The following is a 137,373-nucleotide window of genomic DNA, read 5'->3' on the forward strand; positions in this document are numbered from 1 at the left end:
ATTACAATGTTTGCAAATTACAGCAATAGCAAACCGTTCATTTTACATGGCTGACCTAAGATTCACAACACACTTATTTAACATTGTGTTTCACTCAAAGTAGGCATGAGTTTGTGTCTTGTGTGCCCGGTATATTTGCTTCCTTCTGTTCTTAACTATGTCCATATATTTTGTCGCCTTTTGTCGTTTTAAAAGCGTTATATAATCTTACCACCTTGAAGTAAATCATACTCTTAGCATCGCATAATCTTCAACGGCAACAAAACAACACGGTGGCAACACGGTGGCTTGGTTTATAGCACGTTTGCCTCTCAGCACTGGGGTCTTGGGTTCAAGTCCCTATCTGAGTGGAGTTTCCATGTTCTCCCCGTGTTTGTGTGGGTTTCCTCCGGGGTCTCCGGTTTCCTCCCACAGTCCAAAAACATGGAGGTTAGGTAAATCGGCAGTCCCTGACAAATTCTCCCTGAGTGTGTGTCTGTGTCTCTATGTTCAATAAAAAGGTGTGTGTGTGTGTGTGTGTGTGTGTGTGTTTGTATGTATGCCCAGTGGTGGATGGTGCTGTCACTAAGGTCTGTTCTCTCTCCCCTTCCTGCACCCCATTCAGTCCCCCAGGGGGCTGTGGATCCCGGTAGAGAGTACGCTGTGCGCAATTGGCTGCCGCTTCTCGCCGGTGTGTGTGTGTGTGTGTGTGTGTGTGTGTGTGATTGGTTGTCTGTGACTTGTTCCTGTGTTAAACTGTAAAGCGCCTTGGGAATTCGGAAAGGCGCTATATAAATCGAACATTCATTCATTCATTCAAAACAAGCTCATCAACGCTCTCTTCTGGTGTGCTTGTCACACTACAATTTTTTTTTGACGGCCACCTTGCAAGTCACGCTCAACTGCGTGTGGCCTCGCGAGAGACCGCGAGACTCACCGCGAGGGCCTGACCAACTCCACCGTTGGCGCCACGGTCGGCACGCGCGTCTCCAGACAAGATGAACGCGCCACCAGCATTCGAGTCGTTTCTGTTGTTCGAGGGAGAGAAGAAGTATGTACTCCGTACACCATAAGCTGAGCTAGGCTGACCTCTGGTCCGCTCCCTGTACGAACGTGTGTGCTTTGCCGTTTCATAGCCTCGCGAAGGGGCTCTGAGGCGGAGCGGTTAGCTAGCGTGCTAACCTGATCTACTAGGACGTGTTTGGTGAGGAGTTGGCTAATGTTAGCAGGATGTGGCTAACGCGACTTCGCCTTTAACCAGAACATCTGGTCGGTCGCCGAATTTGATGGTCGTGCAGAATTTGATGCTTATCTTAAATTACTTTATTACTTGACCTCACTAATTGACGTTAATAACATGTTAAACTAAATATCTAACTTGATTTAGCTTGGTTAGCTATCTTGGCTAGCTATTTACTATTATATCTTAATAATATGATTTTACGTAAACAATCTTGGCTGTTCGTGTAAATTAACTGTTTTATTTTTCATTCATGTTTATTTTGATCCTTCTTTATTAAAGGTTTCCCCAATGTTTTATTTTAATTAATGATATTTTAATCATTTGTCGTTGTCCTACCTTTTCCTGTTTTCATATTTCATTCTAATTAATTTTGTGTAATTTGTGATATTTGTTTTTAAACACGTGTTAACGGAATCATTTTATTTTTGACTGATCTCTCCATGTAGTATACCTTATTATGTCTATGTATTTTGAATAGCCGCTGTGTATAAGTGCTACACCAATGTATTTGCTGGCCTTGTTTGACCAGCTAGTTACATCTATCAGTAACGTTAACTCTGATTACTTCAGTCATGAAGTTGAAAGCTATAGCAAGTCTATAGGTTGCATCAGGACATTCATCAGTACTATAACTTTCTTTGCAGAATTACAATAACAAAGGATACCAAGGTACCAAATGCCTGTTTGTTTACGTTGAACAAGGAAGACCACACGCTGGGAAACATCATTAGATCGTAAGACTACTACAATCCTACTGTTGTCTGCTTGTGCTGATCATATTTGAGACCCTTGGCTTGTATTTTAATCCTTGTCTCATGTTCCTCCCAAACAGTCAGCTGTTGAAAGATCCGCAGGTGTTGTTCGCTGGGTACAAGGTACCCCATCCACTGGAACACAAGATTGTGATTCGTGTGCAGACCACACCAGACTACAGTCCGCAGGAAGCCTTTACAAACGCAATTACTGATCTTATTAGTGAGCTATCACTGCTGGAAGAGAGGTTCAGAGTAAGTAAAATCATATTATTAAGATATAACAATTAGTGATTGAGACATTATTGCAGTAATGTCATGTCAAATGTGACTTCCGTTATGAGCATATGATTATGCATGTGGTGAATAGTGGCAAAATCATAAGCTACCATTTCATAATGTTCTGGAATACAGACCCAAAAAACAGCAGTGTGTTATTGTGCACATCTAGAATAATTTTACTTTGTTTACAGTCATGTGTGTCCGATTGACGGCATTTTCATTTAATTTTAGGTTGCGATCAAAGACAAGCAGGAGGGCATTGAGTGAAGGATAAAGCTGTATCAAAACGTGGCAGTTGTCTGATTATCACACAAATCTCAGAATGAAGTTTTGTGTGAAGTTCCTCTGTTCAGCTGGACAATGGCGATGAGCTCAATAGCGCCTCCTGCAGATGACTGCTTTGGCTGCAACTCCTGAACAACTCTTAATTTGGGAACATTTTGATTGGAATCCTTTCTGTACAGTAGTGTTGTTTCTCGTTGCATCTGCAATGAAGTGCCCTAATCTATGTGTTCTGTAGTTTTGTTTTTGCTATGAATTTATTAAAGTATTTGTTTAATAATTTTCATATTCAGGTTGTTCAGTCAGTGTTATTGGACTGCTTGTATTACATTGACTGAATTTGTGTAATGTTAACAGTTATATAAAATTTTCAAACACAAAGTCATAGTTTAAAGGTGCGACTCTCACTAGTCTGTGCAACTTCTTTGGGGGTGGTTGTGATGGATGCTTTGTTTGTGTTGCTAAATACTGACAAGGGTGTTTGCATCCATGTTATATATCAGATATTTTGTCAGATGAAAATATAAATATCAGGCTAGACAAAATAATTCAGGTCTGACAAAAAATATTAATTATGTGTAAATGGAACAAAAGTGGGTACATTTAAACAGTTGTGTCTCCGAAAGATCAGTTTCTCTTACACAGTTCCCAGCAGACTTCTTAACAGGAGTTCATTGTTCTTGATTATTTGATTCAGGTGGGTTCAGTGCTAGGACATAGAAAATAATGTTTGAGGGGTGTTTATGCGGGTTAAAAAATTGTCATCTGGTTTATCATTTAAGATAAGGATAAGCAGGAGAAGTTTTATTTTAGATATGCAATATGGTATGTAAAATTTATGCAGCACTTGTCCTGTTATATATTGGATTAGTTAACATTGCTGCCACAAAGCGTTGGAAGATGATTGATGTGAAGGAACCGAGACTACAGAAGAACATGAGTGAGATGGCAGATGGGTGTACTTACTGTACATGATGGCCTCCTTTGTAGAACATGACACACAACACTTATTAACTGTACCACCCACTCACAAAAGATTTCCTACCACCGTTGTATGCTGGGCAGCAGTACACGACTTCTGGTCTTTATGATATGTGACTATTTGATTTGCAGATGGCATACTGATTTAAATACCCTTCGATCTCCAAACCAGCCACTCCTGGCCGTTCCATGCTCGAGGATGAAGACTAAGGGTGATCGGGCCTTTTCTGTAGCGAGACTCTGGAACTGTCTTCCAACCCACATAAAGGAATCCCCTACTGTAGATTATTTTAAGTCAAACCTTAAAACATATTTATTCTCTCAGGCATTTGAAGTTTTGTAAATTGCTTGTAGAATTATATATGCTTGATTTTATATTGTTGCTCAACCTCGTCTTACTTTATTTTCCTGTACAGCACTTTGGCAGACACTGGCTGTCTTTTTAAATGTGCTATATAAATAAAGTTGATTTGATTTGATTTGGGTTGGACTTCCAGGTACAAACAATGAATAAATCATTAGTTGTATTTAATATATGAGACATTTATATATTTAATATATGAGACAAGTGCATTAAACTTTAGTTTAATGAAGAGCAAGTTAGCTTAGTTTTATCTCAGGGGAGAAACACATTTAATGGTAAGAAAAACAAATTGTAGATGCTCTATGATCTGAGCCCTGACTTGGCATCATATATATATTTTTTCGACATGTGATGGTAATCTGAGATGGTTTTTCTAATAAGTCAGAGTAGATCCAATCCAGTTTTAAACCTTCAACATTCGTTAGCCAGAATAACAGAAGTAACGGGCAGGTTCGGCAGTGTCTATATTGTTAGCTAGCTTGTAGGACGGGAAGTGAACCGCTTGGCTCTTTAGGACGGAACTATTTTATGCATGCTTGTTTCTAGAGGGAAATCATTTAAGACGTACACGAAGTTCCTTGATGGCTGACAAACAGAAAATATTAAATTGTGGCTGTAAAGGAATTAGAACATGCTTGATATGTGAGACAAGCAACGAGAAAAGACATTTACTGAATGACAAACACTTGGTAAGTCTGGCAGTCACTGAATACGACTGTCTAATTATGATTAGAGTGAACACTAAAATGTAATACTGAGTAATGCCATTTCTAACCATTCAAATAATCTAGATGGCTCATGTAACTAGTTAATCACTGGTGACCACTTGATGATGGATATTTCCTTCTTACCAGGTACATTATGACTTTAGATATGATCCTGAGTCCAATCTAGCAGTACCATGTGAAGGTAATGTCCAATGCTCGTTCCCCTTCCCTGGTGTATTTCTCTGGGAGAACTTTGTCTCGGAGAGTGAGGAGAAGGAGCTGGTTACAAAAATGGACCAAGATGTCTGGAGAGCGTCCCAGTCTGGTCGAAATAAACAGGTTTGACGATTGGATTCATTGAATTTGCTCTTTTTAAAGTTTGATATTGTGTAATATATGGTATAAAAATCAGAGGTGTATAATCCAGGTTCAGAAAGTAAAAGTCCTCACCAGGATTTTGCCCAGGCTTCCTGGATTGTGTTGATTCCACTAATTTTACATGGATTGAACTAATTAGAAAGTCTAGCAAGCTTGAGCAATATCCTGGTGAGAACTTTTACTTTCTGAACCTGGAACTCTGATAAAAAATATTGTCGACGTAAATGTTGAGTTAATCGTGTGTAATTGTCACCTATTCTTTTTAGGACTATGGACCCAAGGTGAATTTCAAAAAACGGCGCATGCGCCTCGGGGGCTACAGTGGTCTCCCTGCGGTCAGCTGTAAACTGGTGGACAGGATGAGCACGGAACCCGTGTTGGCTGGGTTCACACCGGTGGAGCAGTGCAACCTGGACTACAGTCCAGAGCGCGGTTCTGCCATCGACCCTCACTTTGACGACAGCTGGCTGTGGGGGGAGCGCCTGGTCACGGTCAACCTGCTGTCCGACACCGTGGTGACCATGAGCCTGGACCGGGGCTGGGGCGACATGGGCCGGGGGGAGGTGAGGGTCGCGGTGGGTCTGCCGCGGAGGGCTTTGATCGTGCTGTACGGGGAGGCGCGACACCGCTGGAAACACGCTGTCTACCGCAACGACATCCACAGCAGGAGGGTGTGTTGCACTTTCAGAGAGCTGTCTGCCGAGTTCCTGGAGGGTGGAGCGCAAGAGAAGATGGGCTCGGAGGTCCTGAACATAGCGTCGAGCTTCAGGGGAGTTCCTTTGTAAAGTGACATTTCTAGAGGCCCACTGTAATCCCGATAAACATCTGTAAACTATAAGCCCACTCTTAGTTGTTGCTCATTTAAAATCATTTTAATTCTTTTGTATTTTCATCATAGACGTTGTCTTTTTTCCTTTGGGTCCTAGGTGGAAATACTACGCAAAATTATTTATTTGTTCGTTTCTAAAATGATTGATGTGATTGTAAAATCAGTTTAAAATAAAAATGTCATATTTTATATACGTGAGGTGTTACATTTGGTTTTTTTGTCTCATGTTGACGCTAGTGAACATCACGTAAAGTGAGTCTACAGGACACATCCTGTTCAGATTTTGCAGGCTAATTTAAACGGGTATAAACCCTATTACCTAAATTAATTTGTTAGTGTATAGGTAAGTCAAGAACTGCATAGTTTTTCCTATTTATAACTTTGCGTGCCACACTCAAAATGGCGGAAATGCCGCTCCACGACCGTACGAGGTCAAAGTTCAAGATTACTTTCCCGGGAAAGTTGGAAGTGATCAGTAAGAGTAAGTTAGCCCATTTAAAATATGTTCGACCTTTATTTAATTTAGTTTCGTCTCGATCATTCGAAAAAATACTTACGGAAGTTTATTTGGTTTTGGTGACTGCGTTTAAGTTAAATCTGAGCAGTTACGCTAGCTAGCTAACCATATGTTTCTAAAAGCGTGGACGTCCCTTAAACGCGTCTTTGCTTGTATTCTTACTGCGCTGATGCTGCTGATCAAACTCGTGTAAAACTTTATTCTTTAACCTATCCTGGGTGTGAGCAGTTGGACATCCGGCATATTGCCAGGTTATTGTTCCCTAGTATCGGCCATCGCCGGTAAAGTGACCACTTGTCACCTGCATTGTAATTGTAATGCGGTTTTTAAAAACTCCAGCATCCAATAGCGAGAACCTTTAACCTGAGACCACAGCTTTGTCCTAGGTCCAGTTAATCAGGATACAAACCGCCGGTCCGGTCTACATTAGCTGCGCCACCATGGAGAAGATCACGGAAAGAATACTGCTGGACAAAGCATCGCCGAAAACAACCAAGTTGAACCAAATTAAGTGTCTAAAGTAAGTGTGATGTTTTTTAATGTCAGAGTGTGCAATATGTCCTATGTATTTAACATTGCTTCAAAAGAAAACCAGTAAATCTGCCGTAAACCAAAAGATCAAAGCAGAGAATTGCTTTCTGAATTTCAAGTCAATACTTTGCTTCTTGTGCTATAGTGTAGCTGAGCCATGATTCACTGTTCCGTCCTCGTCTCTCTAGTCTCTCTCGTATGGGGTTAAAGAAGCAGGATCTGCCCGTGCCCCTGCTGTGTAAGCTCCGCAGCCTGGAGCAGTTGGACCTCTCGGGTAACATGCTCCAGGAGTTGCCCTCAGGGCTGTCCCTGCCCTGCCTGAAGGTCCTCGACTGCTCCAACAACGACATGGAGGACGTCGTGTCGCTGGAGGCTCTTGGCAGTCTGGAGGAGCTGCGTCTGGAGGACAACCTCTACCTCACCGTAAGAGGCTTGGCGCCTGGCCCGGGACACAGAGGGTTCTATGGGGCAGCAGTTTGATGCAGACACTTAATCGCCTGCTGTGTTTTGTAGGTGAACGACGAGCACAAGGTGATGTTCCTCTTGCCCAAGCTGAGGAGGTTCAATGGGAAAGACATCAGCACCACGGCTAACCACATCCGATACGTCAGTAGTGAGATTCTTAAGAAACGGGTACGACTGCCCAAAACAAAACACACTCTCGCCTACTTCTTTTGGTCCCATAGTGAAGTTGTACTAGTATACAATAGTAGTATTACTTTTAGAGTACCAATTACAAGCCTCCTGCATATTCCACATGGTGTGAAATGAGTAACGGTCTCCACATCTCTCACAGGTGATTGCGGTGTGGGAGAAGAGCTTCAGTGTTCCTGATCCACTCACCACACAGAACCTCTCTGCAGTAGAGAAGAAATTTGTTAATGCCGCCTGCTTTCAAGTGAAATATGGGCCCAGCTCTTTAAACGAGTATACCAAATGGAGGGTGAGGACCTAAATATGAGACATGTCCGTTATTGTCACCTTGATCCATGATTAGCAGATAGAGAGAGAGAGAGATGGATAGATTGTAGGGCTGTATTAAACTAAGGATTTTCATAGTTGAATCTGATTCGTCAGATTTTTCCCTTTAGTCGACTAATAGTCGAATCAGGTTTTTTTTTCTAGAGCATATTAAACGGGATCCCGTTCTCATTCAGGACTTTTTTTCCACTTCAAAGTAAAAACCTACAACACTCAGATAAATGAATAAACATGGTAGATTGGCTTTATTCAGCTTTTATTTACTTATTTATTTTTTAACGAAACATTAAAAAGCATTAACTGTCAGTGCGCACATCGAACCATCAGACAGGCACTGTGTAAAATGTCAAAAATATTTTTAATAAAATATGCCTGCCTGAAAATATTTTTAAAATTGCCACACAACAGCAAAAAAAATATAAGGAAAGGTTCAAGTAACGGGGTTTAAAAAGCAAACAACAACAAAAATGTTTATAGGCCAACTTGCCGAGATGCACCGCGACGAGACGACGTGACCGAAACGACACGACCGAAACGTCAAACGGCTTTTTTTTCGCCTTACGCGTTTTCAATGTTATGCCATGTTGGTTGTTGTCATGCGCAATGAAAGACGTTGATGACATAACTTGCACTTTACTTTGTTTGATTCATCTTTATCTTTTTAAAAATACTTTGAAGTGTTTTTAGTAGCCATTATAATCTCGGCAGATGCTGCTGCGTATCATGTAGCGTGTTCAGCTCCGCTCATTTGGATTGTGCAACTGCAGGGTGTGATTTATTAATGTGTAGTAAGGAAGATGCCTATTGTTAATGCGCACACATCATTTTAAAATATTTATTAACAGAAATTAGGATGATTTTATTTGACAAAAGGCTATATATAACGAAAACTTATATAAGGCTATATATAACGAATGTTTCATGTAACAACTAATTCTTAGCAGCATCCTTGGGCACCCCCATGCAGTTAGAATGGTACATTCGACTATGACGTTCATAGTCGACTAGGGGGTATAGTCGACTATAGTCGAATCAGCGACTATTGCAGGTCACCCCTAATAGATTGATTTAGAAATGATCAGAATTGCAGTGAAGTCCTATTTCTTTGAAGAGCTTGTGTACTTTCACTGCAATTTTGACATCTTTTCTTTTACTACAGTACACTGCGAGTACTCACCTGGAATCTTCTAGAAACACAACAACACACAACACACACACACACACACACACACACAGTCTAAAAGATGTCGGCACTATAGCTGTAGTCATTCAAGCATAATAAATATTCCAGATCAATTGGCCCCAGTTGCAGACATAAGAAGAAAGAGGGAGTTAAACTGGGTTATTCTCTGCTTCAGGTGGAGATGATCGCAAAAGAATACCTCAAATCCTTGACTGACCCAGTGAAGGATGGTGGAAGCAATTCAGCAGGGACTCCTGTAGCAGAAGAGGAGGTTGTGGTAAGAACATTCTGAAGTGTTCATTCAGAAACATGAGTAGTAACATCCTGCGAGCAAACTCAAAGTTCAGCTTTTTTTTTGAGGGTTTATTTTTAATTAAAAAAAATAATGTATTTTCAGGTTTCCCAAACACCTTCCAAGAAAAAGCGCTGTGACCCAATCACAAGTGACGAGGCGGAGAGCCCTCGGAAGAGGAGAGCATTAGCTGGAGGGCCCGGTGTGGAGGGCAGGACAGGCATGGAGGGCAGCCCACGAAAGTCGAGTCGCCTGGCAGCCGTTGAGGGTGCTCCAACAAAGTCCCCTCAGCAATCCGGTCTGAGGAGGTCTGAAAGGACGAGCAGTGGGGCTACTTCTGAGGAGGGTCCGCCAGCAACGCCCCAAAAATCTGCAAGGGCAGCTGGGAGCCCCAGAAAGGCCCCAAAGGCCCCTGGGACTCCCTCTGTGTGCGGGCGTACAAATGAGACGCCCAAGAAACACCTGAAAGAGAACCCCACAGCACAACAGGGCAAATGTTCGCACACCCCCACCAAGACGAAAAATAGTACACCCATGAAGACAACCATTTTCCAGGTTCCTCAGGTATGATTTCATATATACATGTTGGAGATACACACACACACATTGGTATAAATGTTTAATATATTTTACTATTAAACGTAATGTTTAGACCCGCTGTCTGGCGAGTGAGGAAACTTCCTGCCTCCCGGGTTTTTTGTGTATTGTTGAAAATGGCTCACCGCGGAGTCGTTGATCGTCCCTCTCTCCCCCGTCCCGCTGGGTCAGGAGCCAGTCTGTCTGCAGCCGATCCATGTCCTGCAGTGCCACAGCAGACAGGACAGTCCCGAGGACTTCAGCACCCAGCTGTGGGCCTGCGCGTTTGAGCCCCTGCAACACAATGGCGGTGAGGTGCTCCCCAGTTCACCCACACAGCTAATCTTGCCTTTAGGTGCATGTATTTTACATTGTGTGTGTTCTGCGGTAGACTCGAGTGGCTGGGCACAGACAGTGGCTACATGTGGAGGGGAGTCCATTTGTGTGATCGACTGTGAGTCTGGGCGTGTGTTGAAGAAGTACAAGGTTCCAGGCGAGGTACGGCGCTGCTTTTCACTTTGTAGTAACCATTTGTCGCCACCAGGGAGCACTGTTTCTTAGCCCGGTGGTAAAACTCTTCACTCGTGCATTTGTAATTTCACTAACCAGCTGCTAATGGATTTTCTAGGTTTTACTCTGAAACTAATGATTTTAAAAGGAATCACGCAAAAAGCAAGCAGTGCTAGTGATGAATATTGAGGGGCGCTGAGTGCGGTATTGACGATAATGACCAATATTTTGATCCATATTTTTGTTCGTCTTCTCCATTTGTTCCTCTCACGTCAGTAAACCCAATACTGTCTGTCTGTCGTTCTCACAGATGTTCTTCACGCTGGCCTGGACCACGGTGCTGATGTCACGGGAGGGTGAGAGCGCCCGACTCTGTAGCGTGCTGGCGGCGGGCGGCACCCGGGGCATGGTGAAGCTCCTCCACCCCAGAGCCAACCTGGCGTACGGAGAGTTCCGCGTGGGCCGACGCCCCATCTCCATCCTGCGCTTCTGCCCACGTCGTGGAAACTTCCTCTTCAGTGAGTGCGTGAGGGTTTCAACCCCCGAACCTCCAGTCCAGGCCTGAATTCTTATAGAGGCCATTAAGTATTCAAACAACTACCAGCAGTTACAAAATCCAGTATTCAAGTTGTGCAGTTAATTGACCTCTGATCCAGAGTTAGATCAGCTATTAGAAGCTCTGCTATTAGAAGAGGTCATATGTGTCAGAGGTCATAAGGGGTTGATGGTCAGTTGGGTAAGACACTCGTGTTTTAATATTGTTTGCAGCCGGGACGTACGACAAGAAGATTGTAATGTGGGACATCGGTGGACTAGACCGTGAATACAATTTCAAAACCAGGTTCGGTTTCCCTATTTGGCTGTTGTCATGTAGAAAATAGCCAGGACGTCTTCCCACCAAAACAGCATGTACTAATATATGAATATGAAAAATTGTGTGTGTCTGTTCTGGCAGCCAGCTGCTGGTTCTGGAGACCGGCTCCACCCCGCTACACCTCTGCCCGTCTCCCTCCGCCCCTGACATGCACCTCCTGGCTGGGTGTGACAAAGGCCTGTTCAGCTTCGACATCCAGCTCAGTAAAAACACGCAGAAGAGGTGTGTGTCCCCCACAGCACCACCACAGATAACCCAGGAGTGGGAGCTTTAGTTAAAGCATCTTTTCTTGTCTTAAAGCTGCAGTTGGTAAGCTGGTAAAGAGAGTGGACACAGTTGCACATACAAAATAACTGACTGGCAGGGAGAACCGCTTCCTTGTAGACATGTTTCCTGATTGGTTAATATAGCTGCTGCCTGTTCAAATTTGAGTGACTGATTACATATCCCACAGCATTTTTGTCTTGTTGACAACTATTTTAGTCATATCAGGATGGAAAACTGAAGTTTTCATAAAATTGAACTGCTTACTGCATCTTAAATGCATAATGGTTTTTTCTTCTCCACTGGTTCTCAGGATTAGATGTCTTTCTTATACGCCGTTTCTCTGGGTTAGATAACTCCCTTTGTCACTAGTTAGCTCCCTTTGAATCCACTGGGGTGTGTAGACCAGAGGATTGACCCTTTGAGATTCTGATCCACCAGTGAACAAATACCTACCTAGAAGTCTTTACGCCCTATCCTTTCAAAAACATTATTGTGTTTCTTTTGTTTTTCTTTTATTTTCTTAGGACGGCTGAGATGGAGATTGTGTTTACTTCAAACAGGAAGAAGGGCAAGATAAATGACTCTCGCACCATTGATGGCCTCAGCTTCCTTACAGATGATGTAGTAGGTGGGCGGACCGTATCTTGGTGACGAGGACAGGGATGCTCTGATGGAGTCCTTCACAGAAGCTCATGGAGACTGATGTATGGTGGTGATGTGTTTACCGATCAGTCTCTGTCCACGTTTGCTTTAAAATGCTGCCCCTCTATCTACCTCAGCGTCCAAGAGCCCCATGCAGGGTTCCATCTACCTGTGGAGCTGGAGTGGCACGAGGGCGTCTCGGCGGGGGCAGAGGAAGGAGGTGCCTGCCGTGATCCTGGCTGAGCTGCAGTGGTGCAGCACAGAGATCCCATACCTGTCTCTGAACACCTGCCCAGGTGAGCACGGCCTGGTCCTCAAAGATTTAACTGCCACTTTCTTGTTTGTTTGTGTAAAGTTGAACAAGGTAATGTTCTGCTCTGAGAATAGCGCGTTCTCTGATCGCCCGTTTAGCATTTAATTACACAAACGTTGGTGTTAGCAGTGTGTCAGATGAATGTGTGTGGCTGAGGTGTACACCCCCCCCCCCCCCCCCCCCCCCCCCCACAGGCTTCGGCTACGTGGTGTGTGGAGACGACACGGGCAGGCTGTGGACGTACCACATCTCCGACTCCGTAAGAGCTGCGTTTAAGTGTGGAAACATCGTTCCTGCAACCGAGGTAGGAGTGACATCTGCTCCACCCACCCACCTGCTGCTCAAACCCACCTGCTGCTCCACCCACCCACCCACCTGCTGCTCCACCCACCCACCCACCCACCTGCTGCTCCTGTTACCGATTGGGTAGTCTTACCTTCACATTTACACAGAACAAGGCTAGTTCAGAATACCAGATCTTCTGCATTCAGTGGAGAGCAGTCTAGAGTTTAGAAGCAGAGAGGGGGCGGAGTTAGCGAGTGTTTCGTGCCATTGTGGGAGGGGCCTGTTCCCTGAACCTGTCATGTCACATCGTGGTTCAATGTTGACTTGTTTTTCCCCAACTGGCTTGGGCGATCAAGCGACCAGAAAACTCACAGTTCTTCAAAATTCTACTTTCCAGAACAAATCTTTGTATTTTAAAGTGTTATTCACATGTAAATAAGCATACATGAGCTAATTTATTTAGGGAGATTTATTAGTGTACATTATCACAATATACTTTTGTCATTTTCTTTTTTGTTGTAAATAAGCAACGTTTTCATAACCAACATCTTTCTCTTCAAACACTGATGGGCTATTGTCACTAATTTGGTCAACACTTGATCCTAGAAGCAGATCAACAAAATGTAAGATACTGCTTTTTGCATTCTAGCAGCAGTGGTTGCTAAAAAGGGCTTATGTAGCCTAGCATGCTAATTTGACTGCATTAGTTATGGTCCTTGTTAGCCATGTTAGTTGTGCTACTTGTAACCTGTCAGCCTTCATTTTAGTCCCTAGACCCTGTTCAGTCTTTAGATCACATGAAGTCTAGCTTGTCATAACAAGCACTTAGCATGCTGCTAACACACTTTAACGCTATTTCAGGTGCTGGAGTGGCCCTGTCCGGTCCGAACTGGAGTGGGCCCCGTCAAGGGGCCTTCAATCAACAGTGTCGCCATGGACCCTGATCTTCATTATTTGGTTGCCCTCAGTGACAAGAACATGGTGCTGGTTTGGAAGAGAGTCGTGAGCTGATAAACGATTCCAGATTCGTCTTCCTGATTTTCATTAGACGTGGAGGATGGTAGAAGAGCTCTGGTGGTTCCTACACAAACATGGACTCGACTGGTCCGTTTTTATACTTGATGTGAGTTTTTGCTTCATTCAGGCAGAACCAGATGGCTGTTTTTGAGAAGAACTGGACATTTGTAGTATATACGGTTGGCATCACTGTTTCTATACAAGTCGGCCACATACAAGTGAGGAAGGTAGTTTCATCTTGACTTTATAGGCCTGTGTATTTGACATTGCAGACTCTTTAATCAGACATTTTGATTTTTTAAGTATTTTTTATTTTCTTTTATGGAAACAATGTGGTATTCTTAAATAACATGTAAATGTACAGATGAATGACAAATAACTTGTTATGGAATTAAGAAATAGTCATAGATGCACATTTGTACCTGTGTGTGATGGCAATAAAACTTTGCACACATCCATATTCTCAAAACTGAAGATGTTCTACTTTCAATTCGATTCAACTTTATTGTCATTATGCTGAAACAGGGTTGTACAGCACAACGAAACACTTTTAGGCTAGGACATGGTGCAGTTACAGACAACGTAGTGCAAGACAGGACATGGTGCAAGCCAGGACATTAAATAAAGCAACAGACATTAAATAAGTAAGGTAAAAAATATAAAATGGATAACTGTATTTATATTTTATATTTTGTACTTTTATACTGTATGTACAGTGTGTGTGATTGGGTGTGAGGTAGTGTGTATATAGCAGAGGTGAGGCACAGTGGCTGAGGTAGGAACATAATGGGTAAATGGGGGAGTGTGGACAGGGATAAAGTGCATGGTGCAAATGGACTGGTGGACTGGTCTCTGGACTGGTGGCAAATCTGAGATATAGTCAGGGGGAGGTAAGTCTATATATGTCCAGTTTGGGGGAAAGTGGCTGGTGATACCAGTTTAACAGCGCGGGGGGAAAAACTTCCTGAGTCTTGTGGTTCTGGCTTTAATGTTCCTGTACCCGATGGCAGAGGCTGGAACTGCAGGTGGCTGGGGTGTGTGGGGTCGGAGGAGATGCAGAGGGCCTTCCTCAAACATCTCTTGCTGTAAAGATCCTGCATGTGTGGGAGGGCAGGCGAGGTGATGCGCTGGGCAGTGTTCACCACTCTCTGCAGGGCCTTGTGTTCGGCAGCAGTAGCACTGCCGTACCAGACCGTGATACAACTGCTCAGAATGCTCTCCACTGTGGACCTTTTAGAAGATGCAGAGAAGCTGTTGTGGCAGGTTGACTCTCTTCAGCCGTCGGAGGACGTGGAGCCTTTGCTGTGCTTTCCTGATGATGTGGGATGTGTTCAGTGACCAGGTGAGATCCTCAGAAATGTGTTCCCCGAGGAATGGCATATTTTGAATGGCATATGTAATATTCTAGAAGTAGGTAAGAAAACCACAAGAATCTGCTGTACTGCTAGGAATGCATTTTGCAGGTCAGTGTAGACTGGTGTACCAGTCGCCCTATCTTGTATGTTTATATTGCTAGTGACCTGAATCGTTCTAACCATTATACCATTTAATAATCATTGAGAGGACTTGGGACCATAGGCTCTATATACCGCCTATTCTCGGGTCACCTGCTCCATGCGTTTATTTGAACGTCTCCCCACAAGTTCCGACTGGACTGACTATAAACACTACATTTCAGTTACTGCAAACTGTTTAGTTAATAGTAATTGGAGTTAAATTAGAAGTGTATTACTCCTGGTCGAAACATCTCTGGGCGTGATCGTTGCTTTTTTTGGTCCCGCCCTCCTGCGCTGTGAGTGGACCGTGCGGACGTGGGCGGTCCGTGTGTGTGTGTATAAAGGCTCCCCACGTCTGCGGCGGCCAGCTATGTGACAATAGTGACAATGTGCCTTTGTGCACCAACCACGGCCATTTCGATGGCGTTGGACGCCTAAATTTAATGTACACTTCAAGGGGGACACCGGACGAGGGTTGTTCGTGTTTACGCTGCTCCACATAAATAATAAAAAACCAAAATGCGACGACGAATTACGGCCAAAGCGGTGGAGGTGCTGGGCGGCCGGGTGACGAGGCTCTTAATCCCCGCGTTGCCGCCGAAAGCCGCCGGTCTCCGGTCGGGTGTGGACGGCGTTCCCGCGAGGTTCAGCTCCACGTCCTCCGTGTCCAGCTACTCCGAGCTGGCCCGGGAGAGGTCCAAGACCGTTACCTCGTTTTACAACCAGTCGGCGATAGACGCGTCCGCCGAGAAGGTACGTTAGTTCACCGTATACGCGTCCCGAGTGTCCGGTTCGGGCTCGGGTTCGGCACCTCGGAGGCTCGGCCAGCCGACGTGAACGCGGCTGTAATGGCAGCTCTGCGTGAAATGTGATATTTTGTCCGAGTCGGGTGCCTGGTCGGCGGGGTTATGTCAACACACGTCTTGAGAAACGTCTCCCCAGCACGGCGGGTCAACCCAAGGTCGACGGACGGGTTCGTGTTGGATCTCCCGTGACTTTGAACTTGGGCTGCCTTCACTTTGTGCACGGTGGTGTGGCCGGACTCCACACTGGGCCACTTGTACACTACAGGACGTGCTGTGTGTGTGTACTCTGTTCTTATATAACCGTGTCAGGGCTCGGTCCGACGGTAATGATTTCGTGTAGTTCTGGGTCCACTGGACGAGGGTTCAGAGGTTGACTCCGTTTTTTTAAGCCTGCTCCAAACACGCTGTGGTGTGTGCGGGTCGTACGAGACCTCATAACCGTGTTCACATCGTGTTTTGACGGTATATTTCCAAACGAACCGGTTGAGTCGGTCTCGTAAACGATACAGAACCGATACGGCCTAGGTATCTCCCACACGCTGACATGTCTGTGCCTCTCCGCAGCCTTCTGTTAGACTCACACCGAGCACCTTACTGTATGCTGGCAAGTCCCCGGATGGAAACCATGTCCTGGTAATTATAGCGTGTGCCTCATGATTTTGCAACCTGGCTGCATGGCGGTAGCTTTTAGTCTCTTTAGCATTACTGTATTATGTTAGTACAGTGCATTAATTGGCATAGGTCCATTTTCCATTGACCTTCTGTGTCCTTTGATGGTGGTTTGCTGGAATTTATACACGGATGCCAACCTTGGTCCTGTGTGTGTGTGTGTGTGTGTGTGTGTGTGGTATTTACAGAGCAGTGCCAAGTACTTGCACAAAGAGCTACCCGTGCGCATTGCCCACCGGATCAAAGGCTTCCGTAGCCTGCCCTTCATCATTGGCTGCAACCCCACCATACTGCAAGTGGTGAGCCCCTCCTCTTCCTCCTCATCACCCTGTCTCATCACCACCATGTGATTGGTTCCTTGATGCCCTCTGTTAACATGGGAACATTAAAATGGGTCTTTCATGGGGGAAAAAAAGCTCTGTTTTGGAGCCAGAGGAAGATAATGTGGGTCATGTCATGTTCAGTCCTGAGTTTCCTGTTCCTCCCGATCCATTCTACATGGTCAGGTCCAGGTCCAGGTACACGAAAGGGACAGTGTTCAGGACCCCAGTCAGGAAACACTGGAACAGTTGGGCATAGCTGGACTAGACATGGCTTAGAGTTTCCTCAAAGAGCATAGCCTCTCGTATATAGCTGAATATATGAGACTTATAGGAAATAAGTGCTTGATGAGAACCTAACTTGAATGTGAGATCAGTCAGTTGTGACCTGAATGTCTGTGCAGGGTAAGGCTGAGCGTGTTTCAAACTGCTCTGGTGCTTCTGACCACAGTTGGCACTATTCTGCAACCCCCCCAGGGCCATGGCCGTGCCCTTCATAGAGTTTTTTTTTTTTTTTTTTCAACCAAAGGACGAAACAATCATTACTGCAGTTATAGACTGCTGTCTGTATGAACATGGAGCACCAGTGAACAAGTGCAGCAGATAACCTTCCATTTATTTATTTATCAACCACGAGTGTTTTGCATGCTTCCCTGAGGCCCCTCCCATGTTGAGGCCCCTCCCATGTTGAGGCCCCTCCCCTGCCTTTCAGTCTGTTTACAACAGCAGTCTCCTCCCTGATGATCTTTCACCCACATCCTTCTGCACTGAACCTGACACTCTTTGAAAAGAGGTTTTCTTGTATGTTTTTCTTTAGGGGGCACAGAAGGATAATCTGTTCATTCCCCGTCATGTGCAGCATTGCTCAGTTCTGTTGACCCCACAGGCACACATGCTAGAAACTTCCTTTACAAACTCTCTCCTTTGTCTCCTTGCACTGACACACTGGGCTCCTTCCTGCCGTGTCTCTGCTGGGCTACAGGTACCTTCGTTTGAGTAGCCTGAAGGCCTGTCGTGTTTTCTGCTGATACAGGAGGGACAAGTCGTTAATCACGAAGGTTCACCAGTTCGCCTCTTGCCCCTTCATTCCCCGTATTGATGTTCTCGAAACCCCTTAAGAATGTATAACGCGTGTGTCAGAAGGGAAAGAGGTGTATGGAGATTCCTGGAAAGCAGAGGCTGGGTGGTCTGCTGGGGCCTCTTGGGTCTTCTGACCTGAGGCCGCACCTTCATAATTCTCTGCTTCTTCTCTTTCAGCATGAGCTTTACATCCGAGCCTACCACGTGTTGAGCGACTTCCCGGCGGTGAGTACATCCTCCGACCCGTGTCCAGTCAGGAACGCTAGTGCTGAAAGGTTGAGTAAAGTCCAGAGGACCTTTATTATTTTTTTTTGAAGCTGCTATAATTAAAAGCACGTTCCAGGCCCTCTGTAACCAGAGAGCACAGCACACCCCTACTCCCACACCGGCTCACAAACGCTGAGTCATGGGCAAGGCAGCGTGCGAGCGCTTTGTGCAAGCTGACGAGGTCTGGCCAGAAGGGGCTGGTTGGTGCTGATGGTGCTATTTCTGGGTTTTAAAGCTAGAGGAACTAGGCTATTATCTCCTGATGGAGTAACTGGAGTAGTTATGCTTTTTCCCCCCCAGGACCACATTTTCAGTGGTCGAGTTTTCCGGGATTCGGACACGTGCGCATGACTGATCGTTCTGGCCTGCCTCTTCTCACGTGCCTGACTTGGCGAGTCGGCTCTTTGCTTGAGCAAACCGGTGCCGGGGACAGAAATGAAGTCGTTTCTGCCCTTTTACAGATTAAAGACCAGGAAATGGAGGCCCGATACAGTAAGCTGGTTCAGCAGCTGCTCGACGACCACAAAGATGTGGTTACCATGCTGGCGGAGGGCTTCAGGGAGTGTCGTAAGCACATCCATGTAAGGAAACGCATCCAATCCACCTGGACACCTGACCCGCCTTTCCCATTTTGCCCTGGAGTCAAGTGCAATGGGATATCTTTGCGAATGGACCATTAATATTGATGAGTTGCTTCTGTATATTAATTAGCTCATTTGCATGTCTTGTCAGGACGAGATGCTGATTCGCAGCTTCCTGGACACGACGCTGACGTCACGTCTGGGCATCCGCATGCTGGCCACGCACCACCTCGCCCTGCATGAGGAAAACGTGAGTTTCTCACGTGACCCTTATCTACTGTTGCGCTATTTGTAGAGCGTGAACCTGATGCACCCCCAGCAGTAGAGATCAGCTGTCAAAATGAAGAAGCTTTCTTCACCAAGTTCTGAGAGTTTCTCTAGTGATCACACTTCGTCCTTGATGCGGATCTATGCATTAGTAATCGGAGGCTGGACATTTTTATTGCTTTGCCTCGTGGCTCGACTGCAGCACGTTGGAATTTAAATGAGATCATGATTATGATCTAAAGGTATGAAGAACGTGCATGTCTGCTAGGTGAACCACATAAAAATAACTTCCATTGCTTATGCAGTCTCCAACTTCTGCATTATGATCCCTTACTCTGTGTGTGAGTATCCTTCTGCATTATGATCCCTTACTCTGTGTGTGAGTATCCTTCTGCATTATGGTCCCTTACTCTGTGTGTGAGTATCCTTCTGCATTATGATCCCTTACTCTGTGTGTGAGTATCCTTCTGCATTATGATCCCTTACTCTGTGTGTGAGTATCCTTCTGCATTATGATCCCTTACTCTGTGTGTGAGTATCCTTCTGCATTATGGTCCCTTACTCTGTGTGTGAGTATCCTTCTGCATTATGGTCCCTTACTCTGTGTGTGAGTATCCTTGTTTTTCTTTCAGCCTGACTTTGTGGGCATCATCTGTAGGCGTTTGTCTCCAAAGAAGATAATTGAGAAGTGGGTGGATTTTGCACGGTAAGCACAGCCGGTTTGTCTACTGTCTCCTCTATCTCCGTCTCTGCACCCCCCCCCCCCCCCCCTCCAGTCGACGTTACGCTGTGATCTTGTTTGAGATCTTTTTGTGGATCTGCTTATGGCCGCAGCTTGATCTTTCTCTTTAGGTTCTTAACGTTCCTTGACGGCGCTGTTTTCATTTAAACGTGTCCAGGAAGAGGAGAGAAATTTCTCAAGCCTTTCACATGTGACCTATAAATGCAGCTGTTTGATCTTCTCACCGTGTTTCTCTCTCAAGTGAAGAGACCTATAATGACGTGTAATCAGTTTTTGCTCTAATAAGGATAATGAGGTTTTGCAGCTGTCTCGTCTTTGCAGCTCTAGTTTTTCGGCGTGCAGTTGTAGTGTTTGACTGCATGTTTTGTCCGAGGCCTTTTACGCATACGGAGCAGGGAGTCCAATTTCATATATGGATACTTTGAGCAGAGCCTGTGTCCTCTCGTAAACACATCCGCCCTCACACCTCCACCCTCAACATTTTAGGATCCTGTGCAGACAGAAACTGTCATATAAACAAGAAGACAAAGTTCCCTAAGGAAAAGAGCACAAATGTGTGTTTTAAGCAATATGTTTTTCACTTCCTCCCTCTCTCTCTCTCTCTCTCTCTCTCTCTCTCTCTCTTCCCCCCCCCCCCTTGTTCATTGGTCTGTTAGACTTCATAGCAACCATTCTGTCCTGTAATTGGTTAACCCCACCCCCACCCTGCTTCATAGCTTCTCTAAAGTGATGTGCTAACTGAAACCAGGCAAGTGTAATATTTGGAAATGTGTATTGTTGAACTCGGTCAAAATGTCCATTGCTGTGGCTGAATTGGACCAATATGTTGTTCTCTGGTGAGAGTGGCAGAACTTCCAGAAAGCAAAATTAAACTTCTATTCTTAAAAACACAGAGCACGTCCATCCTCCATGAAGTACCTGTAGAGTCCATATCTGCAAGTCTCTGTCTTAAGTGGAAGTTTTAGAAAGAAATATTGTACGCTACTAAATTAATGTTTAATCAAATACAAGTAGCTGATTAATAGGTTACCGAAATGCGTCTCCATGGCCTGAAAACCATCTCGCACACCATCTGTGGGTGCTGGTAAAGCTCAGTGTTGGTCACATCACAGTGGGGGTCCTGAGCCAATCTGGGACAACTCTGCCTCTCTGTGGGCCTCAGGAATCAGAGCTCAGGTTAGCTGGAGGCCACCATCTTCAGCTGAACAATGGCATTAATGTCCACGCTCAACAGTCCTGGGGCTCATCAGGGGGTAGAATCAGTGAGAACAACCCCCCCCCCCCCCCCCCCTTGTGCTCCTCTTCAGTGGTATCGTCAAAGCCTGGCTCTGGTCTGGGTCACATGGATCTAAATGTGTTGGCTAAGCCTGGTCTTGTTAGCAGCCTGTCTGGGGCTGTTGTGTGTGTCTCTGCTTCTTTACCAGTCTGTGGTACCTGAGATGTGTCGTTTTGTGACAAAGTGCCACAAACGAGAGCAGTGTGATTAAAGGGAGTAGTCTGGATCTCGTGTGGTTTTAGTTATGAACGTTTGCCCGGAGGCCGTCTGGCGAAAACATCACCCCTCCCTTGGGTAACGCGTTCCTTTCCACAAAAACCCTGAGGTAATCGGGGTTGTCTGTCTGCTTCAGTGTGACGTGGAGCTTGCTGGGTGCGCGTGGGTGGTGTCGGGGGCGGGTGGTGGTGTTGGTGGTGGTGGGGGTGGGTGGTGGTGGTGCTTGTCTCTCAGCCGTCTCCCCGTCTGCCCCTCGTAGGCGGCTGTGCGAGCACCAGTACGGTAACTCCCCGCGGGTCCGCATCAACGGCCACGTGGCGGCTCGCTTCCCGTTCATCCCCCTCCCCCTGGACTACATCCTGCCCGAGCTGTTGAAGAACGCCATGAGGTAAGACGCCTGTCGCCAGCGCCAGAACCGCGTCCAACATGACGGCTTGACACGCGTCCTGCTGCCGACTTTGGCCTCCACACCCTCCGAGTCCTCCGAGCAAAAGACTTTCTCCTTCCGTTTAGAAAACGTGTACGTCATAGGCTGCACAAGAATTTGGACGGACCGAATCGGCATTCCTGTTTTGATTTATTTGACATGTATTTATGATGCTTAATTGGTTGTTTGAACGTCCAGTTTGGATTAGGACATATGAGTTCGAGTTTGTGTCACAACATTCGCTGCAATGTAAGCGAGAAAAGGATTTTGTGCTATAAATTCAGCGTTCTGCACTTTGCCGTTCAGAAGCATGGTTGGATTGGAGTTGTGGGCCGTTTCACCTGCTCCAGGTTCATCATGGTGATGTTGCGTGATGGCACGACATTGCGTTGGCATTCTCCTTCACTGTGGTATGCCACACGCCTGTTACTGTGCTGACCTGGAGGAGGGTGTTTGTGCGGGGGTCCGTGACGAACCCTTCATGTCTGCAGGGCTGTTACACGGAGGCCTTAGCCAGCTGCTGTGAGCATGCGGCCCGGCCGTGACCGTTAGCTGGGAATAATAGAGTCTGTAGGAATGGCCGTTTAAACCTGATATAGCACTCGGTGTGTTCAGAGGGTGATATTTAACGGCTGTGGTGTAATGGTCTTCCTTTTTAAAAAAAATCATTATTTCTTTGTCTTTTGGTTTTATGGTTTTAGAGATGCTTGTTGCAGTTTGGTCTGGTGCTTTTGAGTTTGTTCTGAGCTGAAAGTAATGTAAAATGCTATATCAGCAGTATTTCACAGCTGTGTGTGTCTGTGTGGGTGGGCACATACCTGTGCCTCTTGACCTTATCAACAAGGGACTTTCCGACAATTCTGGTCACGGTGACCGGACATGACTTTTGCTACGGCAGGTCACCGCCTCCTTGAATCACTCCTTGTAGTGTTGCTGAGATTGTGGAATGGCTGAAGCTATAGAAGGGTCTTGCCGTAGCAAAAGTCACGACAGCTGTGAAGATTTTTCTTTTTAGATGATTAGTTCATGATGGTGGTGTAACAACCCTCCAGGCTCAGACATGGCCCTCGTGATCACCCATCATCGGTGGTGGTGAGCCTGCTGGCTAGGGTGTCTCTCTGTCTGTGAGTGAGTGAGTGAATGGGAGAAGTGTGGCAGCCTGGGAGCAGGCCCGTGTCATAAAGGAACGGCGTGTCCTTGGCACTGTGCCATAACACGCGGCACACTTTGCTTTAGCTTCTCACGAGTAGTCTTGAGAGTAAAAACTGGTCTGGGATCAGAGGACAGCTCTTGCAGTTAATGAGTTATAGGTCTTTGGGAAGGCTGGAACTGACTGTAAATCCGTTCCACTACACTCACTTGATTTGGTGCCCCTATGCTTAGTCTGTGAAACTTGTATAATCAGCTCCACTGTTTGGGCTCGGGGCCTACGTTCACAGGCCATCTCGCCTGCTGATCTTGCATCATGTGTTTCCCTGCATGCACTGGACATTAATTCATTTTGACTGCTGCACTGTACTGATCTGGGACCAGCAGAATAGCCATAATAGTACTGCCCATGCTTCTGAGAACTGCAGGAAAAAGTAGGCTATGTCCAGGGACAGATGTAGGATAAGTAAATGTAAAGATTTGTGAATATACTTGCAAAATACTGGCCAGTAACCTTTTTTTTTTATTTTTTATTATTATTTTTTTTTATGTTCTAGTGCTAATATTTAGATTCTTGGTGTATTTTCACAATGATTTCCCAATTATATTTAATAGTGCAATAATTTAATAGTGCATTTAAGAATCTTTGAAGGTTGTGCTAAGGTGTCGGGGTGAAATTCAAACACTGTTGTCCTCTGCTTCTCGGATGTTTGCTCCTATACGTTTGAAACATGGCTGTCTGTGCCGTAATTATCGCTCGAGGCATTGTTCATTCCACCTTTTATTTTCATATTTGTAAAAAAAAATTGTTTACTGTCATTTCATAGGGCCACTATGGAGAGTCACTTGGACACCCCTTACAACGTACCAGACGTGGTGGTGACCATTGCCAACAACGAGACGGACTTTGTGATCCGGTGAGTGTCTGCATGCACTCAATAGCCCCTTGCCCTAGCTACAAGCCACGCCCTCTGTCCTGCTAATGTCTTTCACTGCCTGGATTCTGTGGATGTGCGTGTGCGCTGCACAATCGGTGAGCCGGAACAAACGCTTCTCCCAGGAAACCCAGAGCCTCCTTTTGAGAAACGGAACGTTTCAGCGAGGCTGTTATCAAATCTCCTGATGTTTGTTCAAGAGAGCAGAGCACAGTTGTTGGGGACACCCGAGACCATGAACCTGGGCCGCACAGTTGGGCTGAATAACAAACATGTGGCCACACCCTCCCACCAAACAATATTCGACCAGTAGATCGCGATCGACGTAATGGGCACCCCTGCTGTAGATGTTGTTGTAGATGTAGAACTTGTAGGTTTCCAGTTCAGAGGCCTTCATCATGGTTCTACACAGAGTGGGTTCTGGGCATTTTCCTCTTCCTCACCTTATAGAGGCTGCAGGCCAAAGTCACCAGTCACTTGTACAGTTCAGTTACCAACAATTAGAAAACCCAGGACTGCATTTTTATCCTGTGCATTTATTGGACGTTTATCGGTCTAATCGTTTATAAAGCCCCAAGTAAGATCTATGGGCATATCTGAAAGCTTGTAAATATTCCAATATGGTGTGCAACAACCAATTTATTTATTTTTTGTCATTTGTTTGTCAGTCATTTTCTAAATACATATTGAATAACAGCATTACATTTGCACACCAGGGTGCTAGTCCCACCCTACTGTGATCAGTACGCTGTTCTTTTCCCTGCTGTGATGCAACTTAAAGCATCAACTAAATATGAATGCGACATGAAATCATTGGTGTGCACCACCACAGAAGGAAACGGATAACTACCGTTCAGGAAGGCCCCCGGATACAGGGTTAGGAAACGCTGCTCTTTGAAGGAAACGGATAACTACCGTTCAGGAAGGCCCCCGGATACAGGGTTAGGAAACGCTGCTCTTTGAAGGAAACGGATAACTACCGTTGAGGAAGGCCCCCGGATACAGGATTAGGAAACGCTGCTCTTTGAAGGAAACGGATAACTACCGTTGAGGAAGGCCCCGGATACAGGGTTAGGAAACGCTGCTCTTTGAAGGAAACGGATAACTACCGTTGAGGAAGGCCCCGGATACAGGGTTAGGAAACGCTGCTCTTTGAAGGAAACGGATAACTACCGTTGAGGAAGGCCCCGGATACAGGGTTAGGAAACGCTGCTCTTTGAAGGAAACGGATAACTACCGTTGAGGAAGGCCCCGGATACAGGGTTAGGAAACGCTGCTCTTTGAACGCGCTGGATGGGAGAAGCATGAAGTCTGCTGGACCTATAATGTTTCATCAGGGAACCTTGCTAGGTTGTCTTTCTGTGTGACCTTGAAGATGAGACGCACCGCCCATACCCCTGACCCCCTCCTTTTATAGTTTCCACATTTGCTGATGACCACTAGTTCCAAGTTTCTCAGCAAAGGAAAACATTTGAGTGCCCCGCTTCCGCCATTCAAACTTAAAAAAAAAACAAAATTCTGGAGGTCCGTTCATCCCAACCCTCCTGACCTGCAGGATCTCGGACCGAGGCGGTGGAATTCCTCACAGCATCACGGACAAGGTGATGGACTACCACTTCAGTACCGCGGAGGAGAGCACGCAGGACCCACGCCTGGGCAACCTCTTCAACACCATGACCAACAGCGGGCCACAGTCCGGGCCCATGCACGGGTAAGCCCACTCGGGACGCTCCGTCACGGCCGTTTGTAACGAGTCATATCTAATGAATGAAGGTAATTTAACCTCCTACCGTGTACCTACATAAACGGGCCCGTTTCGATTAGGCGCTGCTACGTTTATTGGAGTATTCCAGAGGTGGTGCACCTACGTAGCCTGTCGGTCACCCAAAAATATTTATTTTTTAGATATTTATTTTTTCTTAGCGGTTAGGAACCGACTATTGTTTAAGAATCTTAACGCGTGTTGTGCGTGGCCACAGGTGTTGGAAATAACTGTATGCTTAAGACGTACCTGTGAGGTATGTACAGCTAATAAAGTTCTTACTGTTTATTATGACTTGCGCTATTTTAAAACTGGACAGCTGCAGGACAGTTGTATCCTACTTATTTTAATAGCTCAGAGGTTGGAGTGACCTGGTCAACCTAAGCCAGATCAGACTGGTTGGTTTGCAGGAGGGTTGGATGTGATTTCATAATTCTTCCCCCCCTTTCATGCATGTACTCTCTTTTTGACACTCCAAAAAAGGCTGTTGTATGACATTCTGCTTGTGTTTGTTGTTGTTTGTTTTTTGTGTGTGGTTTTGGGCTGCCTTGACTCCGCCCCTGTGACCCGCACAGGTTTGGCTTCGGCCTGCCCACCTCCCGGGCCTACGCCGAGTACCTGGGTGGCTCCCTGGCGCTGCAGTCCATGCAGGGCATCGGCACCGACGTGTACCTGCGTCTGCGCCACATCGATGGAAAGGGAGAGAGCTTCAGGCTGTGAGGCCCCCGCACCCCTGCACACCCCTTCAAAGGAGCAGCGGTTCCCCCGCAGGCTTGGAGGCCGTTAACCGCCGTTAACCACTTCACTGACCCCTCGATTCCTCCTCCTCCTCCTCACGCACTTCCTGTAGAAGATGTAGTCAGCTGGCCAGGATTCGGTTTCCACCCCCTTGGTCTGCCATTGGATAATGACTGAGCTCACCCCGCCCCCTCCTCCTCCTTCATCTTCTTTTTTTCTGGACTCTGAGTGAAGGATCAGCAAATAAAGAACTGGTTGGTGGGGTACTTCCTGGTTGCCCTCTCACACACACATGTGAGACCGGGCCTACTGCCTTATACAAAACCCTGAGAGTCCAAACAGGGAATCTAAATGTGCTCTTTGTGCTCGTTTGTCCTGTGTTCAGTCATAATTGTCTTTTTGGCATAATTGCATATTTAGCTACCACACTTCATATATAGATTTCATGTATATTACATGCTTGAAAAGGCTGTTTGGTTACCAACAACACAAGAATTTCTTTTGTTGTCATTTTCTGCAAGCATTAAAGTGATCATATTTTAAACGGATGCATATTCTTCAGCTCTGTAGATATGGTTTAGGCTGGGTTGACTCACATTCCAGTAGGGGTCACAGAAATTGTGGGACACATACACACACTAGTCATCTGGACAACATCCACCAAGATGTTAGTAGTTCTGTTTGATTAGCAGGGTCATATAATTACGACAATAGAATGGCTTGTTGCTGTGTTAATACAACCAGCAAGCCCATAATCCATTCATCACCATAGTGTGTAATGGGTTTAAAGTCGAGGTTTTTGCCCTTTTCTACATTATTTTCTGACCGATGCCACGTGTTAGTCATGCATGTGTTGAAGGACTGGAGGTTTGTTGCTCAAGATTGCCCTCTAGTGGCCTGGCTAAGCCTCAGCGTTCACTTCCAGTATAAATGGTGTATGCGAAGTTATGAAACTAGAGAAAAGGATAAACGCAAACATATTAACCCAAGTTCTTTTGTAAATATATGTGGCCAAAATATGGCGTGAGGTGTCTGGTATCATGTCGAGGATGGGATCATTTCATTATTTTGTTGTCGTTTTTGCGCTTTTGTTTAGTTTTTCATAGATGCCAAATCTGTTTTGGGGCATTAAAAATTCGGAATGATAATCGATCTGTTTTGCCTCTAGTTTTTATGCACGACACTGCAGATAGACAAAACACAGAAGCTAACTCGGACGCGACTTCTAGTTCTATATTTGGAAGCATGTGCCACATCTGGGTAATGAATCAACACATTTTAGAAGTGGAGATTAGGTTATGAGCAAAGCTCTCCACGTGGGAATCGGGCCTATTTTAAGTGAATGTCCTTGCCGCTTTCGAATCGACCTTATATTTACCCTGCAAAATATTGCAGTAATTTTTCCTCTGAAATTTGTAATGTACTAAACGTTTGAACAATGTTTGGTATTTCTTTGACTTGCATTCTAACTATTTCAAATAAAAGTTTCATTTTCCAGGATAATGAATAAGACCAGGCTTGGACTAGACAGTAAATCACCATTAGACATTCTTTATAGTCTATCATCATCTTTCGGCAATTCCCATTTAGGGGTCGCCACAGCGGATCAAACTCCTCCATCTGGCCCTGTCCTGAGTGTCCTCCTCTGACACACCAGCCACTCTGATATCCTCTACCACTGCATCCATAAACCTTCTCTTAGGTCTACCTCTCCTCCTCTTGCCTGGAAGTTCCATCCTCAAGACCCTCCTACCAATATACCTCTCCTCCCTCCTCTGTACATGTCCAAACCATCTCAATCTCACTTCTCTAACTTTATCTCCAAAACATGCTACATGTGCTGATCCTCTAATAAACTCATTTCTGATCCTATCCTTCCTCCTCACTCCAAATGAGAATCTCAACATCTTCATCTCAGACACCTCCATCTCCCTCACCTGTCTCTTTGTCAGTGCCACTGTCTCCAGTCCATACAACATAGCAGGTCTCACTACTGTCCTATAGATCTTTCCTTTCATTCTAGCCAACACCCTTCTATCATAGATCACCCCAGACACTTTATGCCATCCACACCACCCTGCCTGCACTCTCTTCCTTACCTCTCTTTCACTTCCTCCATTACTCTGTACCCTCGACCCTAAGTAAAGTTAGAGATTGATGGGGTGATGATGAATGTCATCAGTGCTTATGCTCCTCAGGTAGGTTGTGATGTGGAGGAGAAAGAAGAATTCTGGAGAGAGTTAGATGAAGTTGTTTTGCAGGTTCCTAAAGAAGAGAGAGTGGTTATTGGAGCAGATTTAAATGGACATGTTGGTGGAGGGAACAGTGGTGATGAGGTGCTGTTGGGTAGATACCTGAAACCTGAAAAGAGGTTAGTGATTGCAAGGTGTTACCAGGGGAGCAGGTGGAGGTGAGCTTGGAAAGATGGAGATTGGAGAGCAGGGGAATGAAAGTGAGCAGGAGTAAAACAGAGTACATGTGTGTGAATGAGAGGGCAGACGGTGGACAGGTCCAGTTACAAGGAGTTGATTTGGTGAAGGTTGACGAGTTTACCTACACAGATCACCCTGTCACTTACTCTCTTTACCTCCACTACACTCTTACTAAACTCATCCTTCAGGATTACCCCTACTCCATTTCTCTTCCTGTCTACACCATGATAGAAGAGTTTGAAGCTACCACCAATGCTCCTGGCTTTGCTCCCCTTCCACTTGGTCTCCTGTACACACAGTATATCTATCTTCCTCCTCTCCATCGCATCAACTAGCTCTCTCCCTTTACCTGTCATAGAGCCCACATTCAACATATTAACTCTAACCTCCACCCTCCTGCTCTGCCTACTCTCCTTCATCTTCAGAACCCTCTTCCCCCCTCTCCTCCTCCTCCTCATCCCAACAGTAGTCCAATTTCCACTAATGCCCTGTTGGACAACAGCACCAGTGGCGGTCGTTGTTAACCCGGGCCTCAACCGACCCGGTATGGAATTTCTGTTTTTGATCCGCATCATTTGATTTGGCGCAGTTTTTACACCGGATGCCCTTCCTGACGCAACCCTCCCTATTTATCCGGGCTTGGGACCGGCACTAAAATACACTGGTGTGTGCACCCTAGTGGTTAGGTTATTCTTTATAGTCTATGTTGAGACTTATTCTAGATCTGGTAAACCACTCCAATTGTAGTGTGATTACATTTTTTGCACAGAATTTACTGTTGTACTATATTTGTACTACATAACCGAAGACAAAATAAGAGTTTGCTTGATCTCTTTAAGATAACTCGTTTCCTGTTTGATGGCGGGACACGTGGGGACATACAGTCACGTGACACATCGACGGCAAAAGAGGAGGGACAAGAAACAAAAATATTGCAGCCCGTCTGTCTCGCCAGATTCGAGTCTGCAACAGTCTAGGCAGACGGATCTCTGGATTTATAATATATTAATTTGGGGGCGTTTAACGCTTATCTGTGAATGCATATCCGTCGGTAAATATATGACACAAAGGTGAGTGAGCATGAAACCGGACACGACGAGAAGCATTTTAAATGAAACGAGAAACATTTAAATCTAACATTTTAAATGCTGTATTAAACGCGTGTTTAATCCGCCAACTGTGTTGCGTGTCGGTGGAGAAAGGCGGAGCAGGGAGGCTGGATTAGGCTGGATTAGGGCGCACGCAGCTTTAATCCCGTCATGTTGGTGCCCACTTCAATCTGACGTGGCGTATACTGGCCGCCACTGCAGCCTCCTTTAGCGAACCCGTGGTGATTTATTATGCCTATTAAAACATACGTGTACAGTTGTCAAACATCAGCGTGTAGTTGTTATTTTCAGCGCTTGAGCAGCTATCTGGCGTTGGCTAAAACTGGGTTTGACGGCGTGCGAGTCACTTTCCCAGCCGGGCAGCAGAATTCAGTGTTTTCAGTGGGTTTTCATAATCCACGGTGTAATCCACTACCCGAGAGGGGCAGAAGTGCTCGTTTTATAATCCCTAGATAATCCGCGTATGTGTCTTTTCTTTTTAAACAGACCAGAGATGTGTGAGGAATATCGGTCCTAAAAGCGGGGAACCCAACCAGGTAAGATGGAATAACAGCAAGTCTAGAATTCGGATGAATGCTGAAGTGAATTAAATAAAAACAAACACACAAATGATTGATTTCTCGCGAATATTGTTGCTCCCAGTTGGCATGAGCAGCGACCTGAACGTGCCCGTGGGCTCGTCGGCCGCCGGCGTGTCCGACAGGCTGCAGGATGGAGGAGGGATGGACTACCGGGACTGGGTGCGCCGGAGCTACCTGGAGCTCGTCACCTCCAACCACCACTCCGCGCAGGCGCTGTCGTGGAGGAAGCTCTACCTGAGCAGGGCCAAGCTCAAAGCGTCCAGCCGCACCTCAGCCTTGCTCTCTGGTTTCGCCATGGTGAGTGAAATAGCCGGATTGATCGGTTTGAATGCGAGTGTCGAGTGTCGTTGAGGAGGGCTACTCTTTGCTGTTCCTCCAGGTGGCCATGGTGGAGGTCCAGTTGGAAATGCAGTACAGCTACCCACGTCTGCTTCTCATCGCCTTCAGCGTGTGCACGACCGTGCTGGTGGCCGTGCACCTGTTTGCTCTGCTCATCAGCACCTGCATCCTGCCCAACGTGGAGGCCGTCAGCAACATCCACAACCTCAACTCGGTGTCCGAGTCTCCCCACGAGCGCATGCACCACTACATCGAGCTGGCGTGGGGCTTCTCCACCGCCCTGGGTATCCTGCTCTTCCTGGCCGAGGTGGTGCTCCTCTGCTGGATCAAGTTCCTGCCCGTGGACTCCGGGACCGTCCCCAGGGCCCCGAACTGCACGGGCCCCCAGCCGCAGCCGTCGTGTCCTCAGCCGGCGGGCCACAGCGGCTGGCAGGCCGCACTGGCGTCCACCATCATCATGGTGCCCGTGGGGCTGATCTTCGTGGTGTTCACCATCCACTTCTACCGCTCGCTGGTGCGCCACAAGACAGAGCGCCACCACCAGGAGATCGAGGAACTGCACAAGATCAAGGTTCAGCTGGACGGCCACGAGAGAGGACTGCAGGCCGTGTGAGGGCCGTAGAGTTCTGGCCCGCCTGTTTGATCTCGGTGGGTTTTGTGGCGTCGTTTTTGTCATGCCTTTAAGCGCCTTGGTTCACAGCCTTTGACGTCTGCTCCTCACGGGAAGCCGATTCCCCTGCGTGCATTTTGTATGCGGTATATGCCTCATGTTTGACAGCATTTATGTAATACAGTGGCTTTGACTCTGGTTTATTAGGCTTTCTTAGAAAGATGCGAGAGATGGGACATAACAGGTGAAAATGGCATGTTTACAGAATTTCATATGAAGGGCTATTACACTTCCCTTTATTTTTGACTTTATACTGTCTTCAACCACCACAGTAGAGAGGAGCTCACCTGTATTTAGTCTTCTTTCTTCTCTTTGGAGTTGGTTAGTTGTTGAGTGAGGCGTATCAGTGTGCCAAAATTCATAATTGACAAATGATGGCAAGAACGCGGTAGTCTTGGTTACCTTAAATAACTACTTGGGCTCACTGCCATAGTAACTGAGTCAGATATTCAATGCTTCTACATCACAGGTGTATGGCCCACGAGCTTCCACTTGATGGTGAAATTAAATAGTTAAATTCTTTACATAATTACCTAAGCTTTTTGGCCATTTCTTCCATTGAGGAGTCAAGACGCATCTGACACATGGATTGTATACAACCTTATGAATGATCTCTGTTACAGTCTGTGTTTGTTCTTTGTATGACTTTTAAAGCACCATTTAATATGATGGCAGAAAATGTCTTAATGCTTTTTCCTGAAATGGTCAATTACTGATTCAGTTGTATTGAAGTGCACTCTTGATATTTATAGGTCATGTTAAGCCTTGGGGAGCCAAAGTTAACATACTAATGTTTTCAAGCACAAAGCAGAAGACGAATCAAGTTTTCTTTCCGTCGTATTTCAAGAGGACACAAGAGGTTCTTCCTTCTTTTACAGTGCATGCGTTCAGGATATGTTGGGCCAAACTTTACTCGGTCTGTCAGTGTATGGAAATCCCAAAACTTTAAATGGGCTGAATTACACCTACTGCAGAGGTGCAGGGATTAATTGCATGTTGATTTAAACTGAATCTAATGGATCTGCTTAGTGAACCGTAGAACAGGGTGATTTGAGTAGGCAGAGTTCTCCACAGCTCCTCATGGTTCCCCTAAACCTTTTGAAGAAACACATCATTTGTAACGTTTCTGGAAAAAGGAAGATGTGAGGACGGCACACCAAAAAATAAAAATAAATAATAAAAAAATGGACCAAGAACTGTGCCTGCGTTATTGTAAAGACACACACAAGCGCATTTGTGGTACCGAGCAAAGAACTAATTTCATTTCAAATGTATAAATGATGGTTTGGGGGTTTAGTGTGCTATTTCATGAAGTATAATTGTCACATTATGAATTATTGACATATTTCCAATTCCAACCATTAGGTGTTTTTGAAAAGCGGGGGTTGGACAGTTGTAGTCATGGTGACCAATTATATCATGCTTCGTGAAATACTTATTAGGTTCATAAAACTTAATCAGATGCTGATCTGGGGTAAGTTTTCACATTTCCCGGCCCAGTGGTTATTAGGACACCGGAGACTTGTTTGAAGATGGGCACTGCTCACTGTAGTATGTAGTGCTGAATGCATTTCTGTGGCGTTGTTGTTGTTGCCTGACAGTGTTCATACTCAAAGCCACTTAGTGTAGCAGCCAAAGAGGAAACTTTGACCAAAAATAACTACAAATTAATAAGTCTTATCCACACTATTTGTCTCAAAATGCCTTTGAGGAGACTGTGCGTTTTTGTAACAATACTCTCTTTCAGTGTGCCACATTACATTGTGACAACACAAGGAAACAAGGGGTGTCTTGTGAGAGCAGCCATATTGTATTCTACGGCACAATATGTAACCAACTATTATGGGAACGTCTGTCCTGTGGAGTGGCATGTCTGTTTCATATACCTTCTGTGTACTTATGTTAATTTATGTCAAATAAACACAAGATTTTGTTCATTTTCAAGCCTTCAATCTTAATTTTTTTAATATGCTAAATTTCTGTATTGTATAGACTTGTATTGTAGCCTGATTTTTATGTGGACAAGACTGTGTGCGCATATCTTGTTTTACTCAAACAGTTAAAAGTATTTCCATTGTCAGTGTGGCTGATCTTGAGTGGAGGGGTTTCCCAGGAGGTCTGGGCCCGGAGGACGTGGTACGGAAGCAGGCTGATCCTGGCCGGGTTTTGCAGCGAATGAGGCATGTCCTGTACAAAAGGGCAGCTGGTGCTGCTGGAAGACTGGCGCTTGCTATGCACAAAAAAACCCCGTCTCCTTGGAGACCGTACCACCCGCCTGGCTTTGTGGCTACATCTGTGACTCAGTTTCTGGATTTGTGATGGATTGACGTTCTCCCAAAAGCCCGGGAACATCTGCACCGGTGCTGGAGTGACGAGACTCCTTACACCAGCGAGGCAGGCGCCCTAGCATGATTTGTTCTTCGGTGGCCAACACTCACGTCCTGCATTTGTTTATGTGGGCTTCTTGTTTGGGCCAAGCAATCTGCTTTGCAATGCAAAGGGAAGAAAATGAGGATGAACCTGGTGGTTGTCCAGAGTTGCAGCTTTGATTAACTGCAGCAGTGAGCCATATCACTTTGTTCATATCTTGTTTTTAAAATGTTATCGGCATTAACCCACTGGAATGCACTAACATTTCTTCTTCATTCCTGGCAGTGGGAGTGTTGTACAAACATGGGTTGTACTGGACAGGCTCTTCAGGGACCTAGCAACAAACCTCAGGATGTGGCCCGTCATGGATATGGGAATTGAGTTTTGATACTATATTTAGGCTAGAACTGATACTGGTTATGCATATCCCATAATTGGACTTCTTGTGACATTTCTGTATTGTGCGCATTCTTTCCCATCTCCGAGTAGACGTTCTGCTTGTGTTTTCAGTAGGAGTGCCTAAAGGGAGTTTCTTTTCCAGTTTTCTCTTGAATGCCTCCTAACAGCAGAAGCACGTGTCTTTGTAAATTTCCCATGAGTGATTAGTTCAGTTTGTGTTTTGGTGGGGCCCAAATCTTAACAAATGAGAGGGAGAACAACGGATATAAGATTCTATCTCTAAATGCTCAACTGTGTGTATTGATAGAACAGTAAGTTATCTACAACTACAAAACAAGACAAGGCCCATTTTCCCATTTTGAACTGCCTCATCTTGTCTTACCTCTTGTACTGTGATGCTTTAGGGATAGAGATGCATTTACAGATTTCAGTAGCACCTGAAAATAGAGCTGGAACTATAACTGCAGGCTGGGGAGGCGGGGTTTGCAAGGTCATGGGTCACACCCATATTTTTTCCATTGTGCTTCCAACGCTTGCTCAGACAGAGGGCTGAACACTGGGCCTCCATTGGAGAGGCATTGTTACCCACTACATTATACCAACCAATCAACTAACACCTTATAACAGTGTTCCAGAACAATCTTCTATAATACATTAATAAAACTTTACCCAACACATGGCAACACACATTCACTAGAAACTGACTGCTTCCTCTTCCGAATTTATTTCCAACCCCAATCTTGTACTTGCAAGACGCGAAGGGTAGCACAGTTCCAAAAAGGCAAAGCTACTGACCCTTCTTTGAACACTAGTACAAACCAGAGGCATTTAAAATATCCCGTGTTCTTGAGCAAATGTTACGGGCATGTAATGGCACAGTGTACCTGAACACCTTAAAACGAATACAAGTGACCCTGCTGTTTGTCAACAGAAGCCATAAACACCTTAAATCAAAGAACATCACACCATCCTCTGCAGATAATTCTCTCATAAGTACATAAAACGTCCACTCCACTTCTGAAATGCCCCAAGGCCTGTGTGATCTACCCCTCTGGGGAGTATATCTTAATAAGGTGCTGTAACTCAGAGGGGTAACCTGTTAAGGGACACCTGTGGTTGGCCTTGACGTACGTGTAAATGCACCGGTAACAGAACACGTAGCCCGAGGTGGCAAGGGCCGTGTCGTTGGCACGCACTCTCCTGCACACTGGGCAGACTTTGCCGCACAAGAGCGAGTCGTCCCGGTCCACCAAGTGAACGGGCGGAGGGGGCGTGGGGAGGGAGGTGAGGGACTTGATGGTGCTCTGGTTGTCTGCGGAGTACCACCACTCAAGAAACTGCAGGAAGAACACTCCCAGAGAAAGGCCAGTGGAGAGGGAAACTGCCACCCCACCGACCACGGTGGACAACGCCTGCCGCACCTTCTCCCCAACGCTGAGGAAGGAAGAACAGCATTTATGGATTTTCAGTCATGAACGTGAAGTGGTATAACTGCATTTACAAGTTAGGGCGTTGAAATGATCCAAAGTCTGTTTCTCACCTCTGGCTGGGGCTCAGAGCAGGTCCTGATGGCTTGAGGTCCAAGCTGCGAATGTCATGGGCTGTGAGATAGGACAATTTAACGCCTGCCAGCCACAGCAGGGGAGAATGCGTGCGCGTCTTGCCAAAAATGTACAGAAGCTGATGGCAAAAAGTCCAGCCCTCCCATGCCATGCACGCATAAGGATAGGCTGCTAGAAACGCCCTGTACATCTTCTGCGCAAGGGACTGGGGCAGCCGTATGGAGAAATCGTCCTCGTCCCTCTGGCGAGCGAAGACTTTCTCCAGTTTGGCGCGCAGGTACGGGAGAAGCGCTAGGAGAAGCAACGAGCGCAAATGCTGCTTGCGGGGAAGGCCACGGTGGGCCGGTCGTGCGCTATCCGGCCCCACGCGCTTCAGGCCGTAGAAGTTTTCGGAAAAAGAGGCGCTGGTGCGCGAGAGGAAATGATGTTGTAGCAGCAGGTCTAGGACGACGTAGATCTCATCAAAGTTCCTCCAGAGGATCCCATAACGAGCAGGATTCGATTCAGCTAGGGTCTGTGGATACAGAACGGCAATGAACCAATGCCTTAAATTACACTAAAGAAATTAGGTTCCGCAACTTATACGGGATATTATTTCATTGTATTAGAACTTGTTGTATTGTAACCATAACCTTATTAGTTCCTTGTTACATCCCTTATTATAATAATGTATCATAGTTAACTAACCTATATGCATTAATACTGTGTTTTAATACTGTGATTAGAAGGGCCTGCAGACTTACTTTAATGGCGTGCTGCAGTGCAGGTTTGACCGCACTCATCAACGAATCCTGAGCTAAAACCTCAAAAATTGAAGGCCTGTCTTCAGCAGCTGCTGTGGTCAGATGTGCACCTCGTTCAGCCATTGCGGTGTATTCACCCAAATCAGTGCTCAACTTAGTTATACAGCTTTAACTATGTAACTAGCTATAGCATGTAGCTAACAAGCACATTCTGTTAAAATAAAAAATATTAGCTATGAACTAATATTTTTTTTACCATCCTGCACATTAAGCCTGTATATATAACGTACCATAATTGCAAAAGCAAAATAAAGTGATATATTTCTAAACTCTCACGGCCTCTTCCATCCCGCCCCAGTCCGGTGCAACACCGTAACCGGTCCGTGCTTCAACTTCCCAACTTTCCGTTCCGCTCTAGATTTGACGTTCCGCTCCGTCTTTTCCCACCGGCCACAGCTGCGGCAGTGAAAACAGGGAACAGCATCAGTCAAGGGGGAAGCGCCTCGTTTACCACAACATCTTTAATTTCCTCTCTGTTTCTTTATCCAAGGTAAAGCTCTTATTTGTCTTTTTTTGGTCTATGTAGCTGTGGGAAGTTAACCGTTTATTTTTTTTCGTCGTTAATTATTCCAACCGAGAGCCGCTAGCTTCCTGTTAGCCTCGCTGGAGAGACGCTGGTCACACCCGGGCAATAACCACCCACCTCGGAGGAAGACCTCGATTATTGTGCCCTGTGACCACTATAGTTTGTTATATGCGTGTTTGTCTGTGTTAAATGTGATAATTTGGCTGGTAATCAGTTTAAATGTCAAACTGTGGGGGTTTGCTCGGTCTCTAAGGTTACCCGCTCCGCTGTGTGTTTGGGATGTGCGGGCTAACGTTAGCCGGTTAGCTTAGCTAGCGTTAGCTGTGTGGAGAGAAACACTCACACCTTAATACCACAAAACGTCCTTACTTCGTGTCAAGAGCAGCTTTTTATCGGTTCTGTTGTTTTATTATAGTGACCCAGGTTGGTTAACTAGCGAGATAAGTCGGTATATTGTACACAAGCACCATGGTTGAAGCGCTTGGTCAACGCATCTCTCCGACAGCTTTGATTCTCTCGTATGAAGTACGAGGCCAAACGCATCGCTGCAGTAACGTTAGACCTCTTACAGTTTGAGGTGTCAAACACAAACGTGACAATGAGGAAAATAATATCGTTTTTTTAATTTACATTTATTTACAAGTGTTTACATTTGCTGTTTTTGCAGTGGACCTGAAGACCATCCAGAATGACCGACTCAAAGTATTTCACCACCAACAAAAAAGGTAACGCATGAACTTATCCGTTAAAGATATACATCTGATAAAGATATAGTCCGGCAACACAGCTCATTATGGCATTGCTTAGCATGATGTGCAGTCTACACACTTTTGGTTTGGGTCTGTGACATGTCTGGCTGAACGCCCATGCACCTGTCGTTTATTCCAGGGGAAATATTTGAACTGAAAGCTGAGCTGAACAACGAGAAAAAGGAGAAGAGGAAGGAAGCAGTGAAAAAAGTGATAGCTGCCATGACTGTAGGGAAGGATGTCAGGTATGATTCATTTATGCACGTATGTCGTTATTGTAACGCAGGGGTCAAGTTCGATGTCACGAAGTTGAGTTCTGTAAAACATTTGCAATGTTAGAAAGTTTATGGCCCAGGTGATTCTTCATGGTCAGGGGGACATAACACAGAGATAAAATGGCCTCATTTTGCATTGTAAAATCCTTTTCATTCTTCTGCCTGCATTGACCTAGTGATCTAAGGGCACATTTCTGCTGTGGATGGTAGACTTCAGGATGGTGGTGGTGTCGGTGATGACGGCCTGATTCTCATCTCCCTCTAGCTCCCTGTTCCCAGATGTGGTGAACTGCATGCAGACCGATAACCTCGAGCTGAAGAAGCTCGTCTATCTGTATCTGATGAACTATGCCAAGAGTCAGCCTGATATGGCCATCATGGCTGTCAACAGTTTTGTCAAGGCAAGTGATGCTACTGCTATCTGAGGGGTTCTTTCTTTCATTATTTATGTTTTAAGTTGCTCTGAATAAGGTGTAAATCTACTGCAATGTGAGTAAATACTAAAATATATTTATTATGAATTCAAAAGATGTAAGGCTTTGTCTCTCAGACACCATGCACAACAGGATTAATAGCCTTAATTAGTATATTCTGGAACTTATTATACTCTGTGTTTTGCCTTTTTTGTGAGACTTTCCAAGACCCCAAGGCCCACAAACACCATATTTGACATACAGTTCAGTGCACAGCGCAGAAGTGATAGCGCATGCTCCTTCGGGAAGCGTGCCGCCATTTCCTGCCCCACTTACCCAAGCCCTGTCTTTCTGCCCTGTCCCACAGGACTGCGAGGACCCGAACCCGCTCATCCGGGCCCTGGCCGTTCGCACCATGGGCTGCATCCGCGTGGACAAGATCACAGAGTACCTGTGCGAGCCCCTGCGGAAGTGCCTGAAGGACGAGGACCCCTACGTGAGGAAGACTGCCGCTGTGTGCGTGGCCAAGCTGCACGACATCAACGCCCAGATGGTGGAGGACCAGGGCTTCCTGGACTCCCTCCGGGACCTCATCGCCGACTCCAACCCCATGGTGCTGTTCCTGTTTGAGGAGGGTGGGATTGGGGCTTTAGGAGGAGTTTGGTGTCTTGCCACCAAGATGACACGGTGTCAGTCTGTTAAAGCTGCTCAGAGAGATCACATGACTGCTTATGTTTTTGGCTAAGAATCTTTTCATTCATTTACAGATGCCTAATGTCTCTCTCGCCCCCCTGTCTGTCTGTCTGTCTGTCTGTCTGCGTCTTCAGGTTGTGGCAAACGCTGTGGCAGCCCTCTCCGAAATCAGCGAGTCTCACCCCAACAGCAACCTGCTGGATCTGAACCCCCAGAACATTAACAAGTTGCTGACGGCATTGAACGAATGTACGGAGTGGGGCCAGATTTTCATCCTGGACTGCTTGTCCAACTACAACCCCAAAGACGAGCGCGAAGCCCAGAGGTGAGGCACCAAAGCACAACTCTGGACCTGCTCATGACGTTCTGTTCAGGAGCCTTTCTGAAGCTCCTACCACACTACTCCAGTGGAGTAGTTCTGAGCAGCCTCACAGTATGGTGTGGTTAAACCCGTACTGGGCTCTCTGTGTCCCGCTGTCACGCAGCATCTGCGAGCGCGTGACTCCACGCCTCTCGCACGCCAACTCTGCCGTGGTCCTCTCAGCCGTCAAGGTCCTGATGAAGTTCCTGGAGCTGCTCCCTAAAGAGGCGGACTACTACGGGACCCTGCTGAAGAAGCTGTCCCCGCCACTGGTCACCTTGCTCTCCGGGGAGCCCGAGGTCCAGTACGTGGCCCTGAGGAACATCAATCTCATCGTGCAGAAGAGGTGAGGACCTCATCCGCACGGTATTCGACAGTGGTGTGGCTGTGCGGTGATTGTTTAACCGGTGCTGTCCACAAGGTGGCAGCATCGCTCTACAGTTCCTCTTTGTTGTTTTTGTGCAGTATCATCTCTTGCCCTGACCACCTTTTAAAACAAATGCTTGTAAAAAAAAATCTAGTAAAATGACTTGACGTTCAGTATCTTCTCTGGCCTTACAATGGATTCAGACAGAAAAATAACAGCTTATGTCACTCATCTTGTATTCCACACACACACACACAATGTGTTGTTTGCCAGACCGGAGATCCTGAAGCAGGAGATCAAGGTGTTCTTTGTGAAGTACAACGATCCCATCTACGTCAAGCTGGAGAAACTGGACATTATGATCCGTCTGGCCTCGCAGGCCAACATAGCGCAGGTACCGTCTGCTTCCGTCACCCCCGGTTACGACGCTCCATACCCGCATCCTTCACCAAGCTCGTGTTTTGGAACTCGATCAGAGACGAGCCGATCGGTGCACGCTTCAGTCGCTACATTTTTTAAACGAGTCAGTCAAATACAGCTGGGATTATTGCATCAGCCACCTTCAGCTGGGTGCAACCAATCACGAAATACATGTCAGAATATCTTAAAAACCGCACCAATCACATTGTTGTAATGAAATGACACTCAGCGTAGCGTAGCGTCCCTCCGGTCCCTTGACTTGCCCACTATATATTCCATCGCTACAATGGGTGAATGATAGGTTGTGTTTGTGGCTTTCATGCTATTTGGCACAGCGTGCTGGAGTCTCCCTAAGCGTTGCTGTCTGTTTCGGTGTGTTATCTCTCTCTCTCTCTCTCTTTCTCTCTCACTCACTCACACACACTACAGTCTGCTCACTGTCTCTTAACAAGTCCCTGTATTTGCACAGGCGTGCTTCGACAAGAGAGAGAGAGGGAGAGGAAATCTCTCTGCTAGCATGTCTGAGGAGCAGTAAACAGTCTAGCTGTTCTGGTACAGCCCTGTGGCCTCTCTCTGCTGAACCCAAACACCACCACTCCCTCCTCACATCCCACACACACGCACGCATGCATGAACATGGAGGGCTACTAGTCTCTCACTTGTCCTGTGTGATAAACACTGCACTTTACACTATGAAAATGCAATTATTGCATTAGGAGAGTGTAGGGCAGGTTCACACACTTGTTTTTAATTAATTAAAACATGTTAATACATTTTTTAAATTTAATATTAAAAAGCTTTTGTCAGTACAAGGCTGTTAGCATTGTTAGAACCAAAAGCCTGCCGACACAAAAGTGTGTGTGTGTGTGTGGTTGACAGGTGCTGGCTGAACTGAAGGAGTATGCCACGGAGGTGGATGTGGATTTTGTGCGCAAGGCTGTCCGAGCCATCGGCCGCTGTGCCATCAAAGTGGAGGTAGAGAGCAGCAGCAACACGAACCGGCCGTCAACACACAAGTGCAGAAAACCCCAGTGTTGATACAGCCCTGAGCAGACAACCCCAGTGTTGATACAGACAACCCCAGTGTTGATACAGCCCTGAGCAGACAACCCCAGTGTTGATACAGCCCTGAGCAGACAACCCCAGTGTTGATACAGCCCTGAGCAGACAACCCCAGTGTTGATACAGCCCTGAGCAGACAACCCCAGTGTTGATACAGCCCTGAGCAGACAACCCCAGTGTTGATACAGCCCTGAGCAGACAACCCCAGTGTTGATACAGACAACCCCGGTGTTGATACAGACAACCCCGGTGTTGATACAGACAACCCCGGTGTTGATACAGACAACCCCAGTGTTGATACAGACAACCCCGGTGTTGATACAGACAACCCCGGTGTTGATACAGACAACCCCGGTGTTGATACAGACAACCCCAGTGTTGATACAGCCCTGAGCAGACAACCCCAGTGTTGATACAGCCCTGAGCAGACAACCCCAGTGTTGATACAGCCCTGAGCAGACAACCCCAGTGTTGATACAGCCCTGAGCAGACAACCCCAGTGTTGATACAGCCCTGAGCAGACAACCCCAGTGTTGATACAGACAACCCCGGTGTTGATACAGACAACCCCGGTGTTGATACAGACAACCCCGGTGTTGATACAGACAACCCCGGTGTTGATACAGACAACCCCGGTGTTGATACAGACAACCCCGGTGTTGATACAGACAACCCCGGTGTTGATACAGACAACCCCAGTGTTGATACAGCCCTGAGCAGACAACCCCAGTGTTGATACAGTACATGAGCACCTGAAGTTCACAGTCCAAATGTAGCCATTCATCAGAGCAGTTTTGGTTGTGACGTACCCCAAGAAGCCTTTATCATCTCTGCATCCCTCCCCCCTCTCTCTCTCTCTCTCTCTCTCTCTCTCTCTCTCTCTCTCTCTCTCTCCTCTCTCCCTCTCTATAGCAATCAGCAGAGCGCTGTGTCAGCACACTTCTGGACCTCATTCAGACGAAGGTGAACTATGTTGTACAGGAGGCCATCGTGGTCATCAGAGACATTTTCCGCAAGTACCCTAACAAGTCAGTGTCCAGCTGTGAGCTCCCACCGCTCTACAAACCCGTGTTCAGTAATCTCACCCCGACACCCGAGGTGTGCTCCAGGCACACGTTTGCCACCCTGGCCCCAGCGCCCTTTTGAAAGCCCTCTCTCCTGCCCTCTCTCCTGCCCTCTCTCCTGCCCTGCGTAGGTATGAGAGCATCATCGCCACCCTGTGCGAGAACCTGGACTCCCTGGACGAGCCGGACGCTCGCGCCGCCATGATCTGGATCGTGGGCGAGTACGCGGAGAGGATCGACAACGCCGACGAGCTCCTGGAGAGCTTCCTGGAAGGCTTCCATGACGAGAGCACTCAGGTCCGCCTGGTCCGCCTGACCGAGGAACTCCACACAAGAGTTCACGTTCGGGGCTCCGTTCTCCGCGACGTGAGATAGCTGGTACCCTGCACGGGTACTGTCTCATAGGGTCGTGTGTCACGTTGAGTCTCGTGAATACAAGCACGTGGCCTCCCGTTGTATATTGAACCAGTCTGCACTGAGAGGTCAAACATCAGCGTTGGGGCATCAGTGAGCCCAGGCAGACGGCTGTAGGGCGTTTGGTCGGGCGGTTCGTGTGTGGCGTCTGACTCGTGATGCGTTCGGCCCGCAGGTGCAGCTCACCCTGCTGACGGCCATCGTGAAGCTGTTCTTGAAGAAGCCCTCAGAGACACAGGAGCTGGTGCAGCAGGTGCTCAGCCTGGCCACTCAGGTGAGACCACTCTCTCTCTCTCTCACTCTCTCTCTCTCTCACACTCTCTCTCTCCCTCTCTCCCTCCCTCTCTCTCTCTCTCTCACTCTCTCTCTCTCACTCACTCACTCACTCTCACTCTCTCTCTCTCTTTCACACACACACACTTTTTTCATAATGGCCCTCTCCTGCCCTTCACGTCTCTAATTGGCATCGCCATGAGCAACAGGAGCCTAATTCCCAGTCAGACCCTCAGTCCCAGTCAGACCCTCGGTCCGATTCTCATCAATAACGCAGTAGTAGCAACACTAAGACCAGTTGAGCCATGTCTGAAGCACTTCACCAACGCCCCCTCCATCTCCGTCTCCTCGGCGCAGGACTCCGACAACCCCGACCTGCGAGACCGAGGATACATCTACTGGCGTCTGCTCTCCACCGACCCGGTCACGGCCAAGGAGGTGGTGCTGTCCGAGAAGCCCCTGATCTCGGAGGAGACGGACCTGATCGAGCCCACGCTGCTGGACGAACTCATCTGCCACATCGGCTCGCTGGCGTCCGTCTACCACAAGCCGCCCAACGCCTTTGTGGAGGGGAGTCACGGCATCCACCGCAAACACCTGCCCATCCAGCACGGCAGGTACGGAGAGATGGGGGAGCGAGGCATTGTGGGAAATGGGAGGGTGTACGCGGGGGAGAAGCAGCCGTTTCAGTTTCAGAGTTTCACCTGAATATATTTCGTTTTCCCTTTGGGTTCTTTTTGGCAACACTTTGATGTTTTAGATGGGAGACCTGCTTTCTGACTGTAGAAGGATTTTATTTCGAATACCGTAACAATTCTGTCGCCCGCCTGTTGAGGAAGTAAACAAGTGGCTCAACTCTGTTGCCATCAGCTAACAAAGGAAGCTTTGACGTGCGACCACGGCGTCGTCATACCCAGTTTAGAAACAGCGGCTCTTTATCCGCGCGGTTGTTTATTCTACGTGTGATCCCTCCTTCCTCGACCCCCAGCATCGACACCGGGGAGAGCCCAGTCAGCGCCGGGCCTGCTGCCACTCTGGACCAGCCCCAGGTGATCCCGTCCCAGGGTGACCTGCTGGGTGACCTGCTCAATCTGGACCTCGGCCCTCCGGTCAACGTGCCTCAGGTCTCTTCCATGCAGATGGGCGCTGTGGATCTTCTTGGAGGAGGCCTGGACAGTCTGGTGAGCACCTCGTCTCAATAGAGATGGAGATGGTGAAATGGAGAATAAAAATGGAGATTTTTAGAGATCCTTCAACCTTCAAATGAAGGCTGTAAGTCCATTTGCTTTTTCTTTGCTTTAACAAAATAATAATTTCTGTAAATTTGTAAAGCTATAAACGAACGCTGTGTATTATGCAACCATTCGACTCGTTGCAAGGCTCTTAAAAATGCATGTATGTCAGCTTCAGGCAGGTGTTGGTCTTGTGGCTTTAAGGCCCAGTTGGCCCAGCCCCGAGGACGCCTGCGTTTCTCACATGCAGGAGGTGCTGTTTAGTACCACACTCGCATGTCCCCAGAGGCGTTCGTGTAGTGACAGCGCAGCGAGATGTTGTCCATAGCAAAGAGACGAGTGTCCCGCACCTCGGGGCTTTGGAGGCCGACCCACCAGAGATCAAATTAAACGCTCCTCGTTTTCAGCTCCTCAAGTCGTTGATGAGGACTGCTTTAGGCTGGGACACGTTAGTGCTGCATAGTGGTTTCTGAACTTTGAGTTGGTTTGAACTTGGAGTTGGGATGCAGACGCAGTGATTTGAGAAACGTAAGCATGTTGACTCTTTGTTCGTCACTTAAGCACAGGATCTGATTTACTAGCTGCCCTAGTAGAACACGTGGTGTTAATCGAGCAACATGTTGACACTGAGATGGTTGCTGATACTGATCTGTCAGAGTAGCACGTGGAATACACCTGCAGCGTTTGCCCGATTTACGCAAACTCCGTTTGGACATCAGTACCACCGTCGTTGACGGAGCTGTAATGGATAATGGATATTGAGGACAAACACTTGGCGTCCTCATGGGTCTAGCTGACCAAGTCCGTGATGGACCGCAACGTCTGCTGGTATCTGGCCTGTCCAGACCGCAGCCTCCCAGAAATCCTGGATTACTTTATTCCAGCCAGCAGAGTTTGGGAGTGCTTGAGAAATACGTCTGTTCAGACGGAACCCGAGATGAAACGCGCCAGTACCGGTGGCAACTCCGCGCTCCGCGTTGAGAACGGCGGTTACCCGAAGTCTCTTCGAGGTTGACGTTGTTCCGAAGCCCTGAACCCGGACGTCGATCCACCAACAGCTACTTCATTCATCCCCCTAACGCTGCTTAATATGCACATCTGAATCCGCGGATCTGAAGCACGACACTCGGCCATGACGAGCGCCAGCTCCAAGATTCATTACACTCCGTCTGTTATTTGGCTCAGGCTCTCTCCCAGGCTGCTGGTGCTCATCTTGGCCTGAAAGCTTCTCGTCTCGTTTAAAGTTAGAGGAGCAAAAAGGCCGTCACTCACCAGCACCCATTAGGATGATTGATATGATCAGCAAAATGTTAATGAAAGCTGTTGGTCTGAAGGAGGAGACAGATGTTCTCAGGCTGCGGTTCTCTGGCATGGGTGGGCCACAGATGACATCTCATTTTTTGTGTTTTTTTTTCCCCCCATTTTTCGTTCTTTATTTGGGAAATTGGAGTGCAGATCTCCGTGGAGCAGGCAGTCATTTTCAGTTGTCAGTGGCACAGTGAGGGCCCGTGAGTCAAACGCGTAAGAAGCTGCATGGACGTGTTTGGAAAGATCAAATCTCCCGTTTTACGTCACGCTCCGCTTGATCAGAGACGCCGTGCGTCCTCTTCGTAGAGGGCTTGCGCGAACCAATCAGGACGAGGAGTCCAGTTTCCGCCACTCTGGTATGTCAGCCGCCTGGTGACCAAGGTCGACAGCCGAGGGCCACGCGTGTGCACGTTTTCGCGGAGGATGGCGGCGTGTGTGTGATGGGGTCGCACCGCACGGTCATTGCCCTCCATCAAGCCACCGTCGCCATGTTGGCCTCTGGTGCGCCCAGGGGCCCCCCGCCAACACGCCACTTGGTCTGCAGCGGCTCCATCCTGGACACTGGACACCAGAGTCTCGGGGAGTGAACCTGGAGGAGTGCTTTGCTACCGTGATTGTGGGAGCAAAACTGATCACAATTGAGCGGAGAGAGAAGGTTTGTTTGGGGATGCTTTAGCAATTGAAGTCATGTGGTCAGTAGCGTTGGGGGGGGGGGGCGCACTGTCCCTGAAACGCCTCTGCATGCACGTTTCCTTGCAGCTTCCTGTTGTGCCATCGTCTTCCTTCATCCCACTTCACTGCACAGATTCCTTGAGCTCTTGTGATTATACAGCCAGGTGAACAATGACCCAGCACCTCTGACTGACCGTTAACACGATAATTACTGGCACACTAACCGACCTCACACGCTTTGACTAATTCTCAGCCCCGTTAGGAAGTTTGGACCCGGAAGTCCAGTTGTTCTTTGACTGTCGTCTGTGTCGAGTAATGCAGTCAGCAGGACCGAGCGTTGTGCCCAAGGTCACAGGCGCAGGCAGGTGGAGCCAGAGACCGAGGTTTGGACACAGTGTCCCCAGCACACCCGGTGAGCTGTAACTGCTCTAGTGGTACCAGGACAGGAGTTCTGTAGGGACGTGAAACGAGAGGCCTTTTCACGTGACGTCTTATGAAAGGCAAGTCAGAGATTAGTGGTTGAAAAAAAATCTGACATACATGAGAACATTTCACTTGCGCTGAGCTATATGTTGGTTATTATCCAGTCCAGATAACTGGTCTGCAGTATTTTGTCTCTGCACACCACGCACAAAAAAAAAAACATATATATTTTTGCACTTGTGTCAAATTCACGCCTGCTCGTCGGCGTCTGCTGTGAACTCTCTAGTTCCCGTTCCTCCCCAGCGAGGGCCGGAGTGACTCACCGCTTCCCCACGGAGCCTCGGCCGCCCGTCACCCCAACTAAACGTTACCGTGGCTGGCAGCCATAGCGCACCGTGATGGGGAGTTACGGGGAGTTGCTATCGCTCCATCCTTCCCCCGCTGGGAGTCTGTCGGGCTTGGCGCAGACGACATCACTTCCTCGTGGGCTGACTTGGTCTGTGAGGCGTGGGGAGAATCGGCCCCATGGATTCGTGGAAGTCTGGCTGAGACATACTTCAAATGTAAAATTAGCCTCCATTTAAGAGGACGGATAACAGCACTCCTCAGGAGCGATTATGGCCTCTTTTTTTCCATAATTATCTCTTTAATGAGGAGCACGTATGCCAGGGCGCAATATACAGACAGAAAAGAAACAGTCACATCAGTTACACTGGAATGTGTAAAGCACCGTTTAACTGGGCTAGGATGCTAACTGTTTTGAACCTTTCTCTCTTCCTCCCTTTTATTATTTACGGGATATGGGGGTTCTTTTGTTTTTGTAGCTCGGGGGAGACCTTGGAGGAGGTGTTGGGGGCAGTCCCGCAGTAAGTGAACTAGTCCTTCCCCTCGTCCGTCTCCTTGTCTGTCCACGTGTTTGTCCATCGTGTCCATGGCTTGTCTGCATGTTCATCTGTCTGCACTCTGAATGCTGTTTAACACTCAGTGTTTAATTCACAGGCACTGGCTCGAGCTGCATAGGTTAGACACTGGTTTGGTTTGCTTGTTTTCCCCTCTGTTTTGCATGCACAAATATCCATTGGTTTTGGATCCATTTGTTTTTGGAGTTTTTATTCTATGTAAGTCTCTGCCATGATTTTTTTATTTATCTATTTATTTATTTATTTTGCCTGTGCCACGTGTGTGGTATTTTTTGCAGTGCTGACGTTCTGTGAGGAGTGAACTGTGTGGGGTTGAGATGCCGTTGGGTTCGGCACTATATCCGTTTATAGACCCACTGTTTGTCCATCCACCTTCTGTGTAAATGAAATGTCATGGAATATCAAACATTCATTCATGCAACAAAGAATAAACAGCATTTCAACCTTTTATGGTGACATGTCCATAAACCAGTGGCTTTTAGGATGTTTTAGAGTTATATTCACATCTCGTGTGTGTGTGTGTGTGTGTGTGTGTGTGTGTGTGTGTGTGTGTGTGTGTGTGTTGCAGGTTGGCCAGAACTTCATTCCGTCTTCAGTGCCCAGCACATTTGCTCCGTCTCCCACCCCGGCCACTCTGAGCAGCGGCCTGAACGACCTGTTTGAGCTGTCCACAAGCATGGCCATCACCACTGGGGGACACGTGGCCGCTAAAGCAGTGAGTGGCCCCTCCCCTCCCTCCGCCCCCATCCCTCTGGACACGCCTCCTACCTCCCTGCAGCACTTTCCCGTTCCATTGCGGGTGGAGGGGGCTCGGGGGAGAGTAAACACCACCACTATGAAATGCTGCACAGGACTTATAAAACCACCAGCCTATGAATGTGCTGATCACGTTACACGTTCTGCACAGACCCAACAAGAGGCCTGTTGTGCCGTGGGAGTTTCCTCTGTTCATTTCACCACCGCTACTCTTAAGCCAGAACCGCACAGCACCGATCATGCAGGCCCGTGTGTTTGACCTTTCACCCCAGAGCCCAACACAGAAGAGGACCAGGATGATGAAGAGTAATGTGGACTTGTTTGTTTCAGGTCTGGTTGCCGGCGGTCAAGGCCAAAGGCCTGGAGATTTCTGGAACGTTTTCCCGTCGTCAGGGTCATATGTACATGGACATGACCTTCACCAACAAAGCCCTTCAGCACATGACCGACTTTGCCATTCAGTTCAACAAGAACAGGTGTGTGTGTGTGTGTGTGTGTGTGTGTGTGTGTGTGTGTGTGTGTGTGCGCGCTCTCACTTGCATGTGTAATTGCAAGTCTCACTGTGATTAAGCTACACTGCAGTGCTCTCACAGTTGTTGAGCATCGCTGTGTGTGTGTGTGTGTGTGTGTGTGTGTGTGTGTGTGTGTGTGTCTCCTCTCTCCTCCAGTTTCGGAGTCATTCCCACCACACCTCTCCCAATCCACACGCCTCTAATGCCCAATCAGAACATGGACATCTCCCTGCCTCTCAACACCATCGGGCCTGTGATGAAGATGGATCCTCTCAACAACCTGCAGGTGGAGCACAGGAAACGCATCGGCGCTTACCACACACACACACACACACACACACACACACACTTCCTGTCTGAGTCACTATTGGTTTAAAAGCCTCATCACCACTCAGTAATTATCTGTCCCCTTAAGCATTGGGCTCCAAATTAATGACACGCGTTTTTTCTGATTACAGCTCATCACTTAATTATCTCACTCTCCCAACAAGGAGGCTCGTTTATTTTGTCAGGAGATTCCATCATTAAAATGAATGTAGTTTAAAAACTGCCGATAACAAATTTTCATCCATGCCACTGGCCCTTGGTTGCTAATCGGTGAGGTCAGAACACTGACCCCCTTCGCCCTGCGCGGGTGTAGCGCGGGTGTAGCGCGGGCTTGCTCTGACCCCAGGGCTGAACCAGAAGATGTGGGCATCACAGGGAACCGGCTGCCTGCCTCCAGGGTTCAGCAGCCCCCCCCCCCCCCCCCCCCCCCAACTCTGAGAAAGACTAAGGTGGCGCAGAATATGCACCTCCCACTTAATTGCTCTTTTCCGTGTCACTGCTTATCCCTCTTTCTCCACCCATCTTAGTGCTTATCCCTCTCTTTCTCCACCAGTCTCACGGCTTATCTCCCTGTTTCTCCTTTCTCCCGTCTCACTCCTTCTCCTTCTCTGATCTCTCCCTTCTCTCATTGTGCTTTCGCCCAGTCGGTCTCCTTCTTGCTTTTTCTTGCCTTCCTTCCGGCCCAGTTCTGACCTTTTAGTCTTTTTATCCATCTCACGTCCCCCCCCACCCCCCCCTTGTGGAGTGTGTTCATTAGCCTGTAGCTGGGACGCCCAGGCTTACCTGGCTAAAGAAACCCTCGCCGTCCCCTGCGGAGGCTTCCACCCCTGGTCCTTTGGCTCTCTAAGCTCCCTGTGTCTGTCGCTCCTGGACACAAACCCCCGGGGGGGTTCATTACAGCTAATCCTCACGTCCCATCAGGCAGAAGACGACGGCACGGAAGCGCACGCTCACACACGGAGGCTCAGCCATGACGTAGCGTCACCCCGTCACTTTCATTAGCCTTGGTTGCCTGGGACGTAATTACCATAGTGATATGAAAGCGCCAGGACATCTGTTTCAACCACAACGTGTTCATTATAGGCAATGATATGGACCACAGACGCTTTAATTTCGAGCTTTATTACGTTTTGGCCAGAGACAGCGGGGCCTTTAAGAAGGCATGCTTCAGTTTGGCGGTGTTCCATGTCAGACGGTAGGAGGGAAGCTTCAGGAGTGCGAGGTGTTGAAATCGCTCACCTCTGGAGCTCTGACATGGGAACACCGCTGTGTCCTTCCTCCGTGCTCTCCTGTGGCGACACCACGTCCTTGGTGCATTCCTTCTGTAAACAACTCCTTTCTGCTAATCTTGTTTCAGACCAGGGGGTAAAATAAAAAAAATAATAAAAAAGCTCTCCTCAATTTTTTAGCTTGATGTATGACGGTGAAAGAGCTGGCTCTTGTTTAACCAGCAAACACGCAGCTCGTGCTCCGTTAAAGAGGCCTGCTGTTTTAATCAGGCGTGCCGGGCACACGGGCCGAGCCCGGTCAGCGTCACGCTGCAGGGTTACACTGGCACTCTCTGATGGCTGCGGTGACGAGCAGCGCCGCGGACACGAAAGAACGCTTGTAGAATGCGTCGCACTCCTGACGCGTGAAGGAACTGTTCAGAACTCAGACAGGGCACAGGGTAGAGGTGGATGGTTGAACCGGGCCCCTCGCATGCTAACTGGAGCGACTCGGTGTACTGCTCCTGCACTTCTCTTCTCTCTCGGTAGCTACGCTAGCTCTGCTTCGCGTTGTAGTCGTGGTGGAACGACTGGAAACAATCACGTGCATTACTGTTCTCACACTTTATATGTCGAAATTGGGACAAATGGAAAAACGTCTACCTGAAGTAGATTAAATGGACTCATCGCTTGGGGCGGGAAAGGGGGGGGGGGGCACATTAAATAGAAATCCATTTTACTTCTGTTTTGGAGGTTAATCCAAAAAAACGAATCATTATTCTTAGTGTTGATATTTGGGTCACGAGAGATCCTGAGGCGTTTATGGGAGGCGTCTTCTCTCCGCTGTCAGTCACACGCACACACACACACACACACACACAGACACATATCACAGCCGTGTGGAAGACTGAGCTGTGAGGAGTTGAAAGGCGGTAGGTGTGGTCTCCTAACCAGACACTAGTGGGTAATGTCAGGCCTAAATAGAACAGGATCCTGACTTATAAGTGCTGCCCCTCAAAGTGCTTACATGGCCATTAAAGAAATGAAAGCCAGTAAGAACCAGTTTGCAGTCTGCTTTACCTAATGTTATCTGGCCCTCTGCTTGGACTGCTTTCTTATTGTTGGTAATGTGATTCTGCAAGGAGATATCCCTTTACACCTTCGTGGAATGACTCTGTGGTGTGGATCTCCAACCATGATTGGCCAAAGGCTAAGAAGATTGGTGTAAAGGAACCTTGGCTTCTGAATGCTGAATGAGATGATGGTCCACCCCCCTAAGCCAGAGAGCATTCCACTGACACTCCACTGCCTCCCTTGGACTAATGCTGTTGACGAATGTGAAGGCCAAGTTCCTGTCATGAGGTGTTTAAAGATGTGAAACATTTCAGCCCCCCCCAGTGGCATCTGTCGTTTGTCAGGTGTGAGGTCTCTCTCTCTCTCTCTCTCTCTCTCTCTCTCTCTCTCTCTCTCTCTCTCTCTCTCTCTCTCTCTCTCTCTCTCTCTCCCTCCCTCCCCCTCCCCAATCTCCTGACCTCCGAGCAGCTCTCCGCATTCGCAAATCCGCGCTGCGCCGTTGTGGTCTAACCTCTGTCGTGGTGCCTCCACGACCCCGATCATCTCTTAACGTCTAACGCGACACAAGCAGGCTGCTGACCACCACGCTCTCTTGTGCCACAGGTGGCGGTGAAGAACAGCATCGACGTCTTCTACTTCAGCGTCCTCATCCCCCTCAACGTCTTCTTCGTCGAGGACGGCAAGATGGGTGCGTGCGTCGACCCATGACCCCCGGGCACCACTTCTGCATTTTGTTTGTCACATAAGCAAAATTTCACAGGCTGCTAAGTAAACGTCCTTGAGCTGAGAAGAAATGTGTGTGTCATGCTGGCGTCTGGGGAGGAGAGCACAATGACTCCCATCTGTCTTGTGAGTTTTGTTGTTAGTAAATGCTAGCTCAGTGGGTTCTGATTGGACGCTGTTTGCCTCTCTCCTCTGCAGAGCGCCAGGTATTCCTAGCCACGTGGAAAGATATTCCTAACGAGAACGAGTTGCAATACCAGATCAAGGAGTGCCACTTAAACGCTGGTAAGACCACTGCTAGAATTTCCCTCCCCCCACAGTTAAGTATGGATGATTCTGATTCTAGAATTCTCACTGTGGTTCTAGAACGTAAAACCCCTCCCATCAAAGTGCACTGCATTCCGATGTTTAGACAGTCTAAATAACAAAATGACATCATGGCTACGATTTGGTCGTAGGCACAAATGTCGTAGATGTTCTCAGCTGTGATGTTACTCACAAAAACACATTAACTCGACAGTTATATTGATTTAATTCAACAAAATATTAAGAAAAGCCCAAAAACATAGTTCTGCATGTTTTAATATTGGCGAATCCTTCCATCGAAAAGTTCCACAACATGCAGTCTATGCTCCACAACAAATAACATGTTGCTATGCAACAGTGACAATCGACTGCCTAACAGTAGCTTACAAAAGCATACAGTCTATATAGCACCAGCAAGTCACACGTTTGTGTAGTTACAGACCAACTCCATGATTTCAGAGAAGTGAAAGATTTGGAATGTGATGCGTGTCTGCAGACCGATCAAAGGGGCTTCAGGTCAAATGTTAGGTCATAAAAGTCATAGTATTAATTTCCCATTTTGTACACACACAAAACAAGTAGGAGTCAGGTGCATGATGCTGTAGGTGTTACTTAGCAACATATCAAAGCGGCGATGTAGTTGTGGTGTGAAAAGCCTGCTCTCGTGAAGAAAATCACGACGGTTTGAACACTTCTCAACCAGATTGTGAAGTCTGAACTGTTGTGTAAAGATGAGTGAGGTTTTTAATTCTATAGCACATTTTAAACAACCGGAGACGCATCGAGGTGCTTCACACACAAAATGTCTATTTGTTGCATTCTGTCAGTTAGAATGTGACGATCTAAACACGAGCCAGCATTGGTGAGATGGGCTACGGTGTTCTCCTCTCTCTGAGGAATCGTGACCAACATGTGAGCAGCGTTGTGGAGCTAATGAAGAAACGCACCACACACATGCTGAGCGTGAGGTTGAACAGGCTGTGGACTTGGCACTTCAGAACACCCACGAGGAGAACCTTACAAAGAGCCTCTCCCGTTTCACATAAAACTTTGCAGAAGATGAATTGTGCTTTTACCTGATGTTTTTTTTCACCTGGAACCTTCTGTGCCTGTTGAGGCCCCGTGGTGGTGTTGGTCACCTCAAGTTCTGCAAAGCCACTGGGCTGGTCACGTCAGGTTCTACCGAGACACTGTGATGGTCACGTCAGGTTCTACCGAGACACTGTGATGGTCACGTCAGGTTCTACCGAGACACTAGGCTGGTCACGTCAGGTTCTACCGAGACACTAGGCTGGTCACGTCATGTTCTACCGAGACACTGGGCTGGTCACGTCAGGTTCTACCGAGACACTAGGCTGGTCACATCAGGTTCTACCGAGACACTGGGCTGGTCACGTCAGGTTCTACCGAGACACTAGGCTGGTCACGTCAGGTTCTACCGAGACACTAGGCTGGTCACGTCAGGTTCTACCGAGACACTGGGCTGATCACGTCAGGTTCTACCGAGACACTAGGCTGGTCACGTCAGGTTCTACTGAGACACTGGGCTGGTCACGTCAGGTTCTACCGAGACACTGGGCTGGTCACGTCAGGTTCTACAGATATAATGCTGGTCACGTCGGGTTCTACTGAGACACTGTGCTGGTCACGTCGGTTTCTACAGATATAATGCTGGTCACGTCGGGTTCTACCGAGACACTGTGCTGGTCACGTCGGCTTCTACCGAGACACTGTGCTGGTCACGTCAGGTTCTACCGAGACACTGTGCTGGTCACGTCAGGTTCTACCGAGACACTGGGCTGGTCACGTCAGGTTCTACCGAGACACTGGGCTGATAACGTCAGGTTCTACAGATACACTGCCAGTCACTTCAGGTTCTACAGAGACAATGGGCTGGTCAGCTCCATTCATCAGCAGGTTCGGGAAGGTGGTGTTGGAGGAGGAAACCATGCTCATGTCATCCACACCTGCAGTTAGAGAGCTTCAAGAGCATTCTGCAGCTCAAGGCCATCGTAGGTTTACTATACGAGGCACGTGTGGAACGTGCTCCCATACTGCTGTTTTCACCAGTTTGGACCAGTCTGCCTGCTCTGGCCAGGGAGAGCTGCACGATGCATCATTTGTAGATTATCTCCGTGTTGCAGAATAGCCAAAAGCCTGCAGTGTGCAAATGTGCCCTGTACGAAAAGACAATTCCCCCGACGTTCCCGAAGGCGACCTTCAGGAGGGTTTGAAGAATCACAGCATTTGCCTGAACTAACCCATGTAAATAATGGTGGCTAAAATAATATGCAGCTCAGTGCAGGTCACATTATGCAGGAAAAATACGATCCAACAATCCAGCGGTCTTGTGTATGTTGTGGATGCTGTGTGGAGGGGCTGTGGACAGGTGTGGACAGGTTTGGGCTTTTTGTCCTGATTGCTACTCTACTGGATTGCTGATGGCTTCTCACTTGTTTTAATGTACTGCATTGGAAAAAAAGGTGCTGGTATTATTGAGCAGGATAAGTCTGCAAATACAGGCGTTTGTTGGGCCTTTGGGACTGGAGGAGACACATCGGAGTCACGTGACATGGTGTCATGGCAAATGATGAAATTAGTATTGTGGAGAAAGATGCAGGGGAAATCTCAGACCTCGGCAAACAGCAAATTCTATTAGCAGTAAATTCCTAATTTCAGGGGGTTGCGTGCGTGCATACGGTGTGTGTGTGTGTGTGTGTGCGCGCGCGCGCGCGTGTAATGACACCCCCTCAGGTCATCTCGGAGAATCTTAACTAGATCGGCAGTGTGATTTGCGGTTCCACTCCCTGCCGTCTCTCGTTGTTATTCCGTGCTGATGTTCGTTCCTCTCGGCCACGCGAGAGCGGGCGTCCTCCGGCCATCTCATCACAGCGGGAGGGATCGCGTCTGCGTTCCGCTCCGCGCCTCCAAACCCCCGACCGCTCCACCCACCAAACGAGCGCCTGCCTAGCGGGGAGGGCAGTCCGCGCTCACATTAGCATGGCGGCGCTCTTCCTCCGATGGGGCTCTTATTATAGTCTCACTGTTCACGTCCCCATAAAAACACCGTCTATGTACATCTGTAAGAGAATTGCTAATTGTGTTACTAGCCACCTTGTCAACTAGTGCTCTCTCTCTCTCTCTCTCTCTCTCTCTCTCATCTGGTCCCCTTACTGCCCTGTCGTCTGCTTCCTGTGCGGCAACGCAGGGTATGTGCTGCCGCCATTACCCACCATGCCTGGGGGTGTGAAAGGGGCGGGGCACACCATGACCTGGCTGTCAATCACGGCCCCGGTGCAGATGGTCATTTTGCGGTCTTGGCCTCTACTCCGCTCCTTTCCTGTCTTTCCCGTTGTCATTTCAGTTTACTTTCTCTGTTGAGGTGACTATTTTAGGCATGACAGAATTATATAATAGCTTTAGAGATATTTATAGTGAGGGTTTTTTCTCATGGGAAGAAGCTTTTTCTACAGCTAAGAAGTCTGTGGCTTGCTGTGTTCATGTTGCTTTATATGAGGTGGTCTTGAGTCTTTTTATCGATCGGTTGTTTCTCACCTGTCTCTCGTGTCTTTTATCTCTTCTCTTCTTCGATGTGTCTCCGCCTCTTTTTCTTTCTCTCACCACCTGCCTCACTATCTGAGTCACTCACTGATTCTGTCCCTTTTTTTTTCCCTCTCCATTAGGTCCTCAGGTTCTCTGTCCTCTCTCTTAACGCTCGTCTCTCTTGCCCTGTGTGTCATCAGCCTCCTCCTCCCCTGATGACCCGCCACTGCCTCTCTCTGCTCTCGGCGGGCTAATCCACACCCCTTCTCCGCACCTTGGGTCCAGGGACGTGCCACAGCACTGTCAGACCTTCAGCGCTGACTGTAGCACCAGCGGTGACGCTGCGTACGAGCCCGAGTCACTGTCTCCGTCCGCCACAGCGCTGTTCCGTCGGCTCTGTCGGCGTGACCCGAGTGTCCAGTACGGACTCCATCTTGGCTTCCATTTCAGACACGGCATGACCGAAAAAAGCACAAATCCGTGGCTGATTGGCGCTGTTGCGTGTGAAGCAGGCCACTCATGTTAAATGGAGCGCTTGCTCCGTATGAAATACGGCGTAGCCTGTTCCAGTGCCAAGTGCTTAACGTAGGTCAGTAGGCTGGCAACAATTAGACTTCAAATCCGTATCACCAGAATATATATACACACGTGCGTTTGCGTGTTGTTTATTAATTTTATTTTTTTAATAACGTTATCCATTTATTTTCATTCTTCACTCCCCATGAATACATACTTAACACCTGTGATTTACCGGCGACCCAAAAGTCAGCCTTGCCTTGGTGTGCGTGTGTGCGCTCGCGCGTGTACAGTATCCATGCTTATATGTGCCCGTGTGTGGCTCGTCACCCTCTCCTTCCTGGATAGCATGTTAGCATTACTATGCAACACTTGTAAAAATAGCGGGGAGCCTAAGAAAGAGTAGTGTCAACACTGCATGTGTGAACCATTCGCCAAAGAGGATGAGAACATATAAGAACCTTAAGGTCAGGAGAGGCTGGCGTTTAGGCCTGGAATAAGCAGTAGGCAGTATTGATCTGCTGACTCCAGTCAAAGTGAGTCGTGAGGACACATGCTTTGGTTTGGGTTGTGTTTGGTTTTTTTTATTTAGGATGAGAAAAAAGCTCCTTGTGTTGACTTTGACTGTAACCAAAAAGACTTAGTGTGGAAAGTGTATTGTAAGGGTATTATAATTAAAATGTGATGGTTTCTATTCTAATCTTCAACCATATACGAAGCTGGGTGCGTTGGCAGTGTAGATTAGACTGTACCTTAGTATTTACGTTCTACACCAGCATTAGCATTTTAGCACAACTGAGGCCTCTGTTTCCCATGACAGCCCATGCTGGCCAGGTGTCTGGGACATGTGACTGTCTCACATGACAAAGCTGGGGCGGGGCCAGGCAGTGCAGTCTCATTAGCATAATGCTAGTTGACCCCTGCAAGCATTCATTAGTTATTACCAGCATTAGCATTAGAGACATTTCTTCAGTGTTCTGAGCAACAGTGGCTCTAACAGGCCCCACAAAGAGACCTTTCCGTAGTCTTATTCCACAGTGTTGCTGACGGTGGTGTGACCATGTAACTGACTCGTGTGTGTGTGTGTGTGTGTGTGTGTGTGTGTGTGTGTGTGTGTGTGTGTGTGTGTCTAGACACGGTGTCGGGCAAACTGCAGAACAACAACATCTACACCATCGCCAAGCGTAACGTGGAGGGCCAAGACATGCTGTATCAGTCCCTGAAACTCACCAACGGCATCTGGATCCTGGCCGAGCTCCGTATCCAGCCCGGCAACCCCAACTACACGGTGAGTGTGGGCTCGGGGGCTTCAGTGGGTGACGTCTGGTGCGGAGGGGAAGGCCTCCCCTCCGTCCCGACCAAAGCCGCCTTGTGACAGCAGCTGTTTAACGAGCTGGAGTGCATGAAGGCTGGGAACACCGGGGATCTGAGCCCACAGACGGGTCTGAGGGGGAAGCTCCCAGTTCAGTCGAGAGGTTATCGCTTGTAGCGTTCCCTGACCTGGACGGGCCCTTTGATGGATTTGGTTTGAGATGTAGATAAGACTTTTTTTTCCCCCTCCGTGTTTTCGAGTGTAAACTGGCATGGAGTGAAGCCCCCAGTGTACAGACTGTTCCCGCATAGCTCTCCTCCAGCCCCGCCCCTCTTGCTCCCTAAGTCAGTCTCACTCCACCAGTGCTGTTAGTGCCAAGGTGGGGGCGACAAGGTGACTCTGGTGCTGCAGAAGGAGCACATGACCCCTCCTTCAAACACTCTGCAGGGCTGGAACATGAGAGGTTTGGAACATGAAGTGATGACCACGTTCCTCAGTCTCCTCTTTACAACAGGATCTTTTCCCTTCTCTCTCTCCATCTCTCTCTCTCTCTCTCTCCCTCTCCACCTCTCTCTCTCTCTCTCGATCTCTCTCTCTCCATCTCTCTCTCTCTCCATCTCTCTCTCTCTCCATCTCCCTCTTTCTCTCTCTCACTCACTCTCTCTCTCTCTCTCTCTCTCTCTCTCATCCTGTTGGCAAAATCTGTCAGCGGCTGGCACTTACAACAGCACAAATCACCACTGTATTCAGGTGGAGGAAGGTTCTTTTTTTTTCCTTCATCTTCACACGATGCATCCGCGGAAAACTGGCGGCCTGACAAGTCAAGGGCTGCCCCTTGTCTGCTGTTGTCCAGAGTTGACTGGCAGTCAGCTGTTGGAGTGGGTGTGTGTGTGTGTGTGGCTATTCCAGCTGCAGTGTGTGTTACCTCTATGCCTTGTATTATGCAGATCTTGGCATCCAGTGTGATGCCTGCCTGAATATATTAATTGGCTGATTGGACACAGTCACCCCTCGGGAATTCCAGCAGGCATCTGTTCAATTGACTGCTGCCATCCCTGATCTCCTGTACTGCCCCCAACCCCCCGGCCCGTCTGGTCTAGCAGGATCACAGCGTAATCCACTTCTAATCTAATTGATTGTACAGGGAGTTTTCTACATGCGTATCCTGGTGTTGTCATAGCTGGGGTTTGGCCAGCTGGGGTGCAACCAGCGATGACCAGGTGACCGTCACAGGTGACCGTGCACACGTGACTCTGGTCAGATCAGCAAACACACAGCACCACGCTGGCCGCAGCCAGATGTACATTTGGAGAGCAGCTGAAGTAAAAAGGGGTTAACTTGTGGTTAACTTTGAGTCCAACCTGACCTGGTATCTGCCATGAGATAATTTTATACTGTTCACTTGGAAATGGGTTGGAGTATTTAACACTTTGTATAAAAAAAAAAAAAATAACTTACTGCTGTTAAAACTTACTGCTGTTTTGTTAAAACTTACTGCTGTTATTGGTGGTTGATATTAGTGGCTCTTCCCCCCTCTCTCTCTTTCTCTCTCTGCCCCCTCCAGCTCTCTTTGAAGTGCAGGGCTCCAGAAGTCTCACAGTATGTGTACCAGATGTACGATGCAGTGCTGAAGAACTGAGTCCCTCCCGTCCACCAGCTCCACACCTCCCACCACCCCCACCATTCCTGTGGTACAAGAGCAAATGCCGCCTCTTCCTGTTCCTACGCTACTATTTTCAGATGCATCTGTTGATCTCTGCCCCCCTAACGTCCTCCAAGTCCTCCACACGCATCCGCTCTGCTCCAGCCAAATGTCTTTGTGTAGTGGGTAAAGTGTGGATGGTGCACCGTACCTCGCGTTCGCTGGCCCTGCCAAGAAAATGTGGATATAACGTGTGATTTTATTATTGTTTTTCCTTGCTTATATTTGCACATGTATTTGCCACACTTAACCAGTACGTGGGCTGAAGAGGGGGAGAAAACGAAAAAGGTAGTAAAGGAAAAAGAAAAAAACTTAAAAGGTGTGATGAGCTTGATGAGGGACGTCTCAGGAGCCATGATGTTTCTCACAGGGATCTCAGTTTCATGTTTGCCATGCAGAATCGGTGCCACCAATATACAGGGAACACGGGTGATTGAGCCCGCATGGCATCAGCAGCTAGGAAGAGGCAGGTGAGAAAGTATTGATAAGAAGCAGGTGTCTGATTCCTTGTCTGTTTTGGAGACGATAGAATACACATGCAGCCTTGTAAGTGGCCATCACTTCAGAACCACTAATTTCAGAAGCGATGTTTGATAACTGCCATGATTTCGATTTTCCATTTCCTGTGTCCTTGCTCGTTTCTTCCCCCTCATCTTCAGTTACGTCTACGTCTTTGTACGGTCCCATTAATCATAAGAAGCTGTGAAGCAGTACCTTGCCCTCTTGTCTGATTATATGACACTATATGAAATTAGCTTTGCATGCCTTAGTCAATTCTTATTAAATAATTACCAGTACATTCCGTTCATATAAACTAATGCTGTGTATTCTTCATCCCGCCTGTGTTTGAGGTGACCACATGTTTGGTTAAGCACAGGAAAGCTGCCTGAGGTGATGTGTTGTGCTTACCAGAGTGGGCAGGACACGTAGTGTGTGGTGAAACTGTACTGTAATTACAGTGTCATGTACAATAACTAGGGACGTAATAAACCCCCTAATCCTGTAGTAATGTGTCCATTAGTGTGTTATCCTGCTCCGTCTCAACACTAAAACGCCAATGGAATGAACCAATAGATATAAGTGCACCGTCTGCCATCTTAAAGGACCGTTTAGGTAGGTGTTGTACAATAAATACTGAATTTGACTGGCTGTTAGTCTGTAGTTTGGTAGTACGTACAATTGACCATTGTGTTGCCGTAAGTGGTTACCTGCCTGTGAAGATACACATAAAGAGTGTCCGTTACGCTTAAGAGAAGAAAAAAAACGTATTCCTCTGTTTATTTTTAGGGCTCATAATCTATGTGATTTCTGTAGTAGTTATTGATAGATATTGGTTTATTTAGAGCTTAATTAGCTATAATGCGCTTGAGTGTTAAACGTGAATCAAAAGTTAGTGGAGTAAATCACCGCTGACTGGCGAAATGTACTTAAAAAAATCTATTGAATCTGCTTCTCGGTATGAGTGCTAACGTTTTGAAACATGGCTGTCTGTCCGTCCACTGTTGGTCTGCTGTCCTAAAGCAAGTTTATCGCTTCCTCTCTCAAACACACAGCCCACGTTCCTGCTCTCATCCCCATCTCCTTTATGATTCACTCCTTGTTGCCAGTGTTTTACTTGAAGTATTTTTCATTTTCAATAAAAAAAAGAAAAACCGTCCTTGACTCCGTCGTTTCAGCGTCTTTGGCTCACTTTCCTACAGTTATTCGAGTCGGGCGCACAGGAGAAAACCGCGCGCGCGTGATCGGGCTGCCCGATCACCGTGACGCGCGCGCTAAGGCCGCGGCGGCGCGTGCGATCTCTCCGGTTTAATCGGTGTCCCGGCTGAATGCTGAAGTGCTCGGCGGCCAAAAGCAACCGCCTCACGGCTTGGAGAGAGAATGTACGCCATCTCCTTCATGACGGTGCTTGATGCACTGGGTGTATCGGATAGAAACAGTTAAACTTTAGCAAAAATCTCAAATTTTAGGACTGTTCCACTTGCGTGATAAAAATGTAAGTAGAAAGTGAACTGTTTATGGTGTGTATAAGGTCTGTTTTTGGTCTGGTGGCCCCTGGTCACGGCAGGCTACACCATATTTATGTTCATTTCACGCATAATTATAGGCGCGAGCCCTCCTCCACCCCCTTGAGTGTTCGACAGATGGTAGTTGTTTTTAGGGCTTCATGTGCGACTGGAAGTTCACAGGTCACTAAGCCCTAACGTAGTTACACCTGAGTACATTTGCTTAGAAAGTGTGTAATTGACGTGACTGGACAGGTATGGACCACGTGGTTACTTAGCAACAAGGGGAGATGTCTGGGTTGCTAAGAAACAGCCGTGGTACTCCTCGTCGACAAACGCGGGATGCGCACGTGTTGGAACAGCCCCAAAGAGTTAAAAGAGGAAAAACTTGAAATCAGCGCAAAAAAACCCCACGCACATTGTTCAATTAATGCAACATATCAGTCAACAGATCACACGCACAACTGGAAAATTCATAGAGTTGCGGCACACAGCGTATCGACGCGACCTCCATCCAAACATCTCCCCGTTTCGGTGCACGAGACCGTCGTCATTCTCCTAATGCCTGCCGCACATATTTGTATGTCTCGCTCGTAGCGAAGACTCTGGGCTTTTACGCACATTCGACGGCGTGGGTGGTGGTGGGGGCTCGTTGGCCACCATACGTCCATCTGCCGCAACTCGTAGAGTGAAGACCTGCGCTTTTTAAGTCAATTAGCCTGTAGCGACAAGCGCGCACTAGTCCAATGGAGAGCAAGGTCGCCGGCACAGTCGCGTGACGAAGGAGGTCCTGTTGCGCGCACACGTCCCCTCCTCCCAGTAACGCGCGATCTGACGGGCATTTAGACCTGTTTTGTATGAGGGCTGCTCCGCGCGACACAGGAGGATGTACCTTCAGGACAGCTGCGGCAACCATCTGGAATACCCATGCACTGGGAGACGACCAGGAGACGAAAAGTCGTGAAAACTCCGTCTGTCTGCCTGATCGATTGCGCAGGGGGTCGGTTGCCTACTCCGCTTCCTCGTCGCTCAGACCCGAGCTCCTTACCTGCGGTCAAGGTACAGTAAAAAGAAAAAAAAACAAAACAGTTGTCCCTTTAGACATTGATAAAATGTTTTAAGATATCTATCGTGATGCTCCGTAAACAATAACAAAATGATGAACGATAATATTGTTTTTTTCACTCAAGGGTAAAAAATTAAATGTTACAATTATCATATAGTTACAGCTTGGGGATGTGTGCTGTGCCTGTGTCATGATAAACATCTCTTTTATATAAGGACGAACGAATTGTGTGTGTGTGTGTGTGTGTGTGTGTCTTGTCAGATTTAATGTCTGTGTATCTGTCATGCAACTTACAGTGTACTATTCCTGTGTGTGAGTAGGCGTTTGCAGAGGGCTGTTTTATATGGGGCAGTGGGACATTTTTTACAATTTTTTTGTTTCCCTTTAATTCCTGCGGCCCCCCACAGAAGTACACATGTGCAGACGTTCTGGTAACTACAGTACGGCACAATTCTGTGGATTATGATACAGTCTGTATGCTGTGACATTAATGTGCGAGGATACCAGCAGGTTTCCGATGCAGTTCTCGATTTGTGGGGCTGATTTCTGCCTAATTCATGTGAAAACTGCACGACCACACATCTCATTTGTTAATGTAAGCATGGCTAAGGATTTGTTTGGTTAGGCAAATGAGGCACATTGACGCAAGTCATCAACACAATTTCGGAGAGTGTTTTGTTAATTCAGCATGAGTTTGCGTTGTTTATGTGAAGCTGTGTTTTTATGCTTCAGTATTCTGTACAATCACGTTCGTTCTCATTCACGGTAGGTGTTTTTGTTTATTTATTTGTTTATCTATCTGTTTATTGTGGATCGTGGGTGGCGTGGGGGGCCAGCCTTCCCTCGCTGCTCTGTCGTGGCTGGCACTAACTCTCGCCCACCCACACGGGCCTTTCTCCAGGGTCTCAGGTGCGGTTGTCCTATGAATGGGGCTGCTCCCTGCCCAGCTCAGCTCCTCGTGCCCCAGTCTTGGACTATGCGGTGCCCTGGTGCCCCCCTGAATGCACTGGCCAGCGGTTTGCGAGGGCAGAGAGGGTGGCACGGGCCACCGAGGGCGAGGCGGAGGCGGCGGGATGCCACCGCCCTTCCGGATCGCCGTGCTGGGCGCTCGGGGCGTGGGCAAGACGGCCATAGTGCAGCGCTTCCTCCACGATGACTACAGCGAGGCGTCCGGGTCGGGCCGGGGCCGGCGCGTGCACCTGTCCGCCGCCGTGCTCAACGGCCACGTGCACGACCTGCAGATCACGGACTACCCCACCATCAACAGCTTCCCCGACAGCTCCCTGCAGGTAGATCCGGTCGGCTCTGTTCACCACCTGCTGCTTCTGTGGCTCTGTGTGTCTGCAGTCACAGCTGCACACGCTCTACCCTCTCAATTATTTAATGTGCAAAAGAGGTTCAAGAGTCTCACCAAGGAAAGGGAAATACAGCTGAATATACAGTATTTATTTTCTATTACTATTCCTTTACTTTCTGTTTACCGATTACATTTTGGATCCTTTCTGGCATAATTGACCCTCTACAGTTATCATTAAGACATGAATTTAGACAAAATGCCCCACACAGGGCAGTGTAGATGTAAAGTGGTATTAGATGTGACTTTGTGACAATGATAAAGAAGACAGTACCTCTGCTAGTACAAGAAAGGAGTAATTGTGAAATCAAAGAGCTGCATGAACCATATTTATACAATTGAGAACAATGTACAATACCACATTTCAAAAAGTGGGAATCATGTGGTCTCCTTCATTTACAGAATGCAAACTAATTAAACAAACCTTTTATTAAGGGTTGCGTTTGAAGACGACCAATCACAGAGAGCCGAGATCAATTTACAGCGGTTGGTTGAAAGTACAATCATCTCTGCTCTCATTAGTTGGCAGGAACGCTTCCTCCCCGTTGGTTCACAGGGCAGCTAGCCAATCAAGGGCAGTTTTAGTGCATGTATGGAACTGGGCAGAGAAGCCTAGGGAATTTTGACCAAATTAATCCAATTTGCATGCATGGTAAGGCATCATAATTAGGTGGTATATTTTGAATGAAATGTTCAGATCAGTGATGATGTGGTTATTGTTGGGAAAACGCTTGTTCGATCAGTATCGGGGTCAGGAAGTAAGGCTCACCATGCAAGTAAATGCAGAATCCACCTCAGGATACAAAACAGGGTTGAGGTCAGGTTTGTTTGTTTGTGGTTTTGACTTGAATGATTTTGATTCAGTGTGTGTGTGTGTGTCACACTGCTTTGCATAAATTTGCTAGCAGTCACCATCTGCATACATGTGCCCACTGGTGCAACTTCCAACAAGCTATGGTCAATTTGATAACTAGTACAGGCCACTGATTCAGAACACAGGCTTTAGCTCAGTAAATGTGCAATGGATCTAGGCCATTTCTCTTCTATAGTGATAATAACAAGACTTGCCAAACCGTAACCTGAACCAAAAAACCATAGATTAGCATAAGACAGCATGGAAGTGAAAACCCCTTAAGACACGTTGCATTTTTCCATTGCTGTCTGTTCGCCATGTCTTCTCTGCACAGTGTAGTCTGCCAGTGTTGTGAGCGAGAACAGCACGAAGCCTTAAACAGATTTATGTACCGAGGGAAAATGACCCTATCCTTGAGAATGAACGAGCTGCGGTTTTTCGCGCTACTGATCTGCCGTGTCTTTCTGAAAACAGTGGGCTACGTTTTATATACGCTTACAATGTTCTTAGAGACACACACACCCGAGGGGAGCACTAAAAAGTTTGTGAGACCTACTCGCATTAATGCGTGTTGCTGTCTCGGTGATAATGAGTCATCAGACATTTGTTGACGAGACTCCTCTAACAACTCACATAGTGGAGGGATTCTCTCCCTTTTTTTACCACATGCTTGGAGCTCTCGTGTTTGCAGTTTGAACGACAGAAGCAAAAGCAAGCAAATCAATGGTACTCAATAATGAACTTGCACAAATTCGTTCGCACCTCAGCGTGATGTGAATGGCGCATCAGACTCGTTTGCAGCCCCTCGCCTCGTTTCTCAGCGTGCCGCTCTCTGACACGGGGCCGTTCGCACGCGGATGGGAGGCGCACGCGGCAGAAAGATTCCCCGGCCACGCGCGAGGCCTTTGTGCTTGTTCCCTTTCATGTTTTGGGGAAAGGAAATCATGCCAGAGGCGTCAAAAAGCAGTGCATGGGTTAAAGGTGTTTCCGCGTCTTTTGTTGGCGACCCAGTACCAAATACTCTGAACTGCTTGTGCTATTCATTTATGTAGTGCTCATTAAAATCGTGTGTTGTGGTTAGCAGGCTTCACCTTGTGTGTGTGCCGTTGTTTTTCAGGAATGGTCTGACATTTGCTGTCGAGGCATTCGCAGCGCCCACGTCTACATCCTGGTTTATGACATCTGCTGCTTCGACAGCTTCGAGTATGTTAAGACCATGCGCCAGCAGATCTTGGAGACCCGGTACGTGCAATGCAGAGAACAACGCCACCGCACTCATCCGTTTGTGTTCGTGTTCACTTCCATCAGTTCTTGCCCTCGTCTTGTGTTTCGGATTGCACTGTTCTTTCACTCCAGCGCTGCGTTTTCTGGTCGCCACTTCGTCTCGCTGTCTCTCTCGTTCTTGACCCTGCCTTGATATCTACTGCACTTCCACTAGGCCTAATAAATGGCGTCTCCTCGAAACCACCCCTCCTTTACGCGTGTGCACCATTTGAAACCGCTCCGTTTCTCTCGCTTCTATTCACCCTGATTGCCAAGGTCGTGTACCGCCGTCTCCATCGCCTCTTGACGAACCTCACACCCGCCGCCCCAGACAATACTCTTTTTAATGCGATACATAATAGACGAATGCAAATCGATTCGAAATTGGCCAGCAAAAAGCGCCTGTGGACACATCACTGATGCGGCGTCGTGTCTCGCTCCTTCCCCTAAATGAGCGCTAATTGCTGGGTGTCCTGCCGTCTAATTAGTACAGGCCGAGGAACATGGCCCGCTGTAGCACCGTTCCGTTACAGTACACGTGGACGGATTGCGTGTTACTCCGACACTGATTGATTCTAGGTGATGGCATCAGCTGTCGTGCGCCAAAGACGGTGCGGTGAAGGAGGCAACCTTAGTGACAAACATTCATGTTTTATCGACCTCGGCTCCAAGTCCTCCATGGCGCACATCCCTGCCTCTCCCTCACACAACAGCTACGTGACTGGGGCTGTAGCTGCTCCACAGGGCCGCTTACAGCTGGTTAAACCGGCCCACGGGGGGAGTCAGCCGGCAGCTTCTCGTCTGATTGGACAGTTTCTGTTTGAGTGAGAAAGTATGACAGTTAATTCAACAGCAACAAGTCATTCGGAGTCCGTCATTTCTCCCAAGCTGTTGTTTTGCCATAAATCTTCCATCGGGCTTGTTTGCATGAAGCTGTCTGGGATTGCACCTAACACCTGTTTCTGTCTCGTCTGTATGAAATCAACATTCTTTGTAATTTGAAAAACGAACTGTCGTAATTAATCCAATGTTTATACCGGCGCATGTGCTTGGCGCTGATTGAGTTCCAGTTTGCCTCCGGATTATAAACTAGACCTACTCATTTTGGAAGTGGGCCGAGATAGTCTAATTCACTTACATTATGGATACAGATCTGACAGCAAACATCTCTGCCAAGGCCATATTCCTAATCTCATTCTCACCAGTGGTAAAATTGCCATTGTTGCTGACAACGACAAGGTGATGAGTGTGTAGAGATTAGTTGCTGGGTCTGTCACAGCAGAGAATAACTAGACCTGAAGCCCACGGCTGCTCTAATGCCTCTCTGCTCGCCGAGATCATTCACACCCCGAGGAGATGCGACAGCACAGCACAAAGGGAAGTTTGCGAGTTGCTAATGGAATCTAAACCACCTTTAAAGAGAAGATGCCCTGTCACACACGCAGACGGAGAGCTGGATGATTTAGACAAATGAGCTTTTAACGACCGTGTCATTAATGAAATAGTTCACTGAAGCCACTTTCATCTAAACATTTTGCTCAAAAATTGTCAGAATAAATGAACATTTTCTTTTTTTTTTGGGGGGGGGGGGGGTCGTCATAGCCATCTCATCGTCTGTGAAAGAGATCAGAACAGACACAAAGGCCGTGCTCCTCTGTTTGGAGTTTATAGGTCGACTCTCCGCTCCCGCTATAAAGGACTTGTCTCCGTGACGTCTCATCGCTCTGCTAACCCGGTTTTGCTGATAAAGGAAGCGTATAGGAGATGAGTCTAAAAAAAACCCCGACAGACTGGCTTATATAGCTATGTCTAAAAATGTCATTTTCATGTAGCCCTGTTTGCCAGGTTCAGCCTATCTCGAGAACGAGAGCGCGCGGTTCGGAGACTTGAATGGTCTCAATTGTGCGCACTACTTGTTTAGAGCCTAGATTCCTCCACCCTTCTTTCTTTTTCTATATTTATCATTTGATTTTTCCCCTTTCCAGCGCAAACAATGAGCCCGTTCGACGTGTGCGTGTGTTCTGCCTCCGCAGGGTGGTGGGCGCCACGGAGACGCCGATCCTCATCGTGGGCAACAAGCGTGACCTGCAGCGCGGCCGCGTGATCCCGCGCCACAACGTCTCCGACCTGGTGCGCAAGAGCTGGAAGTGCGGATACGTGGAGTGCTCCGCCAAGTTCAACTGGCACGTGCTGCTGCTCTTCGGCGAAGCCCTGCGCAGCGTGGGCTGCGCGCGCTGCAAGCACGTGCACGCCACCATCCGCTTCCAGCGCGCGCTGAGGAGGGAGCGCTGCGCTCTCATGTGAGGCGCGAGGTCGATACGACGCCACAGATTTCGCAGAGAAACCAAAATTGCAGCTGTGATGGTGAGCCCGGTTTGCTTTCTTGCCAAGGAACTACTGACGTGAATTTTTTTCCTCACCGGGAGAAAAGTGTACTGTCTTCGCACAGACGGCTCTTTCATGCCAAGAGGAATCCTCAGATGCTGCCTCTCTAGGAAATATCGCCTCGCCAGCGACCCAAGCCTCAAAACCGTTCAGCTTTAATATCGTACTGTCGAAATGCAAATAACCAGCTAATTCATGCTGGGACTATTCTATCCCACATCTGTTGTTGAGCACGTTTATCGTTTCTTCCATTTCTACTGAAGTGCGTCTGCCTCATTATGGGGTGTGGCTCTGTCACACACGGTCGCAATACACAAGAGCACAACTCAATGTACGTGTATGCTCAGATTTACCGGTTTAGCTTGTCCAGATACAGTTTATCCCTCGTACCGTGTTGTACGCCAAGGCATGAATTACTGTATGTACTAATTTCACAGTCAGGTTGAACATTAGAGCAGGATGCAGGTCATTGATTCATTTCATAATATTCCTGGAACAGGACGTAAATGAATGAGTCGTATAAATGTATGATCCTATAATATGAAACCTAGTTTTAAGTTGACCCATTTTTTTAAATTCTAAATCAGCACAATATTGCCAGATGTGTTCTAACGTGAAATTTAAAATTTACAATTTTACAATCACTTCACATTAATTGCATACATAAAAAAACAAAAGGTTTACATGTGCATGAGTTTTTTTCACCAAAAGGGGGGTGGGTTCATTGCATAAGCAGCTGAGTACTAATGGTGAATAACATCTTGTTTGATGTATGGTGAAATCTCCATATAGGTATTTATGGCCAGTCTTACCATAAATCACCTGGTCCTAATCATTTTTTAAATTTATGATCCCAATGGAAAACGTGCAGTGCACTATGTTTAATATACATGGAAAATCATCCCGTGATAAATTACTTTCTCCTCTTTTGTGAGGATGCACCAACATGGCTCCAATATTTTAAATGAAAAAAGAAAAAAATTGATTCATTTGTAACGAGGTTTAATATTGTACAAATCTTACAACTTGTACTTGAAGGGTAAAAAAATCATGCTGTACTTGTTTGCACTAAAATCGACAATAAATCATCTTGCTGGTATTTGATCATGCTTACAGTCATTAATTTTGCAATCCAATAGGGCATTTAATTTCAGAATGAAAGATTGATTTCTAGTACAATTGCTGGAATGCACAATAAATACATTTTCATTTGAAAGTACGTTAATTGGAAAAAAGCATGGAGAGATGTATTCAAACTATAATCACTGAATTCTTATACAGTAAATTTATGTCATGGCTGTTAATTATGGCAAGTTCAGGAAGAAGAATTTCAATGTGGTTTCAAGGGGTGAAGAGTTTGGCACATAGCTCTAATTTCTTACCTCCGAGATAATCAACAGAGGTCTAAAGTGGTTCTCCTCCTCAGAGAAATTTGAGAATGAGATACAGAGAGAGAGGGAGATGGGGGGGGGGGGGTATGCACAGGGACACAGCTGCTCTGGTGTGACAGACTGCAGTTCTGAGGACACTATAAATAGCTCCAGACTTGTGCCATGAGTTATTTATAAAGCCCACAAACTGCAGCCACAGTCACTACCACGCAAGGTGACTTGCAAACATTATTAAATAAATTCCAGCTAAGAGGCGCGTCCCAGGGGATGCCCGAGTGATGAAACAGGGAGCAGGGCGCGTTTATTCATGACCAGTGGAGGACAAACGAGGAACGTGCATATTTACAATTTAAAAACTCCTAAGCTTTGTTGAATGGAGCTACGAGACAAGTTGACTCTGCTAACTACGTGCATATGTGTGGGTGGGTTGTGCAGAGCATACAGGCGAATGGCAACGCTGCCAGGGTGTTTGTGCGTCTTTAGTACTCTGGCAGGAACACGGCAGAGCTGCACATGCCCGCCCTCCTGCTGCTTTGAGACGGGTCTCTAGGGAGTGAAGCTGTTTTGATAATAGCATAACGTATCAGCTTGAGCGATGCTGAGAATTTGAAATGTGCCATTTCTTTCCCTATTAAAAAAAAAAAAACATGGAAAAAATGTCACTCTGAAGCTTGGTGGTAAAGTACAAGTAGACAATCTTTGCACAGAATGATCTGTGTAGACCTACGGCACGGAGATTAAAGCAGTTAGCTGAGATGTCTGGGAGAGAACTCCTAAATGAAGTTCCTCGCTAGGTAAATGAATATCCAGGGACGTAATATAATGGCTAAAGAAAAACAGCAGAACAAAACTGTTCATCACAACTTCATCATTACGCGAGAGAATAAGAATCATTATACATGATAACATGAAATGATGCACATCCATGAACCATCGATGAACTATCAGTGCTGAAAGCAGTCAGCCATAGGAAGGGTATTGCTATGTAAAAGTCTTTGATAGATATTTTTACCCTTTCTGAGGTTAACCTGTCTAGATTATGAAATGAATGAATTATGAAACCCAGGCTTCACTCTCCTGATCAACTGCCGGTTCCTGTCCTGTTCCTCGGCACGCTGTAGCGTACATAGATATAGGAGAGAAGGTGGGAGATGTCCCTTGGCTGTTCCCGCTGTGAGTTCTGTGAGGACTATCGAGCCCTTTCTGAATGTCAGAGATCGAAGTGCTGTCCGCTGAGTTCTTGGTCTGAATGGCGTCTCCCGTGCGTTGACCTCTATAGAAAACTGGTCTGGGGATCCTGGTAGGTCTCTGGTCAGATCTGTGGTCCCTCCTGGGTTGTATGCAGGGCCTCAGTTTCAGTTTATAGATGGATGGCACTCTCTCCGGCTTCTTTAAGGACCGCTTCTGACTATAAGTCAAGGCTTGAGCTTTTTCTGGCTTGTCAGTGCCAGAGTTTAATGAGTCATCTTGGATCAAACCCACCCCCACCAGTCTCTTCCTTTCTGTCGCCTTGGAAGGTTCAGTGGACTCTCTGGAATCCATACCGGAGGGACAGGAACTGACTTTAGAGGGTTTGGAAACACTCGACTGGCTTAAGTTAGTCTTGGTCTGACTTTCTTGCTTCCTTGCTCTGAGTGGTCTGGATGGAGCGCTCTCAGCACAAATCATCTCAAGCTGAATCCTCTCGTTTGTGCATTCACTGGTTATCACCTGACTGTTCCCATTTGGGGCATTGGCAGGTCTAAAAGATACACAGGGACACGGACTCTGGTTTGCAGCCGATAACACATGATCAGATTTATGGTTTTCTTTTGTCTCAGGATAAAGATGATGTTGGCTGTTTCCAGAATCGCTGTCGTCGGAGTCCGTGCCGAGCTGTTGCAGATTGGTCAGGATCTCCTCCTCGAGACTCTGATACATGACGGCCTCTTGGGCTGCACTAATAGGAGGAGGAGTGAAGAGATAACTACCTTCCATCTCTCCTTGTCTACCCCGTATGTCCACTTCACAGTCAGGCCGAGACCGCCGAACAGCAGTGGCAGTAGAGTTTGACGGACCTACATGGATAGGAGAGTTGGGTACAGTGTGAGCTGGAATGCTCGGGTACTTCATCCTGCTGTTGTGTGAGGAAGATCTTTGTAGATTTGTTCCATTTCCATCGATCACAGGTGTAATATGGGTGGAATGGTGTGTAGAGCCAGCCAGTTGGTCTTCACCAGCAGCTGTGGGGCATCTGTAGTGTAGGTCCCCTGATACAACGCCCATTAGCTCATGCCCATTAAGAGGGCACGAAGCACAAGGACTCTTTATAGCCTTCCCAGCATTCGGAAACTCTTGGATGCTAATGGTTGGGGGCTGGTGATTTGCTGAACTGTTTCTGTTGGTATTAAGACTCTGAACTGGTGTGATGCACTGTAAAGGCCTGACTGATACCAAACCAGCTGGCTTCTCTGGGCCACCCTGTATCTCCTGGCTGTTCTTTGGCCCAGCTGTGGCATTTTGTCTCAGCTTGGAGACAAACTGTGATTTGGTCCAGGTTTGTTCCAGCCTCTGGTCTGTGCTTTGTTGGCCTTGAAGAGAAGTGGGGCTGTGGGCCCTCTGGACGACTAGAGTCATGCCGGTGCACTCAGGCTGTGGTGGAGTAGAGAGGCGGGCTGTCCGTGGAAGACTGCTGGTGAGGCGTGGAGTGGGTGATCCCCGAGTGGCTTTGCGGCCCGTCCTGCTGGTGGATTTAATCGCTGTGTCATCCTGACTCTGAGAATAGGTCAGACTGAAGGGCTTCTGCCTCAGTCTGAAAAGTGATCCACATAGCTAGATCAGCCTCCGGAGGTCAGTTGTACTGTAAAGCTGCTTTAAGATCACATGCACCAAACCTTCCCTACATAATTAGCTGTTATGTCTGCAGTGTTTTTATAGTTATTTAGAGCTGGGAATACTAGTGGATGACTAAGCAACACTATAAAGCGTATTCCATTAGAACATAGTGGTTCAAACAAAGTGGATTCAGACTTCAAATGACAAAACAGCAATCCTTGCTAACAATTTAAATACCACGGCAGAGACTTTCACACTGAACTCCCTTAGCACCAGCTGCTATCACAGACGTCCAGCACTACTCTACTGAGACTCCCGACATACAAGTCTGCACAGTCATTGCCTGACAAATAGGTGTACAATTTCAATTTTGCTTATATATGTATTTCAGCATAAACATGTATCATTTAAAGCTGCTTTTAGGAACTTTAAAATGAATCTAAATGCTAAACTGCTTGGTGGAAAACCATGCAAATGATCTGTAAAGCCATGGTGTTAAAAACACAAGGGCATCTCAGGACAGCAAAAATACAAATCACTATATAACCTTGTAATGCTCAAGTAAATCAGTTCCCTAATCATCAGTTAACATGCATCAATGCAAGAATACAATGTCTATAATTTTTATTCCATTACTTGTTACATTACATTAGTCATTACAATGTGCGCAGATAGGTTAACTATCGTGACATAACTAGCGTGAATTATTACTTTTGCACACTTGTAATCAACGTTTTAGATGCCTGATTACAAAATATTATTATGCTACAAATTATACAGTGACAGCTGGGTGTTGACTCTTTCCCACGGAAATATTTTAAAAATTAACAATTACAGGTAAGAAGGATGTGTATTTATGTTTTGACTCCCCACCTCCAAAACAGCTGTTTTTACCTCTTTGAATTATGGGGGGTTGACCCCTCCCAATCCCCCATAATTCAAACCATGATGTTTCCTGCATCCTGCTTGACTTTAAATTCCTTGAAATGGTAGCAGGAAGAAAATGGAGCACTGCAGTTAGAGGGCTAGGCACCTATGTATATTTTAAGTACCTTCTAAACCCCATCCTGCCCCCTAACAAACACACAAGACATGAATGAGTCATGAATGACACACACTACCATGTAGCTACCTTTACCATTCTGTTATACTCCATACTCTAGTACAGTACTAGTACTAAAGCAATAATCTTTACTCAAACTAACCCGTAGAAGCCAGAAGCTGAAGTGAGTTGGTGACTATTTTTCCGTAGCCTCCTACCTCAGAGATTCTTTCTGTAATTAACTAGTTAAACATTAGGCACTACCGCTGGTCATTATAAGGCTGATGGATGGGAACGGTAACGATGATTCAGTCATCATCCTCATCGTTTCATGGCAACACCGTTCTTGTCCAGGCACTCTAAGCTCCTTGACGATATTATGGTGATGTGATGGGAGAGTTCGATATATCATGACTGATTAAGCGCTTTTGCCCACGCGTGATTTGACGGAGGATGAGGAGGGGGCAGATGATGGAGACAGAGTGTGTCTACAATGATCTGTGTTGCTCTCCCTTGTCACGCACACCCAGAGTTTTCTGAGCGACTTGCTTAACTGTTGTCTGACTCATTAGGCCACGAGACACGGGCTAGGCAGGATGCCTGGAGACTTTAATGGATTTGTCACTAAGACAGCCTTTGGTACTTGGATATCACCACCAATACGGGCGTTCTGGAACGTGACTTGATTTGTGCAGCAGACAGCAACATACCTTCATTATCCTAATATGTCTTCATCTGAACTGATAGATCTCACACTGAACACAACGTAGGACGTAGGTGAGGCACTTTCACCTCATCAGACCCTGCTGGGTCTAGACAGCCATTTTTTTAAAGGATTCATTGGTCTCATACGCTGCGTAATATCTGTGGCATTCAGTGACATTCGATAATCGATTTCTTCCCGCTGCTTCATCTAGCAGCCGTGAGAGCTAAGAGACACGTCTACAACACGAGGCTGACCGATGATTTAAAAAACAGAGTAATTAAGAATGAAAATGCGTAAATCAAGGTACTATATCACAAGCATTAAATACTTCTACACTCACTTTAATTATCACTGTAACTTTCATCATAGCATTAATACATAATAAATCATCTGTAATTACAAAGTTTAGAAATTTACAGCCTGAAAAGATGTATTATACAAAACAATGTATATTTTAGACCACTTACTTATTGGGATTGAGGGTGTTCTGGGGCCCTGGGTCTGGAGAGAGGGAGAGTCTGGGTGGGTGCAGTGCACTTTGGGTCCTGCAGGGAGCAGCAGAGGCCCAGAACACGGGCTCCAGGGGTGACTGGGCTCGACTTAGAACCAGAGGGGTCTGGCTATCGGGCCCACAGGGTCTGGATTTGATCTCGTGGATCGGGGTGGCCGTGCGCTGTGCCACCTTATGAGCTGAGAAGGCAGAGAAGCAAGAAAGAAAAAGAATGAGAGAGAGAGAGAGGGGGGGATTCAGAGTTCAGGCACATGTGTTATGTAAGTCATGCAGGACTAAAATGAGGTGCACGTTCAACAAGGCCTCCATTTCTATGGTTAAATGTTTCCCTGGTAGCTAAACATAGGCCACGCGTGTAATCTGTTCTCTCGGCAGACTTTGAAAGCACATTTTTGAAGAACGCTCATGTGCAGGGGCTATATTCCATGCAGCCACTTCTCCAAAAATGTGCTTTTTGGTGTTTGTTGCCTGAAAGCTGTGTCTGACAGACATCTTACTGCATTAGTGCCACTCCAGGGTATGAGTTTGGAAAGGCAAACATGAAGGTGAACTACTAGAGTTCCACTTAGTTGCCATCCTTGAAGAGGACAAGCTTGGAGTGATTCCTCTCTTACAGGAGATCTGTGGCATTAAGCATCAAAAGCATTAAGCAAGAATCAATAATGGAAATAAAGAGAGTGGAGGTGGAAGGATGCTGGTCTACAGGTGCTCCCGTTTTATGAAAAGCTGATATATTTACTGCCGTAATTACCCTGGTTTGCCTACCTGGTCTAAAAGGCATCTGTATTCTGACCTATATTCTGGAAACAAAAACAATAACAGGGAAATATTCCAGTTATTCATAAATGCATCTCATGTTGATTTATAGACCTCTATAAGACGAAAGGCATCCTGGGATACGGAATAAGGAACACAGCTAAACCCTTTTGAAAAGCATCATTTATGACATGTACTGGAATGCTCGCAAGGTTAGTGTGTGTGTGTGTGTGTGTGTGTGTGTGTGGTCTCACTGAGAGATGTGCAGCGGCAAGGGTCATGTTTGTCCAGATAATGCTCCAGGGTGTCCCATCCTCCACCCACTCTTACCATCACATGATTTCTTAAGATCTACACACACACACACACACACACACACACACACACACACTTTAATCAAAAACATATTCCAGTATGTTATGCATTCATTTGCTCTCTGGCAAAGTATCAGATCAGTTTAGAAACATATTTACACCATGGACACTGATCTGTGACTATCAAAAATATAGTTATTTATGACAGTGTTTCTAAGAGCACATCTTCATATGTGACATGTTTGTCAAACATACGAAACAAACAGAATGACAACCACTTTGGAAGTAAGTACATAATTTACTAAGCACATACACACACACAGCGAGAGAGAGAGAGAGAGAGAGAGAGAGAGAGAGAGAGAGAGAGAGAGAGAGAGAGAGAGAGAGAGAGAGAGAGAGAGAGAGAGAAGAGATATTGAGGTTTATGTACTCGCACAAATATGAGAGTATTGGAGTCCCCAACTCTGTATTTGCCATCTGATATCTTCACCATGGGAAACTGAGTGGGACAGGTGCAGCGACTTAGCAGATGCTGAACCTGCCCACACACAAGATGAACACACACACACACACACACACACACACACACACAGCCTTTATTGAGGTTCTCCTGCTATGTGCCCCCCTCAGCCAAGTCACTTTAGTTTAATATACCAGGAATTCAATATATCATGAAGTTCAGTATATAGGAAAACGTTAAACGAATGACAATAGAAGCACCGAGCCTAAGTAGTGGGAGTGCTTGATAAGGTTTTGTTCAGCAACAGAATACAACCATCACTCTTTTGACTATGTAAATCGGTCTCCTGATCAGTTTCTGACAGATATTAGGACAAAGTTGTGCCTTGAACCTGCCAGTAAACATTTCATTTGCTTCCCAAACATGTAGGCATAACATGGTTTAACTCAATTTCAATTCAGTGGATTTTGAATATTAACCACAGCATGTCTGAATGCCTATCATTAATGGAATTTCAGTTGACCTTTAAGGTCACTTCGTTTGAATCTTACACAACCCCCAGGCCGTTTGCGCATTACAGATCACATCCACAAGCCGATCACCATGTCATCCAGGCTCTGGGCGTTGGGCAAACGCGTCTGTGGCGCGCGCCGCGCGTGTTCTCGCGCGTCCATCTCCACGCGGAGCTCGTCCTCGATCTCGTGCTCTAGCTGGATGAGCACGGGCGCGGCCATGCCAAAGCGGGAGGCGCGCCGCGCCACCTCCAGTAGACACAGCACCACGCTTTTCTCATTCTTTCTTAGGACGAGGTCTTCTGTCTCGAACATTAAAACATCTGCGGGGGGAGGGAGGAATTTAAGATATTTCTAAGGGAGCACAATCGATTATAGTGTTTTTAGTCATAATCAACTTGGAAAAACTTGTTGATAAAAGATTCGATCGTTAAAATTGGTGTTTTCTGTATACACCAAGCTTAGATGTGTACTACGGTAGCATGAAAAATACTATATTTCAACGAAAGAGGTAACTTCAATTTTTAAAAATTGGCCTTCAGAGCTTCAATTATTCAAACTTATACCACCCTCTAGTGGTCCAATTATGGTAAATATTATTAATTCATGAAACGTTTTAGTAAAATTAACCACACACACTCACTCAATGAACCATTACCTTTAATATTCATCTGACTGCGACACCAGTTGATAAAATTCGATACATTGTCCCGTGCCAGAAATGTCGCGGGTTGTGCAGCGTTCACAAAAGTAACTCCAGACGCAGGAACCTCCACTAGTGTTTCCCCGTGTTTTTTAGAAAAGTCTCCGGCCTCCCGTGTCACGTTGTTGGCGTGGGCACAAAGCAAAGCGCCCGTCTCAAGAACATCCATCATGTTGTCCACGTTGATGTCGACGCCGTACAGTTCATGCCACCACTCTACCAAGTCCTCTTTCATCGCATAAAGATATTCCTCGCTCGAGCCGAAAGGTCTGATGCTCTGATTGGATGCGTGCTGAATTCCAGACATAGCTACAAATATATTGAATTGTCTCCTAAGTCTTGAGTAAATAATGTCTGAAAATGTACATAATTTGTTATCGTGATAGTCAATTTGTTATTGCTTACGTCTACATTTAAAAATCTGGCCACGAGGCTTCTCGTCCTAGCTGAATGTCAGAAAAAAAGTTGGAGACTTGCTAAGCAGGTAGCTACGAACACTTCGAGGCGATAAAAACGATTAATTTGCGGCTACATATTCGATAAGGCTGTAAATATTTCCAAATGCATCGCTCTTGCGTTGCATTAGTTTCTATTGGCTTTATTTTGCAGACTTCTACTCGCCGTTGGCCTTGGTTACCAGACAGCGTCCAATCCCAAACATTTCATTTAACCATTTCAACACCATCAAGGCAAGATAACCAAGTTCTCCGGTTGTACTAAATTATTCAGTACCAACAGATGGCAAGACAAAAAGGACTTGTAATTAAAGATACACTTTACTCACTTTGAAACCCAAAATATATGTTATATGTAAACATTCGTTTTAAAATAACCAGGCCTACAGACCTGTCAACCATTATTTACATAACATTTTCTCACGGTTCCTCATTAAACTACTTAAATCAAATATTATCATATCACAAACAATAAACTCATAACAACCTGTCTGATACGGTCTTTAACTTTCTGATTGTGTAATGCACTGAAAGAAACGTTCCATGAGAATGATAGATTGTCCAAGTGTGATGCTGAGATTAAGACATACCATACAAGTTTCTACATACTGTAGACATCAGTGTAATTATTCTGGTCTTCACTTGGGAAGACAGTTCCTTCAGAACTGAATGGCTCCAACAATTTTGAAGATAAAAAAAAAACAAAGCATAAAACATCAAATAAATGGAAACCACTTTTCCCATACTCAATTATTCATATATCAGTATTGACTTTTCTTTTTCAAAGTGCATAATTTATCTGAATAATGCATCCTAGTTCTTTAAATTGACATTAATTTTTTAAGTGCAAACTTAAAACAACCATGTGTTATACCTTCACATAAGTGTTCCAGAGCAACAGCCCCCCTTGACCATGAACAACCATCTCACTGATCATTAAAGTAATGCTTCACCCTTAAATCTTAAAGTGGCAACTACAGAACGTTGAGATTCATTACTATTTCGTGCTGATACGTCCCCTATAAATGAGTGTTTCGCTAAAAGCGTTATCTATTCTTGTTTTTTTTCTTCTTCCCCGCGTACTCCCGTTTCTGGAACTTGCTCTTTTCGCGGCGTCCTCCGGCGGCCCCCCCCTCACTGCGGCGGGTGAAGGCGGGCATGGGGGGCTCGATCTCTCCAGGTCGCCCTCCTCTGTCCGGCACACTGCCCATGAGCACCTGACCGGGGGGAGATACCACACAGCAATGGGCAGCTGCCTTAGAACCGTGTGTGCAAATGAACATTTGATACATCGAATAATTGGGAAGAGGGTGAAGTTGACGGAGGCACCTTGTGGACGGCGGTGGAGGGTCCCGCTCTCACGGGCTGGAGGTGAGCCTGGTCCTCCCTCGCCGCCAGCAAGAGAGCGATGGAGACGGAGGACTCTAGTGGTACCGAGAAGGCAGGTTTAGCGGGCAGCAGAGCACTCCGCTCCTAAATGGGGCCAAAGGACAAAAACGTTCCCACTGGGGATGAGTATTGAGCAGTTCATGTGTCCCGTCAGCTCTTGAGGTGGAGACGCGGAAGACTGCACGTACCTTTCCCCGCTCTCCCCACGTAAAGGACTGGAGGGTGACGTGGAAGCGTTTAAGGAGCATCTGTCGCCGGCACTCGTAATCTTTGCACAGGGCTCGGTTAATCATCTGGAGTGTAGTCTGGAAACAAACACTGTGTTGTGGTGTGTTGTGGTGTGGCAAGCCACTGCTAGCATGAAGTGTCGGTCTGTGTAATTCATACCCACTGTGACGAATTCAGGTTAGCCTTTAGCAACGGCTCTTGTACCTCACCCTCGGGGAGAGATTCTAGCCGCGATTCCACCTGAATGAACGCAGATTTGTTGAGTGGCATGACTACCTGCATTCAATAGTCACTGACAACTTACAATGGATTCTTACCTGTGTGTACACATCACCGAGTTTAGAGGCTGGATCCATATCTAGGGTCTCGAACAACTGTGCAAGTTCACTCATCACCTCTTTCTCATCATTTTTCCCACCCTCTTCTTGAACCTCCTCCTCAACGTCTATATTAAATTCCCTCTTTCTCTGCTCTTTGCCTGATTCGCTTCGCTCTTCTGCATCTTCGGGGTGGCCCTCTTTCCATCTCAGCACACGCGCTGCCTGTAACTCGGACACCAGGAACTCTGAAATCGCAGTTAAACACAAAATAAACAACTCAGTAATTAAAAACAACCACGACTTTGTCGCGCTCTGTGATTTACCTGTAATTCTGTAGAGATGAATCGGGGTCAGGGTTTCGTTAGTCAGCGTGCCGTGAGGGTAGAACATCACACTCAGCACATCCTTCAGCTCCCCGGCCAGAATGGCACCGCCGTCGCGCCCTGCTGGAAGAGGTTCGGTCCAGTATTGGCTCACATCGCACAACGCGGCCATGCAGGTGCAGGAGCGGACGGGCGGGTTTACCTCCTCCCACGTCGGGGCAGCAACGTCTCAGCTCCGACACCAGCCAGGACAGCAGCGGACACGGCAGTTCGTCACAACTACACCGCCTCATACAACCACTGTTGTTATATCTAGAAAAGATTAATTTAACACTCAATAGTGATTCAATTTAGTAAACATGACACTAACTGTCCGTATTAAATAACGGAAAGCAATGTGTTGTACATTTTAAGTGACTTTACCCGAGATCTTTAAGAGACGTGATTGTCGAGACATCCCTCTCCATCACAATAACGCGTGTTGAGGTTGTTTTAAATGCACGTATGTAGATTACAAAACTTCAAGTTGGATTTTTTCTATGTGTTACTTCCTGATCTCGGTTTTATGTCTGTCCAGTCCTTACCTACAGATAGCAGAAACCGGATCAAGGCACGACTAATCGAAAAGTGCTCCGATTCAAAATACAAGTCATAAGTCTTTTATTATCAAAAACGAATTTCCTGTTGCGCTATATATGTGAATATAACGATTATCGTGGAACAGCACAAAATTCACAGATTCCTAGTTTGTATGCGTATGTTTTAAAATATATACCTTGTAAGAGTATAACTGTAAGTGGAGTCGGTCACAGAATAATAGAAACCGTTTTTGAAAATGTTCAAACAGCAAATTGTTGATTTTTATTTTAACGGACAGTACAGTTAGCCAATCACAGAGCAGCTCGAGGCACACGTCACGGCCTGTCACGGAAGTCGCTAGCCCGCTAGCTAATACGCTTCGGTCACCCTCCATCTTGTGGATACCGCAGCGACTGAGGTTTGCTTGAAAGAAAACCCATCTAACCGGTAAGAGCGCAGATTTAACGAGCATAAAAATGCAGATATTATTGCTTCCGCCCGTGTGCACATCAGTGTGGCATTCACGTTCATTTGTATCGCGGTGAGCGGCTCGAGGCGTTCGATTACCTGAGGCTAGCTAGCTAAGTGGTGCTAAGCTAACGTTAGCTGCGCGAGCTAGCTGCGCGCGCGAGCTCCTCGAGCCGAGGCTGCGGCCTGGTCGGAGCCGGAGCGCGTCCGGCAGCCCGCTGAGCTCGTGTCTCTCTCCGCAGGGCACTGGGGGGACTCGCCGCCGACACACGTACATGAAACATGAGCTCGCTGAACGTAAAAAAGCTCAAAGTCAACGAGCTGAAGGATGAGCTCCAGCGGCGCGGCCTGGAGACTCGCGGGCTGAAGGCGGACCTGGTGGAAAGGCTGCAGGCGGCACTGGAGGCCGAGGCGGCCGGAGAGGGTCCACCGGACGCCCAGCAGGACTACGATGCTAGCGGGGAGGCCGGTGAAGGAGATGACTGCCGGGACGAAGGTAAACAAGGGTTTTTTGACAGATTTATCAAGGGATCAAGAGAGAGCGTTACGGTTGGGCGCGTTTCGCGCATTGCATGCATGTATATCATTAATATAATTAGTAGTGTATTCCACTGCCCGACAATTTGAAGGGAAAGTGGAACCAGTGTGAAGAAGACATTCAGCGATATTATGGGAGTGTTGCAAAATGATTCATATGTATGTATGTGTAAATATATATTTCATTTTATTGAACACAACATAGATCTTCTGGTGGTCAGCTTATTTAGAACAGGTGTTCAACAAGTGCCCTTTTTAGTTTTCTTTTGCTAAATTTTCTCTCCAGAGTTTGCCAAGGAGGAGCTGGACACCAGTGGTAAGGAGATGCCCCACTATGACGATCCGTACCAGGAGGAGGGCGAAGACATCCAGGGCGGCGCTAATGCTGAGGACGACAACAGCAACGAGAATGGCACAGACGCCCCTGTGCCTGACCCCGACTTTGGAGCAGACGACTTCACCTCTGACCACGTGGAGCCCCAGGACCAGGGCTATGGGCAGGAGGTCCAGCAGGCCTGCAGTAAACCCCAGCAACAGGACACGGGCTCAGAAGGAGAACAGGGCTATGAGGAGCCCATGGAGCCGCAGGGCGTCGGGGCTCCAGAGCTGACCCAGGAGTGCGAAAAGGCGGCCGTGAAGGAGGAGCAGTGCGAGGAACCCCAGGAGAAGCAACCGGCGGCCGAGGAACCAGAAGCTGACCGCGGCCAAGCCGTGAAACAGGAGGCCCAGGAAGAAGGCACGAGTCATCTCTTTCTGTGCCCCTATTATAATGTGTTATTATGCGATTATGCCATGTAAGAATTTCATTTCCAATGCCAGAGGGACCAACCGCAGGGTTGTGATGATTAAGCTGCAGAGCATTTAGTGTTTTTGTTTAATGGTTAATGTCTGATTTCACCAGAAGCCTATGAAGCTAAACCAGAGCCCATGGCCGACGAGGATTCAGCAGGAGACCCTCAGCAGGACACCCCAGCCAGCACGTGGGCGCCTGGGGAGGACGACCACGCAGCACAGGTCAGAGCGGAAGACGAGCGGTGTGGCTCATATGGACGCAAGAGACAGTATGACGACGGCGGCCGTGGATACAGTTACTATGAGCATCGCGAGGACAGAAGGTATTGGACAGTTTTTTTTTTCTTCTCCGACGTTTAGGCCTTTTGTACATTTATTTTCCGCTTTCCTGAACACGTTTTTATTGTTTTCTCCACAGGGGGCGATCGCCTCAGCCTCCAGCTGAGGAAGAGGAGGAAGACTTTGACGACTCCCTCGTGGCCGTCGACACTTGTAAGCATGATGTTCAGGGTGCCGTTTCATCTTCCGTCATCACATCAAAAGCCGGCAGGCGGCTTGAATACGGCCAGCCAGCCTTGCTGTCACATCGCCATGATTTTGAATGTTTATACGTTGACGTTGCTACTTGCTTTATGTATATGTAAAGAATACTGAAGCACCAGGTGAGTGAAGGTGCCTGCCAAGACTCGGGGAGTGTTGTTGGTCGTAGTGGCGTATGTGTCTCAGTGATCGTCTTGCTTTTCCACAGATAATTGTGACCTGCATTTCAAGGTGTCTCGCGACCGATACAGTGGCTACCCACTTACCATCGAAGGTTTCGCGTACCTATGGGCGGGCGCGCGAGCTTCCTACGGTGTGACCAAGGGACGCGTGTGCTACGAAATGAAGGTGACGGCCTGAGCGTCAGAGCGCAGTGTTGTTCACGTGCTCTTTACAAGAGGCACCAATGACAAACTCTTACGTCTTATGTCACTTTAGATCAACGAGGAGATCTCCGTGAAGCACCTCCCTAGCAGTGAACCGGATCCACATGTGGTGAGAATCGGGTGGTCTCTGGACTCTTGTAGCACACAACTTGGTGAGTGGATAACAGAAGATAGGCTTTCTGTTCTGCGTTGTATTGGACTGATTGATTGGCAGCTTTGAAACCTGAGAAAGGTGTGTGTGTGTGTGTGTGTGTGTGTGTGTGTGTGTGTGTGTGTGTGTGTGTGTGTGTGTGTGTGTGTGTGTGTGGGATTCCCCTAACAATAATGATAATGACAAACTATTGATCCCACGAGTGGAAAATTCAGTAGGCTGTTATTTTTAGAGTAAGGTTGTGTTCAGCCTCTTAGAGAATGAGAACGTTTTTGTTCATGGTTGTTCATGTGTTTTTGTTGTATAGGAGAAGAACCATTTTCCTATGGCTTTGGTGGAACAGGCAAGAAATCCTCAGACTGTAAATTTGAGGACTATGGCGAGAAGTTCAATGAAAACGACGTCATCGGCTGCTACATTGTAAATATCTCTTCTGTTGTTGCCCTTGTTAATGGAACAGTTCATCCACAAATACCAGCATGGTTGGCGATAAATGTAAAGCAAGTCATGATCGGTTTTCAAAAAGTTAATGGGGCCCCATTACTTTTAATGAGTTGATCGATTACTAACACTGTTTATCTACAGTGATGCAGAAGAACCAGATGGTGGAGAGTTAGAGGCGTCGGTCGCATTGACTGCTTTCTCCTTCTACAGGACTTTGAGAGCAACGAGCAAGTGGAGATAGCGTTCTCCAAGAACGGCAAGTGGCTGGGAATGTGCTACAACATCTCCTTCGAAGAGCTGGCCGGCCGTCCCCTCTTCCCACACGTTCTGGTCAAGAACTGCGGGGTTGAGTTCAACTTTGGTCAGAAGGAGGAGCCCTTTTACCCTCAGCCCGAGGGTTACACCTTCATCCAGCACGTGGCGCTGGAGGACCGGTCCAGAGGCACGGTGGGGCCGGCTACTAAGGCAGATTGTGAGGTACGGTCATACAAGGGGACGCCCCCCTGCTCCACGAGTTTCGGAAAGTTTGCTTTGGGCAAGAGCAGAGGCTGAAGCTCTGATGTGAAGGTCGCTGAGCGATTTTTGTTTCGTCCTCAGATCCTGATGATGGTGGGCCTCCCGGGCAGCGGGAAAACCACCTGGGCTGCCAAGCACTCTGAGGAGAACCCAGAGAAGAAGTTCAACATCCTGGGCACCAACGCCATCATGGAGAAGATGAAGGCAGGAACAAACTAACCCACTCCTCACAAAAACAAATGTTGCTTTCTTACTTCAAAACTCGGGGCATTGTGGTGGGTGTGGCTCCGTCTGGCTTGGGCTGACGAGCTGCGTTCTGGTTTCCGTCAGGTGATGGGGCTCCGGCGACAGAGGAACTACGCCGGGCGCTGGGACGTGCTCATCTCTCAGGCCACGCAGTGCCTCAACCGGCTCATTCAGATCGCCGCGCGAAAGAAGCGCAACTACATCCTGGACCAGGTACTGCCTCTGCTGCCCCGCCCACTCCACCTCCGCTGCTGTTCCCGCAGCAATCCTGCCCCTCCCCCATTCCCGCCCCCTTAGAGGAAAACAAAACCACCACCCCTGCTCTCTGATGCACATGTTCATTAATACACTTCTGCTCTCTCTGTAGCTCAAGCCCAAAAGCATTGGTTTAGCAGCTTGTGTTCCTGAAGATTTTACTTTCTCACCCCTAATTTCATTGTCCTGAACATGTTGCTGTATTTTAATTTGTATTTTTTTCATTTATCGGTTTATCTTTAGTTTTTTTCTTCTTTTCTCAAAACCAAAAACAGGAACAGATTGTAGTAAAGAATGCTCTGATTATGAATATTTTTGGTGTTTATTTTTTTAAATGTATGTGCTGTTGTAAAGAGATATTTTACCACACTGTACAAAGTAGTCTGTGTCAATAGTAAGATCTTGAAAAACAAGTAATCACAGCCTGGTGAGTAAGAAAACACCTTCTGTTGCTATGGTAATTGTAAAAAAAATCCCACAACATCACTTTGATGTTTAATTTGATATACATGGAACTGTTAATTTTTGTGTTTAAAATGAACCCCAAGGTAAGTGGAAAAACTAACCTGCTTGAAGTTTTTAGGTCGATTTTGGAGCCGCTGTAAGGTAGGTGAGGTCAAAAGGATGTGCCTTGGGTTCATTAAGGAAACTGTGAGTATTAGCAGGTAGGTGATGCGTGTTTGTTTGTACTGGGCACAGCTGGGCGTTTGAAGACCTGGTAAGTACAGGTAAGAGTGGGGACCCAGGACAGGCTAGATTAGATCTGTTGCATGCTTCGAGTATCGTAGAGCTCGACACCTCTTTTGCACTAAATTGGCTTTTTTTTTCGTCAGATTTCATTTGGTTAGCATTCCTAATGAGATGCTGGTTGTTTAGATGATGGCAAGAATAAGAGTGGCTGGTGGTATTTTTACTGGCATTTAAGCGTTGCAAAATCAGACATCACCCAAGAAGAACTGCAGCGTTGTTGACTCATTGTGTAAACAGCAAATGTGAGGTTTTGTACCAGAGATTACTAGAAATTTCCAGAAATGTGATTTTTTTTTTTTGTATTTTTCATTTGGTGACTACATTTGGCATTTCAATGTTTAGTGACGTGTCAGATTGGGCTTTTCCTACAAAAGTAAAAAAAAAAAACATGTAAGACTTCGCTTTAAAGAAATAGATACGACGAGAAATTAATCTGGTCCCCTTTTTATACCTTAAAATCAGTACACTGCTCTACTGCGATACTGCGTCACACCAAGGTAAGTCCGCGGGGGTGGTGAGAGAAACCATTAGTCACTCCAGGACAGTAAATATAGCTATGGACAAAAAAGAAAACTCTCTCACTTTCATCGTTGCAGGAACCCCAATCCCCTTCCTCCGGAACGCAAAGCCATAACAAAACAAACAAGTGGAAAATAATGAACAAGCTTCTACTTCTTTCTTGTCACCATTGCTAGACAAATGTATATGGATCAGCCCAGAGACGAAAAATGCGTCCTTTTGAAGGGTTCCAACGCAAGGCTATTGTAATTTGTCCCGCGGATGAGGATTTAAAAGAGCGAACATTAAAGCGATCTGATGAGGAAGGGAAGGATGTGCCCGATCATGCTGTGTTAGAAATGAAAGGTAGGAACGCCACGGATAACCAAAACAACAATGCTTCCAAACTCCACACCCAGATCTGCTTTTGCTGTTATTTGACTTGATTTTTGTTCATTTATTTGGTTTGTTTCTTTTTGGTTTTTTTTTTTTCCCCCATCCCCTTCCCCGATCAAACTTGGAAGACCCTCCCCCAACCACTCCCCTCTGTTTTGCCAGATAAAAGAGCACCTGTGTCTTCTCCTGACCTTTTTCATCACGCCCCTCTAACCCCATTCCCTGCCGTACCTCATTTCACTCTACACCACAGCAAATTTCATAACGAGTATGAAGATCGGCAAATATTAACTGCGTCATCAAATTAGTTTTACATACAGCCAAACTTCATTACACACACACACGTGTTGTAAGTCCTAATTGATAATTCTGAATCCTTCACCACTCTCTTTTTCTGGCAACTGTCTTACTTTCTTTATCTTTCATTATTTATATCTGTTCTGAGACAAGTTTTGCCTTAATCAGCTAAGGCAATATTTGTCCAAGGTCCTTCTTAACTGTCCTACCATGTCCCCTCTCTCTCTCTCTCTTTCTCTCTCTCTGTTTCTTCCTCTGTCTTTTCTTTCCTCCCCCTCTAATGTTGGTTTGTGTTTTTTTTTGGCCACCACTGTTACGATGCTAATGATTGTCTGTGTCCCCACGTCTCGGCTGTTCTCTCCCTCACTGGGTGTCCTCCGCCTCCACTGTCCCCCCCCTCCCTCCCTCCATAGCCAACTTCGTGCTGCCGGAGGCCGGCGACTTCCTGGATGACGTGATCTTCGTGGAGCTGCAGCGCGAGGAGGCCGACGCCCTCATCAAGCAGTACAACGAGGAGGGTCGCAAGGCCGGCCCCCCGCCGGACAAGCGCTACGACAACCGTCAGGGTGGCTTCCGTGGTCGTGGCGGTGGATTCCAGCGCTATGACAACCACAGTAGCCAGCAGGGAGGCCGGGGCGGCTACCAGAACCGTGGAGGTTCTGGAGGAAGTGGCTATCGTGGAGGTGACGACCCAGATTTTTTGGGGGGGGGGGGGAGGGGTTACTTTTCCATTTTTTTTTTCATTTTTTCTTTTTTTTAAATTTCTTTACCTTCTCAAAGAAAGTGTAAAAAGACACTTTTTGTGAGAGAAACTAGCAACTGAGCTTTGACAAATGGTACGGGTGGATTTTTCCCCCTCGCTTAGGATACAACCGTGGTGGCTACAACCAGAATCGCTGGGGCAACAACTACAGGGATTCAGGCGGACGGGGAAGCTACAGCCGCAACCAGCAACAGGGAGGCAGCTACAACCACAACCGCCAGGGCTCCTACAGCAAAGCCACCACTGCAGCTAGTGGGAGTTACAGCCAGTCTCAGGTACCAGAGTAACGGGTCTACGGTGTGGACTGCCGGTTCAATAGCATATTATATTGTATAACAGTAAATAGTACTGTGTGTCTGTCTGGTATGTTGCATGTACACTGACCAAGACAAACTCCTCATATGTTTAAAATACCTGGCAAAGGAACTGATTCTGAGAACTTGCTGTTATGGCTAAAAAAAAATTATTTTGTGTAGCCTCAAAGCTACAGTCAAGGTTACAACCAAGGAAACTACAGCCAGGGATACAACTATGGAAACTACAGCCAGTACCCAGGATACAGCCAGAGCTACAGCCAGACACCTGCCACCACAGGCCAGTCATACAACCAGCAGCAGCAGCAAAACTACAACCAACAATACCAGCAGGTACGTACTCTGAGAAAAACACATGAACACGGTCTGTGCTCTCACTGTCTGTTCAAATGACTGCTGCATTACAGCTTAATGTTGCTATGTGGCAAAATGTAAACCGCTCAGTTTCTACTTTTAGTTCCACACATGTATCGGCGTCGTCTGCCTGTACGGTAATAACATCTTTGTTTCTGCCAATCACAGTACGCTCAGCAGTGGCAGCAGTATTACCAGAACCAGAGTCAGTGGAACCAGTACTACAACCAGTACGGCAACTATGGCAACTATGGAAACCAGCAGAGCTCCCAGGGCTCCCAGGGCACGCAGCAGTAGCCACGCCCCCCCGTGTTGGCTCGCCACGCCCACTCATGTCAGCGCATTCCTCTGCCCTCTTTTTTATAGTCTTCACCTCATCCCTCACCCAGTCTTCCTTCACTCTTGCCCTGTGCTAAAACTTAATTAACACATTTTGTTTTTGTTTATTATTTTTAAGTTATTAGCCTTAAAGCGTTGCTTTTGTGCCCCGTTAGCATATTTAGTTCTGGTGGCGGTGGTCCGCTTTGCTCTTCAAGTATTATGTTATCGCAGAGATCAGGCCTCATTCCCTAGGCGATATTTATAAATTGGACGTGTGCAGTTTGAAAGGGGCAGTAATGCATCATGCGGTTAGCTCCAAATTCTGCACACACAGTTGTGCTTAAATGTCGTGTGGTTGAGACAATTATTGTGGGGGCTTCTACACCAGTGAATTAGCTTCAGATAATTTTTAATGTTTTATATGTAGAAAATTGTTTTGCTCTGCTGATTACTTCTGTCTTTTAAGAACCACTTTTTTTTAATAGTTGATTTTGTGTAGTCTCCTATGACCATGGGCCAACATTTAGATTCATGCATTTAATAACACAATCTTGTCTGCATAGGTATAAGTGGAAAATTTAACAGCGTAATTTTTCTTAGCTCTAACTGATGTTGCATACCTGTGGAGTTCAAACATTAAAGCTTTTGTTTTTTATACCATTCTTAAAATGCCTCAGGCTGCATTCACATCTGTCTCCCTTGTAACTCCAGTTTTGTGAGCATAACTAGTTCATTTTGTGGTTGTAAAAGTTTTTATACCTTGTACTATGTTTGTAAAAGATTATCTGCATGTGATTTTGTGTCCAATCAAAACTCAATGTTTTTTGTATTTGAGAATATAATCTGAAGTGTATACTTGTATGTCATTTCCTGGCTCAAAACTGGCCTGTTCCATTTTGCTGTTCGTAAAAAAAAAATCCTCTCTTCCACATTATTCCATCTATTCCTTTCTCATTCTTTTACCCTCAATATTTTAGCCAGCATTATACTGTTGTGTAAAATACGCAAAATGACGTCGAATTTTTAAAAATTACTTGGTAATAATTGTCGACTTGTCAAATCAATCACCTTCCTCATAGGCCAGAACATGTTACCAGTCGGCCTTAGTGGGTAATTCTGTACTGTAATAGGGGCATTAACATGTCTTGGAGGGTAATTCTGTACTGTAATAGGGGCATTAACATGTCTTGGAGGGTAATTCTGTACTGTATATAGGGGCATTAACATGTCGCGTCTGCCTCTCAGGTTTTACACCGACTATACATCCTATGCACAGTAAACGAGTCACACCTAAAGCAAGGGGGAGGCTATCTATACATTTTGCATTCGTCCTTAAATCAAAAGGAAACGGGCTGTAATGTATTTTTAGAAAGCTATTTCTGTGGTAGAATGGCACTGTACAGAATATAGTTATAAACAAACTCATGAATAATACTAAACTTGATCTTTTCAAATTATTATTAAAAACCTGCAAACACAATGAAAACGGGCGCCAAGTTCCTATTACACGGAAGTACGCGACATCCCACAATTCGTTGCGGCTAGTAGTTCCGTGTCTGTAAGATGGCGCCGCAGGATCTTGTGGTTTGATTTGGCCCGTGTTTTAAAACGTATTTCATTGTAGATCAGAAGGAATAACGTAAGTTTTCATTTAAGTAGTTATAACCGGCCCCACAACTCTCTTATATGCCAATCGTAAATACTGAAACATTACGTGTCAATAATGTATCATACAAGCCGATTAGTGGCTTATACAACCTGCATGTTGTCCAGTTTTGATGTGTAGGGCAACACGGAGTGAGTGTAGTGTATCGGCTCACCACTTATTACTTCTTACATTTAGATAGCTACTTCTAAATTATATTTGAAATCGTGACCAATTGAACTAATCTAACGACGCACGTTTGACAGCGGCGAGCCATTGATGTATATTAAGCCACTGATTTACAGTACCGTGGTTGTGTAACTCACAGGACGTGTAAATCTGTTTAATGATCGTTGAGACGTTCACCCGTGTTAATATAGCAGCTGGACGTTACCGCCCTACGGTACATTTCTTCTATAAATGTAGAGACTCGAGGGCAGTGCGACGTTAATGGTGTTTGTGATGCTCCGTGTGTGCCGGTGGTCCTGTGCAGGTTGTGAGACCGCCGAGACCCGCAGGATGGCGTCGGGCTCCGAGCCCACCGGTGTCGCCTCCCAGTTCTTTACTGGCACAGAGGACGTGGCCATCGATATGACCACCAGCGAAAAAGTACGAGCAGGTTTCTCTGCCCACACTCCAAAATGAGATATTTAAGATTAAGTAAAGACGCTTATACCAATACAGTCACTATATATCCAAACTTTCAGTGTATTCATTTGCTGAAATTCTGTTTTGCAATTTTACGTTTAAGTTTTCTGGAGTATACGTTTTACCAAGTTATTTAGTGTCCAGTTGATTTAAGACAGGCTGTTGTTCTGATATGGATTATGCCTAGTCTCACATTAGTTTGCAGTGCTATTGGTGAATTGCCTTTTTGGATTTCTTTTTGTTTTATTTAGGCTTAATTCATGTCTGCCAAACTGAACCATAATGTTTGGTAATTGTATTGTAATTATAAATGTTGGTGTTGTAATTGTACCCTAGGTTGTGGACTTACTGAATCAGGCTGCATTTATGTCCACTGATGATAAACTTACCGCTCTGAAGCAGGTAATTTATCTTTTTTTTTTTCTTCTAAAGGATCATCTGATGTCGATGAATGATTCAGATTTCGAATCTTATTTCTGTGTTTATTTGTTTTTACCATTAGGTGCAAGAATTAATCATTAATAAGGATCCATCATTGCTTGACAATTTCCTAGACGTAAGATGAACTCTTTGCTGCAATTTAATAACTTTTCAAATCTGAGCTGCAAACTGAAAAGTTATGATCTCCCTACCTTTACACTTCTCTTTACAGGAGATGATTGCATTTCAGACTGACAAGTCAATCGAGGTCCGGAAATTTGTTATTGGTTTCATTGAGGAGGCATGGTGAGTTTGCCATTTTGACTCATGATATCAGGCATTGTAATCCTATTACAGCGTCCAGACGGATATATTCATAATTGAATTATAGAAATAAAAGTCTAGAAACAAATAACTAAATTAAAAATGTTCTATTGTGACCTTGCATCAAATAGTGAGAAAGAAAAAACCCCCGGCAGGCTTTAATTAGCATATATCAGGTTACAAAATATTGTAGAGCATTCCACCTCACACATTCTACCTGTATATACTGTCAGAGTGGCCTTGTGTTTGGTATTACCTAGAAGCTACAAGAAGGTCCAGAACTTAAGTCTTAAGTGTTCTTAAAATCCATTCACCCTCCTGCCCCACTCAGGTAGTTCTTGCAATAACAGAGTGTCCTGGGCTTTTGTGTTTGTCAGTAAACGGGACAGCGAGCTTCTGCTGAAGCTCATAGCGAACCTGAACATGCTTCTGAAAGACGAGAGCGTGAACGTGGTGAAGAAGGCCATCCTCACGCTGACGCAGCTCTACAAAGTGGCACTGCAGGTAAGAGCTGCCTCCCCGGACACTGGGGCGGGACGAGAACCTCACGCCGTGAAACACCATCTTGAATGACCTCACTGTCTGCTGAGGAGTGGTGGATGGCGGAACTGTGTGCGGTGGTGCCGTGAACCCACGTGTTCTCGATCCCCTCAGTGGCTCGTGCGCTCGAAGAGCGTGTCCGAAATGCAGGAGGCATGCTGGGACATGGTGACCCAGATGAAAGGGGACGTCCTGGCGCTGCTCGACTCTGACAACGACGGCGTGCGCACGCACTCCATCAAGTTCACCGAGGCGCTCATCATCACCCTGTCGCCCCGGACACCCCATTCAGAGGTCCCCAAGAAGCAGGAGGGGGATATCAGTCTCGACAAAATCCCGAAAGACCACCCCTACATACGCTACGGTGGGTGAGGTGGACACTAGAAAATACCCATCACTCATAGGACAGTTATTGTACATATTTATTCATTTCTTTATCTTTTCGCTCGTGCTGTTGTCTCCATATTGGTCCTCCCCAACCCCCAGACGTCCTGTCTGAAGAGGGTCGCATGGCTCTGGAGCAGCTGCTGAAGTTCATGGTACACCCAGCCATCTCCAGCATCAACCTGACCGCGGCTCTGGGCTCCCTGGCCACGCTGGCCCGCCAGAGGCCCATGTTCATGTCTGAGGTGGTGCAGGCCTACGAGACACTACACGGTGAGAGCCTTTTCCTCAGATCACACCTTCTCCTGTAGGTTAGTGTTCACCATCGCTTGGCTTAGGAGTGTTGTGAAAGGAGACAGAGTAAAAACATGCACCGTCTGTGGATTGCCGAGAACCGGCCTGAGAACCTGACGGTCGTCGCCACGGTTCTGACCCTCTCGGCCTCTTCCCTTGCACTTCACAGCCAACCTTCCACCGACGCTGGCCAAGTCACAGGTGAGCAGCGTGCGCAAGAACCTCAAGCTCCACCTGGTGGCCGTGCTGCGTCACCCCAGCAGCGTGGACTACCACGGGCAGATCTCCACACTCCTGCTGGACCTGGGCATGGCCCAGGGCGACATCGCCCGCTGCGTGCCCGTCGCCGCCCCGGCCCGCAAACGACCCCGCCACGAACCCTACAGCGAGGGCAAGAGAATCAAGATGGGTGAGTATCTACGCCTACTGGGGAGCTCTGTGTAGATGCCCCAAGATCCTTCACTGCGGAAGACAGACGTGTCGCACCACCACTGGTTTGCGAAGTTGTTTTTCAACGAGACGTCAAGGTTGTTGTTGTTTCTGTCCCCCAGAACCTACCCTGATTGAGGATGATGAGGATAAGGAAGAGCCGGCTCCTGCCGTTGCGCCCAACATGTCGTCCAGCCTGGGCACGCAGTCGGCCATAGACCTCACTGCTGAGTTCCTGCTGCCTCTGCTCTCGCCAGAGAACGTCGCCAACCTGGTAGCTTTTAGTCTTCAGAAGATTTGAGCTCGGGGCCGTATTTGTAATCACATCGTCCTTGTTGTATGTAAATATCTTCTCTTCTGAAGATATCTTCTGCAGATTCCTCTTAGTTTGTGTTCAGAATGATCTCAGTCCACGTCCCCAAAGCAGAAGCATTTGAGGCACCGTAGTAGGAGTGCAGCTTGAATGTAGTACCCATAATGCAATGTGCTGTGTTTACCCACCACAGGTGCTGATCAGCATGGTCTACCTGCCGGACGTCATGCCCGCTTCCTTCCAGGCCACCTACACGCCTGTGGAGTCTGCGGGTACGGACGCACAGATCAAACACCTGGCCCGGCTCATGGCCACGCAGATGACAGCAGCCGGCCTCGGACCAGGTCAGGAGCGCCCTCTACTGACTGTGTAGAGCACCACAACGTATGTTTGTAATTTAAATTTCTCTCCCTCCCTCTCTCTCTCTCTCTCTCTTTCTCTTTCTCTCTCTCACTCCGCAGGTCTGGAACAGTGCAGGGTGCGGGACGAGGAGGCCAAGGAGGCAGAGGGAGAGGCTGGAGCAGAGGAGACCACCTCCAAGGACCCCATCATCATCCGCAAAGTGTCGGCCGTGTCGCTGGGCCAGGCCATCTCGGTGGTGGGCGCCTACAAGAGCCAAGTGGTGGAGGAGGTGCCCCAGGCCAAGAAGCTTCCGGAACCCATCATGCCCTCTGCGCAGCCTAAGTAGGGCTGGGAGGATGGAGTGGTCACTTATGATGAAGATTGTTGGTTTGTTTTATAGTCTTCCTCACTTCCTGATCCCATCTTTTGCGATCAGAGTGCTGGGGAGCGGCGGGCGGAAAAAAGTCTTCCGACTGGCCGACGTCGTCCAGCCGCTGTCCGAGTCCCAGCTGGAGAAGTTAACCAACATGGCCGTCAAACGGATCCTCGAATCGGAGAAGGCCGTCGCGCGTAGTGGAATGGCACACGTAAGCAGGCCCCCGTCGCGGGAGCCGCAGACTTGCACCTGCAGACGTCGTGCGTGACCCCGTACACGTGACCCCTTGCGCGTGACCCGCAGGTCTCTCCTCTCCCAGGTGCGCGTGAAGCTGCTGGCCAGGTTGATGACGCAGTTCGAGGGCGGCATGAAGGACGAGATGTTGTCCTTCATCCTGGAGGACGTCCGCGGCCGCTGCGACCTGGCCTTCTCGCTGCTCTACCAGGAGTACAACCGCTACCTGGGACAGCTGCCCGCCGGCTCGCTGGACAGCTACGAGCACTGCCTGTTCGCCCTGCTGTCCGGCCTGCAGGAGCGGCCCGAGCAGCGGGACGGGTGCGTGGCGCCGGGTCGTGGAGCATCAGAAGCTTAGGCCCAAGTGTGGGGATCTGTGCTGCGCTAGCAGGAACCGCTCTCACCCTCGCTCTCTCCTGTCCATTCCAGGCTGTTCACCAAGCTGGTGCTGGAGGCTCCTCTGATCACCCAGTCCGCCCTGGAGGTGATACGGCGGTACTGCGAGGATGAGGTACGGACAACCCATCCCAGCCAACACTGCTGCTGCTCAGCATTGTTACTCACAGCTGTTAAAGTGTGTGTGTGTGTGTGTGTGTGTGTGTAGTCTAGAGTGTACCTGGGCATGACCACTCTCAAAGAGCTGATCCTCAAACGGCCCTCCAGGCAGTTCCAGTACCTCCACGTGCTTTTGGACCTGAGCTCCCACGAGAAAGAGAAGGTCAGCCTCATCTTCTGCCCCGCCCTCCTCCGCTCTGCTGCGACCCCTGTACGTGAGCTCCAGCCCTGGGTCGACCTCTCTGCTGGTTCCGTTTCAGGTGCGCTCCACCGCCCTCACCTTCATCAAGCGCATGTACGAGAAGGAGCACCTGAGGGACTACATCGAGAAGTTCGCCCTCAACTACATGCAGCTGCTTGTCCACCCCAACCCGCCTTCGCTGCTGTTCGGAGTGGGAGAGGACACAGGTTCGGAGATGGCCGCCAGACCGTCAGTGTAGTGACTGGAGTTTAAAGTTGGCAGTCAGCAGAAATATGAATAAATTATCATTAATGAAGGAGTGTTGCCAATGGCCAATTGGCATGAGGCAAAATAGGATCTGCAGTGGGTCACGTTGACCTTTGAGTTGACCGTAGAGTGTCTCGTGTCCAGAGGTGGCGTCTCCGTGGACGGAGGAGACGGTGCGCCAGTGTCTGTACCTCTACCTGTCGCTCCTCCCCCTCAACCACCGGCTGGTGCACGAGCTGGCGGCCGTCTACACCGAGGCCATCGCCGACATCAAGCGCAGCGTGCTCCGCGTCATCGAGCAGCCGGTGAGGACCGCCCTGTCCTGCCGTAACCCCGCCCCACCCATCTCTAGTCCCACCCCTTGTTTCTGACCTCCTGTTTACACCATACCTGAGAAAAACTGACGAGTTGTATATCTGTTTACTTCTTGACACAGTTCTAACTGTTGGTGTTTTTTCCCCCTCCCGCCACCGCATGTCCACGCACACACACACACACACACACACACACACACACACACACACACCCTTGGCTCTGCAGATTAGGGGAATGGGCATGAACTCTCCTGACCTGTTGCTGCTGGTGGAGAACTGTCCCAAGGGGGCGGAAACTCTGGTCACCCGCTGTCTGCACATATTGACCGACAAAGGTATGATCACGACAGCTTGTGTGTGTGTGTGTGTGTGTGTGTGTGTGTGTGTGTGTGTGTGTGTGTGTGTGTGTGTGTGTGTGTGTGTGTGTGTGTATAAATCAGCTCATGAATTAATGAGTTAAATGGATGATGGAGCCTGTATCTATAACATCAGCCACGTGCCCCCACCCCCCTCCCCTGCTTTTCCACAGTTCCTCCGTCTCCAGACCTGGTGGAGCGAGTGAGGGATCTGTACCATAAGCGGGTGCCAGACGTCCGTTTCCTCATCCCGGTCATCAATGGCCTGGAGAAGGTCTGGATCTCCTGGTGCCCCCCCCACTGAAACACTGGCCATATTACTCCGTGTTCTCTCTGTGTTGGTGGTGCCGTAATGTCTCAATTCTCTTTTGACTGCATTCTACAGAAAGAGGTGATCCAGGCACTACCTAAACTGATCAAGCTCAACCCCATCGTAGTTAAGGAGGTCTTCAACCGTCTCCTCGGCACCCAGCACAGTACGAATGTGTTCTTGTCCTCCTGCCTCACAAAAAGAGGCTGCGCCTAGTGACGTGTTGTAGAGAACGCATGTCGGCATGCCAACTGTTTCTCGGTAACGTTTGTGACGTCTACACTTCTCAGGTGAAGGAAGTTCTTCCATGTCTCCTCTAACTCCTGGTGAATTCCTCATTGCCCTCCACAACATCGACTCCACTAAGTGTGATATGAAGTCCATCATCAAAGGTGAAGGCACCACTCCATTTCTAAACATTTACCTCATCTAAATATTTACCTCAGCATGGTGGCGGCACTGAATCTGCTTTATATACCAATATTTAAGACCCTCCCCCTTATGCCTCTGTCCTCGCGCCCCCCCCCCCCCCCCCCCAACCAATCACACGCAGCCACGAACCTGTGCTTTGGTGAGAAGAATGTGTACACGTCGGAGGTGCTGGCTGTGGTGATGCAGCAGCTGATGGAGCAGAACCCCCTGCCCATGCTGCTCATGCGCACCGTCATCCAGTCCCTCACCATGTACCCGCGCCTGGGCGGCTTCGTCATGAACGTCCTGTCACGCCTCATCCTCAAACAGGTGCGCCTCCCCGTCCCACCGACCTTCTCTGTTGTTCTCCTTTAATGAATCCCGGCTATTCATCAAGCTGAGAGCCCTGTATCCATGCGGCGGTTGTAGGTCTGGAAGTACCCCAAGGTGTGGGAGGGCTTTGTGAAGTGCTGCCAGCGAACCAAGCCCCAGTCGTACAGTGTTCTTCTGCAGCTGCCACCCGCGCAGCTGGCCGCCGTGTTCGAGCGCTGCCCGGAGATGAGGGAACCCCTCCTGCAGCACGTCCACTCCTTCACGCCGCACCAGGTGAGGGGGGAAACAAGTGATCACGCCTGGACTGTCTAGGCTGAAATTACTCAGAATTATCTCCTGATTATTTATCGCGGCAGAATCTGATGTGCAGTTAAGCGCTCCAGTGCGCTAACGTCATGCCGCTCGTGTTTCTGTTGACGCGCGAGCTGAAACTCCGTTCCTCCCCTGCTCTCCTCCACAGCAAGCCCACATTCCGTCCTCCATCATGGCGATTCTGGAGGCCAACAGCAGGATGCAGGAACCTCCACCAGAGCCCGAGCGCATGGACACCCTGGAGGAGAAAGAGGTCCAAACCTCACACCTTTTAAACAAACTTGGATATGCGCACATGGAATTCGTATTCGTCTCGAAAGAAGGAAACATCACACAAAAGCGTCTAATAGCTTTTGAAATATGAGTTCTCTCTCTCTTCCGCAGGTGCATCCCCAACAGGTCGCCTTACCCATTACACAAGTCGAAATTCCAGCTCCCACCCTCACTGCTACTCCTGAACCAACACCTCAGGTAACTTTGACCCAACGGGAGGAAGAGGAGGAGCCTATGGAGGAAGGAGACACAGGTGCAGAGCGTCTAGAGATTGCCACCGAAGCCATAGCACAAGTAAGATACGAAGTTTCTGCTCCCAGTTGCAATTTCTAGCAGTTTCTATAGTTTCTCTCAATGCTTCAATTTATGACCTTCAATTTTATCCACAGCAGGCTGAAGAAGTTGAAGATGAGGCGAGAGCTACGCTGGTTCCTCCGGAAAACGCAGCAGAAAAGCCAGTGGAGGAGACCTTTACTGACTCTGCCAGCACAAGTGAACCACCACAGGAGGTGGCTGAGCATGGTAGCGCAGAACCTGAGGTTGGAGCAGAAGATCCTGAATGAAGCCATGAGACCAGAATACCTGCAATGATGCAGGTGATGGTGGACCATGTGCTCATGTTTTGATTTAAACAATGTCTTAGCAATGTACAAAATCAGCGAGTGGACTTTTGAGGTCTGGAATCGATACCATAGAAGGTCTTTTTATTTCTATTTTTCTTCTTCAGGTCTGCAGTGTTATAAAATTGTTGAAAAAATTGCATTGGTTTTGTTTTGTCAAGCAAAAATTAAAAAAGGTCTTTATATAGAATGTGCACTGTTTTCGTTCTTTATTTAATGAGAATGAAATAGTTCCGTTCCTAGCTACCTAACTGACTATGAAAGAAGCACTTAGATTTACGTTTGCGTAATGCGTTGCCATTCTTTTATTATTATTCTTTAAATGCATATAGATATATAGATTAACAAATGAAGTAATCAGATATGAGAATACAATTGTGGCATTCTTGGAGAATAAAAAGGGATACCATAAGTTCCAGATAAAATTGAAGTAAAAAAAACCTGACTTAACCAAAGTAAGGTTTACAGTGCTTTTTGTTATGCTGTAAGTGCAATTTCTGTACTGTGGATATGTGGCTATTTTAAGCGAATTTAATTTTATGTATATAAAACGGCTATAATTATAGATACGTTTATTATAAAGTGCACATTGGGGTGGAATAAAGGGTCATCAAAGAGAAATAACACAGTGGCTTTTAAGAGGAACTTCATTACTGAGCATCAACCCAGAAAAAGTGAAAAAACACAACAGAAAAAGGTGTTCGTTGGATTCTGTAGCTCCTTTACAAAAGACACATGCAGCACTCGTATCGAGGTATTTGCTCAAAGCACCATTAACCGGACATAAACTGCAGTATTTTATAAAGCAGCTCTTTATTTTTGTTAGTAATAATACATTTATAGGAAAGAGTCCCAATCAAGAGTCCCCATGACTGTTTTGTCTATGTCCAGCTGACCATTAATAAATAAGTAATGACGTGGATTTTTTATATCAGCTTCCTTATAACAACATTTATACATTTTTTCTCCATAATATCAACCCCGTTAACAGAGATATCACAGTTCTATGTAGAGAAATCCTTTGCGATTTCGTGATTCCCTCTAACGAGAGAAGACCATCCGGGATCGATTTACCTTCCTAAAATCGGCATATGAGCTGATCAAATCTGTTACCAAAAGTCAGAGTGTGTAACAAAATGATAATTATCATCAAGTAACTGGTGTATGAACGGAACATTGTTTTTAAACCACAGATGCGAAAATATTGATATTCCTTTATGAATAACACGTTGATCATGAACTGCAGGCGTCATGGCAACCGATTTGTTTATGCTTTCTTCAATTATGAATATCAGGTATATCATTCCTTTACTAACCTCGCGAGCGTGGGGGGAGGGGGGGTCTTCCTTCTAGCCAATCAGATTCATGAACTGCAGGCGTCATGGCAACCGATTTGTTTATACTTGACAGCGTATAAAAGTAGACGACTAAAACTGATCTTGTCTTTAGCTAGATGTTATCGCTATAGGAAGGTAGCTAGATTAAAACTACACCGAAACACAAGGATAAGCTTCGTTTTGAATTGTCCCATCGCATAATGGAAACTCCCGAAGGACAAATAAACAACCACAGGTAGAGTTGTCAGGTTCGTGGTTTTCACGCCAAATTGGGCTTGTTTGAAAATCCAGCCGCGGGTAAAAATTCTGGGGTCGCGGGGTGCGGTTTTTTGGGCTACTTTTTAGTTGGGCTACCGCGGGAGTTACAAGTCAACACTAAGAATCGATCGCGATATAATACTTTGTCTCTATTTTACACACCACACACAATTACACCAAAATCATCAGCAAGGGGTCCTCTCTCATACAATCTCTTCGGTTAAATATAAGTTAAATAAGATAAGTTAAATATAGATAGATAAGTTAAAATATGTAGATAGAATAAAATGATAAAATAGATAGATAAAATATGATAGATAAGTTAAATATGTCCCTAACTACTACCGGTGCAAATCACAAGACTTCTCCACTCAGAGAAGTAGAGATATTATTTTTGATATTATATTTTATTTTATTTTATATATTATATTTTGAATGTATCTCCCCCCCCCACACACACATACATCTCTCTCATACCCACTCCACATACACACACACACACACACCACACAGACACACACATACATACATCTCTTTCATACCCACTCCACACAGTCACATATACATCACACACACACACAGACACACACACATCTCTCTCATGCACACTCCACACACACACACCTCTCATACACAATCCACACACACACACACACACACACACACACACAAACATACATCCAGCTCTCATACCACACTGACACATGCATACCTAAGGAGGTGTTGTCATACATACAATACACACCTTCATGCACATCACACTATACACACTACACACCTTCATACACACAGCATACATTTCCACACACCATACACAGCTTAACACATGCAAACCTCTACACACATTACACTCTAGGGCACACCTTTTCAAGCCCTATAGTATTTCCTTTAGGAAATGCAAGTCTAGTTTCAAGTTGACCCTCAACTGCATCAGTATGAATTAATAATGAATATCTTGGCTAGCTAATACGCCGCTAACCCGCTATCTAACGCGCCTTCTTCAGATATGACCATCTAGCGAGTGTGCTTACCAAAGTGATGGACGAGCGTCCATCTCGAGCGGACGCTGTTGAGTGGACACAGGAGAGAGTACACAGGTGAGTACGCAGTTGAGTATGCAGTTGAAATTACACAGGTAAGAGAACGCTGTTGAGTGGACGCTGTTGAGTGGACGCAGTTGAATGTACACAGTTGAATGTACACACTCAGTTGAGTACTCAGTTGAGTGGACGCAGTTGAATGGACGCAGGAGAGAGCACTCAGTTGAGCAGACGCTGTTGAGTGGACACAGGAGAGAGTATGCGAGAGAGTACTCAGTTGAGTGGACGCAGTTGAATGTACACAGTTGAATGGACGAAGGAGAGAGTACGCCATTGAGAGTACTCAGTTGAGCAGATGCTGATGAGTGGACACAGGAGAGAGTATGCGAGAGAGTACTCGGTTGAGTGGACACAGTTGAATGGATGCAGGAGAGAGTACTCAGTTGAGCAGACGCTGTTGAGTGGGCACAGGAGAGAACACGCAGGTGAGTACGCAGTTGAGTACACAGTTGAGATTATGCAGGTGAGAGGACGCAGCTAAGTGGACAATGGACGCAGGAGAGAGTACTCAGTTGAGTGGACTCAGTTGAATGGACGCAGGAGAGAGTACTCAGTTGAGCAGACACAGTTGAATGGACGCAGGAGAGAGTACTCAGTTGAGTGGACTCAGTTGAATGGACGCAGGAGAAAGTACTCAGTTGAGCAGACACAGTTGAATGGACGCAGGAGAGAACACGCAGGTGAGTACGCAGTATGCAATTGAGATTACGCAGGTGAGAGGACGCAGTTGGTTGGACGCTGTTGAATGGACGCAGGAGAGAGTACTAAGTTGAGAGTAATCAGTTGAGTGGACGCAGGACAGAGTACTCAGTTGAGCAGACGCTGTTGACTGGTCACAGGAGAGAACACACAGGTGAGTACGCAGTTAAGATTACACAGGTGAGAGGACGCAGTTGAGTGGATGCTATTGAATGGACGCAGGAGAGAGTACGTAGTTGAGAGTACTCAGTTGAGTGGACGCAGGAGAGAGTACTCAGTTGAGCAGACGCTGTTGAGTGGACACAGGATAGAGTTCGCAGGTGAGTATGCAGTTGAGTACGCAGTTGAGATTATGCAGATGAGAGGACGCAGTTGAGTGGACAATGGACGCAGGAGAGAGTACTCAGTTGAGTGGAAGCAGTGAATGGTTGCAGGAGAGAGTACGCAGTTGAGTGTACTCAGTTGAGCAAACGTTGTTGAATGGACACAGGAGAGAACACGCACGTGAGTACGCAGTTGAGTATGCAGTTGAGATTACGCAGGTGAGAGGATGCAGTTGGGTGGACGCTGTTGAATGGACGCAGAAGAGAGTACTCAGTTGAGTGGACACAGTTGAATGGACTCAGGAGAGAATACGCAGTTGAGAGTAATCAGTTAAGTGGACACAGGAGAGAGTACTCAGTTGAGCAGACACTGTTAAGTGGACACAGGAGAGCGTACGCAGGTGAGTATGCAGTTGAGATTACACAGGTGAAAGGACGCAGTTGAGTGGACGCTGTTGAATGGACACAGGAGAGAGTATGCAGTTGAGAGTACTCAGTTGAGTGGACACAGGAGAGAGTACTCAGTTGAGCAGACACTGTTGAGTGGACACAGGAGAGAGTTCGCAGGTGAGTATGCAGTTGAGATTATACAGGTGAGAGGATGCAGTTGAGTGGACAATGGACTAAGGAGAGAGTACTCAGTTGATTGGACGCAGTTGAATGAATGCAGGAGAGAGTACGCAGTTGAGAGTACTCACTTGAGTGGATGCAGGAGAGAGTACTCAGTTGAGCAGACACTGTTGAGTGGACACAGGAGAGAGTTCGCAGGTGAGTATGCAGTTGAGTACACAGTTAAGATTATGCAGATGAGAGGACGCAGTTGAGTGCACAATGGACGCAGGAGAGAGTACTCAGTTGAGTGAACGCAGTGAATGGACGCAGGAGAGAGTACGCAGTTGAGTGTACTCAGTTGAGCAAACGCTGTTAAATGGACACAGGAGAGAACACGCACGTGAGTACGCAGGTGAGTATGCAGTTGAGATTACACAGGTGAAAGGACGCAGTTGGGTGGACGCTGTTGAATGGACGCAGGAGAGAGTACTCAGTTGAGTGGACACAGTTGAATGGACGCAGGAGAGAGTACGCAGTTGAGAGTAATCAGTTGAGTGGACGCAGGAGAGAGTACTCAGTTGTGCAGACGCTGTTGAGTGGACACAGGAGAGAGTTCGCCGGTAAGTATGCAGGGGGAGACGAAGACAGCCTCCACGTGGCCTCCCCCGCAAGTAGCTGAAGAGTAGTTGCAAGGTTGCATGCCCTTCAAGCGAAACAAATCAGTTGAGTGGACGCAGTTGAATGGACGCAGGAGAGAGTACGCAGTTGAGAGTAATCAGTTGAGTGGACGCAGGAGAGAGTACTCAGTTGAGCAGACGCTGTTGACTGGTCACAGGAGAGAACACACAGGTGAGTACGCAGTTGAGATTACGCAGGTGAGAGGACGCAGTTGAGTGGATGCTATTGAATGGACGCAGGAGAGAGTACGTAGTTGAGAGTACTCAGTTGAGTGGACGCAGGAGAGAGTACTCAGTTGAGCAGACGCTGTTGAATGGACACAGGAGAGAGTTTGCAGGTGAGTATGCAGTTGAGTACGCAGTTGAGATGTTGCAGGTGAGTGGACAGTGGACGCAACAGAGTACTCAGTTGAGTGGACGCAGTTGAATGGACGCAGTTGAGAGTACTCAGTTGAGTGGACACAGGAGAGTACTCAGTTGAGCAGACACTGTTGAGTGGACACAGGATAGAGTTCGCAGGTGAGTATGCAGTTGAGTACGCAGTTGAGATTATGCAGATGAGAGGACGCAGTTGAGTGGACAATGGACGCAGGAGAGAGTACTCAGTTGAGTGGAAGCAGTGAATGGTTGCAGGAGAGAGTACGCAGTTGAGTGTACTCAGTTGAGCAAACGCTGTTGAATGGACACAGGAGAGAACACGCACGTGAGTACGCAGTTGAGTATGCAGTTGAGATTACGCAGGTGAGAGGATGCAGTTGGGTGGTCGCTGTTGAATGGACGCAGGAGAGAGTACTCAGTTGAGAGGACACAGTTGAATGGACTCAGGAGAGAATACGCAGTTGAGAGTAATCAGTTAAGTGGACACAGGAGAGAGTACTCAGTTGAGCAGACACTGTTAAGTGGACACAGGAGAGCGTACGAAGGTGAGTATGCAGTTGAGATTACACAGATGAAAGGACGCAGTTGAGTGGACGCTGTTGAATGGACACAGGAGAGAGTATGCAGTTGAGAGTACTCAGTTGAGTGGACACAGGAGAGAGTACTCAGTTGAGCAGACACTGTTGAGTGGACACAGGAGAGAGTTCGCAGGTGAGTATGCAGTTGAGATTATACAGGTGAGAGGACGCAGTTGAGTGGACAATGGACTAAGGAGAGAGTACTCAGTTGATTGGACGCAGTTGAATGAACGCAGGAGAGAGTACGCAGTTGAGAGTACTCACTTGAGTGGATGCAGGAGGGAGTACTCAGTTGAGCAGACGCTGTTGAGTGGACACAAGAGAGTTCTCAGGTGAGTACGCAGTTGAGATTATGCAGGTGAGAGGACGCAGTTGAGTGGACAATGGACTAAGGAGAGAGTACTCAGTTGATTGGACGCAGTTGAATGGACACAGGAGAGAGTACTCAGTTGAGCAGACACTGTTGAGTTGACACAGGAGAGAGTTCGCAGGTGAGTATGCAGTTGAGTACGCAGTTAAGATTACGCAGATGAGAGGACGCAGTTGAGTGCACAATGGACGCAGGAGAGAGTACTCAGTTGAGTGAACGCAGTGAATGGACGCAGGAGAGAGTACGCAGTTGAGTGTACTCAGTTGAGCAAACGCTGTTAAATGGACACAGGAGAGAACACGCACGTGAGTACGCAGTTGAGTATGCAGTTGAGATTACGCAGGTGAGAGGACGCAGTTGGGTGGACGCTGTTGAATGGACGCAGGAGAGAGTACTCAGTTGAGTGGACACAGTTGAATGGACGCAGGAGAGAATACGCAGTTGAGAGTAATCAGTTGAGTGGACGCAGGAGAGAGTACTCAGTTGAGCAGACACTGTTGAGTGGACACAGGAGAGAGTTCGCCGGTAAGTATGCAGGGGGAGACGAAGACAGCCTCCACGTGGCCTCCCCCGCAAGTAGCTGAAGAGTAGTTGCAAGGTTGCATGCCCTTCAAGCGAAACAAATGTCTTCACAACGTCCACAGCCTAAAGTTCCTGCGCTAGCACTTTTCCAGCTTAACGTTGAAGGTCTCACCACTGCCAAAATTTCCGTCCTCGAACAAATTGTCGCAGGACGCAGTTGAATGGACGCAGGAGTTGGGTGGATGCTGTTGAATGGACGAAGGAGAGAGTACTCAGTTGAGTGGACGCAGTTGAATGAACGCAGGAGAGAGTACTCAGTTGAGAGTAATCAGTTGAGTGGACGCAGGAGAGAGTACTCAGTTGAGCAGACGCTGTTGACTGGTCACAGGAGAGAACACACAGGTGAGTACGCAGTTGAGATTACGCAGGTGAGAGGACGCAGTTGAGTGGATGCTATTCAATGGACGCAGGAGAGAGTACGTAGTTGAGAGTACTCAGTTGAGTGGACGCAGGAGAGAGTACTCAGTTGAGCAGACGCTGTTGAATAGACACAGGAGAGAGTTTTCAGGTGAGTATGCAGTTGAGTACGCAGTTGAGATGTTGCAGGTGAGTGGACAGTGGACGCAACAGAGTACTCAGTTGAGTGGACGCAGTTGAATGGACGCAGTTGAGAGTACTCAGTTGAGTGGACACAGGAGAGAGTACTCAGTTGAGCAGACACTGTTGAGTGGACACAGGATAGAGTTCGCAGGTGAGTATGCAGTTGAGTACGCAGTTGAGATTATGCAGATGAGAGGACGCAGTTGAGTGGACAATGGACGCAGGAGAGAGTACTCAGTTGAGTGGAAGCAGTGAATGGTTGCAGGAGAGAGTACGCAGTTGAGTGTACTCAGTTGAGCAAACGCTGTTGAATGGACACAGGAGAGAACACGCACGTGAGTACGCAGTTGAGTATGCAGTTGAGATTACGCAGGTGAGAGGATGCAGTTGGGTGGTCGCTGTTGAATGGACGCAGGAGAGAGTACTCAGTTGAGTGGACACAGTTGAATGGACTCAGGAGAGAATACGCAGTTGAGAGTAATCAGTTAAGTGGACACAGGAGAGAGTACTCAGTTGAGCAGACACTGTTAAGTGGACACAGGAGAGCGTACGCAGGTGAGTATGCAGTTGAGATTACACAGGTGAAAGGACGCAGTTGAGTGGACGCTGTTGAATGGACACAGGAGAGAGTATGCAGTTGAGAGTACTCAGTTGAGTGGAGACAGGAGAGAGTACTCAGTTGAGCAGACACTGTTGAGTGGCCACAGGAGAGAGTTCGCAGGTGAGTATGCAGTTGAGATTATACAGGTGAGAGGACGCAGTTGAGTGGACAATGGACTAAGGAGAGAGTACTCAGTTGATTGGACGCAGTTGAATGAACGCAGGAGAGAGTACGCAGTTGAGAGTACTCACTTGAGTGGATGCAGGAGGGAGTACTCAGTTGAGCAGACGCTGTTGAGTGGACACAAGAGAGTTCTCAGGTGAGTACGCAGTTGAGATTATGCAGGTGAGAGGACGCAGTTGAGTGGACAATGGACTAAGGAGAGAGTACTCAGTTGATTGGACGCAGTTGAATGGACACAGGAGAGAGTACGCAGTTGAGAGTACTCACTTGAGTGGATGCAGGAGAGAGTACTCAGTTGAGCAGACACTGTTGAGTGGACACAGGAGAGAGTTCGCAGGTGAGTATGCAGTTGAGTACGCAGTTAAGATTATGCAGATGAGAGGACGCAGTTGAGTGCACAATGGACGCAGGAGAGAGTACTCAGTTGAGTGAACGCAGTGAATGGACGCAGGAGAGAGTACGCAGTTGAGTGTACTCAGTTGAGCAAACGCTGTTAAATGGACACAGGAGAGAACACGCACGTGAGTACGCAGTTGAGTATGCAGTTGAGATTACGCAGGTGAGAGGACGCAGTTGGGTGGACGCTGTTGAATGGACGCAGGAGAGAGTACTCAGTTGAGTGGACACAGTTGAATGGACGCAGGAGAGAATACGCAGTTGAGAGTAATCAGTTGAGTGGACGCAGGAGAGAGTACTCAGTTGAGCAGACACTGTTGAGTGGACACAGGAGAGAGTTCGCCGGTAAGTATGCAGGGGGAGACGAAGACAGCCTCCACGTGGCCTCCCCCGCAAGTAGCTGAAGAGTAGTTGCAAGGTTGCATGCCCTTCAAGCGAAACAAATGTCTTCACAACGTCCACAGCCTAAAGTTCCTGCGCTAGCACTTTTCCAGCTTAACGTTGAAGGTCTCACCACTGCCAAAATTTCCGTCCTCGAACAAATTGTCGCAGGACGCAGTTGAATGGACGCAGGAGTTGGGTGGATGCTGTTGAATGGACGAAGGAGAGAGTACTCAGTTGAGTGGACGCAGTTGAATGAACGCAGGAGAGAGTACGCAGTTGAGAGTAATCAGTTGAGTGGACGCAGGAGAGAGTACTCAGTTGAGCAGACGCTGTTGACTGGTCACAGGAGAGAACACACAGGTGAGTACGCAGTTGAGATTACGCAGGTGAGAGGACGCAGTTGAGTGGATGCTATTCAATGGACGCAGGAGAGAGTACGTAGTTGAGAGTACTCAGTTGAGTGGACGCAGGAGAGAGTACTCAGTTGAGCAGACGCTGTTGAATAGACACAGGAGAGAGTTTTCAGGTGAGTATGCAGTTGAGTACGCAGTTGAGATGTTGCAGGTGAGTGGACAGTGGACGCAACAGAGTACTCAGTTGAGTGGACGCAGTTGAATGGACGCAGTTGAGAGTACTCAGTTGAGTGGACACAGGAGAGAGTACTCAGTTGAGCAGACACTGTTGAGTGGACACAGGATAGAGTTCGCAGGTGAGTATGCAGTTGAGTACGCAGTTGAGATTATGCAGATGAGAGGACGCAGTTGAGTGGACAATGGACGCAGGAGAGAGTACTCAGTTGAGTGGAAGCAGTGAATGGTTGCAGGAGAGAGTACGCAGTTGAGTGTACTCAGTTGAGCAAACGCTGTTGAATGGACACAGGAGAGAACACGCACGTGAGTACGCAGTTGAGTATGCAGTTGAGATTACGCAGGTGAGAGGATGCAGTTGGGTGGTCGCTGTTGAATGGACGCAGGAGAGAGTACTCAGTTGAGTGGACACAGTTGAATGGACTCAGGAGAGAATACGCAGTTGAGAGTAATCAGTTAAGTGGACACAGGAGAGAGTACTCAGTTGAGCAGACACTGTTAAGTGGACACAGGAGAGCGTACGCAGGTGAGTATGCAGTTGAGATTACACAGGTGAAAGGACGCAGTTGAGTGGACGCTGTTGAATGGACACAGGAGAGAGTATGCAGTTGAGAGTACTCAGTTGAGTGGACACAGGAGAGAGTTCGCAGGTGAGTATGCAGTTGAGATTATACAGGTGAGAGGACGCAGTTGAGTGGACAATGGACTAAGGAGAGAGTACTCAGTTGATTGGACGCAGTTGAATGAACGCAGGAGAGAGTACGCAGTTGAGAGTACTCACTTGAGTGGATGCAGGAGAGAGTACTCAGTTGAGCAGACGCTGTTGAGTGGACACAGGAGAGAGTTCGCAGGTGAGTATGCAGTTGAGTACGCAGTTAAGATTACGCAGATGAGAGGACGCAGTTGAGTGCACAATGGACGCAGGAGAGAGTACTCAGTTGAGTGAACGCAGTGAATGGACGCAGGAGAGAGTACGCAGTTGAGTGTACTCAGTTGAGCAAACGCTGTTAAATGGACACAGGAGAGAACACGCACGTGAGTACGCAGTTGAGTATGCAGTTGAGATTACGCAGGTGAGAGGACGCAGTTGGGTGGACGCTGTTGAATGGACGCAGGAGAGAGTACTCAGTTGAGTGGACACAGTTGAATGGACGCAGGAGAGAATACGCAGTTGAGAGCAATCAGTTGAGTGGACGCAGGAGAGAGTACTCAGTTGAGCAGACACTGTTGAGTGGACACAGGAGAGAGTTCGCCGGTAAGTATGCAGGGGGAGACGAAGACAGCCTCCACGTGGCCTCCCCCGCAAGTAGCTGAAGAGTAGTTGCAAGGTTGCATGCCCTTCAAGCGAAACAAATGTCTTCACAACGTCCACAGCCTAAAGTTCCTGCGCTAGCACTTTTCCAGCTTAACGTTGAAGGTCTCACCACTGCCAAAATTTCCGTCCTCGAACAAATTGTCGCAGGACGCAGTTGAATGGACGCAGGAGTTGGGTGGATGCTGTTGAATGGACGAAGGAGAGAGTACTCAGTTGAGAGTAATCAGTTGAGTGGACGCAGGAGAGAGTACTCAGTTGAGCAGACGCTGTTGACTGGTCACAGGAGAGAACACACAGGTGAGTACGCAGTTGAGATTACGCAGGTGAGAGGACGCAGTTGAGTGGATGCTATTCAATGGACGCAGGAGAGAGTACGTAGTTGAGAGTACTCAGTTGAGTGGACGCAGGAGAGAGTACTCAGTTGAGCAGACGCTGTTGAATAGACACAGGAGAGAGTTTTCAGGTGAGTATGCAGTTGAGTACGCAGTTGAGATGTTGCAGGTGAGTGGACAGTGGACGCAACAGAGTACTCAGTTGAGTGGACGCAGTTGAATGGACGCAGTTGAGAGTACTCAGTTGAGTGGACACAGGAGAGAGTACTCAGTTGAGCAGACACTGTTGAGTGGACACAGGATAGAGTTCGCAGGTGAGTATGCAGTTGAGTACGCAGTTGAGATTATGCAGATGAGAGGACGTAGTTGAGTGGACAATGGACGCAGGAGAGAGTACTCAGTTGAGTGGAAGCAGTGAATGGTTGCAGGAGAGAGTACGCAGTTGAGTGTACTCAGTTGAGCAAACGCTGTTGAATGGACACAGGAGAGAACACGCACGTGAGTACGCAGTTGAGTATGCAGTTGAGATTACGCAGGTGAGAGGATGCAGTTGGGTGGTCGCTGTTGAATGGACGCAGGAGAGAGTACTCAGTTGAGTGGACACAGTTGAATGGACTCAGGAGAGAATACGCAGTTGAGAGTAATCAGTTAAGTGGACACAGGAGAGAGTACTCAGTTGAGCAGACACTGTTAAGTGGACACAGGAGAGCGTACGCAGGTGAGTATGCAGTTGAGATTACACAGGTGAAAGGACGCAGTTGAGTGGACGCTGTTGAATGGACACAGGAGAGAGTATGCAGTTGAGAGTACTCAGTTGAGTGGAGACAGGAGAGAGTACTCAGTTGAGCAGACACTGTTGAGTGGCCACAGGAGAGAGTTCGCAGGTGAGTATGCAGTTGAGATTATACAGGTGAGAGGACGCAGTTGAGTGGACAATGGACTAAGGAGAGAGTACTCAGTTGATTGGACGCAGTTGAATGAACGCAGGAGAGAGTACGCAGTTGAGAGTACTCACTTGAGTGGATGCAGGAGGGAGTACTCAGTTGAGCAGACGCTGTTGAGTGGACACAAGAGAGTTCTCAGGTGAGTACGCAGTTGAGATTATGCAGGTGAGAGGACGCAGTTGAGTGGACAATGGACTAAGGAGAGAGTACTCAGTTGATTGGACGCAGTTGAATGGACACAGGAGAGAGTACGCAGTTGAGAGTACTCACTTGAGTGGATGCAGGAGAGAGTACTCAGTTGAGCAGACACTGTTGAGTGGACACAGGAGAGAGTTCGCAGGTGAGTATGCAGTTGAGTACGCAGTTAAGATTATGCAGATGAGAGGACGCAGTTGAGTGCACAATGGACGCAGGAGAGAGTACTCAGTTGAGTGAACGCAGTGAATGGACGCAGGAGAGAGTACGCAGTTGAGTGTACTCAGTTGAGCAAACGCTGTTAAATGGACACAGGAGAGAACACGCACGTGAGTACGCAGTTGAGTATGCAGTTGAGATTACGCAGGTGAGAGGACGCAGTTGGGTGGACGCTGTTGAATGGACGCAGGAGAGAGTACTCAGTTGAGTGGACACAGTTGAATGGACGCAGGAGAGAATACGCAGTTGAGAGTAATCAGTTGAGTGGACGCAGGAGAGAGTACTCAGTTGAGCAGACACTGTTGAGTGGACACAGGAGAGAGTTCGCCGGTAAGTATGCAGGGGGAGACGAAGACAGCCTCCACGTGGCCTCCCCCGCAAGTACCTGAAGAGTAGTTGCAAGGTTGCATGCCCTTCAAGCGAAACAAATGTCTTCACAACGTCCACAGCCTAAAGTTCCTGCGCTAGCACTTTTCCAGCTTAACGTTGAAGGTCTCACCACTGCCAAAATTGCCGTCCTCGAACAAATTGTCGCAGGACGCAGTTGAATGGACGCAGGAGTTGGGTGGATGCTGTTGAATGGACGAAGGAGAGAGTACTCAGTTGAGTGGACGCAGTTGAATGGACGCAGGACAGAGTACGCAGTTGAGAGTAATCGGTTGAGTGGACGCAGGAGAGAGTACTCAGTTGAGCAGACGCTGTTGACTGGTCACAGGAGAGAACACACAGGTGAGTACGCAGTTGAGATTACGCAGGTGAGAGGACGCAGTTGAGTGGATGCTATTGAATGGACGCAGGAGAGAGTACGTAGTTGAGAGTACTCAGTTGAGTGGACGCAGGAGAGAGTACTCAGTTGAGCAGACGCTGTTGAATGGACACAGGAGAGAGTTTGCAGGTGAGTATGCAGTTGAGTACGCAGTTGAGATGTTGCAGGTGAGTGGACAGTGGACGCAACAGAGTACTCAGTTGAGTGGACGCAGTTGAATGGACGCAGTTGAGAGTACTCAGTTGAGTGGACACAGGAGAGAGTACTCAGTTGAGCAGACGCTGTTGAGTGGACACAGGATAGAGTTCGCAGGTGAGTATGCAGTTGAGTACGCAGTTGAGATTATGCAGATGAGAGGACGCAGTTGAGTGGACAATGGACGCAGGAGAGAGTACTCAGTTGAGTGGAAGCAGTGAATGGTTGCAGGAGAGAGTACGCAGTTGAGTGTACTCAGTTGAGCAAACGCTGTTGAATGGACACAGGAGAGAACACGCACGTGAGTACGCAGTTGAGTATGCAGTTGAGATTACGCAGGTGAGAGGATGCAGTTGGGTGGTCGCTGTTGAATGGACGCAGGAGAGAGTACTCAGTTGAGTGGACACAGTTGAATGGACTCAGGAGAGAATACGCAGTTGAGAGTAATCAGTTAAGTGGACACAGGAGAGAGTACTCAGTTGAGCAGACACTGTTAAGTGGACACAGGAGAGCGTACGCAGGTGAGTATGCAGTTGAGATTACACAGGTGAAAGGACGCAGTTGAGTGGACGCTGTTGAATGGACACAGGAGAGAGTATGCAGTTGAGAGTACTCAGTTGAGTGGAGACAGGAGAGAGTACTCAGTTGAGCAGACACTGTTGAGTGGCCACAGGAGAGAGTTCGCAGGTGAGTATGCAGTTGAGATTATACAGGTGAGAGGACGCAGTTGAGTGGACAATGGACTAAGGAGAGAGTACTCAGTTGATTGGACGCAGTTGAATGAACGCAGGAGAGAGTACGCAGTTGAGAGTACTCACTTGAGTGGATGCAGGAGGGAGTACTCAGTTGAGCAGACGCTGTTGAGTGGACACAAGAGAGTTCTCAGGTGAGTACGCAGTTGAGATTATGCAGGTGAGAGGACGCAGTTGAGTGGACAATGGACTAAGGAGAGAGTACTCAGTTGATTGGACGCAGTTGAATGGACACAGGAGAGAGTACGCAGTTGAGAGTACTCACTTGAGTGGATGCAGGAGAGAGTACTCAGTTGAGCAGACACTGTTGAGTGGACACAGGAGAGAGTTCGCAGGTGAGTATGCAGTTGAGTACGCAGTTAAGATTATGCAGATGAGAGGACGCAGTTGAGTGCACAATGGACGCAGGAGAGAGTACTCAGTTGAGTGAACGCAGTGAATGGACGCAGGAGAGAGTACGCAGTTGAGTGTACTCAGTTGAGCAAACGCTGTTAAATGGACACAGGAGAGAACACGCACGTGAGTACGCAGTTGAGTATGCAGTTGAGATTACGCAGGTGAGAGGACGCAGTTGGGTGGACGCTGTTGAATGGACGCAGGAGAGAGTACTCAGTTGAGTGGACACAGTTGAATGGACGCAGGAGAGAATACGCAGTTGAGAGTAATCAGTTGAGTGGACGCAGGAGAGAGTACTCAGTTGAGCAGACACTGTTGAGTGGACACAGGAGAGAGTTCGCCGGTAAGTATGCAGGGGGAGACGAAGACAGCCTCCACGTGGCCTCCCCCGCAAGTAGCTGAAGAGTAGTTGCAAGGTTGCATGCCCTTCAAGCGAAACAAATGTCTTCACAACGTCCACAGCCTAAAGTTCCTGCGCTAGCACTTTTCCAGCTTAACGTTGAAGGTCTCACCACTGCCAAAATTTCCGTCCTCGAACAAATTGTCGCAGGACGCAGTTGAATGGACGCAGGAGTTGGGTGGATGCTGTTGAATGGACGAAGGAGAGAGTACTCAGTTGAGTGGACGCAGTTGAATGAACGCAGGAGAGAGTACGCAGTTGAGAGTAATCAGTTGAGTGGACGCAGGAGAGAGTACTCAGTTGAGCAGACGCTGTTGACTGGTCACAGGAGAGAACACACAGGTGAGTACGCAGTTGAGATTACGCAGGTGAGAGGACGCAGTTGAGTGGATGCTATTCAATGGACGCAGGAGAGAGTACGTAGTTGAGAGTACTCAGTTGAGTGGACGCAGGAGAGAGTACTCAGTTGAGCAGACGCTGTTGAATAGACACAGGAGAGAGTTTTCAGGTGAGTATGCAGTTGAGTACGCAGTTGAGATGTTGCAGGTGAGTGGACAGTGGACGCAACAGAGTACTCAGTTGAGTGGACGCAGTTGAATGGACGCAGTTGAGAGTACTCAGTTGAGTGGACACAGGAGAGAGTACTCAGTTGAGCAGACACTGTTGAGTGGACACAGGATAGAGTTCGCAGGTGAGTATGCAGTTGAGTACGCAGTTGAGATTATGCAGATGAGAGGACGCAGTTGAGTGGACAATGGACGCAGGAGAGAGTACTCAGTTGAGTGGAAGCAGTGAATGGTTGCAGGAGAGAGTACGCAGTTGAGTGTACTCAGTTGAGCAAACGCTGTTGAATGGACACAGGAGAGAACACGCACGTGAGTACGCAGTTGAGTATGCAGTTGAGATTACGCAGGTGAGAGGATGCAGTTGGGTGGTCGCTGTTGAATGGACGCAGGAGAGAGTACTCAGTTGAGTGGACACAGTTGAATGGACTCAGGAGAGAATACGCAGTTGAGAGTAATCAGTTAAGTGGACACAGGAGAGAGTACTCAGTTGAGCAGACACTGTTAAGTGGACACAGGAGAGCGTACGCAGGTGAGTATGCAGTTGAGATTACACAGGTGAAAGGACGCAGTTGAGTGGACGCTGTTGAATGGACACAGGAGAGAGTATGCAGTTGAGAGTACTCAGTTGAGTGGACACAGGAGAGAGTTCGCAGGTGAGTATGCAGTTGAGATTATACAGGTGAGAGGACGCAGTTGAGTGGACAATGGACTAAGGAGAGAGTACTCAGTTGATTGGACGCAGTTGAATGAACGCAGGAGAGAGTACGCAGTTGAGAGTACTCACTTGAGTGGATGCAGGAGAGAGTACTCAGTTGAGCAGACGCTGTTGAGTGGACACAGGAGAGAGTTCGCAGGTGAGTATGCAGTTGAGTACGCAGTTAAGATTACGCAGATGAGAGGACGCAGTTGAGTGCACAATGGACGCAGGAGAGAGTACTCAGTTGAGTGAACGCAGTGAATGGACGCAGGAGAGAGTACGCAGTTGAGTGTACTCAGTTGAGCAAACGCTGTTAAATGGACACAGGAGAGAACACGCACGTGAGTACGCAGTTGAGTATGCAGTTGAGATTACGCAGGTGAGAGGACGCAGTTGGGTGGACGCTGTTGAATGGACGCAGGAGAGAGTACTCAGTTGAGTGGACACAGTTGAATGGACGCAGGAGAGAATACGCAGTTGAGAGCAATCAGTTGAGTGGACGCAGGAGAGAGTACTCAGTTGAGCAGACACTGTTGAGTGGACACAGGAGAGAGTTCGCCGGTAAGTATGCAGGGGGAGACGAAGACAGCCTCCACGTGGCCTCCCCCGCAAGTAGCTGAAGAGTAGTTGCAAGGTTGCATGCCCTTCAAGCGAAACAAATGTCTTCACAACGTCCACAGCCTAAAGTTCCTGCGCTAGCACTTTTCCAGCTTAACGTTGAAGGTCTCACCACTGCCAAAATTTCCGTCCTCGAACAAATTGTCGCAGGACGCAGTTGAATGGACGCAGGAGTTGGGTGGATGCTGTTGAATGGACGAAGGAGAGAGTACTCAGTTGAGAGTAATCAGTTGAGTGGACGCAGGAGAGAGTACTCAGTTGAGCAGACGCTGTTGACTGGTCACAGGAGAGAACACACAGGTGAGTACGCAGTTGAGATTACGCAGGTGAGAGGACGCAGTTGAGTGGATGCTATTCAATGGACGCAGGAGAGAGTACGTAGTTGAGAGTACTCAGTTGAGTGGACGCAGGAGAGAGTACTCAGTTGAGCAGACGCTGTTGAATAGACACAGGAGAGAGTTTTCAGGTGAGTATGCAGTTGAGTACGCAGTTGAGATGTTGCAGGTGAGTGGACAGTGGACGCAACAGAGTACTCAGTTGAGTGGACGCAGTTGAATGGACGCAGTTGAGAGTACTCAGTTGAGTGGACACAGGAGAGAGTACTCAGTTGAGCAGACACTGTTGAGTGGACACAGGATAGAGTTCGCAGGTGAGTATGCAGTTGAGTACGCAGTTGAGATTATGCAGATGAGAGGACGTAGTTGAGTGGACAATGGACGCAGGAGAGAGTACTCAGTTGAGTGGAAGCAGTGAATGGTTGCAGGAGAGAGTACGCAGTTGAGTGTACTCAGTTGAGCAAACGCTGTTGAATGGACACAGGAGAGAACACGCACGTGAGTACGCAGTTGAGTATGCAGTTGAGATTACGCAGGTGAGAGGATGCAGTTGGGTGGTCGCTGTTGAATGGACGCAGGAGAGAGTACTCAGTTGAGTGGACACAGTTGAATGGACTCAGGAGAGAATACGCAGTTGAGAGTAATCAGTTAAGTGGACACAGGAGAGAGTACTCAGTTGAGCAGACACTGTTAAGTGGACACAGGAGAGCGTACGCAGGTGAGTATGCAGTTGAGATTACACAGGTGAAAGGACGCAGTTGAGTGGACGCTGTTGAATGGACACAGGAGAGAGTATGCAGTTGAGAGTACTCAGTTGAGTGGAGACAGGAGAGAGTACTCAGTTGAGCAGACACTGTTGAGTGGCCACAGGAGAGAGTTCGCAGGTGAGTATGCAGTTGAGATTATACAGGTGAGAGGACGCAGTTGAGTGGACAATGGACTAAGGAGAGAGTACTCAGTTGATTGGACGCAGTTGAATGAACGCAGGAGAGAGTACGCAGTTGAGAGTACTCACTTGAGTGGATGCAGGAGGGAGTACTCAGTTGAGCAGACGCTGTTGAGTGGACACAAGAGAGTTCTCAGGTGAGTACGCAGTTGAGATTATGCAGGTGAGAGGACGCAGTTGAGTGGACAATGGACTAAGGAGAGAGTACTCAGTTGATTGGACGCAGTTGAATGGACACAGGAGAGAGTACGCAGTTGAGAGTACTCACTTGAGTGGATGCAGGAGAGAGTACTCAGTTGAGCAGACACTGTTGAGTGGACACAGGAGAGAGTTCGCAGGTGAGTATGCAGTTGAGTACGCAGTTAAGATTATGCAGATGAGAGGACGCAGTTGAGTGCACAATGGACGCAGGAGAGAGTACTCAGTTGAGTGAACGCAGTGAATGGACGCAGGAGAGAGTACGCAGTTGAGTGTACTCAGTTGAGCAAACGCTGTTAAATGGACACAGGAGAGAACACGCACGTGAGTACGCAGTTGAGTATGCAGTTGAGATTACGCAGGTGAGAGGACGCAGTTGGGTGGACGCTGTTGAATGGACGCAGGAGAAAGTACTCAGTTGAGTGGACACAGTTGAATGGACGCAGGAGAGAATACGCAGTTGAGAGTAATCAGTTGAGTGGACATAGGAGAGAGTACTCAGTTGAGCAGACACTGTTAAGTGGACACAGGAGAGCGTACGCAGGTGAGTATGCAGTTGAGATTACACAGGTGAAAGGACGCAGTTGGGTGGACGCTGTTGAATGGACGCAGGAGAGAGTACTCAGTTGAGTGGACACAGTTGAATGGACGCAGGAGAGAGTACGCAGTTGAGCAGACACTGTTGAGTGGACACAGGAGAGAGTTCGCAGGTGAGTATGCAGTTGAGATTATACAGGTGAGAGGATGCAGTTGAGTGGACAATGGACTAAGGAGAGAGTACTCAGTTGATTGGACGCAGTTGAATGAATGCAGGAGAGAGTACGCAATTGAGAGTACTCACTTGAGTGGATGCAGGAGAGAGTACTCAGTTGAGCAGACACTGTTGAGTGGACACAGGAGAGAGTTCGCAGGTGAGTATGCAGTTGAGTACACAGTTAAGATTATGCAGATGAGAGGACGCAGTTGAGTGCACAATGGACGCAGGAGAGAGTACTCAGTTGAGTGAACGCAGTGAATGGACGCAGGAGAGAGTACGCAGTTGAGTGTACTCAGTTGAGCAAACGCTGTTGAATGGACACAGGAGAGAACACGCACGTGAGTACGCAGTTGAGTATGCAGTTGAGATTACGCAGGTGAGAGGATGCAGTTGGGTGGACGCTGTTGAATGGACGCAGGAGAGAGTACTCAGTTGAGTGGACACAGTTGAATGGACTCAGGAGAGAATACGCAGTTGAGAGTAATCAGTTAAGTGGACACAGGAGAGAGTACTCAGTTGAGCAGACACTGTTAAGTGGACACAGGAGAGCGTACGCAGGTGAGCATGCAGTTGAGATTACACAGGTGAAAGGACGCAGTTGAGTGGACGCTGTTGAATGGACACAGGAGAGAGTATGCAGTTGAGAGTACTCAGTTGAGTGGACACAGGAGAGAGTACTCAGTTGAGCAGACACTGTTGAGTGGACACAGGAGAGAGTTCGCAGGTGAGTATGCAGTTGAGATTATACAGGTGAGAGGATGCAGTTGAGTGGACAATGGACTAAGGAGAGAGTACTCAGTTGATTGGACGCAGTTGAATGAATGCAGGAGAGAGTACGCAATTGAGAGTACTCACTTGAGTGGATGCAGGAGAGAGTACTCAGTTGAGCAGACACTGTTGAGTGGACACAGGAGAGAGTTCGCAGGTGAGTATGCAGTTGAGTACACAGTTAAGATTATGCAGATGAGAGGACGCAGTTGAGTGCACAATGGACGCAGGAGAGAGTACTCAGTTGAGTGAACGCAGTGAATGGACGCAGGAGAGAGTACGCAGTTGAGTGTACTCAGTTGAGCAAACGCTGTTAAATGGACACAGGAGAGAACACGCACGTGAGTACGCAGGTGAGTATGCAGTTGAGATTACACAGGTGAAAGGACGCAGTTGGTTGGACGCTGTTGAATGGACGCAGGAGAGAGTACTCAGTTGAGTGGACACAGTTGAATGGACGCAGGAGAGAATACGCAGTTGAGAGTAATCAGTTGAGTGGACACAGGAGAGAGTACTCAGTTGAGCAGACACTGTTAAGTGGACACAGGAGAGCGTACGCAGGTGAGTATGCAGTTGAGATTACACAGGTGAAAGGACGCAGTTGAGTGGACGCTGTTGAATGGACACAGGAGAGAGTATGCAGTTGAGAGTACTCAGTTGAGTGGACACAGGAGAGAGTTCGCAGGTGAGTATGCAGTTGAGATTATACAGGTGAGAGGATGCAGTTGAGTGGACAATGGACTAAGGAGAGAGTACTCAGTTGATTGGACGCAGTTGAATGAACGCAGGAGAGAGTACTCAGTTGAGTGGATGCAGGAGGGAGTACTCAGTTGAGCAGACGCTGTTGAGTGGACACAAGAGAGTTCTCAGGTGAGTACGCAGTTGAGATTATGCAGGTGAGAGGACGCAGTTGAGTGGACAATGGACTAAGGAGAGAGTACTCAGTTGATTGGACGCAGTTGAATGGACACAGGAGAGAGTACGCAGTTGAGAGTACTCACTTGAGTGGATGCAGGAGAGAGTACTCAGTTGAGCAGACACTGTTGAGTGGACATAGGAGAGAGTTCGCAGGTGAGTATGCAGTTGAGTACGCAGTTAAGATTATGCAGATGAGAGGACGCAGTTGAGTGCACAATGGACGCAGGAGAGAGTACTCAGTTGAGTGAACGCAGTGAATGGACGCAGGAGAGAGTACGCAGTTGAGTGTACTCAGTTGAGCAAACGCTGTTAAATGGACACAGGAGAGAACACGCACGTGAGTACGCAGTTGAGTATGCAGTTGAGATTACGCAGGTGAGAGGACGCAGTTGGGTGGACGCTGTTGAATGGACGCAGGAGAAAGTACTCAGTTGAGTGGACACAGTTGAATGGACGCAGGAGAGAATACGCAGTTGAGAGTAATCAGTTGAGTGGACATAGGAGAGAGTACTCAGTTGAGCAGACACTGTTAAGTGGACACAGGAGAGCGTACGCAGGTGAGTATGCAGTTGAGATTACACAGGTGAAAGGACGCAGTTGGGTGGACGCTGTTGAATGGACGCAGGAGAGAGTACTCAGTTGAGTGGACACAGTTGAATGGACGCAGGAGAGAGTACGCAGTTGAGAGTAATCAGTTGAGTGGACGCAGGAGAGAGTACTCAGTTGTGCAGACGCTGTTGAGTGGACACAGGAGAGAGTTCGCCGGTAAGTATGCAGGGGGAGACGAAGACAGCCTCCACGTGGCCTCCCCCGCAAGTAGCTGAAGAGTAGTTGCAAGGTTGCATGCCCTTCAAGCGAAACAAATCAGTTGAGTGGACGCAGTTGAATGGACGCAGGAGAGAGTACGCAGTTGAGAGTAATCAGTTGAGTGGACGCAGGAGAGAGTACTCAGTTGAGCAGACGCTGTTGACTGGTCACAGGAGAGAACACACAGGTGAGTACGCAGTTGAGATTACGCAGGTGAGAGGACGCAGTTGAGTGGATGCTATTGAATGGACGCAGGAGAGAGTACGTAGTTGAGAGTACTCAGTTGAGTGGACGCAGGAGAGAGTACTCAGTTGAGCAGACGCTGTTGAATGGACACAGGAGAGAGTTTGCAGGTGAGTATGCAGTTGAGTACGCAGTTGAGATGTTGCAGGTGAGTGGACAGTGAACGCAACAGAGTACTCAGTTGAGTGGACGCAGTTGAATGGACGCAGTTGAGAGTACTCAGTTGAGTGGACACAGGAGAGAGTACTCAGTTGAGCAGACGCTGTTGAGTGGACACAGGATAGAGTTCGCAGGTGAGTATGCAGTTGAGTACGCAGTTGAGATTATGCAGATGAGAGGACGCAGTTGAGTGGACAATGGACGCAGGAGAGAGTACTCAGTTGAGTGGAAGCAGTGAATGGACGCAGGAGAGAGTACGCAGTTGAGTGTACTCAGTTGAGCAAACGCTGTTGAATGGACACAGGAGAGAACACGCACGTGAGTACGCAGTTGAGTATGCAGTTGAGATTACGCAGGTGAGAGGATGCAGTTGGGTGGACGCTGTTGAATGGACGCAGGAGAGAGTACTCAGTTGAGTGGACACAGTTGAATGGACTCAGGAGAGAATACGCAGTTGAGAGTAATCAGTTAAGTGGACACAGGAGAGAGTACTCAGTTGAGCAGACACTGTTAAGTGGACACAGGAGAGCGTACGCAGGTGAGCATGCAGTTGAGATTACACAGGTGAAAGGACGCAGTTGAGTGGACGCTGTTGAATGGACACAGGAGAGAGTATGCAGTTGAGAGTACTCAGTTGAGTGGACACAGGAGAGAGTACTCAGTTGAGCAGACACTGTTGAGTGGACACAGGAGAGAGTTCGCAGGTGAGTATGCAGTTGAGTACGCAGTTAAGATTATGCAGATGAGAGGACGCAGTTGGGTGGACGCTGTTGAATGGACGCAGGAGAGAGTACTCAGTTGAGTGGACACAGTTGAATGGACGCAGGAGAGAATACGCAGTTGAGAGTAATCAGTTGAGTGGACATAGGAGAGAGTACTCAGTTGAGTGAACGCAGTGAATGGACGCAGGAGAGAGTACGCAGTTGAGTGTACTCAGTTGAGCAAACGCTGTTAAATGGACACAGGAGAGAACACGCACGTGAGTACGCAGTTGAGTATGCAGTTGAGATTACGCAGGTGAGAGGACGCAGTTGGGTGGATGCTGTTGAATGGACGCAGGAGAGAGTACTCAGTTGAGTGGACACAGTTGAATGGACGCAGGAGAGAATACGCAGTTGAGAGTAATCAGTTGAGTGGACATAGGAGAGAGTACTCAGTTGAGCAGACACTGTTAAGTGGACACAGGAGAGCGTACGCAGGTGAGTATGCAGTTGAGATTACACAGGTGAAAGGACGCAGTTGGGTGGACGCTGTTGAATGGACGCAGGAGAGAGTACGCAGTTGAGAGTACTTAGTTGAGTGGACGCAGGAGAGAGTACGCAGTTGAGAGTACTCAGTTGAGTGGACACAGGAGAGAGTACTCAGTTGAGCAGACGCTGTTGAGTGGACACAGGAGACAACATACAGGTGAGTACGCAGTTGAGATTACGCAGGTGAGAGGACGCAGGAGAGAGTAGTCAGTTGAGCAGACGCTGTTGAGTGGACACAGGAGAGAGTTCGCAGGTGAGTATGCAGTTGAGTACGCAGTTGAGATTTTGCAGGTGAGTAGACAGTGGACGCAGGAGAGAGTACTCAGTTGAGTGAACGCAGTGAATGGACGCAGGAGAGAGTACGCAGTTGAGTGTACTCAGTTGAGCAAACGCTGTTAAATGGACACAGGAGAGAACACGCACGTGAGTACGCAGTTGAGTATGCAGTTGAGATTACGCAGGTGAGAGGACGCAGTTGGGTGGACGCTGTTGAATGGACGCAGGAGAGAGTACTCAGTTGAGTGGACACAGTTGAATGGACGCAGGAGAGAATACGCAGTTGAGAGTAATCAGTTGAGTGGACATAGGAGAGAGTACTCAGTTGAGCAGACACTGTTAATTGGACACAGGAGAGCGTACGCAGGTGAGTATGCAGTTGAGATTACACAGGTGAGAGGACGCAGTTGGGTGGACGCTGTTGAATGGACGCAGGAGAGAGTACTCAGTTGAGTGGACACAGTTGAATGGACTCAGGAGAGAATACGCTGTTGAGAGTAATCAGTTAAGTGGACACAGGAGAGAGTACTCAGTTGAGCAGACACTGTTAAGTGGACACAGGAGAGCGTACGCAGGTGAGTATGCAGTTGAGATTACACAGGTGAAAGGACGCAGTTGAGTGGACGCTGTTGAATGGACACAGGAGAGAGTATGCAGTTGAGAGTACTCAGTTGAGTGGACACAGGAGAGAGTACTCAGTTGAGCAGACACTTTTGAGTGGACACAGGAGAGAGTTCGGAGGTGAGTATGCAGTTGAGATTATACAGGTGAGAGGACGCAGTTGAGTGGACAATGGACTAAGGAGAGAGTACTCAGTTGATTGGACGCAGTTGAATGAACGCAGGAGAGAGTACGCAGTTGAGAGGACTCACTTGAGTGGATGCAGGAGGGAGTACTCAGTTGAGCAGACGCTGTTGAGTGGACACAAGAGAGTTCTCAGGTGAGTACGCAGTTGAGATTATGCAGGTGAGAGGACGCAGTTGAGTGGACAATGGACTAAGGAGAGAGTACTCAGTTGATTGGACGCAGTTGAATGGACACAGGAGAGAGTACGCAGTTGAGAGTACTCACTTGAGTGGATGCAGGAGAGAGTACTCAGTTGAGCAGACACTGTTGAGTGGACACAGGAGAGAGTTCGCAGGTGAGTATGCAGTTGAGTACGCAGTTAAGATTATGCAGATGAGAGGACGCAGTTAAGTGCACAATGGACGCAGGAGAGAGTACTCAGTTGAGCAGACACTTTTGAGTGGACACAGGAGAGAGTTCGCAGGTGAGTATGCAGTTGAGATTATACAGGTGAGAGGACGCAGTTGAGTGGACAATGGACTAAGGAGAGAGTACTCAGTTGATTGGACGCAGTTGAATGAACGCAGGAGAGAGTACGCAGTTGAGAGTACTCACTTGAGTGGATGCAGGAGGGAGTACTCAGTTGAGCAGACGCTGTTGAGTGGACACAAGAGAGTTCTCAGGTGAGTACGCAGTTGAGATTATGCAGGTGAGAGGACGCAGTTGAGTGGACAATGGACTAAGGAGAGAGTACTCAGTTGATTGGACGCAGTTGAATGGACACAGGAGAGAGTACGCAGTTGAGAGTACTCACTTGAGTGGATGCAGGAGAGAGTACTCAGTTGAGCAGACACTGTTGAGTGGACACAGGAGAGAGTTCGCAGGTGAGTATGCAGTTGAGTACGCAGTTAAGATTATGCAGATGAGAGGACGCAGTTGAGTGGACAATGGACGCAGGAGAGAGTACTCAGTTGAGTGGAAGCAGTGAATGGACGCAGGAGAGAGTACGCAGTTGAGTGTACTCAGTTGAGCAAACGCTGTTGAATGGACACAGGAGAGAACACGCACGTGAGTACGCAGTTGAGTATGCAGTTGAGATTACGCAGGTGAGAGGATGCAGTTGGGTGGACGCTGTTGAATGGACGCAGGAGAGAGTACTCAGTTGAGTGGACACAGTTGAATGGACTCAGGAGAGAATACGCAGTTGAGAGTAATCAGTTAAGTGGACACAGGAGAGAGTACTCAGTTGAGCAGACACTGTTAAGTGGACACAGGAGAGCGTACGCAGGTGAGCATGCAGTTGAGATTACACAGGTGAAAGGACGCAGTTGAGTGGACGCTGTTGAATGGACACAGGAGAGAGTATGCAGTTGAGAGTACTCAGTTGAGTGGACACAGGAGAGAGTACTCAGTTGAGCAGACACTGTTGAGTGGACACAGGAGAGAGTTCGCAGGTGAGTATGCAGTTGAGTACGCAGTTAAGATTATGCAGATGAGAGGACGCAGTTGGGTGGACGCTGTTGAATGGACGCAGGAGAGAGTACTCAGTTGAGTGGACACAGTTGAATGGACGCAGGAGAGAATACGCAGTTGAGAGTAATCAGTTGAGTGGACATAGGAGAGAGTACTCAGTTGAGTGAACGCAGTGAATGGACGCAGGAGAGAGTACGCAGTTGAGTGTACTCAGTTGAGCAAACGCTGTTAAATGGACACAGGAGAGAACACGCACGTGAGTACGCAGTTGAGTATGCAGTTGAGATTACGCAGGTGAGAGGACGCAGTTGGGTGGATGCTGTTGAATGGACGCAGGAGAGAGTACTCAGTTGAGTGGACACAGTTGAATGGACGCAGGAGAGAATACGCAGTTGAGAGTAATCAGTTGAGTGGACATAGGAGAGAGTACTCAGTTGAGCAGACACTGTTAAGTGGACACAGGAGAGCGTACGCAGGTGAGTATGCAGTTGAGATTACACAGGTGAAAGGACGCAGTTGGGTGGACGCTGTTGAATGGACGCAGGAGAGAGTACGCAGTTGAGAGTACTTAGTTGAGTGGACGCAGGAGAGAGTACGCAGTTGAGAGTACTCAGTTGAGTGGACACAGGAGAGAGTACTCAGTTGAGCAGACGCTGTTGAGTGGACACAGGAGACAACATACAGGTGAGTACGCAGTTGAGATTACGCAGGTGAGAGGACGCAGGAGAGAGTAGTCAGTTGAGCAGACGCTGTTGAGTGGACACAGGAGAGAGTTCGCAGGTGAGTATGCAGTTGAGTACGCAGTTGAGATTTTGCAGGTGAGTAGACAGTGGACGCAGGAGAGAGTACTCAGTTGAGTGAACGCAGTGAATGGACGCAGGAGAGAGTACGCAGTTGAGTGTACTCAGTTGAGCAAACGCTGTTAAATGGACACAGGAGAGAACACGCACGTGAGTACGCAGTTGAGTATGCAGTTGAGATTACGCAGGTGAGAGGACGCAGTTGGGTGGACGCTGTTGAATGGACGCAGGAGAGAGTACTCAGTTGAGTGGACACAGTTGAATGGACGCAGGAGAGAATACGCAGTTGAGAGTAATCAGTTGAGTGGACATAGGAGAGAGTACTCAGTTGAGCAGACACTGTTAATTGGACACAGGAGAGCGTACGCAGGTGAGTATGCAGTTGAGATTACACAGGTGAGAGGACGCAGTTGGGTGGACGCTGTTGAATGGACGCAGGAGAGAGTACTCAGTTGAGTGGACACAGTTGAATGGACTCAGGAGAGAATACGCTGTTGAGAGTAATCAGTTAAGTGGACACAGGAGAGAGTACTCAGTTGAGCAGACACTGTTAAGTGGACACAGGAGAGCGTACGCAGGTGAGTATGCAGTTGAGATTACACAGGTGAAAGGACGCAGTTGAGTGGACGCTGTTGAATGGACACAGGAGAGAGTATGCAGTTGAGAGTACTCAGTTGAGTGGACACAGGAGAGAGTACTCAGTTGAGCAGACACTTTTGAGTGGACACAGGAGAGAGTTCGGAGGTGAGTATGCAGTTGAGATTATACAGGTGAGAGGACGCAGTTGAGTGGACAATGGACTAAGGAGAGAGTACTCAGTTGATTGGACGCAGTTGAATGAACGCAGGAGAGAGTACGCAGTTGAGAGGACTCACTTGAGTGGATGCAGGAGGGAGTACTCAGTTGAGCAGACGCTGTTGAGTGGACACAAGAGAGTTCTCAGGTGAGTACGCAGTTGAGATTATGCAGGTGAGAGGACGCAGTTGAGTGGACAATGGACTAAGGAGAGAGTACTCAGTTGATTGGACGCAGTTGAATGGACACAGGAGAGAGTACGCAGTTGAGAGTACTCACTTGAGTGGATGCAGGAGAGAGTACTCAGTTGAGCAGACACTGTTGAGTGGACACAGGAGAGAGTTCGCAGGTGAGTATGCAGTTGAGTACGCAGTTAAGATTATGCAGATGAGAGGACGCAGTTAAGTGCACAATGGACGCAGGAGAGAGTACTCAGTTGAGCAGACACTTTTGAGTGGACACAGGAGAGAGTTCGCAGGTGAGTATGCAGTTGAGATTATACAGGTGAGAGGACGCAGTTGAGTGGACAATGGACTAAGGAGAGAGTACTCAGTTGATTGGACGCAGTTGAATGAACGCAGGAGAGAGTACGCAGTTGAGAGTACTCACTTGAGTGGATGCAGGAGGGAGTACTCAGTTGAGCAGACGCTGTTGAGTGGACACAAGAGAGTTCTCAGGTGAGTACGCAGTTGAGATTATGCAGGTGAGAGGACGCAGTTGAGTGGACAATGGACTAAGGAGAGAGTACTCAGTTGATTGGACGCAGTTGAATGGACACAGGAGAGAGTACGCAGTTGAGAGTACTCACTTGAGTGGATGCAGGAGAGAGTACTCAGTTGAGCAGACACTGTTGAGTGGACACAGGAGAGAGTTCGCAGGTGAGTATGCAGTTGAGTACGCAGTTAAGATTATGCAGATGAGAGGACGCAGTTGAGTGCACAATGGACGCAGGAGAGAGTACTCAGTTGAGTGAACGCAGTGAATGGACGCAGGAGAGAGTACGCAGTTGAGTGTACTCAGTTGAGCAAACGCTGTTAAGTGGACACAGGAGAGCATACGCAGGTGAGTATGCAGTTGAGATTACACAGGTGAAAGGACGCATTTGGGTGGACGCTGTTGAATGGACGCAGGAGAGAGTACGCAGTTGAGAGTACTTAGTTGAGTGGACGCAGGAGAGAGTACGCAATTGAGAGTACTCAGTTGAGTGGACACAGGAGAGAGTACTCAGTTGAGCAGACGCTGTTGAGTGGACACAGGAGACAACATACAGGTGAGTACGCAGTTGAGATTACGCAGGTGAGAGGACGCAGGAGAGAGTAGTCAGTTGAGCGCTGTTGAGTGGACACAGGAGAGAGTTCGCAGGTGAGTATGCAGTTGAGTACGCAGTTGAGATTTTGCAGGTGAGTAGACAGTGGACGCAGGAGAGAGTACTCAGTTGAGTGGACGCAGTTGAATGGACGCAGGAGAGAGTACGCAGTTGAGAGTACTCAGTTGAGTGGACGCAGGAGAGAGTACTCAGTTGAGCAGACGCTGTTGAGTGGACACAGGATAGAGTTCGCAGGTGAGTATGCAGATGAGATTATGCAGGTGAGAGGACACAGTTGAGTGGACAATGGACGCAGGAGAGAGTACTCAGTTGAGTGGACGCAGTGAATGGACGCAAGAGATAGTACGCAATTCAGAGTACTCAGTTAAGTGGACGCAGTTAAGAGTACTCAGTTGAGCGGACGCAGTTGAATGGACACAGGAGAGAGTACGCAGTTGAGAATACTCAGTTGAATGGTACGCCATTAAGAGTACTCAGTTGAGTCGACGCAGTTAAGAGTACTCAGTTGAGCGGACGCAGTTGAATGGACACAGGAGAGAGTACGCAGTTGAGAATACTCAGTTGAATGGACGCAGGAGAGAGTACTCAGTTGAGCAGACGCTGTTGAGTGGACACAGGAGAGAACACGCAGGTGAGGACGCAGTTGAGTATGCAGTTGAGATTACGCAGGTGAGAGGACGCAGTTGGGTGGACACTGTTGAATGGACGCAGGAGAGAGTACGCAGTTGAGAGTACTTAGTTGAGTGGACGCAGGAGAGAGTACGCAGATGAGAGTACTCAGTTGAGTGGACACATGAGAGAGTACTCAGTTGAGCAGACGCTGTTGAGTGGACACAGGAGACAACATACAGGTGAGTACGCAGTTGAGATTACACAGGTGAAAGGACACGTTACTCTAATCTTACCACTTTTTTCGGTAACATAACGCGCTACTATTTCCAGTCTAGTAATCAGATTAAAGTTACTTATCCAAGTAACTGTGCATTACTATTTTTATTTTCCCTAGTAAAATATATAGTTTTGTTTTCTTCTTGGCTCAGTTCTACTTTTGCGTCTGACCGTAGCGCTCGACTCCGCACGCAGCGCGCGACCCTGTGAGCGACCCAGTGAGAGCGCGAGCACGTTTTACAAGTCATTCTGTGCAGTGTCCTCCCGTAACGATATGTGGTAGTATAAAGAAACACCCCTCAAAAACAGGGGAAGGAACATTTACCTGACCAGTTTTAATGTTGCTTTGTGTTCCACGTTTGAAATGTGCTGGAATTTTGACGTAGCCTACTTGAAAATGCTTGAAATTGTAATGGTATTTCGTTTCACAACAAATAGCTGTCTGACTGAACAGTTCGCTTATATTACGTTACCAAATAAATGTACAAATAATACCGCGCAGCTACACAAACGTAATGTCAGCGACTACTACTCCTCACGGTGAATTCCCTAACGGACACTTGGCCACTCAAGGAGTCTTAGCCCTTTAAGTGACAATGGGGGGGGCGGAGCCTGCACGCGCCAGGGTTGCATTATTGATAAAGTTTCCCTCCTCGAGATTTTTGGATTAAGCAGTTTCTGCCTCGAGTACCGAACCTGCTTCAATACATTGTTACTGTTAAAAATGCACTTCCAATAAAGTGAGTATTGGAAAAAATTATTTTGCTGCTGAATGTAACTACGAAAGTAACTTGTAATCTAACGTAGTTACTTTTAAAATCAAGTAATCAGTAACGTAACTAAGTTACTTTAAAAAGGAACAATCAGTAATCGGATTACTTTTTCAAGGTAACTAAGCCATCACTGGTAATAACCATAGCACGACAACGTGAGCGCGAACACTACTGTTTCTGTTCTTCTGCGCGTGCGCGAACATCTTAAAGTGGTAGCACACTTAAACACATATATGACAGAGGACAATAGCAATTAGTACAATTTCAGTTCTCGGCAAGAAAGAAAACGATATATACAATTTTGTCACGGTGACAGCTCCAGACCCCTCCTTGTGGGCGTGTCATTTCGTTGTCTGCGTGTAGTTATGTCCATGTTTGTAGTTCCGTGGGTGTGGGTCGTTTGTGAGCGTGTTCTAGTCTCACCTGTGCCTTATCTCGTGATCACAGGGAAATGTGTTATTCACCTATTTAATGTGCGTTCGCGCAATGTCTCGTGCTCGTCTTTGTCTGAAGATTGTGCCTGTGAGTGTTGCATGTGCAGTTTATTTTATTTATTTGTTGTTGTGCACCATTAAACGATTCATGTCAAAGTACTCGCTTGTCGTGCCTGCCTCCTCCCACCATAACAATTTACAAAATTATGCTTACATATTTTCTGTTAGTAGGTGAGATCCATGCAACAGCATATGGCTACATTAGTAATAATAAATTATAAAATGAATTAAATCGAAATTGTAATGATACATTTAAATTAATTAACCAGAGATGTTCTATAATTTATTCTCCAAGAATCGAGGTATTTTTAAATACAAAACTTGACAGGTATGTTTGTTAGTAATAATACATTTATAGGAAAGAGTCCCAATCAAATGGCTGTTTTGTCTATGTCCAGCTGACCATTAATAAATAAGTAATGACGTGGATTTTTTTTATATCAGCTTCCTTATAACAACATTTCTACATTTTTTCTCCATAATATCAACCCCGTTAACAGACCATCCGGAATCGATTTACCTTCCTAAAATCGGCATATGAGCTGATCAAATCTGTTACCAAAAGTCAGAGTGTGTAACAAAATGATAATTATCATCAAGTAACTGTTGTATGAACGGAACATTGTTTTTAAACCACAGATGCGAAAATATTGATATTCCTTTATGAATAACACGTTGATCATTCCTTTACTAACCTCGCGAGCGAGGGGGCTGTCTCCCTTCTAGCCAATCAGATTCATGAACTGCAGGCGTCATGGCAACCGATTTTGCTTACACTTGACAGCGGTTTGTTGGTAGGCGACAAAACTGTTCTTGTCTTTAGCTAGCTGTTATAGCTACGTAGCTAGCTAGATTAAAACTACACAGAAACAGAAGGATAAGCTTCGTTTTGAATTGACACATCTCAGAATGGAAACTCCCGAAGGACAAATAAACAACCACAGGCAACAGGCTGCACTGAACTTCAAGGCTTTCCTGTTGAAAAACAGCACTGATACGAACCTCAACCTGTGAGTGTGTCCTACTTTATTTTAATTTGACCCTCATCACTATGAACTAATGATGAAAATCTTGGCTAGCTAATACGCCGCTGACCCGCTAGCTAACGCGTCTTCTTCAGGTATGACCATCTAGCGCGCGTGCTCACCAAAGTGATGGACGAGCGCCCGCAGAACGCCGTGGACGTTCTAGAAGACTTGAGTCGCGAGCTGAAGCGCAGCACGCTCCCGCACCTGCAGAGCACGCTCCGCGACACGCCGCCCGCCACCGCCACGCAGCTGCTGGCGGAGAAGCAGAAAACCCTGTTTTCCCGCGGGGGGGTAGACGGGGGCGACCAGGAAGATGAGCTGGTGAGGAAACACTCTTCTCACTCCCCGTAGATAGGGTGACCAGATTTGGGTTTCTGAAAAGGAGGACACCTTTTTTTGCCGAGGGGGGGGGGGGGTGTCATCGGTGTATCGGTGTATGATATGACACAAATGACATGGTGTCTGTGTAAAAATTGCATCTACTGAATAGCACAAAACAACATAGTACACTAACAAAAACATATGTACACCCAGCCCCGTCGACAGGGGGGGACCACCGGGTCTGTTGTCACGAGCCCCAGGGCCAGGGGGGCCCATCAAAGAGCCCAGCAATTTATTTTTTATTTAAAGTCTATAATTTTTAAATAATCTTGAAATCTTTAATTAATATAAAATTCTGTACTCAAAATAAACTCAATGGCTAAAATATATATATATTTTTTTACCTATCTGCATATTTTCCATTAAGTGCATACACCCCCCGCATCCCACTGGAAAATGGTTTGATCCAGCACCGACCGTAACCGGCTGGTACCCGCACAACAGCGGGAAATACAGTGGTGGATAGTTAAAGTAAATACAGAAATCTGGAGCGCAGAAAAGAAAGGAAAACATTTACCTGACGAATTTTAATGTTGCATTGTGTTCCAGGTTTGAAAAGTGCTGGAATTTAGGCTAAAGTACTTGAAAATGCTTGAAATTGTAACTACTTCGTTTCACAACAAATAGCAGTCTGACTGAACAGTTCTCGTGAAGACGTTAAGATTGGGCGTTTTGAAAATAAACAACCATTAAATAATGTGATAAAAAGCTTTGATGTGTGGCTATATTATATACTATATGACCTAACAGAAGGATTGTCAAATGACGAAATTCAAATGACGTGCGCCGGGGGGAGGGGGGGGGCACATTAAACTTTCTTGTCCCGGGCCCTAGCAAGACTGTCAACGGCCCTGTGTACACCAACAAAAATATACACTGACATTTTACATTTTTTGAGTGTAATAGTGATAGACTAAGTAAAAAAAAAGAATTAAAAAAAGAAAAGGCTGCTCTTCAGTCCTCCTCTTGCGGGGTGTATTTGTCAGAAGACTGCATCTCTTTCAACAGTTTACGATTACCCATTAAGTAGGTATGAAAATCTTTGCAGGTCATGATCTTGAAATTGTACTGGGTGCACAAAATGCCTTTCAGTGAATAAACAGACATGCCATTCAAGACAGACGTCAAGCACTCTGCCTCATACGGATCACGACCCTGGCGAAAGCACGGGATTTTTTTTGTTCTTTAACTCCTCCATAAACGTACACTTTCTATTCGGCATTGCCGTAGAACGTGTGTACACGTGCTTTCGCTTGTAAACACTCGGGGGTAGACTGGCAGGCCCACCCTTTCTTCTTCTTCTTCACACACACACACACACACACACACACACACACACACACACACACACACACACACACACACACACACACACACACACACACACAATGTAAAGTAGATAGATTTGAGGTGAAGGGCATGACTAATTTGCGATACAGACAAACCTGAAATGAAGTGGAATGGAACGGAGTGGCATTTCTAATCGTAATGACTGTACATGCATGGACGTAATTATGTAATAAAAAGTGGGGGGGGGGGGGGGGGTGCGTGGATCGTCACTAAACAGTCGAACAAAATCCCGGACGATTTTGAAATTCCCCCCGGACATTTTTTTAGGCCTCAAAATGTCCGGGCAGGGGCGGACTGGCATACATTACTACCGGTAATGTAGTACGCTGCTGTCTAACGGTGCCTATTAGGGGAGACCAGTGGGGAACCGTCAGGGCCCTCTACGCCCTCTCAGAGGGCCTAAAATATTCTTAAAACATTATATATATATATAATTATCCAATTTTATTTTATCTACTTACAGTTTTACAATCGACATCTAAACAGTTACAAAAATATAAGCAAATAAATTATTCAACCGTGTCTATTCAATCTGTGTTGGAAGGTGAGGGGTTAAGTGGAAGCCTGTGAGCCTGTGTCTCCCCCTATCAGGACTGTGATGCCCGCTGTTCGTTTACAGAGGGCCTGGCAGTTATAATTCAGCGCAATACCAGTTTCAAATGACAGTAAAATTGACCAATCATATCTTCCCTCTTAGTGGGCGGGCTTAACTGTATGATAATTTCCGCCCGCTGTGGCGACGCTAGCTGTCATTAGCCTACCGCCGCTAGCTAGTTTCGATTCGGCCCTTTGACGTCCTCATTTACATATTCCGCTTGCGAGAACCACGGAGCTGTGAAACCTTATTTTGTTTGGAAACTTATTTTGCTTAACAAGTTATCTAGTACAAATGTTATTTGAACGCACTACATGCGTTTCTAAAGTTATACTGTCGTCTCGGTTTTTTCTTTATTCTTTAGTGCAGTTTATTAGGAGAGGAAAAAAAATTTTGGGGGGGGGGGGGGGGGGGGGGGGTAGCGGGCCCAGGTTTAATGGTCACGGTTCGCTACTGGGGGAGACCAGGGACAGTTGTAACACTTTTTGTGATTTTTCCAATAAATCAAAAACCATTTACACCGGAATAGCCAATTTGTTGTATTATGAACTTCAATGTATCAACTACTGAAACAATGTATTTAAGTGGGTTTATGAATGTACAGGTTGCTAAATTGATTTAAATACATTCACTCCACTGTTACAACCATCCCAGGGTACAGGGACGGTTGTAACACATGCCAGGGACGGTTGTAACGTCTAAGATTTACATAATTAATCAATCAAATACTCAAAATGAAAAAGATTATTTATAATTTATGTTATTGTGACTATTCATTTCTTTTTTAAAATAGGCCTAATTATTACTTTCACACCACATGACAAAACAAAGAGGGGCACCACACATGGTGTGATGGGGAGAATGCTGCAGGTGCTGTGTAGGATGCCACAGTGGGTGTTGGAGCTGTAATACATGCAACTGCATTCGCTGCAGCTGCAGTGGAAGATGGAACCTGTGGTGTCACTGCTGGCAGTGGACAATCTGTGACCAGGGATGGTGCAAAGGACCCGTCATTAAAAATATCTCTTTTAAAAGGCCAAATTCCAGGGCATGCAAACCCTGCCTGAATGTTGTTTGATGTTGTTGCAGCCAGGGGAAGGGCACTCTTCACAATGCTTGGCAGATCATACATGGTCATTGTCACTGACTACTTGGTTCAGGGATGGTTGTATCAAAATAATAAGTCCGCATTGCCGTAAAGATGGAGCATTCTTTTTTTTAAAAAATACTTTTTATTGTTTTTATCACAAGGTATTTTACAAAACATTCCCAACCCATATCCCTCCCCGTAGGTCAGCTATCGAGGTACAAACAGAAAATACAAAGTACATTAAATAATAACCAAAATTGTATGAAAAAAAAAATATATATATATATATAATAATAAATAAATAAATAAACCACAAAAATAAATATCAAATACTTTTAAAGAAACAAACAACCCAAGCAAACGGAAAAAAAGGGGGTGTGTCCACAGCAGCAACACAGAAACGCATTGTTATCACAAAAATAAACAGACATCCCATGTGCGTTATGATTATGAGGGAGATCTAGGCCTGGTCTGTGACCAGAACTCACTCAACTCCCCTCTGAGAAGAAGGGAACTCAGATCTCCTGGAAGATAATTTATAAAGGGGGACCAGATTTTGTGAAACATGCCTTCTTTACCCTTAGCCAGAGCCATCAATCTTTCATGTGGCAAAGTATTAAAGTTTTCTCTGTACCACTGTGTGATTGTGGGTGGGCGTTCTTTAGTCCAGTTAATTAATATGCATTTACGTGCAAAGAGGAGGAGTTTCTCCAGTAATGTGTATCTTGATGTTGGGAGCTGTAATACCTTAGAGGGTAATCCAACCACAAAGACACTGGGGTCTTTCTTCACCTCAACTTCAATGACTTCACTAATTATTTTGGCCACTTGGGTCCAGAATCTTGATGTATACTTACAATCCCAAAAATAGTGAAAGTAGGTCCCTCTTTCAGCGTTGCACTTGATGCAGAGAGGAGAGATTGAGCGATCTATTTTGTGTAATATGACCGGAGTAATATGTAGCCTATGCAATATTTTATACTGAGTTTCCCTTAATCTATTACAGGTAGCCACTGACCTGATGGCACCAATGGCCTCCTGCCAGTCATCCTCAATAAATTCGGTCCCTGAATCACCCTCCCATTTTTGAGAGATGTTGTGTAGCTCATATGTGTCACAGGAAAGCAATAGGGAATAAAAACCTATTAAAAAATGAACTGTTTGAGATTTCTACTGTTTAGAAGGAAGGTTTCTGGACTACGAGAGGGAGAAGTGGTATGAGGGAAGTCAGGCAAGGAAAAAATAAAATGTCTTATTTGTAAGTAGCCAAAGAAATTGGACTTAGGAATATCAAAGGCATCCTGTAGTTCCTGAAAATACATAAAACTATTGTCTTTAAACAAATGATCAAGGAAAATGATTCGCTTATCTTGCCATGAACTGAAGACCGAGGAGTTGTTACCTGGTGGAAAATCAGGATTTTGAGTGATGGGTGCCAGTAACGATTTACCATGTATCCCAAAGTATTTTGAAATATCACGCCAAACTTTAATGCTATTATAAATTAATGGGTTGTGTTTAACGTCATGGTTAATGTTATTCGGATTACACATAACCAGCCTCCAAGGGGAGAATGGATAGCACGCCCAAGAATCAGCACAAGGCACCTCATCTATAAAGGCATGTAGCCAGGACCACAGATGGCGAGCATGACAGGCCCAGATATAAAAAATTAGATTGGGTAATGCACGCCCCCCTGTCTCTATAGAAAGTTGAAGTACCTTACGACGTAATCTAGGTTTTTTTCCATGCCAGCTGAACTTGGACACTGCTCTCTCTAAATCCCCATTAGCTTTTTTTGTAAGGTACAGAGGGAGCATCTGCAAAGGATAAAGAAACCGGGGGAGTACATTCATTTTGATGAGACTAATTCGACCAAACAACAATAGTGGAAGGTTATGCCAGCGTTCCAGGTCTTTTTTGACTGCCCTAAGTATAGGTGCAAAATTAAGCTTCCAGAGGTCTACCAGCGTCGGTGAGATTCTGATTCCCAGATATGTGAAACCAAAGTTTGACCATTTAAAAGGGAAATTATTTGGCACATCAGATTTAGCTATGCAACCTAGCGGCATAGCTTCAGACTTATTAAAGTTAATTTTATACCCTGACACAGAACTGAACTCACTAAAAGTATGCATAATTGCAGGACTAGATAACGCTGGAGATGAAACAAACAAAAGAATGTCGTCTGCATAAAGGGCAATTTTGTGTTCTGTGTCTCCCAAATATACTCCTTTTATTTCAGTATGTGAACGTATGACCTCTGCAAGTGGTTCTATGGCCAGCGCAAAGAGAAGAGGGCTAAGAGGACACCCTTGACGGACACCCCTAGCCACTGGAAAGGGTTCAGAGCGGTGACCATTAGTTATGACGATAGCTCTAGGTGCCTGATATATAGTTTGGGTCCACTTTAAGAAATTCCCACCAAGGCCAAACCTTTCCATAATGTCAAACAAATAAGGCCATTCAACTCTGTCATACGCCTTTTCTGCACCTAGGGATATAGCTAATGTTTTCTGTTTATTTAAAAATGAAGAATGAACAATATTTAAAAGTCTTCTGACATTGCTTGAAGATTAGCGTCCCTGTATGAAACCTGTTTGGTCTGGGTTTATAAGGATTGGAAGCAAGCTTTCAAGGCGTTTTGCTAAAAGCTTTGAAAGTAGTTTGCTATCTACTGATATAAGGCTAATGGGTCTGTAAGAACCACATATATCGTGGGGTGGAG

At 47.3% G+C, this 137,373-nt stretch overlaps 13 protein-coding genes across 20 annotated transcripts in view; 10 read left to right on the forward strand and 3 right to left on the reverse strand.

Moving 5' to 3' along the window:
• The first annotated feature begins 871 nt into the window (after positions 1-871).
• On the forward strand, positions 872-2,826 carry polr2j (RNA polymerase II subunit J). Its single transcript, XM_077011134.1, has 4 exons — positions 872-1,030; positions 1,867-1,956; positions 2,055-2,229; positions 2,488-2,826. Exons 1-4 carry the CDS (start codon positions 978-980, stop codon positions 2,521-2,523), a joined length of 354 nt encoding a protein of 117 aa, XP_076867249.1. The 5' UTR covers positions 872-977; the 3' UTR covers positions 2,524-2,826.
• A 1,550-nt stretch (positions 2,827-4,376) lies between these two features.
• alkbh4 (alkB homolog 4, lysine demthylase) lies at positions 4,377-5,990 on the forward strand. The gene is made up of 3 exons (XM_077011133.1): positions 4,377-4,572; positions 4,738-4,929; positions 5,235-5,990. The coding sequence occupies exons 1-3, from the start codon at positions 4,465-4,467 to the stop codon at positions 5,751-5,753; spliced, it is 819 nt and encodes a 272-aa protein (XP_076867248.1). The 5' UTR covers positions 4,377-4,464; the 3' UTR covers positions 5,754-5,990.
• A 337-nt stretch (positions 5,991-6,327) lies between these two features.
• Positions 6,328-14,233, forward strand: lrwd1 (leucine-rich repeats and WD repeat domain containing 1). The gene is made up of 15 exons (XM_077010798.1): positions 6,328-6,834; positions 7,034-7,268; positions 7,359-7,478; positions 7,642-7,788; positions 9,185-9,286; positions 9,407-9,865; positions 10,070-10,187; positions 10,269-10,375; positions 10,698-10,905; positions 11,156-11,228; positions 11,343-11,483; positions 12,053-12,156; positions 12,308-12,466; positions 12,678-12,787; positions 13,630-14,233. Exons 1-15 carry the CDS (start codon positions 6,755-6,757, stop codon positions 13,777-13,779), a joined length of 2,313 nt encoding a protein of 770 aa, XP_076866913.1. The 5' UTR covers positions 6,328-6,754; the 3' UTR covers positions 13,780-14,233.
• Positions 14,234-15,632: 1,399 nt separating this feature from the next.
• On the forward strand, positions 15,633-27,666 carry bckdk (branched chain ketoacid dehydrogenase kinase). Its single transcript, XM_077011135.1, has 11 exons — positions 15,633-16,034; positions 16,652-16,720; positions 16,945-17,055; positions 18,334-18,381; positions 18,885-19,004; positions 19,156-19,254; positions 19,904-19,977; positions 21,765-21,893; positions 23,909-23,998; positions 25,572-25,727; positions 26,354-27,666. The coding sequence occupies exons 1-11, from the start codon at positions 15,801-15,803 to the stop codon at positions 26,496-26,498; spliced, it is 1,275 nt and encodes a 424-aa protein (XP_076867250.1). The 5' UTR covers positions 15,633-15,800; the 3' UTR covers positions 26,499-27,666.
• Positions 27,667-29,860: 2,194 nt separating this feature from the next.
• orai2 (ORAI calcium release-activated calcium modulator 2) lies at positions 29,861-33,584 on the forward strand. The gene is made up of 4 exons (XM_077011136.1): positions 29,861-30,018; positions 30,544-30,593; positions 30,700-30,935; positions 31,018-33,584. Exons 3-4 carry the CDS (start codon positions 30,705-30,707, stop codon positions 31,588-31,590), a joined length of 804 nt encoding a protein of 267 aa, XP_076867251.1. The 5' UTR covers positions 29,861-30,018; positions 30,544-30,593; positions 30,700-30,704; the 3' UTR covers positions 31,591-33,584.
• A 1,540-nt stretch (positions 33,585-35,124) lies between these two features.
• pex12 (peroxisomal biogenesis factor 12) lies at positions 35,125-37,102 on the reverse strand. The gene is made up of 3 exons (XM_077011141.1): positions 36,722-37,102; positions 35,957-36,492; positions 35,125-35,850 (listed from the first exon to the last, which is right to left on the reverse strand). The coding sequence occupies exons 1-3, from the start codon at positions 36,842-36,844 to the stop codon at positions 35,460-35,462; spliced, it is 1,050 nt and encodes a 349-aa protein (XP_076867256.1). The 5' UTR covers positions 36,845-37,102; the 3' UTR covers positions 35,125-35,459.
• Positions 37,103-37,118: 16 nt separating this feature from the next.
• ap2b1 (adaptor related protein complex 2 subunit beta 1) lies at positions 37,119-60,937 on the forward strand. 3 transcript variants are annotated; one of them, XM_077011137.1, is made up of 22 exons: positions 37,119-37,271; positions 37,975-38,032; positions 38,196-38,301; positions 38,597-38,732; positions 39,112-39,357; positions 39,572-39,762; positions 39,923-40,144; positions 40,439-40,559; positions 41,465-41,560; positions 42,560-42,675; positions 42,843-43,008; positions 43,301-43,399; positions 43,756-44,015; positions 44,387-44,579; positions 47,858-47,899; positions 48,522-48,668; positions 49,040-49,185; positions 49,378-49,507; positions 52,434-52,518; positions 52,752-52,838; positions 58,052-58,206; positions 59,795-60,937. In XM_077011137.1, the coding sequence occupies exons 2-22, from the start codon at positions 37,996-37,998 to the stop codon at positions 59,867-59,869; spliced, it is 2,856 nt and encodes a 951-aa protein (XP_076867252.1). In that variant the 5' UTR covers positions 37,119-37,271; positions 37,975-37,995; the 3' UTR covers positions 59,870-60,937. The 3 variants fall into 3 exon arrangements, with proteins under 3 accessions (XP_076867252.1, XP_076867254.1, XP_076867255.1); XM_077011139.1 differs by lacking the exon at positions 47,858-47,899; XM_077011140.1 differs by lacking the exon at positions 37,119-37,271 and having other exon boundaries at positions 38,014-38,031; positions 38,194-38,301.
• Positions 60,938-62,336: 1,399 nt separating this feature from the next.
• rasl10b (RAS like family 10 member B) lies at positions 62,337-69,955 on the forward strand. 2 transcript variants are annotated; one of them, XM_077011149.1, is made up of 4 exons: positions 62,337-62,994; positions 63,903-64,290; positions 66,326-66,450; positions 68,505-69,955. In XM_077011149.1, exons 2-4 carry the CDS (start codon positions 64,003-64,005, stop codon positions 68,773-68,775), a joined length of 684 nt encoding a protein of 227 aa, XP_076867264.1. In that variant the 5' UTR covers positions 62,337-62,994; positions 63,903-64,002; the 3' UTR covers positions 68,776-69,955. The 2 variants fall into 2 exon arrangements, with proteins under 2 accessions (XP_076867264.1, XP_076867265.1); XM_077011150.1 differs by lacking the exons at positions 62,337-62,994; positions 63,903-64,290 and adding an exon at positions 65,942-66,189.
• Positions 69,854-78,639, reverse strand: gas2l2 (growth arrest specific 2 like 2). The gene is made up of 6 exons (XM_077011143.1): positions 78,021-78,639; positions 77,453-77,685; positions 76,821-76,928; positions 76,331-76,427; positions 75,277-75,499; positions 69,854-73,038 (listed from the first exon to the last, which is right to left on the reverse strand). Exons 1-6 carry the CDS (start codon positions 78,370-78,372, stop codon positions 71,301-71,303), a joined length of 2,751 nt encoding a protein of 916 aa, XP_076867258.1. The 5' UTR covers positions 78,373-78,639; the 3' UTR covers positions 69,854-71,300.
• A 192-nt stretch (positions 78,640-78,831) lies between these two features.
• On the reverse strand, positions 78,832-81,676 carry LOC143518584 (protein FAM98A). Of its 3 annotated transcripts, XM_077011147.1 has the most exons (9): positions 81,556-81,676; positions 81,204-81,364; positions 80,983-81,092; positions 80,781-80,903; positions 80,455-80,702; positions 80,297-80,377; positions 80,098-80,214; positions 79,850-79,993; positions 78,837-79,737 (listed from the first exon to the last, which is right to left on the reverse strand). In XM_077011147.1, exons 2-9 carry the CDS (start codon positions 81,245-81,247, stop codon positions 79,567-79,569), a joined length of 1,038 nt encoding a protein of 345 aa, XP_076867262.1. In that variant the 5' UTR covers positions 81,248-81,364; positions 81,556-81,676; the 3' UTR covers positions 78,837-79,566. The 3 variants fall into 3 exon arrangements, with proteins under 3 accessions (XP_076867263.1, XP_076867262.1, XP_076867261.1); XM_077011148.1 differs by lacking the exon at positions 81,556-81,676 and having other exon boundaries at positions 78,832-79,737; positions 80,781-80,900; positions 81,204-81,475; XM_077011146.1 differs by lacking the exon at positions 81,556-81,676 and having other exon boundaries at positions 81,204-81,470.
• On the forward strand, positions 81,667-90,240 carry hnrnpul1l (heterogeneous nuclear ribonucleoprotein U-like 1 like). 2 transcript variants are annotated; one of them, XM_077011144.1, is made up of 16 exons: positions 81,667-81,806; positions 82,070-82,323; positions 82,651-83,100; positions 83,266-83,479; positions 83,575-83,648; positions 83,905-84,044; positions 84,135-84,234; positions 84,541-84,653; positions 84,888-85,154; positions 85,275-85,397; positions 85,524-85,652; positions 87,140-87,308; positions 88,049-88,318; positions 88,501-88,673; positions 88,875-89,045; positions 89,235-90,240. In XM_077011144.1, the coding sequence occupies exons 2-16, from the start codon at positions 82,110-82,112 to the stop codon at positions 89,361-89,363; spliced, it is 2,736 nt and encodes a 911-aa protein (XP_076867259.1). In that variant the 5' UTR covers positions 81,667-81,806; positions 82,070-82,109; the 3' UTR covers positions 89,364-90,240. The 2 variants fall into 2 exon arrangements, with proteins under 2 accessions (XP_076867259.1, XP_076867260.1); XM_077011145.1 differs by having other exon boundaries at positions 83,269-83,479.
• A 631-nt stretch (positions 90,241-90,871) lies between these two features.
• sympk (symplekin) lies at positions 90,872-99,458 on the forward strand. Its single transcript, XM_077011142.1, has 27 exons — positions 90,872-91,026; positions 91,526-91,641; positions 92,017-92,082; positions 92,183-92,236; positions 92,333-92,406; positions 92,802-92,928; positions 93,079-93,328; positions 93,451-93,621; positions 93,812-94,051; positions 94,194-94,345; positions 94,578-94,728; positions 94,846-95,068; positions 95,163-95,313; positions 95,422-95,657; positions 95,766-95,847; positions 95,941-96,054; positions 96,152-96,299; positions 96,484-96,644; positions 96,880-96,988; positions 97,183-97,283; positions 97,395-97,485; positions 97,610-97,711; positions 97,873-98,060; positions 98,160-98,336; positions 98,524-98,628; positions 98,760-98,942; positions 99,038-99,458. Exons 2-27 carry the CDS (start codon positions 91,552-91,554, stop codon positions 99,209-99,211), a joined length of 3,720 nt encoding a protein of 1,239 aa, XP_076867257.1. The 5' UTR covers positions 90,872-91,026; positions 91,526-91,551; the 3' UTR covers positions 99,212-99,458.
• A 31,320-nt stretch (positions 99,459-130,778) lies between these two features.
• Positions 130,779-137,373, forward strand: part of rsph4a (radial spoke head component 4A) — an 11,391-nt gene continuing 4,796 nt past the window's right edge. Inside the window, exons 1-2 of one of the 2 annotated variants that reach the window (XM_077011153.1) lie at positions 130,779-131,211; positions 131,322-131,550. In XM_077011153.1, coding sequence (XP_076867268.1) covers positions 131,111-131,211; positions 131,322-131,550 — 330 coding nt within the window. In that variant the 5' untranslated portion in view covers positions 130,779-131,110. The remainder of the gene's footprint in view (positions 131,212-131,321; positions 131,551-137,373) is intronic. The other variant, XM_077011152.1, reaches the window with a different exon arrangement.

Source organism: Brachyhypopomus gauderio, chromosome 7 (assembly GCF_052324685.1).
Source record: "Brachyhypopomus gauderio isolate BG-103 chromosome 7, BGAUD_0.2, whole genome shotgun sequence".
NCBI lineage: Eukaryota > Metazoa > Chordata > Actinopteri > Gymnotiformes > Hypopomidae > Brachyhypopomus > Brachyhypopomus gauderio.

Bases quoted from the DNA above. Each gene is read 5' to 3' on its own strand.
- polr2j (XM_077011134.1), top strand. From the start codon at position 978: ATGAACGCGCCACCAGCATTCGAGTCGTTTCTGTTGTTCGAGGGAGAG. The intron at 1,031-1,866 runs GTATGTACTCCG...CTTTCTTTGCAG, and splicing joins TTGTTCGAGGGAGAGAAGAA to AATTACAATAACAAAGGATA. The intron at 2,230-2,487 runs GTAAGTAAAATC...ATTTAATTTTAG, and splicing joins TGCTGGAAGAGAGGTTCAGA to GTTGCGATCAAAGACAAGCA.
- alkbh4 (XM_077011133.1), top strand. From the start codon at position 4,465: ATGGCTGACAAACAGAAAATATTAAATTGTGGCTGTAAAGGAATTAGA. The intron at 4,573-4,737 runs GTAAGTCTGGCA...CCTTCTTACCAG, and splicing joins TACTGAATGACAAACACTTG to GTACATTATGACTTTAGATA. The intron at 4,930-5,234 runs GTTTGACGATTG...TATTCTTTTTAG, and splicing joins AGTCTGGTCGAAATAAACAG to GACTATGGACCCAAGGTGAA.
- lrwd1 (XM_077010798.1), top strand. From the start codon at position 6,755: ATGGAGAAGATCACGGAAAGAATACTGCTGGACAAAGCATCGCCGAAA. The intron at 7,479-7,641 runs GTACGACTGCCC...CATCTCTCACAG, and splicing joins GTGAGATTCTTAAGAAACGG to GTGATTGCGGTGTGGGAGAA. The intron at 10,376-10,697 runs GTACGGCGCTGC...TCGTTCTCACAG, and splicing joins AGTACAAGGTTCCAGGCGAG to ATGTTCTTCACGCTGGCCTG.
- bckdk (XM_077011135.1), top strand. From the start codon at position 15,801: ATGCGACGACGAATTACGGCCAAAGCGGTGGAGGTGCTGGGCGGCCGG. The intron at 17,056-18,333 runs GTGAGCCCCTCC...CTTCTCTTTCAG, and splicing joins ACCCCACCATACTGCAAGTG to CATGAGCTTTACATCCGAGC. The intron at 25,728-26,353 runs GTAAGCCCACTC...TGACCCGCACAG, and splicing joins CAGTCCGGGCCCATGCACGG to GTTTGGCTTCGGCCTGCCCA.
- orai2 (XM_077011136.1), top strand. From the start codon at position 30,705: ATGAGCAGCGACCTGAACGTGCCCGTGGGCTCGTCGGCCGCCGGCGTG. The intron at 30,936-31,017 runs GTGAGTGAAATA...CTGTTCCTCCAG, and splicing joins TGCTCTCTGGTTTCGCCATG to GTGGCCATGGTGGAGGTCCA.
- pex12 (XM_077011141.1), bottom strand. From the start codon at position 36,844: ATGGCTGAACGAGGTGCACATCTGACCACAGCAGCTGCTGAAGACAGG. The intron at 36,493-36,721 runs GTAAGTCTGCAG...CTGTATCCACAG, and splicing joins CACTGCAGCACGCCATTAAA to ACCCTAGCTGAATCGAATCC. The intron at 35,851-35,956 runs GTGAGAAACAGA...TTCCTTCCTCAG, and splicing joins GCTCTGAGCCCCAGCCAGAG to CGTTGGGGAGAAGGTGCGGC.
- ap2b1 (XM_077011137.1), top strand. From the start codon at position 37,996: ATGACCGACTCAAAGTATTTCACCACCAACAAAAAAG. The intron at 38,302-38,596 runs GTATGATTCATT...ATCTCCCTCTAG, and splicing joins ACTGTAGGGAAGGATGTCAG to CTCCCTGTTCCCAGATGTGG. The intron at 52,519-52,751 runs GTGCGTGCGTCG...TCTCCTCTGCAG, and splicing joins CGTCGAGGACGGCAAGATGG to AGCGCCAGGTATTCCTAGCC.
- rasl10b (XM_077011149.1), top strand. From the start codon at position 64,003: ATGCACTGGCCAGCGGTTTGCGAGGGCAGAGAGGGTGGCACGGGCCAC. The intron at 64,291-66,325 runs GTAGATCCGGTC...GTTGTTTTTCAG, and splicing joins TCCCCGACAGCTCCCTGCAG to GAATGGTCTGACATTTGCTG. The intron at 66,451-68,504 runs GTACGTGCAATG...CTGCCTCCGCAG, and splicing joins CAGCAGATCTTGGAGACCCG to GGTGGTGGGCGCCACGGAGA.
- gas2l2 (XM_077011143.1), bottom strand. From the start codon at position 78,372: ATGTCTGGAATTCAGCACGCATCCAATCAGAGCATCAGACCTTTCGGC. The intron at 77,686-78,020 runs GTAATGGTTCAT...CTCCCCCCGCAG, and splicing joins CAGTCAGATGAATATTAAAG to ATGTTTTAATGTTCGAGACA. The intron at 75,500-76,330 runs GTGAGACCACAC...CTGCCTTCTCAG, and splicing joins TTGCCGCTGCACATCTCTCA to CTCATAAGGTGGCACAGCGC.
- LOC143518584 (XM_077011147.1), bottom strand. From the start codon at position 81,247: ATGGAGAGGGATGTCTCGACAATCACGTCTCTTAAAGATCTCGG. The intron at 81,093-81,203 runs GTAAAGTCACTT...AATCTTTTCTAG, and splicing joins ACGTCTCTTAAAGATCTCGG to ATATAACAACAGTGGTTGTA. The intron at 80,904-80,982 runs GTAAACCCGCCC...AACCTCTTCCAG, and splicing joins CTGCCCCGACGTGGGAGGAG to CAGGGCGCGACGGCGGTGCC.
- hnrnpul1l (XM_077011144.1), top strand. From the start codon at position 82,110: ATGAGCTCGCTGAACGTAAAAAAGCTCAAAGTCAACGAGCTGAAGGAT. The intron at 84,045-84,134 runs GTGACGGCCTGA...ATGTCACTTTAG, and splicing joins GCGTGTGCTACGAAATGAAG to ATCAACGAGGAGATCTCCGT. The intron at 87,309-88,048 runs GTAGGAACGCCA...CTCCCTCCATAG, and splicing joins TGCTGTGTTAGAAATGAAAG to CCAACTTCGTGCTGCCGGAG.
- sympk (XM_077011142.1), top strand. From the start codon at position 91,552: ATGGCGTCGGGCTCCGAGCCCACCGGTGTCGCCTCCCAGTTCTTTACT. The intron at 91,642-92,016 runs GTACGAGCAGGT...ATTGTACCCTAG, and splicing joins ATATGACCACCAGCGAAAAA to GTTGTGGACTTACTGAATCA. The intron at 97,712-97,872 runs GTGAAGGCACCA...AATCACACGCAG, and splicing joins TATGAAGTCCATCATCAAAG to CCACGAACCTGTGCTTTGGT.